Raw genomic sequence first — 141,439 nt, forward strand, 5'->3', positions numbered from 1 at the left:
TTCTAAAAATGCTTGTGTATTAAAAACAACAATACAGCATGTTTATGAAAGGCACATATTATTTCCCCAGTCCAGATCTTTTTCAGTTTTTCACATGTGCTGAGTAACTTCCAGGCCATTCTTTAGAGCCTCCTTATGCGCCCAAGCTTGACAAGGACACCAGCTTCAAAGTACCAATCATAATATTTAGACCATACTAAAATTTCGTAGTTCGACCACATTCTAACAATGAAATTAAAGTTGTGAAATGGTAAACAATGCTCTTCCCATATACAACTGGCAAAATCAAACAAATAAGGGGCCCTTATTCTCATTTTGCCAGTTGTATATGGGAAGAGCATTGTTTGAACAATGTTCATAAAGACCACTTGGCATCTGTTAAAGTCAAAATATTTCAGCATGTAGACTTGATAATTATTCTTCTCTAGATCATGACTGCAAAATTGGCTCAAATAAGTACAGGAATAAATATACCTGAAGTACCTTGGAGGAAAAGTTCACCCATTTGGCATTAGAGGGCTTGAACCAATGATAGTTGAAACACTAGCACGGTGATCTACACACTGAGCTGTATTACAAATGTATACTTTTGTTACTTTGATTGTTGTTGGTTCAGGTACTTCCCTGGGTACTCTTTAGTATACTAAAATGTACCAAGGTAAGGAAAATATGCTTAAGGCAACCGGCCATACTCGATGGTACTTTTTAGTATATTTTCCAGCCTACAATGACCAATCTTGGTTGTCTCAGTTGGTCTTTGTCGTCTCAGATACTACTTAAGAGAACTCTTAAGTATACTACAATATATCCCGGGTAGGGAATATACGCTTAAAGGCAACCAGCCATACTCTTGGGTACTTCTTAGCATATTCTCCATAACCCGGGACCAAGGTACTTTGTAGTATACTTAAGAGTTCCCAGGGTCCTTATATGTAGTATCTGAGCTGACAATCACCAAATGAGCATTAGTGATTAAAGTCTTTCTCAACATTTCAGTTTCAGGAGAGCATTTCAGAAATTAGAAATGAGTAGAAACATTACCGCCACCTGTGATTGTAACAAACCTGTGATTCCTTCATTGATAGTCATCTGATCTACAGGAACAGGAAATTCCTCTCTTCAATTATTTTATTAGGTTGTACTTGTACTAAACAGGTTCGATATTAGCCAATGGGTATTTTTTAATCAGAACTGTTCACAGACTGAGATCAAACAAATATTTCTTAACAATATATTCCTGAAATTTTATTGCTGTTTCAGTATTTTGAAATTTCAATTTTTGACTTCAAGCAAAATTGACATTATTAAAAAACAGCACATGAGAATAAGTCCCTTAAAATGGTGGCATATTTCTGAGGATATAAACAGAGGAAAACAAAACCATTCTATCTTGTTGATTTTAATACCAGTTACTTAACTCATGTGTTAAGGCGGTACCATTTAATAAGGATAAATACAATACTTGAAAATACATGAACAATTCAGAATAATAAAAAAACAACTTAAGCTGTAATATTTTGCAAATTTAAAGATGTTTGTTATGTAAGAAAAATCCTGTAAAAAATTATCTTAAAGGAAGTTTTTAAACAATACCTCAGATAAAATATTTTTTAAGGACTATAATCTTAGAATTGCTCATTTTCCTCTAACATGCCCTTGTATTTCAAGATAGAATACTTTCCATGCCAGAGGAAAGAGGTCTGGATTCAAATCCCAGCGGGGGCTCCAGAGGAGATGCATTTTGGGACCAATGATTGTATTTGCTTTACTTTATCCTTAAACTCAACCAAATCAACATGAAAATGTATTGAAAATAATCTTTCTTTCTACATACATGAAAAAACATTAATGCATGACATCATTTTACTTCTTTTTAGTCACTTTAACTATACACTTTTAAGCAACATTAAAATGCAAAAGAATAATATTAGTGGTGTCAATGGACTGCATACAGTACAAGGTATAATGCAAAAAAAATATGTTAGAATAAACTCAATAATTATATAGCAATTTCTCATTTATAACAATTTAAATAAATTATTAAGTGGGCGCACTGCTTCTTTTTTTGTGATTTCTGACTATACCTTATTTATGTGAAATTGTGAAAAATAAATCCTTAAGTTTGAAAAGATGGTAGTTCTAAAAAGGGAACTATAAGCAAGAATCAATAATAACTGGTGACATTCATGTTCCAGTATTTAAATACATGTAATTAACAAAAACTTTACAAATGTCATACTATCACTCATACAACCATTAAACTATTGATGAAATTGCCTATATTTATTATTTTTATATATGACCACATTTGTGAATTTAAGCTTTGAAATTATGGAGAGGGGGGGGGGGGGGAATTTTGTGTGTGTGCTTATGAACTGCATAAAACATAAGAGGCAAAAACAATTAACTGGGATTACAACTGACTCCTGGATATCTTCCAACTGAAGTCATGCAGTATGTTAATTTGAACTAGAATCCCATATTGTTGAAAAGCCATTGTTTAATGTCCTGAGTATTGGTAAACAGATCAGTGTAAAAATGCAACGACTTAACTTTTTCTGAAGAATGTTAATGCATTCACTTCTTCACATTTGAACTCTGCAACATTTTACAGTGTGGACTAAAATTGGCATGTCTTTTTTTGACACTTAACTAAATATAATATGACTGGTGAACAAATGTCATTTCTCTTTACTGTGAAATGTTGTTTTGCCTAAATCTCCAGGTTATTTTCTGAAATTAGACATTATAACATATTTATAAGAATTAAAAGCTTTACATTTATGATGGTGACATTACGTGTTTCATTTTCGATAAATGTTGCAGACAAATATGAAATATAACCTCTTTTCTTTAGAGTTGTTTAACCCTTTATCACTAAGACATGTATTTTCAGGCATGTCAAAACTCAGAAAGTTTAATGTAATTACATTTGTAAATACCTTTCTTACTAGATTCTAGTTAAAAGGCTTCATTCCCAACCCTTAGATACTGATGAGCAGCAAACAGCATAAAACCTGAACAGACTACGAGTTACTCGCAAACTGTTCTGGTTTTGTGCTGTTTGCACATACCATAGGCATTTTAACTTTGCATCTCAGTGGGAAAGAAATTATGGCAGATTTACAGTATATCACTTGACTATTGCCTCATTATAAACAAGGCCATACAATTTGAATCTATGTTTATCGTCTAAGGGGTGCCTAAACTTTCTTTGATCAAGTGGAATATTGTGTTTTCAAGTGTATGAAAAGAAACCTACAGTGACCTATATAACGACAACACCTGCGCTATTCCATAAAAAACTTGAATTCATGTTCGGTGAATATGTGTTATCCTGGTCTTCACCACTTTGGAAAAACTTATTTACACCATAGGCATAAATAAAGCTGACTAATTGAATCAACGTTTAATAAGAATTGTTTATACGGTATGTGATTTTGAATTGATTTTAAATAAATTAGCTTTGTACCAATCGATAAGTAGGTTTAAAAAACTAGTTTATTTTGGAGTAAGTATGTACTTAAAAAGCTGAAGAAGTATTTTGTTTTGATTAAGATATAAACGCTGCTAATATTCTTCCTTCAGAATGGTGAGTTTCCTCTGATTATAAATAAATGCATAGATTTAAACATTATGAAGTGGTTGTTTGTCTTTAATACTACCTTTTTATCTTGTTTTTATTGCCCTTTTAGAACTTTAAAAATATATACCCCAGTAATTGTAGATCTTAAATATTCAGTGATGTAAAATGTATGTTTTTAAATTAAAATCCCATATCCACATAATATTGAATTAAGACTGATGTAAAATTATTGTAGGTGATGGTTTTCTTTAAAGCAGTATGTTGCTACTCATGTATTACAGTTTTATTACTTCATGAAAGCAACAAAGCAATATAATAAGAACAATGTTTTTTGTAAGATAGATTAATCAAAAACTAAAATATTTACCACAATCATGAAATCATTTTTTACAGAAGAACATTTTTTATAGACTGGTAGTTTGTTTATTCCTGCTTTATTCTTCTTTTCGAAAAGTCATGTGGGCGCTAAACATAGAATCAAATTTGTATGGCCTGATTCATATAACATGTACAACTTTTGGTGATCAGAGACATTGATTTATAAAACGCACAAAATAAGATGCCTCTAAAATGAATAAAAAATTTAAATGCATAAAAATACCTTTAAAAAGTATTACCGGTACATGAACATATGATAATATCCTTGACCTGTTCTGCATCGAATAAAATTCTGGTGTCCAAAAGTCACTGTGTTATTAGTTGAAGAGGCAGCTGCGCATCTTTTCTCTTGTGGCAGTACACACGGACCGCTTTCAGACTTATTCAAGAACAATAAGCAATGTATTTAGTTGATAAAGTCTTCAGTTGAACAATGAAATGGTTTGTTCAATCATTAATATCTCGACTGTACTCGATACAAAATTTCTTAGCGGGATTACAAAATTTAAGGTTCCGTTAAGAAAATTCGTAGCGAGTAAACTCGAGTTATAGCGCGAATATTGATACGAGTTAAACACTTCTCACTTACTGATATGGCTGGAGTGAGCAGCATTAAACAATTAAAAACAAGAAATAAATGGTGTAAAACGGCGAAAATTTCCTGTTTTGGCATGGACGTCGCCATCTTGATCGTTGCGAGTTTCGTAATTTAATATGTTTTTATCTGAATTCAAGATATAATGTACATATAACTGACTTTTGGTTTCAGTTATAAAAGCGTCATTACGTCGTTTTAGTTTATCAAAAGGAAAATAATGTTAAGTGTTAAAAGAGATAATTTTGCCGTCCAATAACATACATAGAGGATATTTGTTGGATTCGGTGGAATATCGATTTTATTTCACGAGTGATCATAGAAAACAATATTATACGAGTGGCGCAGCCACGAGTGAAAATATATATTTTCTATGATCTCGAGTGAAATCAAATCGATATTCCATCGAATTCAACATATTTTCTTTTTATTTTATGCTTTTTCACCGTTTATTTACATTGTAAATGAGTTAATCTGAATACTTTCGCTGGAGTTATGACGTCATTTCTTTGAAAAAATGACGTCATTTCACAGTAAAACAGTGACGAATATCGATATTTTTCACTGTCATTTTTCACTGTTTAAAACAGTGGAATACCAGTTTTATTTCACTGATATTTCTCTATAAACCACCGGAAAGCATAAAATAAAACAGGATCTGACACCGTTTGCGATGTAACTGGATGAAATCCACAGATAATGTGTTGGTGAGGTAATCAGAGTAGAAAAATGTCAGGAAAAATATATCATTACAAAAATAGAATGCCAACAATTAAGACTCAATCACGGTTTAAATCCAAAAGCAGTATAAATTCATATGAATCAAAGTTCAAATGTAAGGAGCCATGTTAATGGGCAATGTTAAAATAGTGATACAAAAGAACGGGGCTAATTCCATGTGCGGAACATGTCGTTCCGGACTTTACAGGATACTCTGATACAACACATTACACACATGCATTTAGCCGCGTTTTCCAAGAGTAAGGCTCAAATTATTTTATCTGTTACTGTTTCTGAATGTGCAAATTATAGAAGTCGTCAGGTCCGTGTCCTACTAAGCCGTTTTTTTGCAGGTATGTACCTGGGCATGGTCACTGTCCTGGCTGCGGTGGGTATACTGATGACCATTATGCTTTTGATGGTCTTCAATACGGAAGGGGACGTCAATCAGTCCGTCTCCGAAAGTTGCGATCTGCGCTTTCTGAAGTTCGCCGCTTGCTTCATCTGCTCGTCCAAACGTCGCGTTATTCATACCGTTCTACGACGGAGAGGGTCGGCCTCAACGGTTCAGGTTTCACCAACACAAGGGAACCGGTCCGCCAGTCGCGGTAACCAGCCAGTCACCGATAGCTTTGATGGAGAGGCCGATATGACCTGGAAGGAGGTAGCCATTGTCCTAGACAGATTCGTGTTTGTCGTATTTCTAGCGGTGACAATCTTTATGAACGTAGGTTGCCTGGTAGGATTGATGGTGGGAGCGGACCAAAAGAAACTATGATGACGTCACCGTTATGACGTCATACGCGCTCTAGAACATACATTCCTGTGATTGTAATCAACTTGAAAATGCCAAATATGGTGTACCGGGTATTTTGTCCATGTGGTGCGAAAAGTAGTTAAATAGACGCACATTAAGTTTATTATCGTTAAATTGCTGTTCTCTGTACAACGCATACACATTGATTTGACCGTTTGTTAAAGGTTGAACACGTATAAAAGCCGTCCGATGTGGTATTTCTCACAACAATTCGGTTATCTCAACTGACCGGAATTGATCAGTATTCGTCAGATACATTCTTAAGCTTAACTCTTTCATACAGATTTTCGCAAAACAAATGCCGAAAGCATAAAAAATTCTAAACCTAATCATGTACATTATAACGGAATCCTCAAGACTATTATTAACCTGTGACACGCTTTGGGTCACGTGAGCGCCAATTTCACGTGATTTCCACCTCCGCGCATTTTAAAACAAAGAAGAACTACTAAATAACACAAGCAATTTACAAACGAACTATGTCTACGGACAGCCCTAGCAAAGTGATTATAAAACATATTTTGTCTTAATGGATAAACGAGGATCATTGTGTGTTGAATATAATGTTCGTAAAAAGACAGAATGCAAGCTGATTGCATAAAAACGATTTCTCAGATCAGAGCGAATTCAATAAGGCCGATTTGTGGATTGAAAAAAAAGGAGTTTTTATCAAGCGTGATGAAAGTTTATTGAAATTTGTCGAGTAATATGCATAGATATTTCCAAAAAAAAATCACGCTGCAAAAACATGACGCTGCTATGTACTGTCTCTTTGCTTGTCCAATTGTAAACGGGTAATGACATGATTATTCATCATTCATGCAAATGGCGTTGTAAACATATATGCGTAGTCACGTGGTTTAACATGTGACCCGCGCGTGTTTAAAATTTAGATTATTTCTGTTCATGCACAGAAATTGAAAAGCCCTATCTTTGTACTGACTTTGGGCATTTCTTGACCGCTTTTCACCATTTTTTTTGCACATCTGTCATAAATACAAACACATTTGGACTCATAATGACTTTTGTGCGACACATAACAAAAATGGGAAAATATGCCAACATCAAATCGGGCGGCTATGAAATCGGAACATTGATTCACAAAATCATACTTTGACTGTTTCCTTCTTATTTTTTGCTAAATTGTCTGCTTTCAAGTTTTGCAGTCATTTTCATCCATTGTTTGAATACCTTATACGAAATATCGTGCATGTACATTTTTACAGTTGTCTGTCTCTGTGCAATGTTGTGTGTTTTTATAATATAATCACGTTTGTTAACCGTAATTACTCTAAGTTTTCGGATACCCTTTTTTATAGCAATAATATTTTTTTTCGTGACTCTTTATTCCGGACGTACGAGTTTTCTTCCATAATTAATACCTCTAAATTATCGGGGAGTATATTTTACCGCGCTATTCTTCAGACTTCGACCCTATTTTCGCCTATCTTGTGACTTTGATGATGGATTTTTACATCCGGATTAAGGTCATAAAACCTGGCAGATGCATGCATAAGAGAACTAGACCATTACATAAGCGTTTTCGGGTAAATATAGAGAATAATAGGTTCGTGACGTGGAAGGAGAATGGTTATCTGGCAAGTCAGAGGAAGTTCGGCTCACCCGATAAGATCCTCCGACGAGCCAGATAACCATTCTCCATCCACGTCACCAACCTATTATTCTATTTATCCTGTCACATTCGTTGAAATGTTTCTAAAGTATCTAGTTTTCGAGTATTTTGTGTTTAAGTATTTAATATGGGAAAAAACACGCGCGAACAAAAACATTGTTACGTCACGTCATGCAAAACGCTTGGGCTAGCTTCCATCTTGTTAAACAACACAGAAATCGAGTCAATCGTTATTAATTCAATACACAAATACAAAATTATGCTGTTAAAATAACAATGTTTAAACAAACAGTGCTTTACATGTTTGTTTGTTTTTTAATTGAAAACAGGTATATTTTATTAATAGAAAATAGTACAGGCGTGCGCATGCGTGGAGAGCAACTGACGGATATTCGAGGTCACGTGGTCATCTAGCCTTATATCTATTGGGATATTAGGTTACCTGGTTATCGGGCTGATTTAAAGGCATGTGACAGGATAAAAGAAAATATTCCGGTAGAAAATTATGGATTCATCCGGCAGCATTTGTAACAGTGTCGTTAATTTTAAGCTTTAGGCATCGCATCCCTTTATTTGTTTAAAGATTTAACAAATGATTAATAAATGCTTAAAATTTAAATAATAATTGGAAGTCTTTGAGAATCTTTCTTAATTATGTTGCGTGCCATTTAAAGATATAAAATTTTAAAGTTTTATTTTGAAATTGAGATAATAATAAAATATAAACGCTTTAAATGAGTTCTTCTTTTCGTAATTCAAAATGCATTTCTCCAAGATTAACACAAAATCGGTTTGCTATATGTGGACTCTGGTAATTCTATTAAATCCGATGATATTAAATCCCTATTGCAGCGGGAATAAACGCAACTTTTCTCATATAAAAATTATAACAAATTAAGTTTTACCTAAAAGTGGTTTAAAGTTTGTGTTGTTATCGCTATTTTATTGGTACCAAAAAGTTCCGCCTCTCCTTGTGAAAATGGGGCTTAATGCATTTGCGTAGAGTGCCGTTCACATTAGCCGCAGACGCTAATCAAGGACAACTCTTTATGCCGCAGACGCTAATCAAGGACAACTCTTTATGCCGCAGACGCTAATCAAGGACAACTCTTTATGCCGCAGACGCTAATCAAGGACAACTCTTTATGCCGCAGACGCTAATCAAGGACAACTCTTTATGCCGCAGACGCTAATCAAGGACAACTCTTTATGCCCAAACTGGTTTTTAGCTAAGGAGATACTTCCTTTATACGAAACAATAATAAAACGAAGTGTCGTCCCTGATTAGCATATGCGGATTGGATAGGTTTATCTAAGACGACACTTTACGCACACGCATTAAAACCTGTAAACGTAAGCGAGGATCATTTTGTGCCGAACCCGTATCATAGATCAGGATCATATGGAGTCCTTAACGGCGATTTTCTGGGGTTTTGTGCCGAACACGTATGTGAGTACTTTGCGAGAGGTTCACGATGATATAGAGTCCTTTACGGCAATTTTCTGGGTGTTTGTGCCGAACCCGTATGTGAGTAGTTTGCGAGAGGTTCAGGATCATATAGAGTCCTTTAAGGCAATTTTCTGTTGTTGTTAATCGTGGTACTTTAACAAGAAATAGTCTATAGTTTGTTCTTCAGATGTGCATAATTGGCATACACATACACTTATTCTGTGTGGGCTAAAGTTGTTAGTGTTTAATGTATATGACAGTTTTTGCAATGATTGCTGAACCTCAGTGTGGGAAAATATTCTAAATGCATGTATATGTGTCTTGTTCTGAGAAAACCGGGCTTAATTCATGTGCGTAAAGTGTCGTCCCAGATTAGCCTGTGCAGTCCGCACAGGCTAATCAGGGACAACACTTTCCGCTTTAATGGTATTTTTAGTTTCAAGGAAATCTCTCCTTACCGAAAATCAAGTTTAGGCGGAAAGTGTCGTCCCTGATTAGCCTGTGCGGACTGCACAGGCTAATCTGGGACGACACTTTACGCACATAAATTAAGCCCAGTTTTCTCAGAACAAGACTATGTAGCCCTATCAAACTTAGCACGACCACATCATTACGGTGTTTGTCCTCGGAAAATTCCGATAGTTGTAAAAGAACGCGGATGTGTCTCCGCCTCAATCGTGATACATCGGCTATCTCCGACCGTTAACCATCGTGCCATGGTCATGCTTTTTGTTGTTGTTGTTTTTTTTTTAATGAACTCGGCAATATAACCGCGGCCATAATGTTTTAACTTTGTGTAAACTTCGATCCCTTCGCCTTAACGCGGCGATCAACGGCGACGCCATAGCGTCTACACTACGTGTAAGGCGTGTCTTACACAACACTCATGCGACCTTGTGAATTGCACTACAACTGTACTGAGCCGAAACGCGACAGAAACATGATTCGATCATTGGAAATACGATACTGAGAACGCAATATGAAAACCGCAGGGTTAAGAGGTTTCTATGAACCAATTCTATGCTTTCCCGTGATAACTCTAGTAGGTTTTTATTACTGAAGACTGCTTCTGCAGAACAAGAGTCTCTGAGAAAAAACAGACAGTTAATTCATAGAAACCCTGAAATACTCTTGCGCCTCTATATTGCGTTCCCAGTTTCTTATTCCAAAGGATCTGAGAGACGTAGGTCCCTCTGACATTTTTCCCATTGTTGATGTGTTTGTGGCGGCTTCAGGGCGATCCTATTGGCGCTCTAGAGAACGACAAAACCCGGCATTTACTTTGACCAAGTTCAAAATTTTTGACATTCGGTTGCAACCTTTAACGTTCTTGGCGTTCTGACGCCATCTAAATGCGTGTTCTAACGACGACCCCGTGGCTAAATATGGCACTAGGCAATATGACGTGATAACGACAGACCCGGCAGTTACTTTTACCGTGTTTAAAAATTTCGACATTCGCTTGCAACCTTTAACTTTCTTGGCGTTGTGACGCCATCTGCATGCGTGTTCTAACGACGACCCCGCGGCGAAATATGGCAATCCTGTGTTGCCGTTAGAACGTAGTAAGAACACCAGTTAAGATAAATAAATATATGTCATAAATTGAAATTTAAAGTACAATGGAAAAGGTATCCAGACAGCATATGTCCGACGAACGCCAATCCGACAAGAATCCCCAGCCAGCGCAGCCCCGACGACAGCGAATCTGAAACACAAAATCACACATTAGCCACGCACTGGGAAAACGGGGTTAAATGAATATGCAGTAAGTGCCATCCCAGATTAGTTTTTGCAGTCCGCACATGCTAAGCAGGGATGAACAATTCCGCCTGTATGGTATTGTGTGTTTAAAGAATGTCTCTTCTTAGCAAATATCCGTTTGAGGCGGAAATAGTAACAGGCTGCACTTGCTTCTCTGGGGTGACACTTAAACCCCGTTTTCCCAGAGTGAGGTTAACATGAAGATACCATTCATATTTCAACAAAGCAATCACATTTGATCATAAGTATCCGTATTTGAGCATATCAATCAAATTTGATCATAAGTATCCGTATTTGAGCATATCAATCACATTTGAATATAAGTATTCATATTGGAACAAATAAATCACATTTGAACATAAGTAGGGATGGGAACGAATACTGGAAACGATATTCGAATATCCGTTTGTCATTATTCGAATACATTCGAATATTCGACTTTTAAACCTTATATTTAAATGTCCGAATTTATGACCGTCCGGAGCAAATTACTATTCCTGATTGCCACAAATGCCACTATAAATCGTATCTTATGTGCGGTTTTGAAAAACATGATAGAATAATATATTTGTTTAAGATCATTGATATTTATGCTCTTTTTTTTTAAATAAATACTGTTTAGTTTCATAAGATGTAAGATATTTCAGGAAAACACATTACCGTAATTCTAATTTATTTCAATACTTATAATTGATCTGGATTACTTTCCATCGATAATATTTTGTTTTCGCTATTTTTTCTGGAATAAAGAACCATTTAAAAACGATTTAATTGGTTTAGATTTGAGAAACTAAATTCTGATTAGACAATCATTGATTTGATATAAATGTATGGATAACGGAATTAAAGCATCCATGCCTGATCTCGACGGGACAGTCCCGCCAGTTTGGTGAATGTTACGGCGTCCCGATATGAGACAATGTGTCCAGATATTCGTTAATACGTGCTACAAATTCACAATAAGATTCGCCATTCAAGCTCTGTCTGGCTAAAAGTTCCCATCGCTTATCCCTTTATTGCCCCCTATTGACAACCAACTTTTACTTCTCGAGTGCAACATTACCGGTATGTTAGGAGTAGACAGCTATGCCAAGCGGTTCGACGCATAATCCCAAGAAACTAGGTTTCACATGAGAACCTAGATTCTCAGAATGAGAATCTTCAAGAACCCAAGTTTTCATGAGAACCTAAGTTCTAATTTGAAAACCTAGGTTCTCATAAGAACCTAGGTTCTCAGAATGAGAATCTAGGTTCTCATGAGGAACCTAGTTTCTTGCGGTTCGACGCATAATCCAAAGAAACTAGGTTTCTCATGAGAAACTAGGTTTCTCATGAGAACCTAGGTTTTCAAATGAGAACTAGGTTCTCATGAAAACCTAGGTTCTCATTTGAAAACTTGGGTTCTTGAAGCCATGTGCAATCTTCAAGCGAGAACCTAGGTTCTAATTCTGAGAACCAAGGTTCTCATGAGAAACATAGTTTCTTGGGATTATGCATCGAGCGGCAAGAAACAAGGTTTCTAATGAGAACACAGGTTTTCAAATGAGAACCTAGGTTTCAATGAAAACCAAGGTTCTCATTTGAAAACTTGGGTTCTTGAAGCCATGTGCAATCTTCAAGCGAGAACCAGGATTTTCAAAAGAGAACCTAGGTTCTCATGAAAACCTAGGTTTTTATTTGAAAATTTGGGTTCTTGACGCCATTTGCAATCTTCAAGCGAGAACCTAGGTTCTCATTCTGAGAACCTAGGTTTTCATGAGAAACCTAGTTTCTTGGGATTATGTGTCGAACCGTAAGAAACAAGGTTTCTCATGAGAACCTAAGTTCTCATTTGAAAACTTGGGTTCTTGAAGCCATATGCAATCTTCAGGCGAGAACCTAGGTTCTCATTCTGAGAACCTCAGTTCTCATGAGAAGCCTAGTTTCTTGGGATTATGCGTCGAACCGCAATAAACTAGGTTTCTCATGAGAACCTATGTCCTCATATTGAGAACATAGGTTCTAATGAGAACATAGGTTCTAATGACAACCTATATTTTCAAATGAGAACCTAGATTCTCATGAAAACCTAGGTTCTAATTTGTAAGCATGGGTTCTTGAAGCCATATGCAATCTTCAAGCGAGAACCTAGGCTCTTATGAGAAGCTAGGTTTTCAAATGAGAACTCATGAGAAACCTAGTTTCTTGGGATTATGCGTCGCACCGCAAGAAACTAGGTTTCTCATGAGAACCTGGGTTCTCAAAATGACAACCTAGGTTCTCGCTTGAAGATTGCACATGGCTTCAAGAATCCAAGTTTTCAAATGAGAACCTAGGTTCTCATTTGAAAATCTAGGTTCACATGAGAAACCTATTTTCTTGGGATTATGCGTCGAACCGCAAGAAACTAGGTTTCTCATGAGAACATAGGTTCTTATTCTGAGAACCTAGGTTTTCAAATGAGAACCTAGGTTCTCATGAGAACCTAGGTTCTCATGAAAACCTAGGTTCTCATTTGAAAAATTGGGTTCTTGAAGCCATGTGCAATCTTCAAGCGAGAACCTAGGTTCTCATGAAAACCTAGGTTTTCAAATGAGAACCTAGGTTCTCATGAAAACCTAGGTTCTTATTTGAAAACTTGGGTTCTTGAAGCCATTTGCAATCTTCAAGCGAGAACCTAGGTTCTCATTCTGAGAACCTAGGTTCTTATGAAAAACCTAGTTTCTTGGGATTATACGTCGAACCGCAAGAAACTAGGTCTCTCATGAGAACCTAGGTTCTCAAAATGAGAACCTAGGTTCTCGCTTGAAGATTGCACATGGCTTCAAGAACCCAAGTTTTCAAATGAGATCCTAGGTTTTAATGAGAACCTAGGTTCTCATTTGAAATCCTAGGTTCTCATGAGAACCTATGTTCTCATTCTTAGAACCTATGTTCTCATGAAAAACCTAGTTTCTTGGGATTATGCGTTGAACCGCAAGAAACTAGGTTTCTCATGAGAACATAGGTTCTCATTCTGAGAACCTAGGTTTCTCATTCTGAGCACCTAGGTTCTTATGAGAACCCAGGTTCTCAAAATGAGAACCTAGGTTCTCATGAGAACCTAGGTTTTCATGAAAACCTAGGTCCTCATTTGAAATATTGTGTTCTTGAAGCCATGTGCAATCTTCAAGCGAGAACCGAGGTTTTCATTCTGAAAACCTAGGTTCTCATGAGAAACCTAGTTTCTTGGGATTATGCGTCGAACCTTAAGAAACTAGGTTTGTCATGAGAACCTATGTTCCCATTTTGAGAACCTAGGTTCTCATGAGAACCTAGGTTTTTAAATGAGAACCTAGGTTCTCATGAAAACCTAGGTTTTCATTTGAAAACCTAGGTTCTCGTGAGAACCTAGGTTCTTGCTTGAAGATTGCACATGGCTTCAAGAACCCAAGTTTTCAAATGAGAACCTAGGTTTTGATGAGAACCTAGGTTCTCATTTGAAAACCTAGGTTCTCATGAGAACCTTGGTTCTCAGAATGAAAACCTAGGTTCTCATGAGAAACCTAGTTTCTTGCTATTCGACGCATGATCCCAAGAAACTAGGTTTCTCATGAGAACTTAGGTTCTCAGAATGAGAACCTAGGTTCTCGCTTGAAGATTGCACATGGCTTCAAGAACCCAAGTTTTCAAATGAGAACCTAGGTTTTCATGCGAACCTAGGTTATCATTTGAAAACCTAGGTTCTGATGAGAACCTAGGTTCTCATTTGAAAACCTTGTTTCTCATGAGAACCTAGGTTCTCATGAGAAACCTAATTTCTTGGGATTATGCGTCGAACCGTTTGCCATAGTTCTCATTCTGAGAACCTAGGTTCTCATGAGAAACCTTGTTTCTTGGGATTATGCGTCGTACCGCTTGCCATAGACAGCTCTGTAGACTGCATTTGACTGCGTTTTCTGTACTATTCAATATGTATAAGGTACTGTAAGTTAAGTGAACAAAGCAATATGTAGACTTATCAACTATGTAAGAATTAAATTAAATAAAGCTTGATTGAAACATAATTTTAGTGATGTTATGTATATTAATTCGGTAACGTGAAACGAATGAAGTTATCATTTTAAGTCCCCAATATTTAATGCTTAATGGCATGAACATTAAACACATATTAGCTATATTAATACAAACTTCAATTAATTTGATACTCAATGCAAGTGATTTCGTTCCAATGAATTATTTTATGTCTAATTTACTCATTTCATATTTCAAATAAAGATTCTATCTTGCAAAACGCAGTGTTGCAAAACGCACACTTTTATTGCTTCAAACTTTACACAGCCGGGATTCGATGATAAATTTCGTGAAATTATGTACAAATGAAACTGTATTTACACGGGAATATCACCCGATAAATTAATGAGTTTTGCGATTCAATGCGTAGACATCATAACCAGACAGATCCCTTTAAAGCTCCATTTACACTCAACATCAATGAATATTTCGTTTATAATTTCGCAAAATAAAGTTAACCGATACAAAATCAGTGTTCCGTATATGATGCCATCATTTCAACGCTAGATGTGGTCTGCTATCTTGGTAAATTTATGTTACCAGACAACATGTAGCGTTCACATTTAGGCTATTGCTTTAAGGAACAATGATTTTGTATGGGTTAACTTTATTTAATGAAATATGTTACGAACTATTCGTTGATTTTGAGTGTTAATGGGGCTTTATATAATGTTTTGTACCTAGTTTCTGACTACAACGAGCATGGTGTCCATTACTTATTAGGTAACGAGTGGCCGCTTTGGTTTGATTTGAGTTTATGAAGATTTTCATTCATTAATCTCTTAAAAACGTCCACCTCTCTGTCACTAAAGGGTTAAGTCCGTTTTTCGCTTATTTCTTTTGTGACAGAGTCAGAGGCCATATTGGACAATGTTCGTCTGACAAATTGCGCGAAAACGACGTAATTTTCAGGGTTGTATTGTTGGTAATTTTACTGTGGTAAATTAAAAAATTTCAATGGTTAGGTTACAGCGAAGTAACCATCGTTTATACAAATACAATTATCTTGCGGTAACATAACAATGTAAATAACTGCGTTAATCAAGTTATTAAAGTTAATATTAACCACTGTTTAGACAATTGACCGCTGAGGTTAAAAAACCTGTCAAAACATTTTTTTTATGTTTATCAATATAAGTTATTGTTTTACATAAATTTACTTTCATTTTCGACTGATTTTCAGATAATAGTTTGAACATATTGCATTACTATGAATTGGTAGTAAATGGACGACTGGTCCCTCTCCTTATGCCATCCCGTGTTCCAATTATCATCTCGTTCATTGATGGAAGCTGTTATCAAAGCAATCACTTATAATGGAAACCAAAACTGCGACTTTGTACATGTACTTATAACTTTTTTGGAAGTATCATTGCATAAAAATTGAATATTCGAATATGAATTTTGGATTCGAATATTCGGCCGATTTTCGAATATTTGAATATTCGGATATTCGTTCCCATCCCTAAACATAAGTATTCAGATTTGAGCGTACCAATCACATTTGAACATAGGTATTAATATTTGAGCATACCAATCACATTTGAACATACTTAAGCAATCACATTCAACAAAGCAATCGTATTAGAAATTATCACCACATTAAATCATTGCGAGTACATTTTAACATACACATCACATCTGAACACATTAATCACATATCACAATAAATCACAATAATAGTAGCTCTATGATGATGCGAATTATCAACGCCTCGATATTGCCATACAAATTTGCTTCCATGTGTTCACGAGCGTCAAACTTTGGTTTTGAATACTGAACTTGGGTTTCCAACAAAGTGCGAATCAACGGTGCTCTCTGATTATACAATAGCGAGCAACTGCAGTGCCTTCAACGGTTTGTATTTAATTATTCGTGATGTAATTATTATCTATACAGTGTACATATTTACAGTTTACCAAATAAACTTACACTGGGGTTAGTTTTAGCCAATAACAGGAAATAAAAGCATTTTAATAGAGCTTATTACTTATGTTATGATCGTCATAACTATGACTTGAATCTGTCAGGTGTGATAGAATATCATTTTATTAGTTTCCAGAAAAGAATATCTGTATGCTCAAGCGACGTGGAATTCACCGGAAAACGCGTTGATTCATAAAAGTAAAGGTATCACGGTAATTGGACTCGAATCCGTCACTTGATTTATGATACCCTATGTAAAAACTTTCAGAAAATATCTTATATTTTTGCGACGGTGACGTGGAATCCACCGCAAAAATGCGCCGATACACAACGTTAAACAAAGATCTATAATATACTTTGACACATAATTATTGATAGATCTTAACGTTATAACTCGCAAGTGTGTAAGTTGCCCTATAGTACCTTTTATCTAATTTAATGCGAGAGCGACGTGGAATTGAACTCAATAAATCGCTCAAGAATGCATAAAATGGTATATCATTGCTTTGAATCTGCCAATTTTGTAATAATATTCAATTGTATTTGTTTCTAGAAAATCGAACATAAAGCGAGTTACGCGGAATCCATAGCAACCGTGTGTCAATTCCTACATATCACGCTACAATACAGACTTGAATTTGTCACTTACGTTAATGATGTAAATTCATCGTCAATTAAGTTTACATAGAAATGCTTTGTATAATACCCAATATTTTCTGTTAATATACTCACGCAATGTATATTTCCAGTTAGAATCTGTAGCATTTAGCAACTGCTAAGCGTAAAATACGCGCATAACTCTTGAAAATACTCAATTGAAACTTCTTATAATATATCATAATCTTTGATACTAATAATATTTACCTTTTCCTTGTTTAGCCATTTATAAATGCATTTAATCATCATATTTGTATCCGAATTATTCGGTCTGGTTGATTAAATCACTTCCAACACTAAAAAGGGGGGCCCAGTAATGGAGATATTATTAAATTTTTGCTAATGACTTCACAAATCACTTCTTGATCCCTTAAACGAAAATTCATAACGAACAAACTACTGTTTTTAGCCTGCAGCCGATACCGATAGGGAGGCGGAAAACTACAACGGGCGAGGCATGGTCAGGGGTGATAATCCCAAAAAAGGGTTAGGGTAAGGGTTAGGGTTAGGGGTCGGGTTAGGGTTAGGGTTGGGTTTAGGCTAACCCAAACCCTAACCCGACCCCTAACACTAACCCTGACCCTTACCCTAACCCTCTAATCCCCCCTTGCGCAATACCATACCATGCCTCGCCCGTTGTAGTTTTCCGCCTCCCATACCGATACGTTTAATTGATGGGTTCAACAGCAAGAAGTTACGGGATCCGGATAGTGCCATCTTTAATCTCACACGAAGCGATACTTGATCTTTTTCTTGACAGTCGCGGCGACGCACGAAATTTTTCTTGACAGTCGCGGCAATACTTGATCGTTTTCTTGACAGTCGCGGCGACGCACGATATATTTAACACGATATTTCGCCCTTGTGTAGGTAGCCAAAAGGCGTTCAAAGGGCGACACTAGACACACGAAGCGATACTTAATATTTTTATTGACAGTCGCGGCGACGCACGATATTTTGTTTTTCAAATATCGCCCATATTATCCGAATCTCGTGTATCGCGGTCTAATTTCAGACCGCGACACTAGACACACGAAGCGATACTCGATATTTTTCTTGACAGTCGCGATTGGAACTGGTCAAATATCGCTGTAACAATATCGCCTGTCCACTGTCAGGTTTTCAAAAAAATCAGGGGAGACAAAAAGGGGATATTTTCACGTCAGTAAGCATGTGCTTCATGTCGTTTATATATCTTTTTATATAATATTATTTTATAATAATGTTTATTTCTGATCAGCAATTAAAATGTATATGATTGATAAAGCAAGCTATTCGCTTCTTATACTTCAATCTGGCCATTAATAAATATTTAATATTACATAAATATTTTATATCAACATATATTTGATTATAGGAAAATCGTTTGGAATAACGATTTTTAAGATAAGACTGAGTTCCCTAGGATAAGTTTATAGTTGTTCGATTCTACGGTTCAACGTGCGTTACGTGCTTTTGTTTAAATCATATTAGACATGCACAAACGTAACAGTGCAAACTTTATCTGAATATAATTATACAAGATAAGTATTGAAGCAAAGCATCAAAGGGAGTCGGGAATTTCAGTGTTAAAGGCACTCAATGAAGTTACATGGAACGATTTTTTTCTACTCTATATATAAATATATTGGCCGATTATTTTAAACAAGATAGAAAAAGATACTGGTATAACCATTATCTATGATTTTGTGTTATAACCCCAAATAACCATTATCTATGATGTTGTGTTATAACCCCAAATAACCATTATTTACGATTTTGTGTTGCAACCCCGGAATATTTCATAGTTCATTTTATTTACATTTGGTTTCCTTTTTTTACTGGCATCCGGGTGCAGTTTTCATTAATGGAACAGAACTGTGCAGGTTTTAAAAAATCTGCTTCATCAATTTAAACAAGCGTAATTTCATATTTTTCTCAACTTAAATGGGAGATGATTCTGAACTTATTCTTACGTTGCTTTACGATAGGGGTTGAGTACTCATTGATATGAAAACACTGTAAAAGTTTTACACACACCATACACACACACACCAACCCTCTCACACATATATTTCATGGGCATAATAAAAACGAAAAATGGTTACAATAAAACAGCATTTTATTTTAACTTAAATGTCTACATCAAAACAAAAAGTTATCATAGAACACAAAAAAAATAATTTGATTCTACTGGAGTTCGAACCTTGGGCCTCTCACATGTAAAGCGAGCGGGTAACCACAACACTACGGAACCGCTTGAAAAATTCCCTTCTTACTAAGATATTAATAAGCTATTAATAGTCTGTTTAAATGTAAACCCGGAAGTTTAAACGCTGGATAGTGAGCGGGGTTAAAGGTCCATACCAAAGGGTCCATACCACTGGCAAGATACGGGTCAGGCCTGTGGCCTTCTAAATGTGGTTCTTAAAAAAACCTGTAGGAGGACTTGATAGTAATGAGACTGGGGTGCTGTGATGGTGCTCCTCATTGATAAGCGGTTGCTTCCTTTATCAATACTCATTATTACAATTAATAATACGTGTCGCGCTTCGCGCTCTATAGCGCCCTTATTAGTAACTAGTTGGTTGCTCGGATAGTGGAACAAAGAAGTTTTGTTTTTATACAAAACCAGAAAGTTTCACCGGTTCGCGTATTTGCCCAGTCCCTGTGATCTTTTATTATTGCCAAGTCCCTGTGATCAGTTATTAATTTGAAGAATTAGCTTTGCATTATTGGCAATAAATGTTGTAGTAAATGTAATAGGCACAAATGCAATTCGAGCATTTAGAGTAATTACTGTGCTTAAAATACTGAAATTTTGATAGTACTCATTGAAATATGAACGACGATACAGCATATTTAAACATTATATTTTAATGTCATTTTGTAGACACTTCGATTCCCGACAAAGGGCATGTCGGATAACGGAGACTTTCAACAAATTGGGCCCTGGCATATCCGAGTTTTATCTTCTACTTGAAATGCGTTTATTTGTAGTGTTACCATTCTTACCAGTGTATTTGATACCCCAGCATGTTGATTAATTACTGTGCTTAAAATACTGAAATTTTGCTACTGTTGAATAAAATATGCACGAAGACAGAAAATTTTAAAATGTGGTAGGCACGATGTTGAAGACACTTTGATAGCGGACACGTCGGATAATGGAGACTGTAAACAAATCTGGCACTCTTATAATTATGTTGTAATTACCAGCGAGAGTACCGTTGTAGTACCAAAGAAGCAGACAGCGACAGGATATAAGCTTCAGCGTTGCAATCGATGTAAGAAAAATAAATTGAAACTTCACGCTATAATGGTCAGATTTTAATCCCCGATATGTCGTGCCTTAATTTAATAAGCCATGAAAAACAAAATCATGTTCATATTCCAAAGGGATAAGAAAATGAAGCAAATATTCGGTGATTCGTTTTCAATTTCCGTCAGTCCAGAAATTGTGAATTACAATGTATTACATGTTTTCTATAACAGTATTCAACAGCGAATTTTTCTATTCTGGTTCCCAAAAAGTGTGTATTGTGTCTGGTAATCGGGAACAAAAGTGCCATTGTAATGATGATCGGCTACAGAAGTGTCCATGAAAATGTGGCATCCGACTCTGTAAAATTCGAAAATTCCTCAACTACGTCAGTGAACTACACATTTAAGATGATGTAACATTAATAGACATATTGATCTTGTAATGAACACGTTCTTGATCTATTTCTAAGTATTTTTATTTAGTTGAAATATGTACTTATCATCCACTTCATGCTGATTTCATCTCCACGAAGAGTTGTTCGATCCATGCCCTCACATTCACTCTCAGCCATCACAAGAAAATCCTACCAGATTTGGCAGGATTTTATTTGTTTGTGTTATACATGTATTATACTATAAGTATTAGAGTATAAAAATTACAATTGTTTGTGTTATATTATACTATAAGTATTATATTATGAAAATTACAATCATTTTCTTTTATATTCCGAAAATAGCGTATAAATTAAGGTTCATACAAAAAATACATTACTTTAATTAAAAATAGTAAAAATGACAACCGGAAAATTATTGTACCACGTGGCTCGGCTATCATCACTTAGTTGGTAATGAATAAAGGCAGGGATTTGATCCAGCTATGCTTGTTCCAGTCAAATCTCTGCGCGCAGGTTATTTAAATGCCTTTAGCTCCGAAGTTTAATGCCCCCATTGGAGCGTATTAACCGTTTTCTCTATTAGCGATGTCGTCCCATTTACACTTAAATTCGTTCAACATGGCATGTTGATAGCTATTATACTGATCGATTTTTGTTGATCTTTACTGTATATAAGACCATGGCAAGATGTAATTATCATTGTGTTCCAGTTGTTTCGAAGTGCGCCATGGTTAAGTAGTCAAAGCACTGTTCATATAGTATGTTGTCGTCCATCCTGTTAGAGCAAAACCAGTGTCCTAGCACAGATTTCCACCGTCGAAAGTGCGGCGGGGTATAAAAAAATAAAAAATAATAAGTATATATTTGAACATCGGTAGCCTTAAATAAATTGAACATGTACAGGCATATTAACATTGTTAAAAAGTATTAAATGACAGACAGGTAAAAATATTGACAGGAAAGACTGACATACGAACAGAATGTTCGACGGGCGGTTAGACAGACATATATAAGAGGATAAGTAGACGTACATATATAAGAGGATAAGTTTTCTAAATGAAATAAGCACATATATGACATTGGTATTGTTGTAATTTTATTAGCTCGGCAGTTTTCGGAGAAAACCCGAGGTATTGTCATAGCCAGCTGGTCTTCCGACGTCCACCGTGCTAAATCCTTAATATTGGATCTAAAATCAAAGTGCTTCCACCTACATCTTTGAAACTTCATATGTATAGATGCACCTTGATTAGTTCTACATGCCACACCCATCGTTGGGTCACTAGGTAAAGGGTCTAAAGAAAAATTCTGACAAGCTTTCATTTATTCAAAACTGCAACCGCAACCGAGCGTTGGCACCCGTTATGCGGTGCTCTTGTTTGTTTATTGGTGTTTTGTTTGTTTTAAAATTGCTGAAGTAAATGTGTATTAGTGTCGTTATTTTTATTTGTTTGGTTCCCGTTGAGGCTTAAATAAATTGAGTTTTATCAATAATGCTTCTCGTATCCAGATACATTTGCACACATTGGCAAGTTATCTGCTTGGATAAATTTAATTCCACTTATTCTGGTATAAAATAAACAAGTACTGTATGACACACGCATCGAAGCTTAATTAGAGATGGAGAAATCCATGAGTTTCAAGTTTGATAATTATGATATCAATATATATTCGCGAAATCATAGTTTTTCTTGTGTTTTCATCAGATCTAAATTAGTGTTTGTATGTTTCTTTTTTGTTGTGTATTTGTTAGTTTCGGTCTGCTGTGGCTGGTGTGTGTTGAATATGGCTGTCTTTCCGTTACTAGCTCTTTCAAGTATTGATGCGTATAGTGAAAAAACACACACAATACGAGACACTCAAGCTTAATCTTTGCTTAACATTAAAAACATGCGGATCTTTTCAAAACAACGTCAAACATTAAAAAGGATATCGCCTAGTCAAGCAAAATTTCACCCACACATGTAAATTGCAAAGATTTAAAAAACAGACAATAGTAACGCAATTTTCTTGTGATATTTGTCGCTTAATGTTGAGTGTATCGTTGACTGTTCTATCTTTCTCGAACCATTCTCGATACAATTCGCGTCAATTTCTGTAGTTTTCTCGGAGCTTAAAAATCAGCTGTCGTTTGTTTACGTAAGATATAAACACAGGACGTCACAGACGTTGTCTGGACGTTACGTCAAACGTCCATAACATTCGGGTACGTTTTGGCACGTAGAAAGTTCTTATGATAATACAGTAAACAAAACAGCACATGCAATTGTTTATGTTCGCATACTGGTATTAGTATTGATAGTGTATGGCGTTAATACGCATATTACTGGAGGATATTATTACGGGCAAAAGCCCGCGAAGCGGGCGTTGACCGTTCATACATATGGGAATGTAGACATAAAATTACATAAGAATACCACATATGGATACGTCTCAAAAAAATTTGCCACGCGACATATATTTTCACGATGCTATTTATGACCTTGAACAAATCAAAAACACTTTGACATATGCTAAATCACATGTAAATACATACCTCGGGAAAAGTTATATCAATGACATCATAATTGTGTAGCGAATTGCACTAAATATTCTTGCATTATTTGTTTTTCTTCGCAACCGTTCCAGAATTAAGTCATTACTCAACTATCTCCCCTGAATGCTCTTCTTCAGTGGGTATAAGCCAAAGACTGGTTCACTACATATAGTGAGTCTTTAACAAACACAATTTAGGTGAACATAACCCGTCTTTAATATATTGCCGAATCTCAGATTTCTGTCGAATTTATTTGCTTTGATCTTTTCGATATCATATTGTTATTATTATCCTGACAAATCACAAACGCTTGTTAAAAAATTATTTGTTTTAAACATTATAGTTGGCATCTCTATTCTTCCAGTATTCTCGCGGTATTTCAATAACGACACCCTACTGTTTATTTGTCAGAATTTGTGACGCATTTTCCATTCGCTCTCAGAAAGAAGTTTTACGTGTGATCATGAGCAATATTCTGGTAAGTTGTCGTTGTTATCCACCAGAAACACATTTATCCACAAAATTTAAAGATATTCCGATCTAACTTTTTAGTCTTTTAGCTTTAATTTTTACACCTCGTCTGCTCGCACTTTACCGATATCCCGAAAGGTTACATATCACTATAATTAGTTTAGGCCTAAAACCACAAAATCCGATACCGTTGGATTTCCGTACCACAATCTTACGTAAAAAAAATCAAATCTTCCAGATTCGAAATCAACAAAAAACAAGACATTTATAAATTGTCTGCATTATTGATCAAATTTTAAGATATGTGTTGGTTTTCCGTTTTTAGAAGCTGTTCTGCCAAGGCAAGAGCTGGGCATCATACAAGCCATTCTATCCAGCAAAACTGTCAGTTTTGGTTTACAGAAATCAACAAAGGAGGGATTCCTGAACTATCAAAATTTCCAAGCTATACACACAGTTATAATCTGTGGTGATCTTTATTGGTTCTGTTTGTTTACTTGGATGGAACATTTGTGAACGTTTATAGAACTTTGAAAAGTCTATATATGTCTATCTATAAACAAAAATCAGCTATGGTATAATAAGATCAGATGTGCAAACAATATCAAAGGGTTGTTAAATTAACAATTTGAAGGCAATTATGCTGAACAAATATGAAAGTTCCCGTGCAAATTTTGTCTGTATATCGACAAGTGTCTGCCGATAATTGTCAAACTAGTAATACAAAACTTACCACAAGTATGTAAAAGCACTAAGTACCTGTGATCATTTTTAGTAAGATAGTGTAATTCTAAACAGTAGCAAATAGCTTGTCTAGTAAATGCATAATGCAATTAATATGATTTCCGTTCTATTGTGTAATTAATAAATCTGTTGTTACTTGTTAATCCATGATAAATGTTTTATGGCAAGTACAAAACCAGCAATGTTAATTTTGTAAAAGGTAATAAAATGACACCACTTTGTAATTTCATATAAGTAAATATTCTTGAAATGTAGGTTGATGACAGTGTTTTAGTTTACTTATTTTGTAACTATTATTTTATGTGCAAATAAATGATGTGAAGTGTTTTGTATCTCCACACAATACCACATACCTTTTTATATATGTACTGTGTTATGTGTTATTTGAATGTTTAAGTAAAAAAATATGGATGAAATAACATGATGCATTATAATATTTGCATTCAAATTGTAACTAAAAAGCTAAGTGTATGCAGTTTAGACTGTGATTTTAGAATTGCTACAAAATGGCTAGTTTTTTACTGTACTGTGTGCTAAATGCAACTGCTTTAGCAAGCTGTCAGGTTGAATTGAGACATTTGATGAAACAAACTGTTTCCTCGGTAGGACCTGTACTTAGTGTCTATATGACGTACCATGACGTCGAAAGTCTACAAGACCTACTAGGTAGAACGAGTAATGTACTTCGACGTACAATTTTCACCGACCCTTGAGTGTTAGCCAATCAGAAGACACCTTACGTCTGTTGCTTTTAGAGATATTTGACATTGAACATTATTATTATTATTATTTATACCGAATTATGCGACTATCGACCGCTTACTCATAGATATTGTGCGTATGTATTAAACATTATTATTATTTATACCAAATACGCACAATACCAGTTAGCGGTCGATATATATAGTCGCATAATTTTGTATAAATTACCCACTAAAGAGATCAATACAGAGACCTCCGAGTGACTTTGCCAGTCAGCAGACATCCCATCCACTATACCACAGACACCGAACCAGCTATAAATTCCTGTGGATAGAAAACAAAAAAAACAATTAAGATGCTCGATCTTTAAGCTTGGACCATGTAACTCGTTTTAAGATTGATTTTTTTGGATGCATTACTTAATTATTGCAACAATTATAATATTTTGAACACAATCATGTCCATATATTTATTAAAAATACATGGTTATCAAAAAACCTTTAAAAGCTTTTGCCCGTAAATTAGGTAGCACCTATAATCATATTACCGCATGTTAGATTTCGATTAAAATTCGCAGCAGTATAATTTGGTGTACTCGAGCCGATCACAAAGTGTTATTATAACGTACGGAAATAGACGTGCTTTAGAAGTTCCACGATGCACATACCTTGATGACGTATTAGGTTACTACACAAAGCGCAAATAGGAATGAAAATACGATTGTTACCTGTGTTGATTATAATACAAAATTAACCTGGAATAAGATGTTTAATAGTGATTATTACTGTAAGAGGGTATGCATTTTTGATTTTGTTTATTTTTTGCTTACTTATATTCATGACATTCCATGCATTGTCTCAAGTTCGATGCAGATCACACTTTTGTGCAATCATGTCAATTTATTGATTATTTATTGATAACCTTATTTCATTGTTGAATAATACATGAACACGTCAGTTATGTGTATTAAAATTTTGAAAAAAAACAACAATAAATTATGTAATAAATTGCTCATTTTTTTTTAATGTTTTAAATAAATCAGAAATCAATTTAAATACAAATTTAAAACAAATTTACTGTTACATTAAGATGATTAAGGTGTACCAAACAGAGCTCCAGATAACATTTTGGTCAAATTCTTATTTTACCCCTACATTTAAAAAATTAATTCTTATATTACTCTTTATTTGTTGAATTAATTAATTCAAGCCCGGGGTATTGCTGCAGTGTTCGAATTTAGCCACTGGACCGAAGACCAGGTCCACCAAAATTACCAACGGTCCAGTTGAAAATTACAGATGACTGGTCCGATGGCAGTGCTCCAGCTAGCAATAAAAAGAGGGGCGCTGCGCCCCTCTAAAATTTGCCCACTTAAAAAGCGCCCCTCTATTTTTCTGTCAAATGCCCTTTTAATCTCTAAATTCCTGCTTTCAGGCCATATAAATCGCCAGAAACATCAACATGAATACACAGATAACACCCTTACATGACTGCCTGGGGTGAATTAAGTCAACACATTGTGAACCAAAACAAGCCCCAAGGCCATGATTTGTTATCAGATCACTAATTAGCCTTTTGTTGCAGACGATAGTAACATGCTGTGAAAGATTATCTATGAGGTCACGCTTGGTTAGGCACAATAACACTCGAATGAAATCAAACTCAGCACTATTGATTTTTTTAAACTTCTGAATTCTTTGGCTATATTTTTTTGTTTGCAAAAATAGTGATTTTTAATTCAAAATACCTATTTACATTTGAAAATTAATCATCTTTTTTTAATGCGAATATGCAGTTAATTTTTAGTCCGAAATTACGGCATGGAAAACATATTTGTGTTTGGATTTTATTTCTGAACTTTAAAACACTGTCTGTCCTCAATCATGATGAATTTTAACATGAATGGGGCAGACAGTTGTTATTTCAACAAATAAAGAACTCGTTTGGAAAGAGGATTTATCACTCTGCAAGTAAAATGTAATGTTGATATTGTCATATATTTTCGCGACCTAACAAAACTGTCAACGTTGTTGACATTAGTTGAAATAACGTGCTGTGAAATAAATATATCCTATTATTAACAATAACAATGTTTCATTTTAATCTCCAGACTGGATGCTACTTCATGGTGACATTGATCATTGTTTAGACTTCAAATTTGTCAATATAGATTTTTGTTTTAATTAATATTATTATTGTGGACAAGCATTGGCTCAAAGTTATTTAAAGCAACGAATTTAAGTAGTGAAAGTCGCAACGTTTTTTTGAACCAGTTAATGTGAAAATACTGAGCTCAGGCCGGGGATTGCACCCACCACCTCCAGAGTGGTAGTCTGACACTTTAACCACGTCGCTAAAGAGCTAGCCCAACAGCAAGGCTGTTGGAAGTGACCTTATTTCACTACACTCCTCCCCCTTTTAATGTTTCAAGGCCCAGACACGCCCGCTACAGCATGTCTTGCATCCGCATGGCCCTCCCAGAAACCATTAAACAGCTCAGACCCATTCCCGCATTCACAGTTCTTTTTTGCCTCGTCGCCATTAATGTGAAAATACTGAGCTCAGGCCTGGGATTGAACCCACCACCTCCAGAGTGGTAGTCTGACACTTTAACCACGTTGTAAAGAGCTAGCCCAACAGTAAGGCTGTTGGAAGTGACCTTATTTCATTACGCAGTGAAACCCCTGAATTTATTTCATGTTTTCTTCATTTCATTTTCTTCTAAAAGATCACTGATGCTGAAACTGGAACCTGAAAGATTAACATGTAATTCAATGATGATAGGTGATAAAAAAACATCAAAATCCCCCCCCCCCTTCACACACACACCGGAAAGAAATATGATATCTACATATCTCTAATGCGTGAAGTCCGATGCTAGCCCAAGTCGGTTAGGAAATTGGCTACTAAGTTGTTTTCCTTAGCGCCAATGTAGATAGTAATATATTTATTGCAATTTCATTACACAAAATGAGGAACAGCATACAATTGGTGAAGTCATCCAATGCACTAATGTTTACAATTAATAAGTATATAGTATAACCAAAGTATATACTTAAGTATATTTATAACCAAATGCCCTATTTTCCAAAAGTACGCGTGAAATGTGCCCTTTTTGGGGAATCTCCCCTCTATTTTGAAAAGCTGGCTGGAGCACTGCGATGGTCCAGTCAATTTTGGATGAAAATGAATGTCGAAATCTAGTAATGAAATCTTCATATTCAGTAATGAAATACAAAGAAAACAATAAAAATAAAACACGAAAATGTAACTGACCACGGCAGCTGTAAACAGTGTCTTGAAAGTAAACTTTCCGGATGATTATGAGTCTATGACTAGCGCGCATCGGATTTGCGCAATGACGTCTCATTCATATAGAACGCTCTTGTCATTTTCGAATTAAAAGGTTAAATGACCTGAATAACACGTGTTTTGTAATGCCTTTAATAAATGCCACTTTTAAACTAATAATCTTGTCTGTATTCATTAATTCATGATACATTGAACATTTTATTGTGATATGTTTGACCCATAAAAACTGTTCCAAACTTTTCTGATTTAAACACCGTGCTTTTCGGTGCCATAGTTAGCGTCCTTAATTTGTAGAAAATGAACTACTGACCAATCTACATTTGTTTAATATTTATTTCATAAGGTCATGCCAATAAACAAGTTGTTATCTGCAGTAAAACGTAATAAAATAATAGTAGATTTAGATATAAAACAGATTCGTTAATGTCAAAATCCCATAACTGTATCAGTCCAGTAAAAAGTCATTTGGTCCAGTGATTTTTTTACCCTTATTGGTCCGAATGTCCACTGGCACTGCTCCAAAAAGTTATTTGTGAAGACTGTTGCTGTTTCCATGTCTCAGCAGTTCTCCCGGACACTGGACCTGAATGTTTTTTAACCGCTTTAGATTCACAGTCATTTACTCATGAGCTTATAAGTTCATCAATTATTGACAAAACCGTGTTTGGTTATTTGTTTCTTGAGAATCTGATTGAAAGAATGCATGCAGGGTGGATTTGTCACACTGAAATGGCTTTTTCTTACCTTTCTTGCTTCGATACACCGCTTCGGGCGGCCATTTTTATTTTTGATGTAAAACGGTAACTGACACTTCTGCTTAGGTCATAATGGCCAGTTGGTTGCCGTTAAAGTCGTATGAAAAAACTATATTAAACATTTATTTTTAATGACATGTTGAATATGTATACAGTATATTATTTAATTGTGTATGAAAATTACATAAAGTGTAATTAAAAAGGTACAATGCACAGTACTGACTCGCCTGCAATAATAGGAGAGTAGAATTGTGACTGTTTGGCCTTTCGAGAGTTCTAACTCTTAGCTGTGGCTCTATTCCTCACAGCAAACGCTTGAAGTACGTTGACTTAAATTTGTAGATTGTTCAAGCACCTAGACAAATCAGAACCGGGATGAAATGTTTACCGTATATAATTTGCTACAGGAAGTTTTATGCACGTTAGAACATTTTGAATTTGTGTTTTATTTTTTCAATGCTTAACTGTACGCAAAGACTTAAAATCTAAATCGTTATTTAAGAAATTTAATTCGTTTTTATGCCTTTATGCATATTATCTGGAGCTCTGGTACCATATCGCTTGTATCAGTGCATTATGTGTGTCGCTAATCAGATATTTAAATAATTTTGAATTTCTTACATACACTGTAGAGGTTAGGCACATTTGTGACTGGATTACCACATAAATGCTAAAAATCAACGAATATGTTGTAAAATATTTTGTAAAATAAAGTTAACACATAAAAGAATCAGTGCTTCTTATAGCCATAGCCAAAAGTTCAACGCTATATGTGGTATGGTCACAGATTTAACGAGATTTGTTTGTGTAACAATATATTTCATGTAAATTTCCAACAACGATATTCAAAAACTTACAAGCGAATGTCAGATTGTCTTTTGGCAGCTTAGTAAGCAGGATGTACTTCTCATGAGCTGCCCGAAGCCTATTAATCGCTGGCTCATAAATGTATGGATATTGTTACGGGAAATTCATGTATATATAAAAAATATTGTCACACAGAAAAAAAAGAGCATAAAGGTAAAGGAACACTGATTTTTTATGGGTTAACTTTACTTTACGAAATATTTTACAAAATATTTGTTGATGTTGAGTATTTATGTGGCTTTATAAGTTGCATGAGTAAGATATTCCTAAGCTACAAGTTCCTTTTCTTAAAGAAAAAAACATATTAGATTTTACATTTGTAAAAACTTAATTGATTTTTATTCATTTATCTGTAATTTCAGGGTGCCAGAAAAGAGATCTGCCTGTAACAGTACATGGGTTCAGCATATGACATTAGGTACCAGAGTGGTGTAGGGAGAAGACACCATGAGTCCGTGTCCCACAGTGAGCCAAATTCAGCTCGGCTTTCAACCATGTCTCATAGACCTACATCTGCGATTGATGGCAGACTGGTACAGAAGTATTTCTGTTTAAAAAGTTTTTTAACCCTTTGCATGCTGGGAAATTTGTCGTCTGCTAAAATGTAGTCTGCTGAATTTCTAAAATTAGCATTTTCTTCGATTTAATTCCAAGAATACTATCAGAATAGCAAACAGTTTGGATCCCGATGAGACACCACGTTTTGTGGCGTCTCATCTGGATCCAAAATGTTTGCAAAGGCCTTCAAAATTCGGTTCCAGCACTGAAAGAGTTAAAAAGTTGTTTTTTTAATCGGTATGTGAATAATTTACTGATGTTAGTGATATGAAAGAATATTTTGTAATTTAATGCATTATGATAATAGATTTCACTAACTTAAGGCTGTACCCATAAAATAGAAAACATTTTTTTAACCCAGTCCAACTTAAATATTGAATATTACCCCTTGCTTAATATTTTAAATAATTATCTCTCGTCTTATATTGTTCCTAAACAATAAATGACAAATTATTACAAATTATTTTCGCTTTATTGTTGTGTGTTTATTTAGAATTCTAATGAGATAAAACTTATTAGCTTGGCTGTTTTCGGAGAAAACCTTAGGTATTGTCATAGCCATCTCGTCGTCCGCCGTCCGCATCGTGCTAAAACCTTGACATTTTGTCAAGATTTTGAACATTGGCTATAAAATCAAAGTGCTTCCACCTACATGTACAACTTTGAAACTTCATACTTCATATGTAGCTTCACCTTGATGAGTTCTACACGCCTCACCAATATTTGGGTCACTATGTCAAAGGTCAAGGTCACTGTGACCTCTAAAAAAAATAAAAAATTCTGACTAGCTTGCATTTATTAAAAAATGCACCCGCAGCCAAGCGTTGGCACCCGTTATGCGGGGCTCTTGTTTTTTACTTGCTCAGTCGTTCGCCAAAGTAGCCAATGGCTACACATTAGCTTATTTGGCTAAAGGAAATTATATTTTGCTACAAATTTAAATTTCTTGATTAAATACCATAAAACATTTCTGTATGCTCTAAAGTAAATTTGGATAAAACAAAATTTTAGCAAGGGGTGAGAAAGATATTTTTTATCTGCCCGCCAAATATATTTTGATTATGTCATGACATTTTTTATGCCCCTGAAGGAGGGCATATAGTGATTGCACTGTCTGTCTGTCAGTCCGTCTGTCCGTCACACTTTGCATTTAGGTTTCAAAAAATGCGCATAACTTCTATACATGTCCCTTCCGATGTAACCTTTATATTTGGTACACATGTGTATATAGACAAGGCACACCATATGCACACAAATTTTGACCCCTTTGACCTTGAACTTAGGGTCCGGGTTTAGGTTTCGAAATCTGAGTTTAGGTTTCGAAAAATGCTCGTAACTTCTATCAAAGCGTTTTTTGGGGGCATACATGTATGTCATCCTATGGAGACAGCTCTTGTTTGTTATAATTTTACTGTTCTGCATTAAGAAAGGCCTGCTTTTTTATTATTTAGTTTGTATAACAGTGGTAATTATTATTGTTTATCTAAACAAATAGTAGAGACTGTACCATTATATAACTAGATTTTACTGATTTAGTAACTCCCACTTGTAAAAATGCCAGTGGCCACACATGTGAATAAATGCTTTTGTGGTACTGTTTTCTCCATTAGTAAATTTACGTACATGTACACATAAACATGTGTCATATAAACAGGTTTTTTATCCAAAGAAAGTTTAAGTTAGCTCAACAGAACTTTTATTTCGGTTATTTATTTGAATGATCAGTCAAATTCATATAACAGTTATCCAACTCCAAGTCTTTATTTCATATATGATTCTGCTTGTCTTTGTACATACACAAGGCATTTTTATGGGTCTCCCATTTAAACGTGGACATACTATGCAATGTTTACCATCTGAATGTCAAACAAGATAGTCCTACTATCTGCTGCTATTATCTGTACTCTTTTGTTTGACTTGGGATAAGATGGCAGCCTTTGTGGAGACAGTTTTTGTTGTAAAACTGGCTTGTGAAACCGTGCCAAATTATATGCCAGTTGTATGCAAATGGTACAAAGTGTAAATATTTACTAAACAAGCTGTATGAGTTAAGTAAGTAAAATGTGGTATCACACTGTCATCTTTTTAACAATTCACCAACTGTTAAATTATATGTATACAGTATTTAACAAAATAGTACCATTTACTGAATATATATATTTAGATAACGGAATCATAAATGTATGAGATTATGTATAACTTCTTCAGCTGCATGTATTTTTGCAAAATTTTAATATACTTTTTTATGATCAACAAGTGTAGTAATTGTGAACTGGCATCAAATAAGAAATATAATATAATTATAATAATTTACTGATGATATGATTATTTTGATATTGTAATCATGATGATAATTAAAAGTAACAAAAAGCTGCTGTGTTACTGCTGCTGCTCCTGCTGCTGCTGCTGAAGATCATGATAATAATGAGGATACATTTAAACTCTGATAAGTCAAATCCCAGTGTCCATTAAAATACTGTGTTTAATGCTGTTGGTTCCTTCTTTATTCTTGTTTTTAACAAGTATTTTAATTGATATACATGTACATGTATTTTTATGGATTAGGCTTCAAAGTAAATTTTACCACTTCCCTATAACAAGCATTAAATGAAAAGCCTTAATAAAGGATTAATGCATGTCAATTGAAAATCCGATTAGGAATATATATGTACATTTATTTTAAGCAGGTGTGGTTCACAATCCATGAAATGCTGTTAATTGTACTTGATTATAGTGATTAGTTCAAACATTCATGAGGCATTTTTATTGATGCAATGCAATAAGTCATTGAAGTGATGACATTAACAATTAATTTTAAATAATGAACTTTAAGAACAATTCATCAGATCAGCGATGTTGTTTACCTTATTGGGAAAAGTACCAGTACCAGCCTTATTGGGAAAAATTTGCGCGAACAATCCTGAAATAGGGAGAATGTGCGTCTTGTAGTTTTAGCATTAGGAAATTGTTTGTTTTTTTTGCTCACAAATAAATTACAATTGATAAATAAGCGTTGTCAAGTTGACAATATTATATTTACTTAGGTTCAAGCTTATAATGAAGCTGCTTAGAGAAACTAACTAAATGTTGCATTTTCAGTTATAAAACCTTAAATTGGTAATGTTTAATAGCAATTGAGAAATTTGTATTTTTTCCATATTTGTAAAGTACTGTTTTAAAAATTAAAAGCAAAAAAAAGGGTAAGGGATAAGAAAGCCATCCAAACTATCATATCATTAAAGGAAAGCCAATCTGAAAGCTGCTTGATAATCTCTTTCATTTATTCATACCAGAGGTATTGTTTATAGAAGACCAATTTCATGTTTGCTTAGGGAATTATCCCGGCAATTAAACCGCAATAGAATTGTTGTCTTTAATAACAATTTCATGAGTGAAGCATTCTCCAATTGCTACTTATTCACCCCTACGTGACTTCAAAGGTGTGTGTAAATACTTAAATAAACAGGATATTTAAAGGTGTTAATCTTCACCCATTTAAATTTGTATTTTATAGTAATAATTACAAGAAAGTATCCAAAAACTGCTTATCATCTGTTTTCTTTAAAATGACCTTGGATCAAATGCTTAATTAAACTGTGCTTATTTTAATTGTTTGTGAGATTGTAATTATGCATTCATGTATAAGGTATTATTCATTCATTTGATAATATTTTAATGTATATGAAAACTTATTTAGTTTTCTTTAAAAGGGTCGACGTTTTATAGTAATACTTATTTTTGTCTAATTTGTGTTAAATAGCATTACAGCGTAACAGTGTAAATTTGTGTTATAATTGTAAACCTATATTTTTTCTCAGACAATTAAACTAGGTAAATAACTGATTTTGATTTTAGAAATACAGTAAATATTGTAGTGAGTAGTTATAAGAAATTGGTATTGTGTTTATGGATCGTATACTGTAGACCTATAAAAAAGTTTAATAATTTATTGGAAATAAAGTGTTGAAAAATCGACCATATCTTTAATGGTTGAAATTTTAAGGTGAAATTTGTTTGGAATAAATGGTAATGCTTATTATCAGGGCTTATGAAAACATGACATTATTATTAATGTTTATATCATTGCAAAAACAATTCATTTATTGCCAGCCTGAATGGCCAAGTGAGTAAAGAGAAAGTATTACCAATTGTTTTTAATCAACATTTCACAAGTCCAATGACCTGTTAATTGAAGTACAGGTACATGAACATGACAGAAATGATAATGTCTTAAAATAGAATTGTAGAACTTAGGGAATAATTCGGTCAATTCAAAGTGTGGGTGTTATTGTTTACAGACAAATTGATAGTGTATTGATCATGGATTAGAGTAACTGTTGCAGCTATATCTAAAAAATATAGCATTTCTGTGGCAAAAAAGGCAACCATGGGATTAAGAATTTTTAGTATCATATTTCTCGATGACAAATTAATTACAACAATATTACTAAAATATATTGAACTACTAAAAATGTGATAAAGATTTAAACATGGATTATTTCAGGCAGTAATTTGATATACAATAAATGAAAGTCATAACTTATTTGTGTCAGTGGAAATTATTCCATAATATTACAATAAATAAAGAATTGCTTGGATTTTAAAGCTTTTATCCATATTTGCACTTTATTACCCATTTTAATGTCCATAGAACTAAAGTCACAAATTTTTTTAGAAATGCAAGGATGGAATTAAAATAGGATTTTTTATTATCAATTTCTAAGGTTCTTCAATCCAATTAATTTAATCAATCAACCTTTAGATGTGACTGGGCTTTTAAGTTTGTAATCAGTGTTATCCGTAACAGTCACCAATCTAATACATTTCTGTACACATAGTTCAAGGATTTAATAGTCACCAATATAATACATTTCTGTAGACATAGTTCAAGGATTTAATACAGTCACCAATCTAATACATTTCTGTAGACATAGTTCAAGGATTTAAGACAGTCACCTGCAATCTAATACATTTCTGTAGACATTATTATGATAAGTTCAAGGATTTAATACAGTCACCAATCTAATACATTTCTGTAGACATAGTTCAAGGATTTAATACAGTCACCAATTTAATACATTTCTGTAGACATAATTCAAGGATTTAATACAGTCACCAATTTAATACATTTCTGTAGACATAATTCAAGGATTTAATACAGTCACCAATCTAATACATTTCTGTAGACATAGTTCAAGGATTTAATACAGTCACCAATCTAATACATTTCTGTAGACATAGTTCAAGGATTTAATACAGTTACCAATTTAATACATTTCTGTAGACATTATTATCATAAGTTCAAGGATTTAATACAGTCACCAATCTAATACATTTCTGTAGACATAGTTCAAGGATTTTATACAGTCACCAATCTAATACATTTCTGTAGACATAGTTCAAGGAATTAATACAGTCACAATTCTAATACATTTCTGTAGACATAGTTCAAGGATATAATCATGACATTATTTTCTGTGTTAGGTTCATGGCTCCTATGGGGACCTGTCAACATCACCGATGGACTTGAAACTTGGCCGGGACCTTTGCCATGAGTTGTACAAGAGGTATCCTCACGCTTTCGCTCGTAGACTCAAGGCTAGGGAAGGTGGCCAGAAACTGTTAAATGCTCGTAACCACGTGTGGTTCCAGGAAAACACGAGTCGTTCAAACCCATCAAGTGCTAGATCTGTTGGTGAGATTGATTCCAAATCTGGACATGCAAGCCGGGATGTGGAACTTCATTACTATGCAAGGCCAAGATCAAGATTATCAGAGGATGCTTTAAGGCTGACAAGTCAAACTCATGGAATTTATGACCCGCCGTTGACTGTGACTCAAAAGCTCAAGCAGAACAGTCAAAACTTGAACGCGTTGTTGAACGAGAATTCTCCGCTAAACCCCTTCAATAATAAATATCATACAGATTTGCAGCATGACACAAGTACAGACTTACAAGAGTACATGATTGAAAGGGGTAAAGAAAGAAGCAGACATAGACAGAAACATAAACGAATCATCATACAACGAAAGATTAACGGGAGCGATGAAGGCAATAAGGAGAACAAAAGCAAGGCAAGAAGATGGGTGAGTAAATCTGCCTCTCCTACTTCAAGAAATAGGCAGCAGTACAGTTTACCAAAGTCGCCCTTAAATGAAGGGCATCTTGTAAATATTGATACATTACTTGCCGAGTCAGATTTAAAAATAGACTCAGTTCTCGAGAGAATCACTCGGCAAATGGTCAGCCCAGATTTCCCGGCAAAAAGTTCCAATGAAAAGGGAGATGATTCCATGGAGTGGCTGGAAACCTCAAAGATAGCGGAGGTGAATTATTTGCCCTCGCTGCTCAAAGGCACAAACAGCAGATGTGAAAGTCCAGCGATAGATTCTAGTCCGGGCAGTAGTGCTAGTACATGCAATAGGAAACATTCTGACAGACAGACATCTCAGAAAGTAACTAATACGAGTGCAGTGAGTGATTCAGACACTGACGAGGCACAAACTAGGCATCCTGATCCAGATGTTACCAGGCCCTCTGCAGTAGCAGCAGCTGTTACCTCAGACTACGAAGTCGAGCTGAAAATCAATGAGATTAATGATATAAAGCACAGGTTTGTGAGTAATTCTGAACATATAAACAGTGAAGACACTACAGCAGTGCCAGGAATATTGAAAGTATGTTTTGACCCTTTGGAAGTTGACTTGCCCAAATGTGAAAGCGAGGGGATAGATTTTACTCACAGGGACTGTGAAACTGTGATACACGAGAATCAAAGTGTGGCTGAATGCAGCCAAGGTGCTTATAATTGTGATAAACGCGCGAGTCCATGTGATAGTGCGGGTTATATCAACAACGAATGTGAAAATCAATGTGATAATCAAACAGGTCAATGTGGTGAAACAAATGTTATTAAAGTTGTGAACAAAATTTGTGAAAATGATGACTGTGAACAGGGTGAGAATGTTGAGTGTTGTCATGGTGACAATGACCTGCCGATGGATGGTTATGTTGCCATGGATACCAGATCTGTAAAGCAGACGACAGTCATGGTTTCCAGGAGCAGTCAGCAAGGTAATACATGTGTATCATTTTAAATTTATCTTTTTTAAATGCCTAATTGTTGTAGTGTACCACCAAAATGATGATGATGATGATGATGATGATGATGTGAGATGATGATGATGATGATGATGATGATAATAGTTGCACATTTTGTTAGATGTTATTGAAATGAAATTGAGATTTAATAATCATTTAGTATTTATTTAAACAAAGCACATTCAAAATTTTATTATTTAAATCTGGAATTTATTTTACCGTTTTGCTTTGGGAATGCTGGGTCTGTTTAAATTTCTCTAGATACAGGTGAAAAATGCCTGTATATGTTCTGATTTTTTTTACATTCATTATATGCGACATTTTGTTTGTGTATTCTTAAAATAATATCATTTCAAATATTTTCCCATTACCTTTACGCTGTTTTGTATGGCCTTTTTTTCAGAAGTTTATTTATTGTTGTTTTAAATTATACAAATGTACTTATTATTACATAAAGAAGTTGATTTCTTTATATTTGTCATTAGAAATAGAAAATTTAAGCCATGAATGTCTTTTTTTATAAAGAGAAGATTGAAAAATGGTTCACTTCATTTTTCTTTTAATGGTCAACTTTACCTTTGAAAAGATCTGTAAACAAATTGTTAAAAAGGTTACATTCAAATGAACATTACATTCAAATTATGGCATTCAAATTATGGTAATAGCTAAATTATAATTTTTATAACTTTGCAGCATTTTATGAATTAACGCTTTTGTGAGGTCAGGTTTAGGTGTAGTTTACATCAGTCAATCTTATCATTTTATCAATGCCCTATTGATATTCTTGTGAAGCAAAAATTCCACTACAATTGTAGTCAATTGGTGCTTAACCGCATAGTTTGAATTTGAAGAATTTCAAATGATTTGCTAACATTTCAATAGGCGATATTTAAAAGCCTTAGTATTGAAAAGTAATTGAGAAACTTCATGAATAATTGACTGTGATTAAATTGGTTTTCATTCTGGAGTTTTTATTCATGATACCTGCCATCTTGAGTTCCTATGTAAATAGAATTACAGATTATATGGAAGTGTAAAAATCTGTTTGATAGTTGATAATTCACTACGCGATTGTGTCCTATAAAGGGTATGAAAAGGTTATTGTATTGCATGTGTTTTTTTTTATACATAAAACATTCAAAATGAAGGTATTTGCATGCAGATCATACAGCCTTTATTGGGTCACATAATAAAAGGCCAAAAAGTTGTTTTTTTCCTCAAATCCAGTTTAAACATTCTGCATTGATGGTTAAGCTTTTGAATTTTAACAGAAGTACTCGAATGAGTGTTGAATGTGTTATTGCAATTTTACTTATTATTTTTTGTTAAGGATTTTCTAATTTTTTATCAGCACCCTGTACCTTTTGGATCCTGTATTGTTTCTTAAATTGCAGCTTTAAGGAAGTACCCCATAAACAGTTCTCACAATAATTGCTCCAGTTTCCTGATTATAATCCAATTTTAGTAGCAGGTGACATGTTCACAAGTCTTTCTTTATAAGCATATATATTATATTACTATTTTTATATTACTCAATTTCTACTAGCCCGAAAACAATTCACATTTTCTTGGCTGTCGGACTTGTGGTTTCAAAGCGTGAAGACTGCATGAATTATGTAAAAGTTAACTGTTAAGAACAAACAGCCATCTAAAATTGAGCTCAAATCTATTATATCTGAAAAGTAAAACAGATACAAAAGATGCACACTAAACTCTCTCAAGGAAAGGCTTAATAATGAGTGTTTGCCTTTTGTTAAATTTGCATAATTGAAGTTGCATGTTGCTGTTTGCCAATTTTAAAACAATTTATTGTGGCACACAAGGCAATTTAATTTCTTTTTGACCAATTATCAATAAGCAAGTGCAGTGTTTTTTATGGCAATTTTGGGGCCGATATTCGGCCCCATTCCCCTTAAAAAAGAGTATATGTTTTTCCCCTATTTTGTAAAAAAAATCCCCTCCAGAAATTAAAAAAAATATATATATATTATTTTTTTTTGAGAAAGAACAGTCTCATAATCATGATAAATATATCTCAAATTTATTTCATAAACAACTAACAAAGTATATAACTATAATTTATATAATTTTGAATTATTAGAATTATTAAAAAAAGAGTTATATTAAATAGTTTTTCCCAAATCAGTGGACTTTTCACATTAATTGCATTTTTCTCCCAAAATGGCCAGGAAAAGGCCTTATGTATCTATACTGTGTCAATATTTGTTGATAAAATCATTCCAATTTTGCTAAAATTTGCCATTTTATCGATTTAAAAGATCCCAATTAGACTCAGAATGGCTAAGAAAACTGAGACTGTGCATGAAGGCTGAACTGTCTGAAACTAATGTTGAAAAAATCATTGATATATATTTTAATTTTAAGAAAAAAGACAAAGACATTCAGTTGTGAATATTATATTCATACAAACATGTGTATTAATATAAAAAATATCATTACATATAAACAAGTAAATTTTTAATTTTCCCCTTTTCCAAAAAAACGACGCATTTTTCCCTTTTGGACGGGCCCCGCCACCATTCCCCTATAAGTGAAAAAAACACTGAAGTGTCAAATTAATAAAACTCATTGATGAGACAAGCAGACACTGACAAAAAAGACAATTTTTATGTCCCCCCACTATAGTAGTGGGGGACATATTGTTTTTGCCCTGTCTGTTGGTTGGTTGGTTGGTCTGTTGGTTGGTCTGTTTGCGCCAACTTTAACATTTTGCAATAACTTTTGCTATATGGAATATAGCAACTTGATATTTGGCATGCATGTGTATCTCATGGAGCTGCACATTTTGAGTGGTGAAAGGTCAAGGTCATTCTTCAAGGTCAGAGGTCAAATATATGTGGCGAAAATCGCTCATTTTATGAATACTTTTGCAATATTGAAGATAGCAACTTGATATTTGGCATGCATGTGTATCTCATGGAGCTGCACATTTTGAGTGGTGAAAGGTCAAGGTCATCCTTAAAGGACAGAGGTCAAATACATGTGGCCCAAATAGCTTATTTTATGAATACTTTTGCAATATTGAAGATAGCAACTTGATATTTGGCATGCATGTGTATCTCATGGAGCTGCACATTTTGAGTGGTGAAAGGTCAAGGTCAAGGTCATCCTTCAAGGTCAGAGGTCAAATATATGTGGCCCAAATCGCTTATTTTATGAATACTTTTGCAATATTGAAGATAGCAACTTGATATTTGGAATGCATGTGTATCTCATGGAGCTGCACATTTTGAATGGTGAAAGGTCAAGGTCATCCTTCAAGGTCAAATATGGGTAAAATTGCTAATGTTATGTCACTTCTGCAAGATAGAAGCTAGCAATTTTATATTTGAAATGCATGTGTATCTCATGGAGCTGCACATTTTGAGTGGTGAAGGGTCAATGTAAAGGTCATCCTTCAAGGTCAAACGTCATATATGGGGACATTGTGTTTCACAAACACATCTTGTTTAATTTAAATCTTGAGTTAAGCGACATTGAATTGGGTCAGTAGGAAATAGCTAACAAAAGTATTATTACTGATGGGGCCTCATATATTGCATTAGTTTTTAAATGACAGCATAATCATTGTAAGAATGTTGAAAAGGGATGTCAGACTGACCTTGATCAACTGTTCTTAAGGAATTATGAACTTTATACAGGTGCATTCAAGGTGGTGGCGATAGGAGCTTGATATCCAGAAATTGTCTTATGTGGCATAGGTGTAACTGTTTTCTGTACTTGAAGAAACAAGTGTTATCTATTTTTTGTCTTATCCAAGTTGGTGTTTAGGAATTTTTAAAATACTTTTTATGCATAATCATTATTAATATCGTTATTGGCTGGAAGCTAGTGATATTTCATGTATACACAATTTGCAAATTTTCATTTAAGATTCTTCTTTCGAATTCAAAAATGGATAAATGTGTGATTCTTTCAACCACCTGAGATGTAAGTTGTAACCATGGTGATGTCTGTTTCAGATTCTGATTTGGACTCAGGCATAGGATGTGGAAGGTAGGAAGTTTCTTGTTAATTGAGCAACACTCTGGAAAAAGGGGGCTTAATGCATGTGATTAAAGTGTTGTCCGAGATAAGCCAGTGCAGTCTGCACAGGTCATTTTGTGAGGACACTAACTTGCATAAGGACTGGATTTTTGTTAAGATGAACTTTCTTCAAATGAAAAATTCCATACAAGCCAGGGCCCTTGCTATACTTTAGGGAATTGGAGTCGGGGCCCTTACAGGGGGGAATTTCGCGTCGTTTTGGACGAAAAGGGAAATTTTAGACGATCTTTTCACCAACCATTCAACACTTAAAATTGCTATATTTTAATGTAATTTACATAAATATACATTAAATCAAAGGTTAATAGCACGATACCAGCTGGAACATAGGTATAAAAGTATAATAAAAAAACAAACATTTGGAGGGGGGAATTTTTAGCTGAAATAGCGGAAAAAAGTATACTATTTTAAGGAGGGAATGGGGCCAAATTTCGGCCCAAAAACGGCCAAACGAGGGCCCTGCAAGCGGAAAGTGTTATCCCTGATTAGCCTGTGCTGACTGCACAGGCTAATGTGGTACGATACTTTAAAAAACTTATATTACATCTTGTTTTCTCACAGCAAGACTCAATTTTATTGATAATTGTTTGCTTGCTCTGGTAAGGGTTTATCTTTTGCCATCCTAAAAGGCTGCTTCCCTCAGACAAAATGTGCCATTTTTCCACCCAAAAAGTTAACAATATGTTCCCAGGTCCTAACATTTTGAATGAATTGACTTAAATTATGCTTAAGTAATGTAAGGCTCTACTCTTGCAATGTCTTACCAATACAACAACGACTTAAATATTAAAAGGAAGAATGTGCAGTCTAGACTGATTAATTTAAATGTCAAACGCCTCAGGGAAATGCATACACTCTCATATCTTTTTCAGGGTAGGAACCAGTACCAGTACTTGGTATTGTTTGAAAGGTTGAAAGATGTTGGGAAAATTTAATCTGGGTCCAGTATTTTATACAAGTTGTATTTGTAGGGATTAAGTTAGGCTATAAAAAAGGGTCTGGCGGGGTTGGGGGAGGGGTAAAAATTGGCAGAGCCACCTATTTCCTGAAAAAATAGCTTTATTGTAAATAAATTGGGATTTACTTTAAAAGTGTGGGGCATTAAAATGGCAGGGAGGCCCTACCTGCCATTCTGCTCAAAATATATCCCTAATTTCATTTAAAACTTCCTATGAAACAAAAATGCGAAAATTTCTTTATTGAATCATGCTGAATTTGGCTTCCCCTTAAACATACAGTCAGGGCCCTAGTTTTGTTTAATGAAAATCATAAAATATGTATAATTAAATAGTAAAAACACATGTAGTAAAGATAACAATTCAACATATGAATTGATAATGGAGATGATAAATGATGATGATGATGATGATGATGATGATGATGATCATGATCATGATGATCATGATCATGATGTTGATGATAATGATGTTGATGTTGATGATGGTGGTTCTGGTGGTGATGACAATCATGATGAAGAGTTTGATGGTTATACGAACTAAAAAACTATTCAAAGCATCACAATAAAATTAACAAAAAACACTTTAAGTCTGTTGTGAAATGTACATAGTTATTTTACTTATATGAGTGTGTGTTTTTTTCAGCTCATGTGCAGAGGTTCAGCCTGGCCAATCCAAGGGCAGACAATCCACGTCTGGCATGAGGCTGCAACCTGTCAAGGCAGACCACAGTATTCTCCCTTTAAGGTATGCTATTATTCTTGGCAGCTTGTTAGATGTCTGAAAAAGAATGTATACCAGATATGTGTATTAGCTAGTATTACCATTGAAAGAAAATATGTTGGTGCTGCATATGCTACTAAAATCACTCATTTACAATGCATGAGCATAGCTTATTAAAATATGTGTTACTACATGTAAATCCATTGATTAACAATACCAGAGCGTTGCATGATAAATGGCAGTTTTTATTAAAAAATATATCAGATCAGCTTAGAATGAAATTAGTTTTTACACTGTCTTGGTTTAACAAAGCTTTGTTATTCTAATGCAAATGCTCTGGTGGTTTTATTTCTACATGTTATAATTCTGAAATGTTGTTTTATGGATCAACTTTATTTAAAAAAAGGAGATGTAATATATATTATTATCATATATATTATTATCAGTTATATCATAATATATGAATATATTCATATATTTATATATTCAAGAATACAGGAGCTTTTCTCACCATTTTGGAAACATGACCAATACCCGTGTAATTGTAAATTTTAGCATCAATTTCTTTTAATTATAAGGAACAAGACAATTACCGGTAGTACTTGTTGATTGATAACTGTTTTTAGCAAAGTGAAAAACATAATTTCTTTCATACATATACATTACTTTTTTTTAATGAATGCATACTAACTAATACATGAATGCATATGCATGCTTACAATAAAGTAAGCACAGTTAAATTTAGCATTTGTTTAAGAAAGCAGATGATAACAAGTATTTTTGATAAATTCTTGTATTTATCTGTTGTAGATACATTTGAATGGGTAAAGATTAACACCTATCAATACCCTGTTTATTTAAATATTTACACACTCCTTTGAAGTTAAGCAGTGGAGAAGTAGCAATTTGAGAATGCTTTACTCAGGAAATAGTTATTTAAGACAACAATTCTGTTGTGGGTTAATGGCGAGGATAATTCCCTAAGCAAACATGAAATTGGTCTTATATAAACTATACCTATGGTGGGAATAAATGAAGGATATAATAGCTTTCAGATTGGCTTTCCTTTAATGACATGATATATAAGTTTGCATGACCTTTTTATCATGTGCACTTTTTTTTCAACCGGTAAGTTGACAAACCGTAAGTAATTATCAACTGCCACTCAAACTGATTATTTGGCAATCATGTATTATTCAGGCAAATCACAACATTTCAATATTTATTTTAAGTTATTTCAGTTTAAAGTCATTTGTTGTATGAGCTTGTCAATTTTCATTGATTTAAATTCGCACAACACATCTAGGGTGGATTGTGGAACTCTTGCGGGACATTTTTCATAAATTTTTTGGGAATTTTAAAGTAAATTTTCACCAAATTAACTTTTTGCATGATTACATGTATTGATAAAACTGAATGAAACAAAAATAACTTCAAGATATCCATTACATTTTAAAACTTAACATTTCTATGCTTAAGAGCTCTATTTGCAAACACTTGGAAGTGAAACAATCAATTGGGAATTTTTGAGAAAGGATTTAGGACAAAGACTATTTTTCTCACTCTCACCTACTTGATAATACGGAAGACAGTGAAAAAGAGGAGATTACTGTGCAATTCTTGCCATCTTAGAAGAAAAACCTGTCTTCGATTTGAGGTACAGACTTAAACAACTTTTCTTGTTGCTCATTTCGTTCAACAACTGTAATCAATGCATCATTTTTGCACTTTCAAAGGCCTGATTTTGAGATTCCAAGTGTTGGAATGGGAGGCAACTCTTTGGATGTCTCTGACGACACGAACATAAGGCTGGGAATCTGCCGCGAGTCCATCCGGGAGAAAAAGGTCGTGGAAAAGTACAGAAGGGCTAGAACGCCATGTCGCCACATTATCATTAAGACCTCAGAAATTAACAGACCAAAGAGTGCCCCTACGTTGGAGTCAAAATCAAACTTAAAACCAGTGGATATACCCATTTCTGCTGAAAACTCTGACTTTTCTCCTGATGAGGAGTTTATTGCTCAGAGCCAGACGCTAGGTAGACAAGCGTCTAGAAGTCCCAGATCAGTCCAAGAGAAGTATGCATCCACACCTAATCTTGTGAATGCTAACAAGTCTTCCACGTTAACTGGTCCGATGCATGACAAGTGGTCCTCTAGCACACAGCATCTGAAACCTCGTAAAATCTCACAGGATTCAACAGAATCTTCAAGAGAAGATGGTTCCCTTTCTGAGTCTGAGAGCGATGAAAGTATTGGGGAACCGGTTGAACATAATTTTCATGTAAACAGTAGTACACCTGTTCACAGGCATCCCCCTTTGAATTATGAGCGTGGTTACAATAGTGATCAGAACACTTTGTTTTATGGTCAATTGAATCCGGATTTTCGTGAAGGAAAAGGTTCAGAGACTAATATCTTAGGAAAAAAAGGCATGTTTAAACCAGCAGTGTCATCCCCCCGTGTGAAAGAAAAAAGACTTAAACTGAGAAGCATTTTAAAGAACAAGAAAGGCAGTTTTAATCCGATAGTTAGTGAGAGTAATCATTCCGTTGCAGAGAGAGCAACTGTGAATAGGATATATGCTAAAGACAGGGGACAAGGAAAGGAAGCTACTCATTCCATTCCACAGTCTAGTGCAAGAGAAATTTATAGTGATTTAGACACTGACTGCAGAAGAAGTGATAGTGAGAGAAGTGGTTCTATGAGTGAGCGAAACTTTGGAAGACGTTTGGCGTCTTCAGGTTCAGCAGATCCCTTAGAGATTGTGGCTGATGTTCACAGGACCAATTCTGGTTCTGAAAGACTGGAATTTAACAGTGCGAGCTCAAAGAATTATTTGAAAGAAGACTCCAGATTGGGAAACGCCCAATCCCGACTTCAACATGAAAATTTGCCTCAAAGTGACCAAAATACTCGGGAATCAGGAAAGAGTCGATCATTGCAAACAGACACAGAACGTTCGCCCAAAGCACAGCCACCAAAGAAACCAGCTCGGACGAAGCATAAGCGGGCTGCACCTGATCTCAGCTTCTCCAAGTATAAAATAAAAACTCCAGAAGCGAAAGCTGTAAGCACTCGTGCAAATGGTAGTCAAAATTACAGTAGTGAAGTACAGCCAGTTCTACAGTTGTACCGGGAAGGTTTGTTAAACTTTGTGGTAAAGAATATATACATGTATTTTTGAGCCTTGTTATGGGAAAATGGGGTTTTATGCACGTAAAAAAAAATTCATCACAGATAAGACTGTGCAGTCTGCACAGGCTAATCAGATTTGATACTTTCTGCATGCATGAACATGATATGTGGCTAAAAAGAGACTTCCTTTAAACTTAACATAAAATACAAGCTGAAAGTGTCGTCCCTGAATAGCCTGTGCAAATTGTAGATGCTAATCTGGGACGACACTTTACACAGATGCATGAAACCCTGTTTTACCAGAGCGACTGATATTTTTTTTAATGTCTTAAGTTAATAACAATTTTTATGCTCCCCCAAAAAATTTGGGGGGGGGAGCATATTGTCGCCGCTTCGTATGTCCGTCCGTCCATGCGTGCGTCCGTCCATGCACAATTTTTGTCCAGGCTATTTATTAGCAACTAATGACCGGAATTCAATGCAACTTTATGGGAAGAGTTATGGCCATTTGAAATTTTCCATTAACTGTACATATAATGCAATTCTTGTCTGGGCTATTTCTCAGCAACTAATGACAGGAATTCAATGAAACTTTATGGGAAGCTTCACTATCAAGAGGAGATGTGCATATTATCAGTGGGTTCCAGTCTGATGATTTTTTACAGAGTTATGACCCTTTGAAATTTTCCATTAACTGTACATATAGTGCAATTCTTGTCTGGGCTATTTCTAAGCAACTAATGACCGGAATTCAATGAAACTTTATGGGAAGCTTCACTACCAAGAGGAGATGTGCATATTATCAGCGGGTTCTGGTCGGATGATTTTTCACAGAGTTATGGCCCTTTGAAATTTTATATAAAAAGATTCTTGTCCCCCAAACTACTGTGCCCTCAAGATGTTTCCTTTTATCTGAATATATAGTGCAATATTGTGACAAAAAAAAACTTTGGGGAGCATCACCCGTCTCCGACGGTTTCTTGTTTTCTCAGTTTTAACACTCTTTAACTTGACTTTTATTTGAAATCTGCAAGCTGTACCACTCACCCATTGTCAGTAAGATGCTATTGTTATAAGGCTTGTGTTCAACAACTCTATATCAGCGATTTCAATTGAAGCAGAATCCTGCATTTTGATGCAAGCAATTTGCAATTTTCTCATTTTTGACTCCAGCAAAAAGTTAGCCCTGCATCATATCGACAATTTTGTTTTAGAAAAACCAACTTTCAAAAGGACAAGAAATAATCTTTTATGATACAAATAATGTTTTTGAAAAGGTTTTCCCCGTGATTATGATAAATAAGCTATTACAAAATATTAAACATTCATTAATGAACAAATTTGAAGTTACTTGAGTATTTTGACCCAAAGCATTTTCAATTGACCCCTAATATTTTGGACCTTTGGGTCATTTTGACTCCTGGTTTTCAAAATCTACTGAAATCCCTGCTATATCTCTGTTCAAGTATTCAATTAATATGGATCATGACCCCATGGAAAACTTTACATGTATTGGCAATAATTAATATCTGACAGAGTTCTTGGTCAGTTATTTTCCATATTTAAATTCCATGTGATTAAAGACATGCAACAATTATGCTGTTTATGGAAATGGTTTGTATTCTGTAATTTATTAGAAACTCCCTGTTCGGCAATGACAGAGGTGCCTTTATCAGACACGGAAGACGAAATGGAACATGTCCCCGTACAGTCCAGGTAAGAGTGGTAGATTTATTCCTGTTTAAAGAGCAGACTGCAAAAGTGATGATAAAAATTAAATCACCTTTAATACCAGTCCAACAAAAAAATCTGAATTTGTGCTTTGTTTCAAAAAAGTCTTTGTAGAGTAGATCTGCCTGCACATAATTGTAAAAAGAAGTTTCAAACAAAAAACATACATTATGCTTTTGGTATATAAGACAATATAAGAAAAACGATTATAAACATTTGCAAGAGTGCTATTTTCCAAATAACAATTTCAATTCCACAGTACAGTGTTCTGAATATGTTTATGTGGAAATTATGGCTTTAAAACAAGCACGTTTAAAGCAAATAACTCATTCAAATGTATGAATATTGGTATAACTTATAGGGGACCTTAGCTGCTTTGTTTATTTATGCAAATATGTTTCACAAATTTAAATATCAACGTTTTTGACAACTGTTTGTGAATAAAGTAACAATTTAAAAGTATCATATCATATTTAAATGTACGGTTGAAGCTGCTATATCACAGATAGGGACATAAATGAAACATATTGTTTCAAATTCATTGAAACAAGATCCTATGTAATATAATTGCTATGTAAGTTACATTGTTTACACATTATCAAAGTTCCAAGCTGCCTGATTTAGTTATTTCAATGCATTCTTTTGACTGACTCATTTGCAAAAGTGTCTCAAGACCTTTTTTCAGCTATATATAACTTTGGTTGTTGTTGTGAAATAACCACAAGGTCAAAACTAACCAATCAGCTTAACTTGTGGTTTGCCCTTGATAACTACAATTATTTCATAATTAAGCTGGAATTATTATGAATGGCATTAGGATAGTGGTTTGAACATCTGCAGTGAACTGGTAAGATTATTATCCAATATATTTCAAGTTAAGTAGAAATCTATCAATTATCATCTATTGATGAAATAGTTACAAATAACCTTTATATTACAGAAAGCTTTTGTAATTAAATTAGGCCTAAACAGACCAAAATACCAGTAGTTAAAGTCCTTGTCTATTTTTAGAAGGAGGTTGCTAATAAAAACGTTAAGTTAATTATTTATTTTTATGCCCCCGGTAGGGTGGCATACAGCAGTTGAACTGTCATTCCGTTTGTCTGTCTGTGTGTCCGTCCGAAAACTTTAACATTGGCCATAACTATTGCAATATTGAAGATAGCAACTTGATATTTAGCACGCATGTGTATCTCATGAAGCTGCACATTTTGAGTGGTGAATGGTCAAGGTCAAGAGTATCTTTCAAGGTCAAAAGTAAAAAAATACAATCCAAAGGAAGTAATAAGCTTTAAAAGGGAGATAATTTGTAAACCTGCCAAATGATATATTGAAATTTTATCTCAAAGTGGCGCAAAAGGGGGCATTGTGTTCCTGGCAAACACATCTCTTCTTTTGTTTTAACCCAAGTTTATTGAATAATGCTTAATTGACTGCATTTATAGAGTATTGTATTCCTAAAATTGCAAACACTTTTTTTGCTTTACTTTATTCACCAAACCTACTGTGGTGTAGCAGCTTTAAGAGTAATGTCAAGTTGATGGACAATACAGTGCAAACATGTTTTTTTTGCTATACTTTATTCGCCACACCTACTATGGTGTAGCAGCTTTAAGAGTTAAATACCAAGTAGATGGACCAGGGCCCTCAATCCATTAAATATGTCGCCGAAATTTTGCGGCAGTCCCCCACCTGAAAAGTATACTTTTTCCCCTTTTGGGGGGAAAATTCCCCCTAAAAATTTTTTTTATTTTTTTAATTTTTTTTTAATAGAAAGATGTGTCTCATGATTATTATATCTCAATTCTATTTTAATTTAATCTTTGCAAACATACTAAATTATGAAAATGCAATGAATATAGTGCAAACATGTACAAATGTAATAATGAGAGAGTAAGTAAAAAAATCCCCCAAAAAGGGAAACGCCGCAAAAATTCCCCCTCCAAAGGGCTGCGGACCCCTTCCCCCAAAGACTTTAAGTAGTGTGAGGGTGCTGGGGGGTATGCGTAGTACACTACACAAGCCCATCAAAGATTAAAGGTTATTAGCAATGGAGGTTCTTTGCTATAATACTATTGTTAATAAAGCTACATCAACATGTTTTGACGTAGGAATCTAAACAACAAGGAAGAAACAGGTCTGATATATGTTAAGAATCTTGACGGTTTTCTTACTCTTTGGCACTTATGGAAATGTGATCAGGCCTGTACATTATGATTTGCTTAATTTTACCCCTCCAGAACGTAGTGGAGGGGGTTGTACGTGATTCACATTTTACATCATTCTGTCTGTTCAGAGATAAGACTTGTCTGACGAAATACTCATACTCCATAAAAATAAACTTGGCTAAAGAACAACTTAGTCTTTTTATGCCCCCGAATCAAATGATCGGAGTATATTGTTTTTGGCCTGTCTGTCATTCTGTCTACAAACTTGAACCTTGGATAAACTTTTGCAATAACGAATATCACTTATGCAATATTGAAGATAACAACTTGATATTTGGCATGCATGTGTATCTCATGGAACTGCACATTTTGAGTGGTGAAAAGTCAAGGTCAAGGTCATCCTTTAAGGTCAAAGGTCAAATATATGGCTTCAAAGCGGCGTCCAAACTTTAACCTTGGTCATACCTTTTGCAATATTGAAGATTGCAACTTGATATTTGGCATGCATGTGTATCTCATGGAGCTACACATTTTTAGTGGTGAAAGGTCAAGGTCATCCTTCACAAGGTCAAGGTCATCCTTCAAGGTCAAACATCATATAGGGGGACATTGTGTTTCACAAACGCATCTTGTTCCTTATATGGACTTATGAATCTTCATGAAACTTTGTCAGTATATTATATATATAAGGTCATCCATCAAGGTCGATGGTCAAATATGTGACTTCAAAGCGGCCCAATATGGGGCATTGTTTTTCTGACAAACACATCTCTTGTTTCAATGTACACCACTTATTTTACATTAATTGATCCTTATAGCATAAAGTTGTCCATTAGAAATGTTTATAATCCTATGTTACACATTCCCAAAGTAATGTCAAGTTTTACTAAGATGTTTGTAATAACATGATTGTCACAGCTTGCTAGGTATAACAGATGTGACTAACCTCGATTTGTATTTGTTCTCTGATTTTAAACAGATGGAATTATGTTTATAGCATAGACATTTTATATCAACATTGCAGCAACCTGACAAAAGCAAAGGAAATGAGTGCTTCAAAAAGTTCCTTATTTGATAAAACTAGTGGAAAACTGAAACTCTTTGGTAAATCAACAAGTTTAGAAAAGGGACTTGATGAAGAGACTAAGAAATCACATAGTAAGGGAGGTAACCTGTTCAGCAAGATGAAGAAAGCCTCATCCATAAAGTCGATTACCTCCCTTTTCAAGCGAAAAAAGAAGGATAAAGTTGAGGACAAGGGGTATGAATTTTCTTAAAGTTGTTTGTTTAAAATGTTGCTTGATATTCTTTCAACGGAAGTGATTATTAATTATACTTTCAACGGAAGTGATAACTAATTATGCAGCAATTTTTTTTTTCTTATAACCTGGTTTTAGATTATAGAATTGCAGGCATGTCATAATGAACGATACTTTTATACATATTGTCAGTATTATTATATTGGTCATTAAAAGTACTTTGTCAAGTTAAGGGACTGCTTGTCCAATCACCAGATGACATCAAAATAGAATAATTATAATTTAAATATCACAATGTTTTATCATTCTTGGTGCGTTATTACTTTATTACTTATCTTGAGCCTTACAATTGATGAAACAAAATTCAATTGTGTCATATACTGGTAAAATGTGTTTATTTTAGTTATGCCCACTTACTTAAAAGTTATAACATTCAAGTAGCATCTTTGTTTTAAGGTCATATTATCTGAACAATTTAAAAGTAAAAAAGGTAAAATAGAATGATGTACACTGAAATCTGTTACACATGAAATGTTTTATTATTTTTATTTTTTTGTTCATCAAAATTATAAAAATTATTCTCACCAGAGTTTTGCTTGCCATGCTGCCATATTTTTGAGTAAAATGTTTCTACAGTTATCATAAAACATTCAAATTAGTGAATTTTTCTGTTTAAAAGTCTTGCACATCTATTTTAGCTCAACCAATGCCATAAACAACAATGGTCATCTTTCTGAGTCATAAGTCCTGCTTATATTTTCTAGCTCCACCAATGCCATTAACAGCAATTGTCATCTTTCTGAGTCACACCGCAAGCAGTGGTCATCTTGTCACGTCCTGTCTTCCACCGACCCACCCACTGACCACTCCACACCGGTCACTTCCACAACACTGGGCGGTCATCCGATCGGGCAGCTGCAGAAGATAAATCATGATGGGACACAGGTGGTTCGCCTTACCAAGCCAGAAAGCGGACCTTTGGGGTTCTATATAACAAAGGGGAATGCTAAATATGGAAATGGTAAATTGCAGGAATGAAGTTCAAACTTTTAAAATATATTTTTGGACCTAAGGCGCTTTGGTTTTGAAACTTTTTTAACAGGAAATGTTTGTACTCATTTAGGCTTTTGTGTCTAAAAGGAAATTGACATAATTTTAATTTTGCATTTGTAGGTTTGCTGGTGCAAATGAGAATTTACATTTCCCTTTTGATAGTTAGCTTTTGCTTGTATGTCTTGTTCCTTAAACTTTTTTTTCCATAAAAGACAATTATGCATAGACTTCATGAATCACTGCCCATTTGGAACTTATTAGAACGTTCTGATTTTATAAAGATTTCATGCATAGCAATTGTTTTATCTCTTAAACTTGTAATATTACTCAAACAGTTTGATGTGGAAGACAAGCATCTAGCTGTGCTTTTGGTGAAACGTTTTTGTTTTCCTGAATCATTCTTTCAAACAGATTAACTTTTTAATAACTACTCATTAATCAGCGATTTTTTTGTCCAATTGGGAAAAGTACCCGTACCGGTCCAATTGGGAAAAAATGAGTCGTGAAAACCTGAAAATTGGGAAAAATCGAGTCGTGAAACCCTCAAATTGGGAAATTGGTGTATTTGATTTTATGTTCCCATACTTTAAAATTGATTCTAAGTGTTTTCAAGCTGTCAATATTATATTTACCTAGGTTCAAACCAAATCCCTTCTCGAAAAAGTGCACTAAATGCGCATTTTATGCGCATTAAATGCACATTAAATGCGCATTTAATGTGCATGTTATTGGCACCGTATTTTTTGCTTAACAAGTGCATTTTAATCTGTTAAAAAAAAACACTTTTTACTAGTGTGTTTATACATTTAAGTGTATTTTTTTTTCCACGAAAAATACACTTAAGTGCGTTTATTATGATAATAAGTGCGCTTAAGTTTATTTTTAAGTGCATTTATACACTTGAGTGTATTTTAAGACATACAAATAATACACTTCATGGTCAAAGTAAATTTTTTAAAGCGCATTAATACACTTGAGTGCATTTCCAGTCATTCAAATAATACACATTACAGAATTAAAAGCAAATTATTTAAGCGCATTAATACACTTGAGTGCATTTCCAGTCATACAAAGTAACTAAAGTAATCTTTCAAGTGCATCAATACACTTGAGTGTATTTTAACTCATACAAATAATACACTTCATGGAGTATTCAAAGTACATTTTTTAAGCGCATTAATACACTTGAGTGCATTTCCAGACTTACAAATAAAACACTTCATTGAGTATTCAAAGTGAATTTTTGTAAGCGCATTAATACACTTGAGTGCATTTCCACTGATACAAATAATACACCTTACAAAATTGAAAGTGAATTTTTTTAAGCCCATTAATACACTTGAGTGCATTCCCGGTCATACAAATAATACACCTTACAATATTAAAAGTGAATTTTTAAGCGCATTAATACACTTGAGTGCATTTTCAGTCATACAAATGATACACTTTTTGAAGTGTTGGAAGTGAATTTTTTAAGCGCATTATACGCTCAAGTGTACTTTTCATCACTTCAAATTAATATGCTTAAAAATTAATCAAATTTAAAAAAAATCCCAGCATTTTGAAGTCAGCATTCATTTTTTAAATGAAAGGTTAGTGTAAACACATACATAAAAAAAAAGTACAATTCAATAGATAAATACACACTTTTATTAGAATGTTAAACCTTAAAAAACAAAAACAAATGTTACATATCTACATAAAAGAGAGGATTCAAACGGGCTATTGCCTATCTGGAATTAACAATTGAAAATATCAAGCTCATACCAGTGATTTTTCTCCCCTCTGATTACCGGTAACTGATTAACAGCCAAATACAGATGGTTTCCACTTCAAAAATATTAACGTTTTCCCCTCCTTAAGCTGAAATGTTTTTCCTATCATTTACTATATTTTTATATATTACATTAATTCCAAATCCCTTTTTGATATTGACAAAAGCAGCACATTTAATTCAATCATATTCTGGATCCTAATATATGATAAATGAACAGTATTCATGAAATTTATATAAATCTATACCTTATTTTTAAGATCTTCCTTTTTTTGTTCATTATTGCGCTAAAACATGCCCTTCTGAGAGCCAGTACGTACAGGTTGTTTTGAATTTCCAAAGAAAATCACTGCATACATGCTGACAATATTTAGCAGCTTAGCCCCTGTCACTATATTTGTTGTTATACACTGTTCCTTACAAAGAATGCATTCATAAACAACCCTTAATAGAGCACTTCACCAGCTGATCAGGTCTGAATACTACTGTCATGGTCTGTGAGGCGCTTCTCGTGCATGATCTCATTTGAGATCAGGTCCTGAAAGATATTTTATAATGTAAGTGTTAAATATTGCTGTTATGGTAATCTTGTTCAACAGTTGCTATAAATATCACAAATTTAAATCAAAACAAGTTTGTTGGCTTGTTGTTTTTGTTTGTTTATTTTTGCAATTTTAATCTCGTGATCACATGTGACTTTACGCTTTTCATAAATAATTTAAAGAAATTACGTTTGATAGAAAATACTGTTAATAAATGTACTAATATATGTGGTCTCCTTTGGCTGTGTGGACTGGTCGGAAGTGTGACGTCTTTGAATTGCAATAACCTTTATTATATAGTTTTACCTCTCAACAAATCCATCTTTTCTTGGTCAAGGACAAGCTACAGGGCACGGTTTCCCACTCCTGTTCCCCTCAAGTTGGCCTGCTCGTGCAGGGTAAAACCTGGTATACATGTCCATACATCAGGTAGTCCCCTTTTTGCTCCCTTTTTTGGCAGGCGATGATGCACATTCTGTCCAATGGATCTTCCGATCAATGTAAATTTCACCTTGGGGTTTAACCTTCAAATATAAAATATTAAAGTTCTGATTAAATATGGGGGAAAGAAATCTGTTTATTAATGACAAGAAATAGGTATAAATAAATTTTAAGATGACAATAACCATAAAATACAGCCATAATAATTCAAATGGTGTTTTTTTCCTTAAAATTGCATTACATTTACTCATCCAGTTACATTTCCCAGTGACAATACATAAATATGATAATGATCATAATTAATTTAATTAAAAAGAGATGCAGAAATGAAAATACAAACCTGTTACAGCTGTTCCTCAGCATTCCAAAAAAAACAAAAACGGCAGTTGTTGATCACTTTAACCACCCACTATGAATCTTCTTTGCAACAAACTTATTGTTGATTTACACATTGTAGTAAATACACATTGTTTTCATCACACAATAGTTCATGTGCTGAAAGAATTTCAAGACATTTGACACTAGAATTAATGTTGCTGAATTATACCTAAAAATTTAGCTCAATTTAAGTTGCTGAAACCAAATAGTTTACAAAAATAACTTCCTGTCCTCAAAATAACTTGCTGTGCTCCAGCCAATCAAAAGTGGTTTGTTTTCAAATAGATGGTCCCAGAACCAATCAAAATTCTATAAACACCCCTTTGTTTTGGCTAGATGGAGCACTGATAGGGATTAGTGTTTATGATGCTAATTGATCTCTTATCTGATCCTGATCTTATCTGATATTTATTGAATAATACACAGCACACTTAGCATATTATATTTAATTGTGAATATTTCAATATAACATACTGAATGGTGTTAGGAAATAAATATAATATTATAAATATTATTTAAATTGTCTTTTAAAATGTATGTTAATAGTCAATGTGGTAGACATTAATTGAATTGGGGTTAAATATCAGTGTAAGAAAGTTCAAATACTTGTTTTTTATGTTGTGGAGATATAATTGATTCTGGCAAGCCCACATAATTTTTTTGACACTTTCAATTTTTTTTATTATTTACCCACAGCCTGATTTAGTTGTACTTTTCCCTTTAAAAGCTGCTCTACTGATTCACATATTTTATGAGCAGACAAATTGCAATAATAAGACCATAAACATTATGTGAAGATAAAAAAGAATTCAGTACAATCCTCCTATTAAACACTATATCTCTGTCCTTTAACTTCAGTTATTTGCTATAGTGTTGCTCTTTTTTATGAAGATGCTCTAAAACTACACTTGTACAGAAAGAATATTTTTTTTGCAAATCAGAAGATACACTAATATGCACAAAAAATGCACTTCATTAAAAAAAATGCACTTATTGCATAAAAAGATGCACTTTGTCTACAGAAGATACACTTAAAGAACAGTAAAATACACTTAAAGATAATGAAAATACAGAAAAAATGCACTTTAGTGCACTTAATTATGAAAAAAATGCTGAAAAAATACACTTTTCAGTAAAAATGCAGAAAAAATACACTTTATAAAGCGTATTTTGTTAAAAAGTGTATTTTATTTTGAGAAGGGATAGAGCTGCACAGGGAAACTAACAAAATGTTGCATTTAAAAAAAATGGCCAGCAATTGGGAAATTTGTAGTTTTTTCGTAATTGGGAAAGTACCGTTTACCGGTACTTTATAAAGAAGGAAAAAAATCGCTGTTAATGGATTACTACTGATCAACATTTGTTTATTGACAACAAAGACTGTTAATTTCAACATACTTATTTCAGGAATCTTTGTGTCTCGATTCTCCAGCACAGACCGGGACCGAAGTTTCGCAGGCCTACTTGGCGTTGGAGACGAGATATTGGAGGTCAACGGTCACCCAGTGAGCACTCTGTCAAAGGACGAAGTGTACAGCCTCATATGTGCCAGTCCCATCATTGTACTGAAAGTTTTCCCATTTATAGCTCGGAAGGATGTGTGAAAGATGACTCTTCCCTGTTATTGTATGGAAATAGTTCAGGTCCTATGATTTATAGCAAGAAAAGATATTTGATAAATTGTTCCTGCACTTTCCTTACATACTGGGGTAGATGTTTATAAATTACTTATTTGTTCCAGTCTCTTCTTTGAGAAGCAAGTTTTTTTTCGAAAACTTGTATGATCATTAAGTTTTAAAAATTGCTTGATAAACAACGGCTCCTTGTATTACAAGAAATGACCATCAAGCACTACCTTTTGATTTTAAGTTTGAAAGATCACAAGGATGTATTACAGATCACATTTCTTTTTATATTCAGAGATTGTGGAGAAAGAAAATGTTTGGTAATTCATGCTTCCCCTATTTACACAAACAGCTGTTGGATAGATCTACATTTCCTTTATTGTAAGGAATCATGGTTGATAGATTTTTTTTTTCTTCAAAAAATGTTTAAATGATCACTAGTTCCTCAATAGCAACAATTATGTTTTATTGATTACAAATTCGTCTATAGCAATCAGTATGAATGATTGATCACAACTTCCTCAATAGCAAAAGGAGTATTTCATAGATAACTCTTTCTTTTAAAATATATATAATGTTATATATATCACTCTAGCGATAATTCTTGCGGCTTAGATACTGTTTCTTTATTCGAAGGTCAGATGCAAATGTCTTAAAAAATGTCATGCTTTATAACTAGCAATAATTATTATTCAACTCAAATGTTGATTGAAAGACATATTTAAAAAGACAACAAATTAATAAATATAAATTTATATTTGTACTTATCTAACTGAATTTGGATATTAAATGTGCTTTCAATTCAATAAAAGTATAAATTCCTTGTGCATTTGTAAAAAGGTAACTAGTTTATTTATGTTTGTTTCTATGCACTTTTATATTCTGTTGCTTTAATTAATAAAATCATACTTTTGTAGGCGATTTATTCACTTTCGATATTGCATTATTAATTGAAAACTTTTGAAGATGTGAGATTATTTGTATTGACAACATTCATTAAGGCCAGTAAGTTTACATCTATGTTTCTTGTTATGTTGTAAAATATTGTAGAAACATGGTTTCTAGTTTTGTTTTAAGTAATAAATTATACACCATTTAGTATTAACATGTCTCTTTTTGATAACAACTTATATAACCATAGATTTGAAATTAATAAAATGTACTAGAATGACATAAGCAGTATTTTTAATTAAAAAGCGTAATGATTGATTCTTGATTAATAATCTTTCATAAATGAAAAGATACTTCCCTGAATTTATCATTAAAGTTGTATTCTCATACTTTTATTAATTTAAATAATTATTCACATTTAATATACTTGTATATATAGCTGACTAGGAATTACTGTTTTCCATTAGCAAATGTCATGCAACAACTCTAGATGTCTTTATTTATGTGCAATCAATTTATGATATTTCTATATTAACATGCAGTATGTGTCACACTCAAAATATTAATTAATATAAACAGTAGAATTTTTTTTAATGTAATCAAGGTCTTCCATGAAATACAGTTTTGGTATAATTATATTACTTCAGTTATAGTTTGAACATTCTTTCTCGTGATATCCTTAGTGTCATTTATGAGTATATTTGAAGGCTTCACTTAAGCATGTAGAAACATTTGTGTACGTGTTTTTGGTTAAAGTGTTTGTTCATTTTTATGCCCCTGAAGGAGGGCATATAGGGATCGCACTGTCCGTCCGTCTGTCTGTCTCTCACACTTTGCGTTTAGGTTTTGGAAAATGCTCATAACTTCTATGTCGCTTCAGATGTAACCTTCATATTTGGTATGCATGGGAACATGGACAAGGCCTTTCTATACGCACACAAATTTTGACCCCTTTGACCTTGACCTTGAACTTAGGGTCCGCGTTTAGGTTTCGAAATCTGTGTTTAGGTTTCGAAAAATGCTCATAACTTCTATCAAAGCGTTTATTGGGGGCATATGTCATCCTATGGAGACAGCTCTTTTTCATCTGTTATATTATCAAATTATTTTGTATTTGTTGTACAAATATTTACGTTTAATATGCATTCCTGTAATATTGTGTATTTTAGTGAGTGCTTACAACGTTGTATATTGGTAAAAATCAGTGAAATGGAAAGAAAACATGAACATCATGTTTGTTGTGTTGTTAATTTTGAAGTCTGTTCATAGGTTGCTTTACTTCAAATAGTTCTTTTCTCTTCTATTGTGATTTTACCATAAAAGTAATCGATGATATTTGTTTTATTTTCATGTAAGAATTACATAAACATTAATAATTTCATGAGTTGCAATATACAACATTTATTTTCACAAGTGACGGATATCCTCGATTAATAGTATGGTGATAACACATGGTTACAATAGCACTCACTGCTTGTGTTGGAAAAAAAACGTTGTTTTTTAATCTTGGTCGCTCAAATGAATTTTTTTTAGCTCACCTTAGCACAACGTTCTCATGGTGAGCTTTTGTGATCGCCTTTTGTCCGTTGTGCGGCGTCAACATTTGCCTTGTTAGCACTCTATAGGCCACATTTATTGTCCAATCTTCATGAAATTTGGTCAGAAGATTGGTCTCATTAATATCTTGAATGAGTTTGAAAATGGTTACGTTTGCTTGAAAAACATGGCTGCCAAGGGGCGGGGCATTTTTCCTAATATGGCTATATATGGCTAAAGTAAAATCTTGTTAACACTCTAGAGGCCACATTTATTGATCTCAATAATATCTTGGACGAGTTCGAAAATGATGCTGTTTGGTTGAAAAACATGGCCGCAAGGGGGGGGGGGGGCATTTTTCCTTAAATGGCTATAATAAAACCTTGGTAACACTCTAGAGGCCACATTTATTTTCCGATCTTCATGAAACTTGGTCAGAAGATTTGTCCCCCTTGGATGAGTTAAAAAATGGTAACCTTTGTTTGAAAAACATGGCTGCCAAGGGGCGGGGAGCCCCACACCCACCAGGCTGGTGGTTCCGCTACGTTGATGACACCCACACAAAACAGAAGGTTGAACATGTCGAGGAGTTCATAGAGCACATCAACTCCATTGACCCCGACATTAAGTTCACGATGGAAAAAGAAGACAACGGGTCACTAGCTTTCCTTGACACCAATACTATCAGAAAACCGGACGGCAGCTTAAAAATCAATATCTACAGAAAACCGACACATACAGACCAATATCTAGATTTAAACTCCCACCATCCGAATGAACACAAACTGTCAGTAGTAAGAACTCTTTTTGGCAGAGCTAAATCAATAATAATAGAAGAACAGGATTTGAATAATGAAATGCAGTATGTCAGCCAGGCTTTGAAGAAGTGCCACTATCCGGAATGGGCACTGAAGAAAGGAAGGGAACAGACCAGCAAACCCAAGTCCGGTACGGAGAGCAAAAGAGTACCAGGGAAAGCCAAGTCTAAGGGCAACATTGTCCTTCCATATGTTCAATGTACCTCTGAACAGTTGAAGCGGGCCTTCCTGAAACATAACATCAGCGTATCCTTTAAGCCACATAAAACTCTTAGACAATTACTAGTTCACTCTAAGGACAAACCAGACAAGGAAGACATATGCAGACTTATCTACCATATCAAATGTGATGGCCATCCAAAGGACCAGTGTTCAATGGACTATATTGGTGCAACCGAAAGAAATTTAATAGCACGATTCATGGAACACAGGAGATCGAGTTCAACATCATCTGAGGTCTCAAGACATATACATGATTGTAAACCGGGCCACGCGATCACAATGGAGAATGTTATGATTCTGGACCATGAGCCATCTTGGTTTGAGAGAGGGGTCAAGGATGCTATTTATATCCGTGCACTAAGACCGGATCTAAACAAGGACGGGGGTCGCTACCAACTCTCGCACACCTGGGACCATACGTTAACATCGCTCACCCCGACGATTAGCGGTGTTAACGTTTCCCAACAGTAGACATTCATTCTGCTGATGAAGTCAGTAGTGCACGGACGAAAGCTTCAGGTATAGCTTTCAATAACTAGTGTGTGTAATTTGACAGTTTAAAACTTTATAAGATTATCATGGAAACCACACAGTCAAACTTTCATCGAAAAGTTTAATGAATATTTGACTATTAATGTGGCCTCTAGAGTTTTAACATTAGGTTTATCTCTTGCCATATACTAGTAGAGCCATATAAGGAAAAATGCCCCGCCCCCTTGCGGCCATGTTTTTCAACCAACCGGAGCAACTTTTGAACTCATCTAAGATGTCATCGGGACAAATCTTCTGACCAAGTTTCATGAAGATCGGACAATAAATGTGGACTCTTAAGAGTGTAAACAAGGTTCTACAAGAGCCATGTAAGGAAAAATACCCTGCCCCCTGGGGACAATATTTTTCAACAGACCAGAACCATTTTCGAACTCATCCAAGATATCATTAGAAAAAATGTTCTTAACAAGTTTCATGAAGATTGGACTATAAATGTGACTTATAGAATGTAAACAAGTTTTTACTAAAGCCATATAAGGAAAAATATTTTTCAACCAACCGGAACCATTTTTGAACTCGACCACGATATCATTGGAACACATCTTCTGGCCAAGTTTCATGAGGACCAGAAATAAATGTGGCCTCTAGAGTTTTAACAAGTTTTTTTTTTACTATAGTCGTATGAGGAAAAATGCCAAGCACCCATGACGGCCATGATTTACAACCAACCGGAACCATTTTCGAACTCGCCCAAAATATAATTGGGCCATATCTTCTGACCAAGTTTCATGCTGATCGGAAATAAATGTGGCCTCCAGAGTATTAACAAAGTTTTATTACAGCCATTATAGGAAAAATGCTCCGGCCCTTGGCGCCTGAGTCCTGATGGGAAGAGGATCTATGTGATGGACAGTGCCAATGGAAATCTCTGCACACTGACCACGGATATAGAAGTCATAGCCACACTTCAGAATCCTAATTCAGAATGTCAAATTTAACATGTAACATACACGCAGCAACAACAGGTGCTTGTCTTAGGTGAGAAATCTGTCAGTCAAGTTGACATGGACGGCCAGAAAGTTCTCAAAACCATAACACTTGATATGTCCCACCCTGGATCTGTTTACGTCAATGAAGACACAGGCATGATGATTGTTTGATTTGCGAACAATGACAATATTATTGAGTTCAAATCATTTTTTTCCTGACTGATCATATTGTACATTTATAACTTAAGAATCTACCAAAAAGTTAATTATATTCTGGAAATAGATTATTGTTTGTTACTTTATTATACTTCATAATAACTGATAGCATCATACAGTATTTACTAATGTTTTTGAAAATGGTGTTGCTCCCAGACTTCTTTGTAATAACCTTACCTATTACCAATAAAGAAACAAACTCTGTGTTAAATAACACACATCTATTTTAAACACAAGTTTGTAGACTTACAATAGTATAAATAACGATTAATAATTGTTATGTTATGTTAAGTAATGAAAAATGTTATATGTATAGCTTTCTTCCTAATCGCATCATATCGAATGAAAAGTAAAGTGAAACACAAACAGATGAAACGCTTACATTAAAAAAAACTGTGATATTGCTTACTTTTACCTTGAATTGTATATATGAACTGTTGAGAAATTATTAAACAGAAATTCTAAATAATCAAACGTTTAGTATAAAATGGGTATACCGGTATTACAGGGTTTAGCCAGACTAAATATGGCAGGGGTGCATGAAAGAAGTACAGAGTTACCTATTTCGTGACATTTCTGCATAATATCTTGAAGGTCTAAATATGTTTTTTTAGATTGTTTTGTTACACGTATTGAAACTTATTGTAACTTTATAATTTAATTATTTATTTAATGTCTGTTGAACACTTCTGTTTGGACATTTGTGTATTGTATTGAATGCACTTGTGAATATGTTTATAGATAAAATGTTCATCAAAAGTGCCATTTAGGAAATTGTATTAACATAACCAGGGATGCTGATAAAAAATTTCTCTGTGGTCAATCTGGTGTTTATTTATTCTTATATTTTTATAATAATGTGATACTGTTCGACCAGAAGTAATTCACGATGTAAAATCAAATATGGCTGATGCTAGCTTCTTTTTCTCCTCAGAGGGTCTTGCAGCAAAACCTTAAAAGTCAAAGAAATGTGATGCGGTGCATAATTTGACAAAATCAATCTTTCAATATAGTTTGCTATATACACACATTTGAGTTTTATTCTTATTAAGGATGTTTCTATCTCTCCATTGTATAACACGCTGTGTGGACCCTTTGTCTTTTGATGATAGTACCGGAAAGCAAGGTTTACATAAGTGGCTACATGTGTACTGGTAAAGCTCAATAATTGATTGTTCTTAAAGCAGAATCCCATGATTATATGTGTGGTCTCCCCTTACACCTCTCGCCCAAGTTGACATTTGACCCTCCGTTGAACAAATTTGCAATAGGAGAAATTACTACGCTGACTAAACGCCATGTGAAATGTGAAAGATTTACAATAAAATGTCCTCAAGATATTCAATCAAACCAATAAATACATTATTGACTTATGTGTCCTTAATATTTTACCTACTGAACCCAAAATCCACATGAAAGATATACGGACGGACGGTGCCCATAATTTACATTTTCAATATTTTAAATTTCATTTGAACGTTGTTGCAATTTAATTTAAGTAATCGATATATAACGACCATGAGGGCATTTAAACGTATGCTTTATAACAAAATTATCAAAAGTTAGGATATAATGTGTATGTGTGTATATAATATCTTGAACATAAATTGCTGGACCAAAATTTAAATCAAGTTTATATATTTTAATATGTCATGGAACTTATTGCTTCTGTATATTTGCAATGTTTATTTACTGTGCATGGTGCTTTTTTTATTAGACGGATGGTTTAATGTGCGTGTTGTAATTCGTTAATTCGTATGAAATGGCCATAACTTATGCCATTTTGTTAATTATTTTATAGTTTATGTATATTTAGATATATTTTATTTGGGGAAAATAATAACGTGGACATTCTTTACTAGAAAAAATCCGTTCATCTAAGTCAATACGTAAAAGCGACAGCATTAAGTAGATTCTATATATAATAAATATAAATATCTGCTTAAAGGTAAATCAACAAAAGCGATAAAATAGAAACGTTAGTGCAACATTGTCATCGCACAAATACAAATGTTTTTAATGGGTAGTGACTCAATTATTGAGTGCACACACTAGACTTGGAGACTTTTCTAACGCAATACTTTCCAAACTTAAATATCTCATAGGGACCTTTAAGAAGGGATTTTTAAGAAAAATACTCTACATTCTATAAGCGTATACAAGGCATACAACTGTCAAATTTTCTACGCAACATAGTGGTCTGAACAAAATAAAAATATTCGCTTCCAAAAGCAATAATTGCACTGAATAAACTGTATAACAACAGCGTTAGAAAAGTCTCAAGGGTCCCTGTGAAATACCTCAGTTATGAGTAAAGCGTCTGATTTGAAAGTTTACAAGTGATCATTTGACTACATTCACAAAATTATTCATCCTTGACGATTGGACGCTTTAGCACGTGGGCTATGTATGGTTTCATCTTTTTGCATGTGAAAATTGTGAAACGCGATACTATTGTAATGTTATTTCTCCGGGTACGGAAATGACCAGTGTCCCCACTCACTCTTCGTGAATTAGAACATGTCCTTGTGGAAGTGTGGCAAAACATCCCTCAATGTTTTATTATCAATTACGTGGCTTCAATGGAGAGGTGGTGTACACACGTTGCAACAGCCACGGGAGGACAGAAGGTATTGGGCACCATAATGTGTGATATTCGTGACTTTCACATTATTATTATTTAACGTTGTACGATTTTGAGACGTTGAATTTTGAAATGCTTTTTTTATTTATAAAGTTTGATATTTTGTTGCTGATCAATTTCAACTAAATTTACAGGAATTATAAGATATTTGTTGAATTATTCTTGGTCCAAATTTCAACAAATCCGTTTAAAACTAAGGGAGCTATATTGAGTTGAATACGTTAGAAAAGTCTCCAAGTGTATATATTTTTTTATCAAGCGCTTTTAAGCATAAACGTTTGCAATGTATGAGCCATTCTATTAAAAGACGATTGTATTCAAATGAGCTGAATGCACATTAATTGTAAATTGATTTGTAATAAACATTGAGCTGTGTTTGTACACTGTGTGTAAATTAAACATTTATCGAATTATATTTTTAAAGTAACTACACATTTCTTGTGTTGTACTTAAAATCAAAACGTTCATAAGTTTGAAAAGCGATACATTTTGAGACATCAATTACAAATAATATTCATCTATAAACAAAGTACAACTCCAATATCTTAAGCAACAAATTGTTCTATTATCAAGACAAGGTCATTCACTGGAGGCAAGCAACCAAACGCCATGAGACACAGTTTGAAACTGTATGTATTGATAACGAATATCAAAAACGATAGTTATCTTTCCTTTGTGAAGAGAGGACGCAAATGTTTAAAAATCATTATAAGTTGATGACGACATTGGATCGGCGATCCTCTTTTTTATGACGGCGCAAATAAATGTGCGATTGGAATATAGTGTTACCCAAGAGTTTGAGATAATATGTGTTGGATATTTCGGCTCCTATTTGTCAGATATAATGGCATTTCGAAATATATTGGCACAGATGATCGTTTTACCAGACGACGTGCCGCGCGCAAAAGAACGATGTAGCTCAATTTCAATTACACGTTCGTGTCCGGCTCATAAGTTTGTCCTTCATTATAGGACATTAAAATAAAGGTATGTTAATATTAGTGTGGGATGACCGAATGCCTTGTGTATTCAGGAATACATCTGAAATATATTGGTCTTGTTGGTATGTATGTGGCTGTGATCTTTCAGAATGTGTAGGGTATGGCTTTGCCTTTGTTCTTTCTTCCGTCTTTTCATCTTTTCGTCCTTCCGTACATTCGTCGTTTTTTGTGTTACGCGTAAATGAAAAGGTATTTCTGTAAAAGAGATAAAACTGTACACACATGCAAGCCAGGGCATACTTACTCAATATATTGTACATTAACTTTAACGTCGATTTACGATGCTGCAAAGTTCCCGCTACACCTCAAAATGGAAAGGTATTTATATATAACTTTACATAAGCCCAACTTAATGGATGATGTGTTTTCGTGTTACGTTTTCGAAAAAAAACTACGGAAAATGGCTGCAATTAAAAACTATTGTGAACAGATCGATACTTTTTACCAGCAATTACAATTATTATTTAACTTGAAAAAAAAACAACTCCCGCGTTATATTTCGATTTCGGCTGATATCGTAAAATTGTCGTTTTTCATTTGAAATAATCAGTTGATTTAAGATTAAAGTTATACTTTGTGTTGTATTATCGCGGGCAGTTTTAAAAGTGGGATAATTGTACCGGTACATTAACTTTGAGAAATAAAGATAATAATTCTTCGGAAAGTAAAAGAAAACATAATCTTATTACGGATCTTTAGCAATTAGTTCAGTCTATAGTTGCAAGTGTTGATATTATTACGTCTGTATGATCAGTTACAAATCAAACCATGCCGAAGAAACAATTACGAGTAGGCCTTATTTTCTTTTCTTGTGGAGAGTCCAGTATTCATTAATCGGAATATGTATGATTTTTCTACTCCTAAATTAGTATTATTAAATTATGAAGAAAATTAAGACGGCCACATGTGAGTACTTGATATTACGTCTTATCATATAATACATTACAGGTTTCCTAAACAGAGATATGTACGCTAAAATGTCTACATGTATTACAGGCATTTTTTCCTTGAAATGAACTTTTCGTATCGTTCTAAATTGTATTGTTATCATTTTTAAAAATAATTACGTTTAACTACACTGACATAAATGTACACATGAATGATATCGACGTACAATTTTGATTTTCTAAACCAAAACCTAATATTATTGTTTTATTGTGATATAAAATCAACAAGGTTTGGAACACCTTGGCAAAAATTAAAAGATTAATGAATTGCAAATATGTCATACCTCCACGAAATGTATGCTCTTATTTGCAAACTGCGTGGGCAAAACTATTTGTATTCCCTTCTATATTTATATCATTTGTAACTCATAATAAAATAAGTCACTTTTTAAACTTAACGCGTTTTATGTGTTCCTCAGACTTGATGTTTGCACATCCTGTATAAAGGATATTGGTTTAGAGAGCGGCGTTTTAGTAGCTTTGAGAAGATTATATGCGCATATTGCCCTAAGTGACAGAAAATTATGCTTGACTTGTTCTTGTTTTTTTTTTGTATTCCAGAGTCTCAAATATCGAGTTGCAAAACACACAGGTAGAAATATATATTCGCAAAATTGAGGGATATGCATTACTTAACAAACAAAATATCCAACTGCTATCATTCTTACTTCAAATTAAATAACTAATTTATTTTTATGTCAGTCTCAGAAACGTTGAAGTTTACTGAAATAGTAAAATTAATAAGGTTTGTCGTGATTCTTTTGACGTATACGTTACATTTAACGAGCTTGTTTTCGGTATAATAGGAATTTTATAGACTATATATTTCTATTTTAAAATTTAAAACAAAATAGTTTGTTCTTTGTTGCAGACAAACTCTGTTTAAACGGACTGGTTTAATGCACGTAAAGAGATACTCTGTTCGATATTTAATGGTCGGAGGTACTTTAAGTTACTTATGGAATATTCTGGTACCCTGCTTCTTTTACGTAGTGAAAGGGGAAGGAACTCCAGACAACTTATGGAATAGCTCTGTACCAGTGCGTAGGCCTATTGTAGGCATATTGTACAACAAACGTATGGTAATGAGTGGTGCTGTTTTGCGATGTGCCCGTGGTGCACTGCCCATTCATCATTATCTAAAAGTAACACATCAACTTATTCCCAACCATTCAAGGAATATGTATCCGCTACGATCATTTGGTGGAGGGAGGGGGGATAAAAGCGATGTTATTTATAAAATGCAAAATATTTTAACTTGTAAAACCTCGTAAGCACTAATTCATGGTCCCTACCGATGTCTGCGCCAGTGAATATGTTTGTGTTGGTATTATTGGACTTTCATCGTTGCGGCGCCAGTACGAAAATGATCTGGTTTTTTACTTTTCCGTTTGAAACATGCAAGGTCGCTATTCTAGAAGGGTTTTTGGTCTCTGTCGTTAGTCTCTCCTATGCCAAATCTACGTGCTGTCCCTGAAAAGTCATGATAGGCGTCTGGTTTAACATTGGCGGTCCAGTATCCTTCGACAGTGAGGAGGTCAGTCTACGTGACCTTAATTATGATTGATGCGCTCTAATTCTTTATAGAACTTTTCAATCTCGTCTCCTCATGTTTGTGCGTAGATGGTGTGCGGCCTCTGTAAGGTACGGTTGGAAATGAGCCTCCTGGAGTCTGGGGTGCAACTGATGAAGCTTCGGACTGACTACCTCCTTTCTAACGATGAAAGCAACACCGTGGCGATATTTGGGAAACTTCCCGCTGAACCATATTGTGTGTCCTTCGTCTGTTGATGTATCTCGCCGCACGTATGGGGTGTTGATACGTACCATGTTCAATGACTGTTCCTTTTGTCGCCAACTTGATCAATTGATAAGCTCCTGAAGCTAACTTGTCGCATCAACCTCGGAGACTGGAAGTGCACTGCGCGTTATTGCTATTTGTTACGTGTAGTTTTGAGTAGTCAAAACCGTTTAAAAAATAAGTCGCGGGTATGTAGTGGCGTTTTTGCAGTGAAATCTAACTGTTTGGAGTACGGATATTCAGACACTAACTAGTACCGCTCATAATATCTTGAAACATATCCCGCGTTTAACTTCGTTCCTTGTTTATAGGAAGCACATATTAACAAATTGAAACTCCATTTGAATTAACGGCAGAACATTATTATTACAATATACAGTACCGTACTTGTGGTAAATGGTCACTGGTCGAAAATTGAGACTCAACATAAGTTTCACAAGTCTCGTGTCGAGGTATATTTGTAGTTAAGTAAAACTATTTTTAGGAAAAATAAATTGCGAAAAGGTTTTTTCTTAAACTTGTCATCTTCTGTTTAACACCCAGTTAATTCAATCAAATAATTAATTGATTATATTTCAATTTTAGAATATTGTCAATTATTTATTCAAACTAATAAATCGAATTCCATATGCAAAACTCAATAGTGTAGGAGGATATGTTTATTTTTTAGAACGTTTTGCTTGCTTGCGGGGAATTCATGTTAGTATGTTTACTCAGTATATATTTTCGATATTACATATGGAAGCAGAGCTCTAGATAAGAGGCGTATCTGCGTATTTACGTATTGAAAAAATAAAAAAAAAACGCATTAAAAATCGGCCCAGTACGTAACAAAACGCTTTACAAATCTTGGTACGTATTTTAAATCGATTAAAGTGCGTAACCGGTTTAACAATAATCCAGTTAAGTTTTTAGTGTAAGGTAACCTTTGAATCAAAAGTAAGTCAATCAAAATAAGTTTGTAATAAAAATGGCGGCCCATCATGTTTGTGGATCGAAAAGGGACGTTTTAAGCAACTTGCGGGAAGATTTTTTAAAGAAAGACTGTTCATATCGTTTTTTTTAAATATATTCTGTTTGCATTTGAAAATATAAATAACAAATAATAATACTATTTCTAGATTAAACACGCCTTTTACATTTTCCGTTTTCTATGGAAATGGAAAATACCATTAAATATTCCTAACCCTTTATGGCTGAAACAAAGGAGTAAAATACGCATTGACAATAATATCAGGGGGTGAAATACCCTTTAGACTAAATCCTTATCTGGAGCTCTGTATGGAAGTCAAATAAGTAAAGTAGACAAAACTTCGTCATATAGTGATTTTACGAGTCTTTTTGCTTTTCCATTAAGATATATTCTTTATCAAAACCAAATCGGGTCATTGGTATAGTTCTGTTTTGAAATATTTTGTACTTAAAAGGCATTCGTATTGCATTTTTAAAAACAATATTAATGTATGATTTTTACAATAATCGTGAGTTTTCATCAAAAATGCATCAAAATAACGAGTGGTTAGAAATACTATGAAATAAAAAGTTTTAAAATATAATCGTATTCGTATGTATAATGTATATTTTATTCTATATAAATACGGTAAGCTTAAATACGTCACACATACGCTTCAGATCCGGCTAAATATACAGGGTATAACTAAAATATTAGGATATTACATGGAATAAGGTTCACAGTATCATGTATTAAAATAAACAAATACAAACACAAAATTCTAAATGTTTATGTTGCAAATGTAAGTTCTGAGGCTTGTTCGTGAACAAATACAGTAATTGCTTTCACAGTAAATGTATTTGTATTTTATGAAAACTACTAACGTGATGATTACTTCAAAAGGCTCTTCCCATGCGCATCTAATTACATTTTATATTTCGGAAACTTCGAAAGGACAGCGCCAAAACCCCAGGCGATCCCATCTACATTTCCTTATAAAGTTGCAATGGCATATTATAAAGAAAGAGTACAAAACCATAGTTAGAGAAAATAAGGGATATAAATATCTATTAATAACACATTAATAAAGCTTTAACATACAAAACATTTTAAATCTTATTTTAAACTTAAAAAGAGCAGACCTGATTAATAACTACACGATACAATTTTCCCATATGTATATAATATAATCAAGCACACATACTAACAAGCAAATCAGTCTTTTACATTATAATTTCGTCAACTTGCCTTCACACACATTATAAAATATGTCGACCATATACTAAACAAGGCACAAAATTGTCACAAAACCAGGTTTTCAATAAAAAATATTTATAACTAGAGCTTTGTCACAGACTTGACGCATACCCCCACATACTGCATTGACACAGAATATTTTGCATGCTGTCTTCACAAAAACAAGAGAAGCTAATTTTAGCGATTTTTAATAATTATTATGTAATTATCATTTATGGACATTTTGGTTTTTGAACTCAAAGTATGACCTTGACCTTGGAGATATTGACGTAATTCTTTCGCGCAACAGACACTGTCCAATGATGGTGAACAAATGTGCCAAATGATTTTTAAATCGCACAATGAATGACATTGTAATGGTAATATGGCCATTTTTGACCTTTGAACTCAAAGTGTGACCTTGACCTTGGAGATATCGACGTCATTCATTCGCGCGACACACCGTCCAATGATGATGAACAAATGTGCCAAAAGATTTTAAAATCGCATAATGAATGACATAGTAATGGTCCGGATAAGCTTATTTATGGCCACTATTTACCTTTGAACTCAAAGTGTGACCTTGACCTTCGAGATATTGACGTAATTCATTCGCGCGACACACCGTCGAATGATGGTAAACAAATGTGCCAAATGATTTTAAAATCTCACAATGAACGACTTAGTTATGACCCGGACAAGCTCATTTATGGCCATTTTTGACCTTTGAACTCAAAGTGTGACCTTGACCTTGGAGATATCGACATATTTTTTTTGCGCGACACACTATCCAATGATGGTGAACAAATGTGCCAAATGATTTTAAAATCTCACAATGAACAACATAGTTATGGCCCGGACAAGCTCATGTATGGCCATTTTTGACCTTTGAACTCAAAGTGTGACCTTGACATTGGGGATATCGACGTAATTTTTTCGCGCGACACACCGTTTAATGTTGTTGAACAAATTTACCAAATAATTTTAAAATCTCACAATGAACGACAAAGTTATGGTCCGGACAAGCTTGTAAAGCCCGCCAGCCCACCAGCCCGCCAGCCCGCCCGCCCGCCGACATTCGCCAATCTAATAGCCCGTTTTTTTCCTTCGGAAAACCTGGTTTAAAATACTACATTATACATTTTTACACACACAGCTATTAATTGTACATCAACCATAATGTATTTATCTGAATAGCAAATTTGTGAGTAAAGTAAAGCGGTGAATTTAAAACGAAGAACTGTGCAAATATATTTTTATACATTTGTTTAATCTTTGATCTTCGAATATAGGTTTTCGTTCTGTTATACACAATAATCTTTATTGTTTCAACTGTGAACCATCAATAACAAACAACTCATTAAGGATCGTAAAACAACAAATCTGTTTAGTTGATTTTGACGTTTTACACTCTATGTTTTCACATGTTCAATCATCGACGACATCAATAAGATTAAAGACATATAGGATCTGGCACGAGTTGTCATATCAAACCATATTTTATTAAACGAGTTCAGGGGACCGTTTCAATAAGATATCGTATCGTAAATATAACGATATCGTAACTCGGGTAGTTGCGATTGGATTTACGATTCTCGTAAACCGTTTCAATAACGCCCTCGTAAATGTCCTCGTAAATCGCTCTCGCAATCTACGATTTCTTTATTGTACATTCGGTTTTCTTTGGGGTTATATTCAAACTGTCAACATCCGGTAGGGTGTTTACACAGTGTTGTTTTCGTAATGTGTTGCGAATATTTGAGAAAAAGCACATATAACAAACATTGAACAGAGAGTGAGATGGCTCACACGGAATCAATAGACGATTTATTGCATAAATCAATCTTTCGTACCGTGTTACAGTGGAATAGTGTTGTTTTTCACTGTGTGCAAAGTCCATGAACTCACTGGAATTGTTACTAACGTCGTAAGTGGAAATGGAATTTAGAAATGTCTAATCATCATGCTGAATTATCAACAGCATCATTTCTGTGGAACACTGCGATATGCCTTATATAAGTGTTTCATAGTTATGGTGCTTTTAAAATAGTTCACTATCTGCCAAGATTGGAATGGTACTTGTATACAGGTAAAATAAATAATTGTGCAGTGTTTATTTTACTAACATATTGTAGTGAAATAAGGTCACTTCCAACAGCCTTGCTGTTGGGCTAGCTCTTTAGCAACGCGGTTAAAGTGTCTGACTACCACTCTGGAGGTCGTGGGTTTTATGCCCGGCTTGAGCTCAGTATTTTCACATTAATGGCGACGAGGCAAAAAACGAACTGTGAATGCGGGACTGGGTCTGAGCTGTTTAATGGTTTCTGGGAGGGCCATGCAGATGCAAGACATGCTGTAGCGAGCGTGTCTGGGCCTTGAAACATTAAAAGGGGGAGGAGTGTAGTGAAATAAGGTCACTAAGGCTGTTGGGCTAGCTCTTTAGCGACGCGGTTAAAGTGTCTGACTACCACTCTGGAGGTCGTGGGTTCAATCCCCGGCTTTTGCTCAGTATTTTCACATTAATATCATACACTTTCACATATAAATATTTATTTAACTCTTTGTATTAAAGCTTGATTCCTGAAAAAGTATGATGCTTATCAAGACACTGGAGTCTATTTCCCGAGTAGAACCAATACTTTGTGTCTTCAGAGATGATCTTGAGGACCCTCCCTCATTGCCAGTGGGTATCAAAGTGGGACCTTCTGATAAAAGTAGCTAGACAGACACTATAATTATGTAATATTCCAGGGCAACCTTTTTACCCAAGGTATTGTCATAGCCAGCTCGTCGCCCGCCGTCTGCCTTCCGCATCGTGCTAAAACGTTGACATTTTGCTCTAAAATCAAAGTGCTTCCACCTGCAACTTTTTAACTTCATATGTAGATGCACCTTGATGAGTTCTATATGCCACACCCATTTTGGGTAACAAGGTCTAAGGTCACTGTGACCTAAAAAAACCCGACAAGCTTTAATTTATTCAAAAGTGCATATAATCATTGATGATTCTGTAATACATGTAGTTACATATTAGAACAGTTACAATATGTTTTACTCATTTTTTTGCTTCATAAAACATGGTTTATCACAATGCACATCCAACTCTCTCAGTAACGCTTGATTGGTCATTGTCGGCTCGGGTACTTCTTACATGTACCTTGGGTACTCTTAAGTATACTTAAATGTACCTCGGGTCACCGATAACCCTAAAACGATATTGCTTATCTTCAACAAACTAATCTTTAAACACAAACTGTATCAACATGCTTTTTGAGTAAGAGTTTTGATAATATAGAGGCCTTTGTACAGAAAAATTGACATGAATGTGAACATAATTAATTAAAAAAAAACAACAGACAACAACCGATTTAGCGTGAAAATTCCCAGGTATGTTTTAGTATATTTACCGTACCCGGGGTACATGTAAGTATACTTAAGAATACCAGCGGTACATGTAAGTAGTACCCGAGCCGTAAATGACCAATCAAGCCTCAGTAACTGTTCCTAAATTACAGTCACTATGTTGCCTTTTAAACTTCAACACAAAAAGGTCTTGACAAATGAAATGGAGGGTATTTGCACCATATTTGTCTGTGTTTAATGATCATGTAAATAAACTTGACATGCAGAAAAATAATATACTTTTAACATCATTTTTATGTCCCCCACCACTATAGTGGGGGGCATATTGTTTTTGCCCTGTCTGTCTGTTGGTATGTTTGCTCCAACTTTAACATTTTGCCATAACTTTTGCAATATTGAAGATAGCAACTTCATATTCGGCATGCATGTGTATCTCATGGAGCTGCACATTATGAGTGGTGAAAGGTCAAGGTCATCCTTCAAGGTCAAAGGTAAAAACAAGAAACCGTCGGAGACGGGTGATGCTCCTCAAAGTTTTTTTTTTGTCACAATATTGCACTATATATTCAGATAAAAGGAAACGTCTTGAGGGCACAGTAGTTGGGGGGACAAGAATATTTATATATAAAATTTCAAAGGGCCATAACTCTGTGAAAAATCATCCGACCAGAACCCGCTGATAATATGCACATCTCCTTTTGGTAGTGAAGCTTCCTATAAAGTTTCATTGAATCGTTATTAGTTGCTGAGAAATAGCCCGGACAAGAATTGCACTATATGTACAGTTAATGGAAAATTTCAAAGGGCAATAACTCTGTAAAAAATCATCCGACCAGAACCCGCTAATAATATGCACATCTCTTGGTAGTGAAGCTTCCCATAAAGTTTCATCGAATTCCGGTCTTTAGTTGCTGAGAAATAGCCCGGACAAGAATTGCACTATATGTACAGTTAATGTAAAATTTCAAAGGGCCATAACTCTGTGAAAAATCATCCGACCAGAACCCGCTGATAATATGCACATCTCCTCTTGGTAGTGAAGCTTCCCATAAAGTTTCATTGAATTCCGGTCATTAGTTGCTGAGAAATAGCCCGGACAAAAATTGTACACGGACGGACGGAGAGACGAAGCAGCGACTATATAAAAATCAAAGTGGCGCAGAAGGGGACATAGTGTTTCCGACAAACACATTTCTTGTTTTTCCTGCATGTTTCCTGCATACATTCATTTTTGTGTATTAAAAAATTTATTTCTCCTTGTGAAAAATGCACTTCATCAGAAAATAAATAGGTAACCATAAGTGCATTTTAATTGTGTTTTAAGTATATTTTCAAATAATTTAATTAACTTTTTGGAATAAACAAAACTGAAAAAGTACACACAAGTGTATTAAATTTGCATTAATTACATTTTCATATACATACATGTACCAACGCCTATTTATGAGCAGTAGTCCTAAAATGGTTTACTTATGGTTGACAAAATGCATTTTGTATTGCTATTACTAGTATTTCAAAATATAGCTACCCATCAAGTTCAATATAAAACTGTAATGTTAAATTATACACAGTGACACTATGTGAAGTTGGAATATAACATATGTTCAACAATTATAATGTGCTTTTTTTCCTATTGTGTTTATTTATTTGACAAAATTATTAGTAAAATAGATACTTGCATATACAAATTCATTTCATGCTCTGAATGTATTTTTGTTAAATACTGTGTATACTTTTGTATTATTTGTACTTTTCTAATGTTTAACGGTGATGGTATTTTTATTATTTTCATTGTATTTTTAAACTGTGTGCAGGCACACATCCACAGGGTTTCATTTTTTTTTGGATTTAAGAAAAAAATAAATTAAACACCCAGTGAAATCAATTAAAATGATACAATTATATATGCAATAGTGTCTATTTTACTTATATTTTGTACAAATTAATAACAGGTTCAACTGCATGTACTTCAGTGTTGAAAAAACACTATTTATTCCCAAATTGAAGTCTTATTCCAACTTCACATAACAGTGTGTTCCTAGAATAATGAAGAAATACTGGAATCTCAAATGGTGTCCTATCATTGTTTCTAATATCTGCATCAGCAGTAACCCTTCTGAAAATGAAATGTGCTTTTTACCAAAATGCTCTTAAAAAATGGCATTTTATCTGCACTTGTTTAAGCTAATCTCTGCATTTTCCAAAGAGTACACTTTATTGCATTAATTAATTAGAAACAGATGAAGCCTTTTTTCATGTTCTTTAAATTCGGAAGTGTATTTTTCTTTTTTTAAAATAAATAATCCACTTTTTCTTAGACAGTGGAGTTTTAAGTACATCTTTTCAATTTATAAAATGTTTAAAGTGTATCTTTTCTAGGTTAGGACATATTTTTACTTTAGAAACAAAATAACTCATTCTTAAAAGCATTATTAGGTGTTTAATTGCTAAAATTTAAATTAGTAACAAAGTATTTTTTCCATTGGGGCCATACAATCAAAATGTTCACCATGAAAATGCTGACAACTTCAAACATCATTCTTTTTAAGTACAAATGTAAGCGCTTCTTCTGCGTTCTCTGTATTGCAATCCACTTTATAATTTAAAGTGTATTTAATTACATGTTGAATAAAAAGATTGTGAAGTAAGAAGCTAAAGTGACATTATTCAAGAAGCTTCTTCTCTTAAAGATTCACTAACGCAACATCGAGTTTAAACAGTTTTAACAACTTTATTCACAACAACAGTAAATATTTGTAGTGGTTATAACAATGACCCAAAGAAATATTATTTATATGATTTTTAAAAAATCTGACGACATATGTGAAGGATTATCTGTGGAAAATATAGGGATATGGAGTAGCTGTACACACAATTTAAGTGGAACATTTTAAGTACAAAAGGGGCATTATTAAGCTAAATGCAGGTCAGAGATAAACAACTTGGTCAGTGACCTCACAATGACATAATGACCCTGAATACATAAGTGCTTTTAATGAAAATATGTAATAGAAACAGTGATATAAGGATGTTGCATGTTTACCATAATTTTATACACAGCTTATCATTCAAGGTATAGTCGAGCTGAAATTAAATATATATTTTACATTTAAGTTCGAATAAAAAAAATACACATTTTTTTCTTCAAGAGTTCCTGCTGTGTTCAACTGCATGTGTGTAATATAACGTATTCAGTATTATGGGTATGAGAGTCCCATCCACTGCACCCGGGCCTTGTGGCAGAATCCAACCTTCATGCAAGTTTGTTGTTGTACACGGACTGGAAACCTATGGAATGTATCATGTGTTTAAAATTAACAGTACATGATAAAGCATTTATATGCATGATTTGATTAACTGTGTTTAAATTTTCATTGATAAACTGTGCTCAAGTTTTCATCATCTATTGATTTTTTATTCACATATAGTTTATGTATCAAATAAAAAAAACAAATGAGGAATAAAAAAAGATGAAAAGTAAATAAATTATGATTGAACCATCCCTGTAAAATGAAAAATAATTTTAACTTTAATTATTTGACCCAAAATCTATATGAGATTTTATCACATGCTATACCCTGTTACACATGTGTAATATACTTTTTAAGCGTTTTCATTGGCTTAGTTTTCGTTTATTGACCAATCGCATTTTGTTATTTCACCGAAATGACGTAGCAACGTCAAATGATGCCACGAAATGTAAACAACATTTGGGATTTATCATTATGTTTGCGTTAATATTTATTTAATTTGCTCATTTAAAAGCATGTGATAAAAAAGATCTCACACTTGTTGTCATATCATACATGTACCATATTTTATTAAACTCGTCCAGGAAATTCATTGGTAAGCTCGCCAAAGGCTCGTTTACTTACACAATTCCTTAACTCGTTTAATGAAATATGGTATGATATGACAACTCGTGCCAGATCCTATATTTAAGACATGATGTATTTAAATAAATAACATTTTTTCTACAACAGTTTAAAATCATGATTGAGTAATTGATTATAGAAATAAAGACATTTACTGATCATATGTTTGCTGATTGAACTCGTGAAGGCGTGTCAAATAATGAAAGATGATCTGCTGATTCCATGAAGATCTGCCAGCTTGGAATAGATGTTTCCTTTGGCCAAAAATCTTTAAATGATGTCAGTGATGAGTACCTGTTGGTGTAGTACAATATGAAAAAGTGAATAATACTAGTCTTCTAATGTAATGAAAATACTATAATATGTTACTGTTGTGTATGTGTGTTCAAGAACAACAAGATATTTTGATAACTCAGTAACTGATTTGTTATTTCATGATGATCATCACTTTGGTGTTTTGTGGTTGAAGGTTTGATACACATGTAGGCTAACAGTTGCCTAACTGGGCACATTTTACAATCCAACATAATTTAGCAATGCATGTATCGTTCTGACAGAATATTAAATAAACATACTACAAAGAAAAGGAATAGATTGTAACGAGTTGTAACGCCTTGATAACAAACATTTACCAATAAAAAACAAGGCTCCATTGAGTACTTATCCGAACAAAAAAACTTCCGAAATCACATGCAATGGAGATAAAAGCTTACAGCAAAATTAATCATTGCACAATAATTTGAGCGGCGGAAAGCGCATATACTTCAACTGCTGTTGAACAATATAATTGAACCACACACATAATAAACACGTAGGGTTTTCACGTATGATAAATTGCAATTTATTTTGATTTATTCATCCTTATCGAATATAAACAAAGGGCAGTATTAACTGACATATTGATTCCAACGTTAAATATTTTGCAAAAAGTAATCAAGGGATAAAAAACAACATGTTTACTTCCTCTGTATTGTCGTCGATAAAAAGACGGAGCCAAAAGCTTCTTATTCGGCGTCTATATGCACAACATACGCGGCGTCCATTTTGTTTTCGACGTAACTACGACTGCTTCTTACGTCTCGTAGACTTACGAGAGAATTCCACGATATCGTAAGTTGCGAAAGTTTATTGAAACGCAAAATGGCAAGTTGCGATAATCGCAACTGGTTTACGAGTCGTAACATACTTACGAGAGCTTATTGAAACGGTCCCCAGGAATTTTGTTAGTAATTATGCGAGTCTTTGGCGAGCTTAATAACGAATTTCCTAGACGAGTTTAATAAAATATGGTATGAAATGACAACGAGTGTCAGATCTTTTTATCACATGCTTTTAAATGAGCAAATTAAATAAATATTTACACAAACATCATGATAAATCCCAAATGTTGTTTACATTTCGTTACGTCATTAGACGTTGCAACGTCATTTCAGCAAAATAACAAAATGCGGCTGGTCAATCGAACGAAAACTAAGCCAATGAAAACGCTTTAACAGTATATTACACATGTGTAAGTTAAAAATATTCGTAATGGTTATATTACATGGGAACCCAGCAAACAATCTATATGGGACCCATATGGGTCCCATGTGGGCACCTATATGGGCCCCATGTGGGCTGCCAACATGGGACCCAGATGGGAAGTGCAACCGGGCTCCAAATGGGTCCCATCTGGGCTGCCCCATGAAAGTATATGGGGCAGCCCAGATAGGACCCATGTGGAGCCCGGTTGCAATACCCATCTGGGTCCCATGTTGGCAGCCCACATGGGGCCCATATAGGTGCCCACATGGGACCCATATAGGTCCAACATGGGCATCCCTTTTACTCAATATGGGCTACATACAGGCAGCCCTTTTACTCAATATGGGCTACATACGGGTAGCCCTTTTACTCAATATGGGCTACATACAGGCAGCATTGTACTTAATATGGGCTACAAACTGGTGGCATTGTATTCAATATGGGTACACAGAGCCTGTAAAATTTTGGACAACGCATTAATGGAAATTCAGGTTATGTTAGAAATAATATGTAGGCTGCAAACATGAAATACTGTGTTAAATTGAACATCAGACAAAAGATTCTTGTACATGTACTTCCAATTTCATTTTTTAAATGTTTTATCTATTTCTTCTTGCTGGAACAGAGCGATATCAAAGGGTTCAAGAGCTAAATAGCATTATCCTGCAAGAAATACAAGGTTTTTGTTAAAAGACTTAAAAATTTATTAAAGTACTCTCAACTTTTATTCACATAAAGTATTACACACATATACATGGATACATACATAAATAGCAGGAGGATCCCACGTTAACTATTCTACCAGAGAATTCTAAAATAATATGGTGATTCCTAACTTTTTGAATGTAACATCAGCAAAAATATTTTACATGAAGTTGCTAACGAAAACATGTTTCTATCTAATGTTCTATCCGCATGGAGTAATGTTACTCATAATCTATAAACCCAAACCAACAGTTGAACTATTTTATGGAACAATAAAGACATAACTTCAAACAATACGACGTTTTTCTATAACATTATATATGTTGACCAGTTATACAACTATAGAATTAAGGACTCCTATTATTTTGATATAAAATATATATTACATATACAGAATACCTTCAAGTATTTTCCTGATGTACTACACATTACTCAAAAGCATACCCATGCATATTAAATCTTTAACCAATACAAATAACACACCATGTACTCAAAGAACATTTGTAGAAAACATACTTGCAAGACTAAACAAAATATTTTATAAACTAGAAATTAAAAACCCTGCAGAAAAATCCAAAAACTCAAATAAATGGCAAATCCTATTTCGAGAACAAGTCCATATTATTATCTTTGATATCTTCATACATTCTAGTGTTTTTCGTAATTGCACATGATATATATATATATATATAAATATGTCTTTTAAAACCTTCAAAAACTGAAATGCTGTTTCTTCTTTTGCAAAGGAATATATACCATTTCATTTCCAGATAAAAAAGAATGTATGCTTTCTTAGAAAATGATCCTTAAAGGAATGGTTTAGGATCAATGGAGAAAGAACTGTCAATTACATTTACAACATTGCTTAATATATTTGATAAAAAAGCTTGAACTATGCAGCAGTCCTAGAAAAGATGGATCGTAGCTTCATCACCAAGATGCTCTTCAAACTCATCTATTTGCTCAAATGTTCCAATTGGAAGACTGATGACAGTTGCATTGGCTCGTCATCAGTAGCTGACCTAGCCAAGAGCCGATGCAGCATCCGCTTCATTTCCCTGTTCTCGTCTCTCATTGTTTCCAACACCGTTAAAATCTGTGTAACTGCATCTGAAGACAGAGTAAAAAAAACTGTACCTAAAATTATGTTGACAATAATATATATCACAGCTGGGTCTTATATAATTATATCGGATGTGTGCCGATATAACAGCAGCGGGCCCGATTTGTCCCAACAGCTGTTGTACAGCTAGGGCTGATTATAGCAACTTGCACCTATATGCCCGTCAACGTCAATTTGTTTCTTTTATTAGTAGAAGTATGTATTATTATAGATCACTAAATGACTGTGTATTTTATATTTTTTCAGTTGGATTATCTGTTTACATCAATTATTTATGTAATTAACTATCATTTTATAAGCAGTAGTTCCAAAACTGAAATTATTTTAAGTTAAAGTTTCAAGCACAAAAATTAGTTACTTTGTCCTATGAACTGGGAAGGCTCTTCAGCTGGACTTAATGGGAGTGACCGGCCTCTGTCATGCACTGCTGGACATTCCTTGTAAAGACGATGTTGGCAAACCAGGTGGTGGTGAATATTTTATTTTCTGAAATAAATTTGTACAATAAACATTACGAATTTAATTATTTCTTAATACACAGACTTTTTTAATATTCTGCAAATATGTGTTTCAATAATCATTAAAATTTGTCAACAGGCAGACAACCTTGGCTTGCGTGCAAGTAATCAAAGACCTATAAAAAAAAACATTATATTATACGTTTAAATTGGATTATCAATGTATAGTATAAGATAAGTAAGATTTATTAGCATTAGCATGATTACTAATTTAGTGTTCCATTTTTTCAGGCATGCGCCTGTCTGTTATAAATAGTTTGTAGTGAATTTTAGGCAGAATCAAGTTGAATTAAGCAGTTTAACTAAAAGATTGATCTATGGCGACAAACGAACGTTACGACTTACGTCGCGAAAATACATGACAAAGGCAAAGCGATGAAGGATTCTAATAATTTGCACTTTAAATTATTAAACGCACAGGCATTCATTGAAGTAACAGATAAATAAATAATGCGTGATCAGCAATATATATCTGATTTCAAAAGAAATATATAATTACGTGTATAATATCACAATTTAACAAATTACCGTTTTGAGTGTTTTGTTTTGGATGTTTTCGCGAGGCGGAATTAACATCTGCGCATGCGCATATTATTTAAATACTTTATTTTTCTGCGCGATTATTTAAATTAAAATGATCTCTTGAAAATGACTTCATATTAATCATAGTATATACATTATTTGAAACAAAGCCATATCAAAAACAGAATTTTCAAAAAAATGTGCGCCCGATAGCTGATTTTGTCCTTTGTTGGGCGGCCCAAATGGGACCCGTATGGGACCCATATGGGCTGCATATTATTTGCTTATGCATTGATTTTCTATTTTTGGGTAAAATATTAGCAGTTGAGATCAAGTTTGTCATAAATACGTTTTAAAAAATTAGTTTTTAATCAAATAAATAAAAGTTTATATCTTTTTCCTGATAGCGCAATAATATGGGACCTATATGGGACCCTTAAGAGCATTCCCATATGGGCTAACCCATATAGGTCCCAAATGACTCCCATTTGGGCTTACCCATATGGGTTTGCCCAGAAACAGCCCGGTAACTGATTTTGTCCTTTGTTGGGCGGCCCAAATGGGACCCATATGGGACCTATATGGACTGCATATTATTTGCTTATCCATTGATTTTCTATTTTTGGGTAAAATATTAGCAGTTTAGATCAAGTTAGTCCAGCATACGTTTTAAGAAATGAGTTTTTAATCAAATAAAAACAAGTTTACATCTTTTTCGTGATAGCGCAATAATATGGGACCTATATGGGACCCTTATCGCCATTGCCACATGGGCAAGCCCATATAGCTCCCAAATGACTCCCATATGGGACCCGTATGGGACCCATATGGGCCGCATATTATTTGCTTATGCATTGATTTTCTATTTCTGGGTAGAATATTAGCAGTTTAGATCAAGTTAGTCCTACATACGTTTTAAGAAATGAGTTTTTAATCAAATAAATACAAGTTTACATATTTTTCCCGATAGCGCAATAATATGGGACCTATATGGGACCCTTGTGGGCATTCCCATATGGTCTAGCCCATATTGGTCCCAAATGACTCCCATATGGGCTTACCCATATGGGTTTGCCCAGAAACAGCCCATATGGGACCCATATGTGCATGTTTGCTGGGAAGTGATAAAAAACGACACGATTTAAAGACTTGCAAAACCAAAAACAATTGCCACGTAATGTATAACAGCTTACAAACACAAGACAATGGTCATTTACAATAATGGCGAGAGTCATGACTTAAAAGTGTGTTAGTCAAAACTATGCGCATTTATTAACAGCTTTTATTCTATTCAGTTGATCAACAAACGTGATTCGTGTATGGACTATATTAATAATACTCTGTCTCAAAGAAAACGCGGAACACTGTTCATTTTGCGTTGATAATACAATATTAAAAATTGTGTCTTCTTGTTACGTAATTAATCCTACGACATGTGTGAAAGACAAATTAAAAACCCTTTGAAGAAAAAGATAACTTTGCATTAGCGTTATTCTCAACTTGGATTATATTCTAAGTAAGTTTGATATGTATGAACTATTTAAATTCAAACGTTATAAATCTCGGTTGCAAAAAAAAACACACGGTTCTTGGATTAAATGATATCGTATTTATACGAAACAAACAATACTTTAGAATACAAAACTTTGTCCAAACTGTATATACAGTGTACATTATACGGTGGTTGCATTATTGTAATAAAGCTCTAGAAAAAAATATCAGGAGATAAATTCTTGTTAACATCTCATCGATTGTAAATAATTAGTGTGTTTTTTTCCAAAAATATACAATACAAAACGTAAACATAATTTGCACAAGATTATTTTTCCAGTATTAATGTTAGAATTTAACGAGTGTGGGTTCGCAAAATGACAGTAGATGGATATCTAGATATGCAAATTGTTTGAACAATGTGAAACTTATAAATGAGCAATTATACTGAAGCAGTTTCTTTAAATATAAATAAACACATACGTGCGCATTATGTTTATTTCTGCGTACTCCGCTAAAAAGACGTGGTCCATATCTGACAAATCCTCACAACCTCATAATCAGCCTTATGCTGCTGACCCAGCCACAAAACAAGATCAATATAAACTCAACTCATTAATTATATCTTTTTCTTCAGTTTATCACAAACTGCCGGACTGCATACGTTGTTATGTACACTCAATCATTAAGGTGAATAAACAAATTTAGGTATACTTAATAAGTGGAGTTTTCGAGATACTAAAATTTATATATCTTTTTAAGGTTGTGAACGATTATATCTTAAGGCCCCGTGCTGTTCACCACGCCATGCCGCTAATCAGTAATATCTTTTTCATGGGACGTTGCAATTGAAGTCAGGTATATATTCATAGCAAGAATATTTCCGGCTTCGCTGCACTTAAACTCATCGTGGCATTGCGGGCATGTTGCACGTGATAATGTTCCTTTAAACGTATTGATTGGTGACGTCAAGCTGCAAACAGGGCACTTGTATGTCTGCATCTGCAATCCGCGAAGCTTTGAAACCAGTGTTTTTGCAACCTCGGAGCCATGTAATTTGAAGTAGTTCCTTTCTGAAGGAAGAAGATCCGACTCAGTCCAGTAAACATCCATACACTCAAGACCAAGGACATCAGCACTTTCAACTCTGAAAAATCCGTTATCGGCCCAATTTACGCCCCACGAGTTCATAAGAACAAGGAAGTCATTTGTGTAGCTCGTCACGACGACTGCATGACCTTTCGGTTGTTCTCCATGTGACCGCTGGCGAATGTCCAGATCCTTTTTTGAAAGGATTCTTTTGGGTTCTTTTAGGTAGAAAGCTCTGAAAACATCCCATTCTCTGTCTGTCAAGCGAAATTTCGCGACAATAATTCGTTTTGCAACAATAGCTCTGAAAACGTGATGGCCATTTATTTCAGTACATTGAAGACGATACCGTGGACAAACGTTCTTTAGAACGCCGAATGTGTTGGCGCCGTCATATCCATTTTCACGAATTATTTCGTCACGAATACTTTCAAATGATGGGTGCCCGCCATCTCTTCCGATAATCCGCTTCAAAGTTAAATGGATCGCTGTTGCTGAAGCATGGGCATAACATGTTCCGCCTACTTGATACGGAGCAGTTACACCTGTGTTGCTTTGGTTGATATACATATCCAAAGACACAGTTACAAGTAACTCTGACAGACATTCTTGATTGCAAGCAATTTTCTTTCCCAGTCGACATATTTCGCGCATATGTTCAGGATTGTTTACGTGAGCAAACAGTTTTGTTTTGTTTTTCTCAATATCAAATGACCAGCCGTTCTGTAGTATCATAGTTCTCGGTAGCAGCTGTGAAGAAATGTCTGAACTCAATTCAAACATTTTTTTTGCCCCTGATTCCCAGTTAATCTCGGCAGTATCAAACAGGTGTCTTGGTCGTATATTTGAAGATCGACTGACGAAACAGCAAACGATTGTTACATCTAATTCTTCAAACGTCTTGGGAAAGTGTGATGTATCACTCCACTCTCCATCTGATATGACAATCATCACCTTTTTCACATCTGGTCGTGTTTCATCCTGAAATATTTTCATTGCAGATGTCAAAGCAGACTCGATCGGTGTTCCACCATAAATAAAAGGTTTTACAAGATTGAGTAGTTCCTTTCTTCGTCTGTCAGTCAGTTCAGCTCCTTGCACTGTACCGCGAATAATTTTTGCGGCGGTTTGAACACTCTCTATTGCCTTTTTAGTATTGACGGTTGTTAGTTTAAAGTTATCCTTAATAAGAGCAATTCCTGATTCAATGGCGTTTCGTATCTCTGATGGTGTTGCCTCTGTAAATGTTGTTACCACCTTTCGAACGACGTTTCCTCTCCCCTGTTCAAGTGTTTCTTTTTGCTGCTGTGCTTTGTCAACAGATTTTAAAATATCGAATGTTCCATCATTTGATTGACCTCCGAAACCAATAGTAAACACCCGATTGTTTTCATTCACATCATGTTTTATTACGTCGTCAATAACCTACAACGAAAAACCAAAGTTGTAACTCAACTCACGACAATTAAACATGTACTAATGGCATAATTGGAAACAAATCCAGGTACACATATGCAACGTTTCAAATGGTAACATGCATTAACTGTTGAGTTATGACAACAATATTCGGAAATTAGCTCGTAAACTAACTTACAATGCAAATTAGCATGGTTTACAATTATGAAACTCAGAAGGCAGTTTTTTTGTTTGGTGTGTGTCCCCTCTAGTACATTTGCTTTGTGTCGCGAAGTTTTGGCAATAGTTTGTTGTTTCCAAAAATTGATCACCGCATGGTATCATTTAAATCCCTTTAAATCTTTTAGATATATATACTACAAACAACATTGGGACGGATGGAGGGACATAACGAAACACAAATTGATGGATGATGCAATCACTTAATGGGGATATACAAATTAAAAAAAGTGGTTTTCAGTTTATATTTTAAGATCTCAAAAGGTTCGTGTATATCACAATGACAATAATAAGGGGTCTCGCACAGATTTATTTTCCCCTAATCGGCAGATATAAGAATTACAAGGTGTATTAATAAAACACGTTCGAATAAGTCATGTAAAGGACTTTTCTTTTCATTATTTAACTTACTAACAGGATAATCCCACTGTATGCATAGCTTTGTTACGTAAAATTTACGCATTCAAAGTAAAAATATAAACATACAAATTTCACATAGGATTCACACATACAGAGAGCAGGATCATGTGACTTTGTGGGGTTCCCCCTTTTTACTTTAATGGATACGACGATAAGTGGTGCTTTATTTCAAATAACGTTTAAAAACATTTTTCTTAGAAGTTATACTTGTGCATACAAGACAGATTTGTATGCTGATTATGGCAAGGTGAAATTCATCAGAATTACTTTACTTAATAAGCATGTGGTCTTGTTCAAAAATTCGATTTGTACTACACGGTTATGCTTCACACATCTTGAAATTGTGTCACTGATTTCAATGCTTTGTTCTCATACCTTAAGATAAAAGGTACAAGCTGCAAGAAAAACTGTTTTTATGTTTGCAAATGAATTTCAATAACTTTAGAAATTGGCAAAATACAGTTATTAACGGTAAATTTACATTCTGTCGAGCCCGTGTGTTAACCCATGAAAACCTCATTGCTTCTGCACACTTGAACAGGGTCTTTATAATTTGTGCCTTAAGCTTTATTTAAATATATTCATCCACAAATGTCAATGACGATTTGTGCTTACTTGAAACAACGATCGGACCCATTCGCCTTCCTCCTCCACACTTCCGACTGCATTTTCTTTCATGGAACCGGATACATCAAGTAACAGCCCAATAAGGCTTCCACGCTCCATGTTGAGGCTAAATGTAAAAGTAAGTAATACAGTAATGCAGTATTATAATGCTCATGTTACAATCACACGTGTCAAACGTGTCAATGCACGGTACCCAAGTGCTTACACTAAACAACAATTATATACTTATAAATGACTCAATTTGTCACATCTCGATCAATCTTGGCCTGCGTATGCTTCATAATACACATTATAGTGCTTATTCATGTTAAGCTATGCATGAATTCTTAAGACATATTATGTTATTCAAGAGATAAACAATAACAATTTTCTGATGGTATGTAAGAATCTATATTACAGTCACCAATGTTTAATACTATGCCGCAAATACAAGTAAATTGGTTCGATACAGACATAATTACAGTAAATTAAAATTAATTTCAACAGATACAATTCAATATTTAATAAAATTATGTTCAAATTTCACGTTTAATTGTATAACGCAAAACTGACAGAACATGCTTGATACATTATTATATTAGTTGTCGTACTATTTGCTTTTGGATTTGTGACCTTCAAAACCCATTATTTAATTTTGCGTGCCAAATTTATGACTTAATATACAGTATATATATGAAGTTAAATATCGATTGTTAAACGATTATCTTGCATGGCCTAGTTATCAAGAAGTGCGAAAGACTCTAAAAACTCAAGCATGAATTGATGTAGACTTAGAACTCTCATATACGAATTTATATTGCACACAAGTTTAAATTACCTTTTTGTTATTTATTGATGCATTCTGTTATTTTTACCGTGAACAAGCAAATATATAGCGTCACATGTGCGTATTGTTTTTATATAAAATGTATGATCTATAAATGAATTAATTCGAACATTGACATTAAACATGTGCAAATAAAATATAAATGACTTACCTTATCTTGAAATAGAATAGTTATCATTCATACACTGATGCAATTCTGTTATGTAAGTATACAACGGCTCGTTTATATACTCTTTTCTTTTAAGTGGAACGGACGACCTTGGTTTTCCGAAAACTTACTTTTTACAGGATCAGTACGTGCCTCTTTGAGGGCAACTGACAAGTACAGTTTTAATTAAAAAAGCATTTTTAGAATGATTTTTGGAGTGAATGATTGCATAATAAAATCCATGGTGTGTATTTTGTAAATTAAACAAGTATGCTGTTCTAAGTCTCCACGAACGATAATGTAATTGCGGTTTTTATAACAATTTATAGCATTACGGAACAATACTATCCCTTTACGCACCAATCATCCCCGTACGAGCTGACAATCGCGTGATTATTCCTTTCTGTCTCACCGATTTAAGAGGAAGCACTTTATGACATGGGCCTTGAAAACCAGATAAGGCTGAAATTATTGCGATCAGAAGATCACTATAAAGCCCTTTGATTGAACATGGTCTGACATGTTATTACGTATGTATAATATGGCATACAAAAAGTTGCAAATTATCAGGTTTACCATTTGATACATATATAGAATAGTTTGGCCTAGACTGGAAGTAGTTTTTAAAAGGTCATATTGTGTTTTAATGATTATCAGCGTTTGTTTGTTTAATAATGATTATCTGTACCTTCCAATGTAATGTTTGTGATGTTGGCAGTAAAACGATAATGTCTCATAAAGTCAACAGTTCATCCGCACGGAGTTCTGGTATATTGAATCATGAAATCTTAAGTGGTAAAGCAAGGTATCGTTAATCAGAAATCCTGGGTCCTGGCCTGCCGTCATCGTTAAGTCATAAGTTCAGCTGCCTGGAGATTGTCAGGACTCCAACCGGCAGGCAATTGTCAGCTTGATGTCAGCAGTCAAGCAACGTGCCTTCGTTATGTCGTGTAATCCGCATTAAACCATACTGTCCAACAGCCTATATGTCTGGCTGAATAAAATCAGATGCCCAGCAGCCTGTCAGTATTGCATCATGGAGTCAGCAGCATATCATCCCAGCATTCTAGCGGAATGATTCCAGTGTGGGATCATATTATATACTGCCGGCATTAAGGTTCTAGCTGCATGGCGACAGGAAGTTAGCTCAGTCAGCATTTAAACAATCTGTCAGCTCAGTCTTCAGTTTCTGTGATTTTTTTTTAAAGAAAGCTTGTATAGTTGAACGCAATCAACATGTATAAAATAATAATATATGATAATAAACAAAGCTCAAAACTTGAATACCAGTTATATGAATCAGATCAACTGTTGAACTATTTGAATTATTTGTACAGCGCGTGGAATTGCTAACGGTGCAAAGCAATGAGTAAGTGACCGATATCAATGCATACAAAATCATTTTATGGCGCAATGCAAATTGAACGCACAGCTAGATGTATGTTATATATATATATATATTTACTGAAAGCGTCCTACAAACGAAGGATTTTACAATTCAACAAAAAAAAACTCCCGATATCTGATAATTCCGTTCCCCATTAATGACATGCGAAGCCTAAATATGTTTGATATTCATAGTGATAAGATTTATTACATATATTGTAAGTAACAAATTGAAATCATCAGCGATCAGTAACAACGTCGCACTTTTAGTATAGTAGTTTTTTTTATCTAGAATACATTAATTCGTACTAGAAAGAGTTTTATATTTAAAGTTTATAACAAAATATTGTGTTGCTATCGTTGGTGCACAAGCGCTTTCTTGTCAAATCAATAATTTCAGGGCCCTGTATTTGTTACATGACATGCTAGATTTATTTTAAGTCCACATAATACGTCGTTGCATGGTTGGTTTTAACCGTCCTTACACTAATATTTAAGCACAGCGGTTTATTGAGTACAGGCCTGAACGCGAAACAAATGATTTTTTGAAATGCGATTCAGCGTCAATTTTTTTTCCGGTTACCGTTACAAGTTGATTCATATACACGATAAGAAGCCAGCTGAAACAAAAGCATTAAAGGGAAATTTTCACAGATTTTGGCATGTATTAAAGTTTGTCATTACATGCTTAATATTGATAAATGTAAACATTGGATCTAAAAAGCTCTAGTAAAAAATGAAATCAAATTAAATAAAGAAAGTAACCCTCAACTGGGCTCGAACCACTGACCCCTGGAGTATAAGTCTATCGCTTAGACCATTCGGCCATCCGTTCTCACACAATGAGTGATGTATTTTATTCTTAATATATGTAATCCTCGTAGTATCACAAAATATAACGGAACTTTCCAATTTATTCAATCGTTTCGTGTTGTTTTTAGGTTTTTAAATCGTCTAAGATGCATATATCATTCACATTTTAGAGCATGGTAAATGTTCCGTATTACTGTTTCCACATAAATATCATAACTACAACAAAAATTTGCGAATCTGAAACATTTATTTTTATTTTTTCCAATTTACCAAAACGTGAAAAAGTCCCATTAAACTTAAATCGATTGCGAATTGCGCAATACATTTCAAAATTCTCCAGCTCACATAACCTTAACCTTGCACTTGCATGTTATCTCGTATCAATAAAAATAATTCTGCAGTTAAAGTGCAGAGTAAACATCAGGACTTAAGTCGCACTGACCTTGAAGTAAATTACACACTCAATGACCAAGCCTAAGCTAAAGATGATAGTTGTTAATCGACAAGAAACGAAATAAATGTCAGAGCAATCATTATTTGTGTACAAAGGAAACATTCCAGTTTTTTACTACCAATGCAATAAAGAAAAAACAAACTTTCATATTTGTTTTCATTATATTTGGAAACTTTTTGGACTTTGCTTGATTTTGCATACTTATTGCTAAGACAGTCAAATTTTGACAAAGGAATATAAACATACACAGTCTTTTACAAATATCGAGGCTTGGTACAATTCTATGTTAACTGCTAACAGTTTACTGAGTAATACATATAGAGCAGCATCTGTATGTCTAATTTATACGGGATAATATATTATTTTATGTTATATACTGTTCGCATAACAATTCCATTGGCAATCTGTTGTATTTTGTGAACGTTTCTTTTTTTCGAATTATAATTGACAATCCATATAAAATAAATTTAACAGGGTATGTGTGTTGTCTAATGCTATCAATTGTGATATATTGCTGCACATTTGTTAAGCTTTATAACAACTAACTGGCCACAACTCATAAACAGAGGGTTTAATATACAAAAATGTTCGTCAGGGTCTGTAGAATTCAGAACAAGATGTCGTTTTTCTGGAAAGTGCTGGAGGGCTTAGAAATCCAAGATGGCGTCCAAGATGCCCGCCGTTTTATGATTCAATTACTTATAAAGATGAATTGAATACGTCTATTGAACACCTATATGTACTGACTTTAATATCTGATAGAAGTAATCCATTGATATAGGGCTTCTACCAAACAGATCACCAAGGTCACCAAAGGTCAAGGTCAAGGTTATTTCATGGTCAAAATGGAAAAATAAACACAAAATTGAGTATAGACATATCATTTTCTTTTTTAATTCAAATGCTTTACATTTGCTGTGATAACTAACCTTTTAATTATATAGCCACATTTACAAGCTTCATTTTAAACAAAAGTAAATGCCTAAAATTGTGTTGGTAACCATGGTAACCAAGACTACATACGCTATGTGTCCATTTTCCTGGTTCGTGGAAAGTCATTTGGCATTATAACCAACAAGTTCAATAAGTTTGCTTTTAATCTTTAATAAATACTTTAAGACTTATCAAGGCAAATGTAAAGAACAGCTATGCAGTGTTCCATGTATCATATTTATTCAACAATCAAATCTAACCAGGTATAAGTGCTTGATAAAGACTAATAAACGTTATTTACAAATGTTGTAAATTATGAGGTTTTACATTGTATTTACTAATACAAATGATGCAAATAACAAATTATGTTTTCAAGTTACAAACACTGAAAAACAACTCCTGTAAACCAGGAACTGTCAACGTCCTACTTGTTGGTTTCGGAAGTCGTGGAATCCATGTTGACTCGGCTGGCGCACTGCTGACCAACATGCTTGTCATCGCATGAGTCGTCCTTTAACCATCAACTGTTCGCTCATTCAGATTCCAGTTATCAGCAACTGCCACTACAAGCTTCCCCCTTTGGTCTCTAGGTAGTATATTGTCTGGTACAATACCACCAGAGTCTGTTATTTTGTGTGATGCAATGTTCTGTTGGGCTGCTGATGTCAAGAATAACCGAAGATCTGGATATGAGATGGAATAAACAAAAGAGTACATATCTTCAATCAGATGGCGGCTGCCAAACTCGTTGTGGAGGTGTATCCCTAAGCCCAGGTGTTTAGGGGATGGGTTTTACGTGACAAGTGTAGTTAGGTCACAAGCAACAGCTAGACATCTTGTAATGGTCCTCTCAGAAGCTTCCTTGTAGCATTTTTGTCATGTAACCAACACACTGCCTTGTAAAGAAGAGGCTCCACAAACTGCTTCTGATCTGACAATTTGATTTCTTCTGGAGCGTAAAAGAAGTCCTCAAATTTCGGATTATTCTCTATAATTCGTCTTCTCAAAATACCCATCGCCTTATGAACTACAGCTTCATCTGTGTCGTCCTCTGACTCTGGTAGTTCATCGTTAGAACACTCATTGTCATCTTGAATGACCTGTTCCATCTCCTTTGACTTTCTGACAGCATCATTAATAGTCAAACTAGACGAACAAACTAGGTCAGGCTTTTTATGCTGATGAATAAAGGATACCTCTGGCCATAATTTTTCAAACAACCTTTTCAAATTGGAACTTTTATTAGAGTTTGCATCATTTGAACATCCTTCTGATTCAGCAATTTCAACAAAACGTTTTTTTAATGTATGAAAGAAGAACACCTTTTTATCAACAACAATATAATGCTCAAATTCATTTTTTTTAATTATCTCATCAATTATTGTGTATGAAATTGTTTAGTTTTCAGAAGTGGCCTTATTGGGTGTCAGCCCGGAAAATGCATAAGTATTACACTGGTAGTATTTAGTCAAACAACCTTTTTTCTATGATATCGAGCCTCAATGGCTACAAGATCACCATTTGGAACACTTGCCAATCTGTCAATAATGGCTACATCATTTATTGCAGTAGCAATATCTTACACTTTGCGATATATAGAGTTAGAGTCTGACCACATATAGAAGTTTCAACTAGGCCAAACAAAAAAAGTGTGTTTCGGGTAACCCGACCCTACCTACGATTTTGGTCCCGACCCTACTTTTTTTCGTCTCGTAAAAAAAAAAGATCTCTGAAAAAAATAGTGCCCGAAAATAACCGCACATTTGCCACTTTCGCTATCGTTATCAATCATCCGATTTTACGCCCGGCAATTATCGATTGCACAATAATCCAGCGTAGAATTTCATAAATTTCCAAGGATACGCATAGTATTGACGATTTTGACAGACACGCTGCATTATCCGCAGAGTCGCTTTCGCACAAGTTAATCCCTTTTGTTGAAACATCGCTGTCTACACAATAGGTCAGTAGAACCGCTAAGCGTGTTTTTAATGGACCGGAACTTATTTCATACTCGACCTCGAAATCATTAGAACTAATGTTCTGAGCAAGTTAAATGATCATTGGACAAAATGATATGTGTTTTTAAGTGTTTACATGGTTTCCCAGACGCAAAACAAGAAAAACCAGATCGGAATCATTTACAAACTCAGCCGAGATATCATTAAAAAATGTTCTCGAACAACTGCCTCACCTCCTTGTTTCACTATAGCCGCATAAGAAAACTGCCCTACCCAACGGCGGACATGTTTTTAAAAGGACAAGGGCCGTCTTCAAACTATGCTGATATATCATTTGAAACAAAGGTTCTATGCAAGTCTCATAATGATTGTGCAAAACATCAGACTTCTAGAGTGTCACAAGGTTTGACTATACCCATGTTATAACAGCTGCTACCCCCCTCCCGCAGATAGCCATGTTTTTAACGAACAAAAATCGTTTCCAAACACTCTGCTGATATATCATAAAAACACAGGTTCTGGGTACGCTCCATGAAGATTGTGTAACACATGTTTCTTCTAGAGTTTTCAGAAGCCCTTGTTTTAATCTGACCTAGTGACGTTGTCCAAAATATCATTGCAACAAATGTGCTGAAAAAGTTTCGTGAAAATTGAGCAATCCATGTGTGCTCTGAAGTGTTAATATGGTACATGATAACGAACAGACGACGCACACAATATTGTCACAAAAGGTCTTCGTGAGCAATGTGTACTCAGATAAGATAAAATCATTGTGCACACATCAGCAGTGAAAACAAACAGCTTGGCGAAGAAATCAGAACATGCTATCAGTAGAAATCACTTGATGGGGATAATTGTCTTTACATTTGTGCAGAGTTAAGATTTCCCACACTTAATGATAACATACTTGTTTTTGGGAACTTTTCAAACAAACTGCTCACAGGCGGCCAAATTGTTTTACCGCCGAGGATAAGTTTTATGACTTTTATCACATTTTTTGTCTGACTCAGGAATTAATTTCAAGCAAGTATGTATTTGGACACAACTTAAAATATTAGTCGGGTGAAATTACAGCAACATTTGCCGAACAGCGCCAACGAGCAGAAGCACACTTTTGGATCTACCTTTAATCCAATTCCAAACATACATGAAAAAAAATGATTTAGATGAACACGTTACTGAAAACGTTGTAATCGGTAGAATAACGAACAATTAGCTATAATTAATTGCAAAGATAGAATTATACAAGCGATTGCGCTAGAAGCCTTAAGAGTTAATCGATTAAGTACACACGCAAAAATAAGTAAACATATATATCGCACCAAGCGCTTTTAAGCAGACACATTTGTTTTTCAAACAAAATTCGTTTCAATGAAATAAAAGACACTTTGTTTTATAAGTACTAATTATAGTTTAGCAAGACTCTTTTTTCAAACGTACTACGTTTATTTAAGCATGCAAACCGTGACCTATTTCGGCTTGAATCAGCAAGCTACGACTTATTTTAGCTTGGGTTATCAAGCAGTAGAGGGCTATAAGTAAGCTATCTTAACCCTCGAATATAAACGATTTCACTCGCATTAAGCTTTACTATTCGAATACAGTATTACTATGGGGAAAGAAACACACACGACAGAATTGCAGATTATTATGTTCATGTATATATGGCTTTTTCAGATTGAAGTCGAAGATCTGGGCAAAATTTTGCAACAATTTAATTTGTCAACCAAGTTTTACAAGCAATGCAGTTAACCGCCCTATAATAATTTTTAAACTGAGCACTTTTAGATTACAAGATAAACGCGTTGGTTTCTGTCCACTCGAACAAATGTAGCTGATAATTTGCTCCGATTAGTGTAGATTACCTGAGGACTCTCCATATCACGTATGATAAATAGCTTCTCATCTTTGTTTATTTGTCAGGATTACGGTATCCACCGACGGTTTTGATCTTAAAGTGAGTAAGAATTATCTGTAAGTATCGACTGTTTGGGAACAATATCTTGTTGAGAACATGGATGTGTAGAATCATGCAGAAATGAACAACTTTGTAGCATCTATTGACATCAATGTCAAGCATGTTTATACTTGGAGATTAATCTCCCAATATTAGAATTGTGTTTTATTCATGATTAAATTACATGTGCTGATATATATTTATGGAGTGCCTCATTTAGAACAAATATACACAGTTTTTGCAAGCATAATATAGTAAGTACACAGGTTATTAGATAATTTGCAAGTGGAATTTTACAAGGTTTATTTAAAAACACGTTCAGGTTTAAAGTGCCAATATGCATTATTTCATTTATGTTAAATTAAAGTCAATATATCTGCCCATTAAACTCTTAACAATTGTTCCATGATTTGGAATTGGGTTAAAACTAATTAAGTTTAAACTTCATGATCGTTTTACGTGATGCATTTTACGTACATAAACTACAGCTTTGTCACAAACATGACTTGTATTGTGCTGTATTGTGCTGTTTTGTACTGTTTGGGCAATCGGTCACTTGCCTTAAATAAAGGACCAACTAATTGTTTTAAATGAAAATTCAATACTGCTCCAGCAGCTGGAGTTTTACTTCTTTATATTACCACTTTGAAACAGCAAACAAAATTGTGTCTTGAACATCATACACTTCATGTTATTGCCATATTTCAAGTTTCAATTCTATCGCTTGAGAAATATGGAAAAAGATCACTTCAAAAACGGAGAAATTTGTATACGTTTGCCATAAAAGGTTTACTATCAAGGCTAAATAACTCAAGAACGTGTGGATCACTGCTCATGAAAAAGTGTCTTGCACATCTTCACTTTGAAGGGGGTTACATATTCCAAGTTTCGATTCAATAGCTTGACAAATGAAGTCGCTCAACAAACTTTAAACATTTGATTCGGACAAACAAACAAACCAATTAACCGACCAACCAATCGACCGACCGCCCAACAGCGTGACTCCTACATAACTCCCTGTCAAACTTCGGTGTATAATTATGTCAATCTCATGTTGTTGTTTTTTTATATATAATTAGCAATTAAAAGCCCACATATAGATCTATGAAATTGACACAAGATATGATCAACGTACCGCTTATAAGACTTTTTAATAGTGTTATTTGTGTTTTTGTTGTTATACATCAACCACTATTTTTTTCATAATTTTGTTTTTCTAAATGCTTTTCAGTAGATAAAAGAGGCCTGGTATACGTTTACAACTAAAACATGAAACCCGGTTGACGACGACCCCTATTGGTACATACGAGCCTGACACAAGATTGTCACTGCACAGTTTATATTTTGTCTCTAACATATTATATATATATATATATATATATATATAATGTAGTGATACTAATGTGAGCATGTAATATACAAAATGTTTATTATTGCTTCAAACAGGAAAATTGTTAATCGAATTACGTGTCAATGTTTTTCGAACAGTTTGAATAACAGTTATGAAATGGGTTTATTCCGCCTGTCTGAAAACTGGAAGGGGGTTTGTTCCGCTATGAAAGGGTGTTTCTTCCGTTTATGCAAAATGTGAAAGGGGGTTCCTTCCGCCATGCTGTTTTTAGGGAAGGGTGTTTCTTCCGAAGGGGATTTATTCCGGGATTCGTTTTGACAACACCCAACACTTAATCCAGTTTCGTCTGGATTTTCTGTTGCACCAGTATACAGTACAATAACTGTTTCAATAGTGACTTATCTAAACGTCCGTAACGATAAATATACAGTGTGTTTGATTTGCAATTAATTTTAAGGAAATGCAAATTCCAAATCATTCACTATATCATTCTGTTAAAATTTACCATGGAACATTAAACGGAAATTTAATGCACGCACGCTTTCCATGCGTTTGACGTGACGTTGTTCATGTAGGGAATAATTTGCGCGCGCTTTTCTCTAGAGAAAAGATTAAAACACACTGTACATTTACAGTTTGTTTGAAGAATGTGATAACGTCGAGTAAAAATTAAATAGGGAAGAGTGTTTCGGATTACAAATATAATTATGCGCATTTGAGAATTCAACAAGAAACGGAATATGATCCAATTTCTAGGACGCGCATACTTCGGTACGATGTTTTTTTCCCGGATATTTCCATTGCAAAAGCATGTGAGCCATCGCAAAGACCAGAAAACCTACCCTACCTAATTTTTTTTTCAGCCGTTTCCCGAAACACACAATTTTTTTGTTTGGCCCTAGGGACCAACTTCTGCTAAAACCTCTTGATGTATTATCTTTATGACGGCTGCACTTTTCGCCACAAATGAAGCACTATAATTTCCAGTCAAAGTTCTCAAAAGTGGACCTCGTCTCAAAAAGGTGTTCTTGTGTTTTCCTTGTCATCCATTGTTGAGTCATCATAGGACCATCTGGGCCTGAAAAACAGAAATACATATGAAATCCTTTGAAGAAAAATAGAGAATTTGAAATGGCATTAATGTTCTACTCTCAATGATCATGTTTGAGAGAAATCGAACTATGATATTTATGAATATCATTGTCATTGTCATACCAGACCAGGATCACCACATGGTTGTCATATATGTCTTCAGTACACTCATCTGCTCCATTTTTTTGAAGCAAACAAAAATCATCCTTGATTTAATAATAATTATAACTTGCCTGTGTTCTCATTGTAAGTACATTTATATCTAACTATTAAGTATCCGCAAGCCTCTTTAATAAATGACTGTAATGATGGATCAACAGAATTACAATTAACAATACATACTTTCTTACTTTGCAGTCATAGTAGATCTTTAAGCTCTCTCCAGATGTAGCCATGTTTTCTTCCCCGAAGACTGTGGCATTCCCTTGGCTGATGAAGTTCTTTTGTCGAACCTATTAATATATTCAAAACAATAGTTTAGAATAGGCAGAAATTAACATATATTAGGCATACGCACTATTTCATCAACAGAAAAAAAAAAAAATTCAAATAAGTTAATTTACAAGATAATAAAATGAGTGAAAACAATGTCCGCTTACTAGTACCTATCCGAGTACTACTCAAGTTTTGGAAAAACAAATATAAGCACTTCTTATTAAATACAAAAGACAGTGTAGGTTTCATGTTAGGCTCTCAAATTTTCACGCACACTACTTTTGCATGTATTCAAACTGATTTTAGAAATGAATAACATCAATGACATTGCAGACAAATTCCCTTGTGATGATGTTTGAGAAAATGTTTTATCAATTAAAATCTATAAACATAGCATGTAGTTATGAAACGAAAAAAGGAATAAACATGTTAAATACTTACCATATTAGATGTACATGGAAATGAAAACTGTGAAAATGACAAAACAAGTTTGACATTGGTGTCTGCTAAATTGTATGTATATGGTAAATTTTATATCAAAGGGGAGTAACTCAACAAATGTGTAGTATCTAAAATCAAATAATTCTTTATATTATTATAGTTGTCATAGATTTCAGAGTTTAAAGTTGACTCAGTTCATAAAAATGGTATATGATTTCATTTAAATGGATAACATATTACTGGTATAAAATCATAATTTAAGTTTTAAGCTATGAATTAACACAATGTATCAAATGAAACTACAGTTACAAATCACTTCATCAATTAAAATATTATTTAATCATATCTGGATCGTATTCTTGACCATAAAGTTATCTTTTTCATTTGTTTTAATGGATATTAATACACTTATTAATTTTACCTGGTTTTAAGTACATTTTAATCAAATACTTGATAGTAATACATAAATATATTAGACTTTGCCCCCAAAATTGGAGCATTTTTTGCTGATTTTCAGTAAAATATGCACAAAAATGCATTCCATTACATGGTAATAGGTAAATAAAGCATTTGAGATACACACCCCTTTCATTTAATGTTGATTTAGAAGGAGGATAGCAAATAAAATAAAATAAAAGTTGTAATGTATACAGTGAGTAGGACACTTTTGGCGGCCATCTTGGACGCAATCTTGGATTTTAAAGCCCTCCAGCACTTTTCGAACAAATGAAATCTCATACCATAATCTACAGACTCAGACGAACATTTCTGTATATAAAACTCTTTGTTTATGATCAGTGGCCAGTTACTCCCCTAAATAAGCGACTTATGTGTGCCTGTTTGCAGCACTAATAAGAATAAAATTGTATTACAGTGCTGTTCGAACGTCATGGTTTACTCCTGAGTAAACCAAACGACAACATATGTGCTTTATTTGCGTTTTATTGTATTTAACTTGTTAATGTTATAGTTTTAAAAAATAGCGGCATAATAACAAATAATACGGGTGCCTTTTAATAACATGTGGTATCCGACTCGACAGATATGGCATGTTAAAACCTTCGGCAAACCTCGCCCTTTTCCACGGAATATCAGACTCGTCTGATATCACATTAGATCTAAAGTCACCAACCCAATTTTCTAACTTAACGCGATTTGTACAGACATCATACGATGGCAGCAAAGTAATACCAATAAATGCCGCTAAAAAGACGATTGGCGTCAACATTAATATTTGCATGTGTCAAGATTCTAGATTCATGCTTTGTACATTTGCGATGTTCAATTCCCCTACAACAAACCCAATCTGTGCTTATTCTCGATGTGTCCAGGGTTATCAAAATTATAGGGCTCTGGAATGCAAACTTATCATGAACTCTGGCATTTTATAACGAAGGGCATGCCCAGTTTGATAAACGACAGATCCGTGAATTGCTATCTTTACATCCGATGTTTCCAGAAATATTAAGCAAATCAACTCAGTGCCGTTGTAAAAAAAATGGCAGACACTTGGATATCTTATTTATAAGGAACTCGGGTAAATATTACTTTAATAAGTTTTAATATATTTTTAGTAAATGTTTGCACTGAAACCCTGCTAGCTTCTGAGATATACAACACAGTAACATTTATTAAATATCGGGTGAATTAATGTTAATGTGAAGTTTAAATAGTATTTGTATTTTTGTGTTAATATTGCAGTTATGCATGTGTACTTTTCATTTGTTTATATGTTGATAGATCATTATTAATTTAGTAATTAAATGCTGGCTGTCTAGATATAGTATGTACAAAACCACGCAATATCACGGTAGGGTATTATTTTGAATAAATATATCCCAGTCTCCGGTTGAGTGCCTCAGACGGGCATCACCCAACGGGAAGTTTCCGGGTGGGTGCGGCAGCGGCCATCACCCAACGACGGTTATGCAGAAAGCTGCCATTTCTGAGAGAGAGAGGCGGTTTCGGCGACTAGGGCCGACCGGGTCAGGCGTGTGTCATCTGGGCCAGGGTGGAACGGACATATTGGACGCCGCCAGTGGACCCATCGTCAGGCGAGTATCATCTGTGCCGGGGTGGGCATGACATATTGGACGCCACCAAAGGGCCGAGGACTAGGCGTGAGAGTTTGATGATTTGTTGTCGGATGTGACATTTTAGTCGGCCAATGTCTTAAATGATTGTTTTTTTTATTGGTACAATTTTATCTGGTAGTCATTTTAATAAACTACTATGCATGCGGTTTCTACTAACATTAGTGGTGTAGTAAATGTAGCACATATTAAGACATCCAATTAATAAAAATATTAATAGATTCCATCTGTTTCCATCATCATTTCCATGATCAAGGCTCGAACCGCTTGTCACTCATAAATTACTTCGTGACAAAAACTGGCGATCCTGCAGGACCATTTAATTACAATTGGTTTCCTTTATCATGGATTGGTGTGGAGCAGATCATCAATGAGGTATCAGATTTCTATTCTTTACCTGGAACACTGTTAGGCGTTAAGCTTTTTTTTTAGATTTGTTGCGACGCTTGATTTGATTTGATGTGAGTCAAGGGAGACTAGCAGTGGAAAATTAGGGATGTTCATGGGATCTAGGGTATACGAGTTTTTTCTCCTTGGATATTTGTAGTGTTATTGATATTAAGTGCATTTGAGGTAAGTTACAAAATAGGTTCGTTTTAAAAAAATGTCTTTGAATATTATCTGTGTCATATCATTTGAATAAGTGTTAAGATTTGTTTTTAAATTGCCTTTAAGGGAATTAATTTTTGTGGAACAACGGATGTATGGTCATTGAAGATGGAAAATTAATGGGTTCAGAAGGGGCCGAATTGAGGTCTGATGTCGAAAACAAGGTAAGAGCAGAAAGGGAAGGGAAAATTGGCTAGTCGTTCCAGAAATGTATAGGCAGCACGTGCTACGTATTGGTCATGATAATCTGATGTCAGGTCACCTGGGTATAAAGAAAAGAAGATTACCGACCGGATTCTTGCCGAATTCAGGGGTATGCGCAGATATAAAAAGATACTGCAAATCATGCGGGGTATGCCAAAAAACGTATCACAAGGGGAAAGCGCAACAGCTACCAATAGGAGAAATGCCAATGACTGACATTCCATGTGCCAGGGTTGCAATCGATTGAGTAGGACCCTTCAACCCACAAACCAAAAGGGGACATCGTTTCATTCTAACAGTCGTAGACTATGGTACACGTTACCCAGAGACTGTGCCATTAAAGTGAATAGACACCGAAACAGTAGCAGAAGCACTTCAGACATATTTAGCAGGGTAGGCCTACCCAATGAAACGCTGACCGACGTAGGGAAACAGTTTGTTTCCGATCTTATGAAAGAAATATGCAGGCTTCTTGACATGAAGAAACTGACCCCCATACCACCCGCAATCCAATGGTCTAGTTGAAAGGTTCCATGGAGTCCTGAAATCAATGCTGAAGAAGATGTGTGAGAACCAACCACGTGAATGGGATAGATACATTTCAGCACTTCTGTTTGCTTACCGCGACAGCGAACAAGAGAGTTTAGGTTTCTCGCCGTTTGAGCTTATATATGGAAGGACAGTGCGGGCTACAGTCTTGAAATAATTTGGACCTCTGGAACGGGTGACGAAGAGACAAAGACAACATTCCAGTATGTGATGGATTTAAGGGAACGACTCGATGTAACAATGAGACTAACGCAGTAAAACTTGAAAGCAAGTGCAAGGTACCGAACGTACGCAAATAAATGCAAGAAAATGAGGAGTTTTGCTGTCGCTGATATGGTCTTGCTTCTACTTCCAACAGACAACAATAAGCTGTTGATGCAATGGAAGGGGTCATTTGAGATCAAAGAAAAGGTAAACGACAGGAACTACATACTAGAAATAATGGCAATCTGAGAAAGTACCACGCAAACATGCTTAGGATGTTTGTAGAGCGTGAGGAATTTGGGCAGAAGGACAGCGAAGAGACTATGGAGACGCAAGTCAACCTACTGCAGTCAATCGTCGTAGTTCACAGCTTCCTGTGATGTACGCCAGCAGGAAGTTGAACGTTAATGAGGTGAACTACTCAACCATTGAGAAGGAATGTCTGGCACTCGTTTGGGATGTACAGAAGTTCGAGATTTACATATATGGAAGAGAGTTTGTATTGGAAGTAGATCACCAGCCCTTGACCTACATAAATAAAGCTTAGGTCACCAATTTCAGAATCATGCGCTGGACGTTGGCTTTGCAGCCATAACTTGTATGTAAATGGTCAAAGGCATTTTACCGATGTTCTAAAAAACTTGAAACTAATAATAATAATCATAATACGAACAATTAATATAATATGAAGCAGAAAAAACAACAGACAACAACAACAAAAACAACAACAACAATTATCGATGTATTAAATAATTATATAAAGAAATAAATGAATACAAAGTATAGAAATATAAATGCAAAAAACATTAATAAAAAAACACACAAACAAACACGAAAGACTGAAACACATGCACATTCACCTGCACGCACATAAGCACACACACAGATCCTTACATACATATACACATACGTACATACATACATACATACATACATACATACATACATACATACATACATACATACATACATACATACATACATGCATGCATGCATGCATGCATGCATGCATGCATACATACATACATACATACATACATACATACATACATACATACAGACAGACAGACAGACTTACAGATATACAGACAGACAGACAGACAGACAGACAGACAGACAGACAGACAGACAGACATACATACAGACAGACAGACAGACAGACAGACAGACAGACAGACATACAGACAGACAGACAGACACACACATACAGACATACAGACATACAGACAGACATACATACATACATACAGACATACATACATACAGACATACATACATACATACATACATACATACATACATACATACATACATACATACATACATACATACATACATACATACATACATACATACATACATACATACATACATACATACATACATACATACATACATACATACATACATACATACATACATACATACATACATACATACATACATACATACATACATACATACATACATACATACATACATACATACATACATACATACATACATCAACGATGCGTAGAATTTGTTTCTAAGCTGAGGGCTAACGACACAAAATGCACACATAGTACGTCGATTGAGCGATCTTTCATTATGTATAGAAAAAGTCTGGATATTTCTGCTTCAACAGATTTATTTCCTCGCAACGTAATAAGTAATGTTGAGAATTTCTTTCAGCGCAACAAGGACTTGGAGCAGTTACTCGCTTCTTGTACTGAGTTCGAACAAATCGCCAGTCGCGAGGCATGTTTATCAAAGCGACGTTGTAAGCATTACGGACAAATCACAATACATGGTGCGAACACCAAATGATACGAGCGACTGTTTAATAAGTGATATATGCGAGTCGTTCGATGGGGAATCATTAATTGTTGATAAAAAACAATCAGTGCGTGAAACTCTTGGATCAGGCGTACACTTTGATAGAGAAAATGCTTCTGCTTTCTTTGTTGTGGTCCTTGTGAAATATATCCACCAACGAGATAGCGATCACTGTTTGTTATTATTGCTCTGATAACGAGATTGATTTATTTCGGACGACAAAGGGCGAATTGTAAAGTGTAAGACTCTCCCACAGGAGCATGAATGTTACGGTATTGCGATTCATCAGGACGACATGTATATAACTTCGGGTTCTGAAGTATTCCATACCCGTTGGATGGTCGGTTGGTGAAAGTGCTGTTCAAAGATTCATCTGGATTGTTGATGGGTAAACACTACTTTTATATTCCAAATCCGATCTACAAGGACCTGAATATATATTATTTTCTTTGATTCCTAAAAGTAACATATAAACTATTTGTTTATGTTGGTTTATGTTAAAGACGTTTTAACTCTGTCATTGTTTCACAATAATCTTACTATATAATGTTACCATATCTTATTATTCTTCACGTGATATTCACATTCTAGAGTAAAGTTAGATATAAATATATATCAATAAAGCTTCATAAAAGTATATCAGTAACAAAAGCTCATTATGGCCATTTAATTATTAGATGCTCCAGGAACATCACTATAGGCAACGGCTAAGAGTCAAACCAATGTCACCGTAGTGACTATTGTATAAACAATTCATTATGTGTATATTTAAACAATACAATTATGCGTTACAATAACTTAAGTTAAGAGTGTTAAATATATTAACGATATCTAACATTCAAATATTTAAAACGGGTGGAAAACGGATAACGTAATATCAATTAAACATATCTTAACTAAACTTTTCGTGGAAAAGTATTGTTAATTAGTAAGCTTACATGTCCATGTATTGTGTATATTATATTTTATAGGTGTTGGAGTGAGTCCTGATGGAAAGAGGATCTATGTGACGGACAGTACAAATGGCAAGCTCCTCACACTGAATAGGGATGGAGAAGTCGCAGTAACGCTGGCGGATCTTGCATTCAAATGTACATATTCATCATGTAACCTACATGTGGCTGCCACAGGACAGGTGTTTGTCTTTGGTGACAATACTTTAAGGCAGGTAGACACAGACGGCAAGAAAATCCTCAAAACCACGAAAATTGATATTGATATGTCAAATATTGGATCTGTCTATTTCAGCAAAGACGCAAGCAAGATGATGATTGGATTAATACACAACAACCACGTTCTTGATTTCAATACAGACATACTCATGGCATTTCGAGATTTTCATTTTTGACAGAGGATCGAATCACTATAATACTAGCGAGCCTTTACCATCTTAATTACCATCATGCATCTTATGTCAATTTGAAATGCAATTGTCACATGAACTGATTGTTGTTTTTAATTCATGTTTCTGCAAATCATTTATTCTTTATTTCCTCCGATATCGAAGATTGAAATAACATAGTTATACAATACTCACAAAGCATGTTTAACATAGAAAGAGTGGCATGATTTACAAAATATCTTATCAGAAATTATTATATAAATTAACAATATCATATATTGACAATATTATCCTGTAAGTTTCATACCATTACAAAGAAACATTATAGTCGATTTTAAGCGAATGTATCATAATCAAGTTAAAACAAATAACACATTAGTTTGAGTAAAACGAAATTGCTAAAAAGTTTATCTTCAGTTACTGTAAATGCAAGACACACTATATGCCTACTCATTTTCATTACTGGAAGAATCATAAATTGCATACATTTGCAGTGCCCAGTCACTTTGTACAGTTCAATAATAAGCTCATTCCTTTTGGGTTCTTTTGTTTCACAAACAGAGAGTATGGCTCACAATACTGTCGGTGAACTTGTTGCAGATTGCACATTTACTTGCAAATTACCTCGACATCGCCTTAATACGGATCTTCGTTGCCTTTTGGTTTATCACAGATAATGACGGTATATTCTTTGAAATGACGATGGTGGAAAGCGGTCTTTAAGCTTCAGATAGCTTTGAGTCCTCGAGACATGTAATTTCATTTGCATTTTCTGAGCGTCTTTGTCTGTTTTATCATTCTAACATTGTTTTTAATTGTCCGTGTCCATGCCATTTTTCCGGGGAATACACCACTACCCAGATAAGTTTCTAGGGTAGGCATCATATTGTACTTTTGTAAAAGTCTGTAGATGTCAGGAATCAGCCCTTTCATATTCGCGCATCCTAAGCAATATCGTACAATCTATGGATGAACACTTTCTTGGTCGAAAATCTAACTGGAAGCCGGCACAGTTGCCCCAATAAACTGAAGTTTCTCAAAGTATATCAGTTCTTCCGCGGTTTTAATGTTTAAACATGACCATGCAACATCGGTGTTTGTGTTCCTACCGACGTTAAGAATTTGTTTAACATATCTTCTATGGGATACTTCAAGTTGATTTGTGTCACCATTTGAATAGTTGCACCATAGCGGCGAGCCGTATAAAGCTTTGGGCAAGACCACATTAACATATTTTTTTTCTAGGATTTAGTTAAGCAGTATTAAATCCGCAATGAAGCATAGAATTGAGAGTACCTCTCATCTTCGACGAAGATTCACGCATCAGTGCACCGCTCGACATGTTACGGTCACATTTCAGTCCAAGATGTGTGTACGATTCTATTTCCTGTATTGTTTCATGTCCGAGTGTCCAACTACGTTCAGGTCGACTGCATCGCTGTTCGTTAAATACTATAAATGCACATTTTGATGGATTATATTCAAAGCGCCATTTAAACGAATAGTCATAGCATATTTTCATCATGCCATCAAGTGCTAGCTTTGAAAATGCAATTAGAATCATGTCGTCTGCTACTGTAGACTGTTCATATGCATTCCGTAGAAACCTAGACCAGAATGTTCAAGAGCATTTATTAACCCATTTATATATAGTAGATAGCAGTTCGGTGAACTTTTCCCGCCTTTGCGGGTTCCTTGACAAAAAGGGAACCATTCCGATGTATGGCCACGATTTTTCACACAACTAGTCATGGTCGAGTATAATTCCATGAATGCGAGCAGTGAAGTGTCGTCTTTTTGTGTTTGGAGCTTGTAAAAGAGGCCGTCATGCCACACTTTATCGAACGCTTGTCTCCCATCTAAGTAGCACACGTATAGCTTTGATCCATGTTCACGTGCAAAATAAACACTTTTACGTAACGTAAATGACGTTATCAGACAGCCAAGGCCCTCCTGGAATCCGCACTGTTATAGCCCTGTAGCTATCCGGATTGTCCTTTAATTAATTAGGAGCCTTTCCCTTTGGACAAGAACGTATACACCTCTCAATGTCTTAGGACATTACTGTGGCGTTGCTGTCAGGTATCAATGTCTAACGCAATTTCCCGACGTTTTGTGACACATGATCACGCCATATGAAATCAAAATGTTCAGAGTTAGATGGCGAATATAGTCTTTCAAAATAAAACCCTAATGTAATGTAATGTAATTGCTTTCTTGTCACGATATACAATTTCAACGAACTTGATACTGGATGTGAACTTATTACAGTTATACGCCATACGACGTGTGTTGACCTGTTTCCAGAAATCATTTGTATTCATTTCTGCAGATTCGTCAAGTTCCTGGTTCAGCAGCATCATATGCCAACTTGCTGCCTTTCTATGGGCTCGCCGGAAGTCCTTCTTTTCCGTCTTATATGACTCTGTGTTAGTTTTGTTCCTCTGACGTCAGCTCGACACCACTGGGACCTATTATAACGCATCTGTTTATGGTATTCACGTAAACCGCTATCCCAGTATGGCTTTAAATGAGACTGAAATGGTCTATGACCGATACAAGTTCCTTCCGCCCCTGTCAGTACGTCACATAACATAGTATATGTTGAGTCAATACTTTCTTTACTATCACACACACATGTACATTGGTTCAAAGAGTTTGCAACATTTCCAGTATAGTCACTTATTTGTGCATCCGTGGCTCTTTTCCAGTGAATGCGTTTAACAGATTATTCGCTGACGTTGAATTTACCGTCTGACAAAGGACAGTTTATGCTAACTGCGACCGGCCTTTGTCTAGAAACATTTAGACAATCATCATCTAAAATTTCACAATGCAAAACGAGATCAATACAGTAGATAAACAAATATAGTCAATCACTGATTCATATACATCATCATGTGATACAAATGTAGATTTCACACCATTACAAGCTGGCAAACAATTTACAGGTATATTCTGCGAATCTGAAAAGAACTGCCTAAGAAGCAAACGTCTTGGTTTGTCATCAAGTTCAGATCAATTAAAATCACCTCTAAAAATAACCATACCTAACTCACAAAAGGCACACCAAAGTTCATACAATTTCTGCACGTAATCCCACAGGTATCTTTAATAAAAAATACCCTACATACTTGATTACAGTATACAAGGGATACAACTGTAAAAAATTCTGCACAATACCATGGTCTGAACAAAAGCAAAAACTCGCTTCCAAAAGCATTAATTACATAAAATAAACGTTATGCCAAGAGCCAAGATATTTATCGTTCAGAAAATAATAAACTTGGCAATAAACTACGAACATGCATTTAATCAAAACGATACCTTTCGTGCAAAAAAGCTCAAAAATCCTAACTTGGACACAAGTGTGCACAAATGAAAACTGATAATTCTAGTTGTAATATCCATTTACCTTTAAGCTAACCTCTTTTGAAGGTACATATACATATGCTAGTTTCTGTTCATAGTTTAATATAACATGATTACAATTAATTGTGATCTTTTGCTCGAAATGCGTATAAAACTACTTTAGTGTCACAATAGTCTACTGTAATTTTAGATAATTGTAATCCCTTTAAAAACAAAACACTGACTTTATGGATTAATGTATTTACATTAATTGTTAATTTTAATTTTTATTTAATATAATTTTCATTTTATTTTATATAATATATACATATCATATATAATTATCATATTAGAATAGCAAATTGTGACCAAGAACAAAAGAAATAAGTGCATGTTTTACACCTGTCTTTACCTACAGTAAGAAAATACTCCGCAAGCAAATTCTTATTAACAAAAACGAAACAAAGCATATATTTCGGTTGAGGTTAAAGACCTATAAATATAAGAGAATTCGGTTCAACAAAACACATATCCCCAGTTCCAAGCATTCTATACATAGATGATGACGTCACTACGTTATTGTCACCTCTATGCTAGGACGCATCACATTCCCCTGATTTGGGGATTTGTGCTTCCGCCAAAATAGTTCCGCGTAGGAATGAATATTTTATTATAATGAGAAAAACGGTGTTAAATATGTGTTTAAAATGTTTAATGTTGTTTAAAGAAATGTTATTAAATATGTTTAAATGCGATTTTGAATCTCTATTAAGACTGACAGCGATTTTCAGAAGCACGATTACTTGACTTACTTTCGCTTTTACTTTCACTTGTAAAAGAAGTGCTACCCACATTTCCTTGCGCGTTAGTACACAGGTCAGTAAGACCGATGTGTACACAATGCAGTTCCAAGAATATAAATCAGAAAAACAGTACGCAAACTGATCGCAGATCACTTATTCAGCACCAAGGAATTATAAAAATCTATTAATACCAGTTAATTGGTCACTGATTCACCAGAAAAAAATATACCTAGGAACTTACCAAAAAAGGAGAAACCGTTTAATACCAGTTAGCACTTTTGTGGAAAACTATCTAACGGAAAGTCCGGAGATAGCCGACCTATCACGATCGAAATCACCCCCCCTATTATCAGTATTTAAGCTTCGCGCAAACCGTATTTTCTGTCTCGCTTTACAGGTATGATTCTTATAATTATTTACATTTTGGATATTCATTTGTTGTTTGTATTATTTTACTAAGTGCGGTAATTTATAGTTAATTACTGATTTTAGTTGTATTTGGATGTTATTGTTATAATTAATAACATTATATTATTATCTCTACAGGATTATTCGGTATGTAAAGAATTGTGTAGAAGTTATAATAACTGGACCGCAAACTGATATAACAAATATTTAAATATAGGCTTATTATTGTTAGTTACTGAAATCCTATGTTTCTGAAAATTACTGTAGAAGTATTTTATTAAAAATGTTCTATGACATGCTATTATTAACTGTGCATGTAGATTCACATGTATTTTATTTGAAAATATTATAATATTTCTCTGCCTCGCTTTACAGAAATAAAATTGAACTGCCATGGCAAGATGGTTAGTTTTAAATTATTATCATCAAACCATCAGGCAAGGAATATATATATATCTATTTAATAATTAGTGCTTAACGCAGAAATGGAAATAACATTTCATGAATAACATTAAACACACGAAGTAAACCTCAAGATATCCTAAAATATCCAAGAGAATACGAGTAAGAAATAAAATATAATCGGTAGTAAATAGGACCGGTTATATAATACACTACATGTATTTCAAACATGCGATTTGATTGGTTAATTTACGACTGCAGTAAACAGCCCACCAATCACGTTGCGTGTTACATTACTTAACAACTTGCATATAGACATGCTTGAATATTGTAGATAACGTAAACACTTTAAAAATTACGGTGTTTTTACACATATGCAGTTACATGCCATCATAAAAGTTGTCTGCTTTGATTCATAAATTATATTTGGATTATAAAACAAGGAAAAATTTGCTGAACTTCTCAGTATTATATATGAGGGAACAAAATATGTCAAAGTGGTTGTGCACACCTGTGTCGGAGTTCGAACATTTTACAGTTTTTCATGAAACGTCCGTTTCAAACAAAACTATTTACACACTGACTGCTATAAAGATAGTTATAATATGAAAGATAAATGTTTTGGCTATTTTTATGTTGTTTATTTAGTGCAATTATTGCTGTTGGAAGCAATTATTTTGCTTTTGTTCAGACCATGTTGTTGTGCAGGAAATTTTACAGTTGTATCCTTTGAATATATATTTGTAGTATGTAGAGAATTATTCGTAAATGCCCCTGTGCGTAATCCCTGTATATCACATAAGAATGATTGGTACATGGCAGATACACTTTAACAATAAATACATAATTAATTGGTGATATGTGTAACTGTAAACCAATTATCCTATCATCATCAATTTCAAGTGGCGAAACTCTGTCATTAAGTTTATGTCGCCAAAGTAGGGCTACCAATTTTCCGTTTGCTAGGCAATAATATATCATTATCACACTTGAGAATATATATATATAATGTTTTTAAAAGCAGAGTCGAGAAAATTTACACTGTTATGAAGCAACCAATGTTCAGAAATACCACAAATATTTATATGAAGGTTAGTCAATCTTTTACACAAGTATGATGCGCTGTACATTTCAGTTTTAACTTAAAGTCTTCCATTTCCACACATTAAATGGAGCATTTATCACACCAAACACTCGGGTTAGTCCACCTCCATATCCAGACTTCTGAATCGATTTTCCCAGGGGTCGTTATCATAGGAGTCGAAGCGAGGAGCGTCCACCCAATTGTCCGAACGTTTACGTCCCTCTCGAAGTCTCGGCGACTGCACTTTCGCCGCCTGTGTACGCAATGGCCTGCACGAAATATATGTTGGCAAAAAGGCATATTCCAGCAAGCGTTCGGCCATCTCATTATTGTAAACGTTTAGACGAATCACAACTTTTCCCGGACTTGACTTACAGGGGAAAACACGCAGCATTGACACAGTTGGGCCTTTTAGTTCAAAACTTTTGTAAGAATGTCTGTGTTAACCTTTTCACTTAGGCCAAGTAGACAGAAATGGCGCGTCGGCTTGCGTCGTTTCACGTCAAAGTCACCCGCACCTGCCAGTCACGTGTAGGTATTTACGATTTCCAATTAAAGAAACACACTTTGTTTTACACTTTACTCAAGTTTCAGGCTAAGTTTGTTGACATTAAGTTAAAATGTTCTGGAAATAACAAGTATTGCAATTTGTACAGTAATAAAAATGTAAACATATTTTGAATTGAAAGAAATATCAAAACACAAAATTAAGCATGCGTAATAAGTACGATATTTTAAAACTTTAGCCTAATTTAAATGTGTAAATCGTTATTCACTTCGAAATATGTGTAGCAAATTCAGAATAAAAACTAGCTATGAAAGTTGAAGTGTTATTGAAATGGATATACCTGCTATATTTTATTTTTTTATGTTCAAAATGTATTTTGGCGCATGTAATTTTTTTTTGGACTTTGCAAACTTACCTAAGCTCTCAGCTAGTTTTATGTTATAAAATTTGAATAGTCAACATATTCGCAAACACGTTGGCAAGCAAATACAAATTTAACAAATTTTCTTTGAGGTTACAACTAGTTGTATCATACTTGTTTTGATTTGTTAGTCTTGGTTTAACCCAATTAGGCCTCTTTCAACCTTCATTTCTGTTCTTCAAATGATTATTTGAATAAACCTATGACCCCGGGTCGCACAGTTTTTAACCGTTAGTTATCTGAACTGCCTGAAATAACTTCACCAGAAGTTCTATCTGAAATCAAACGTTAGTGGAGTATTAAGTGTTAAGTATTTACGTTATTTATAGTAAAAACAGCTCTCAAATATAATATTTGTAGTAATGCAATATATATTTGTTATTTTTTCATCACTGATCAACCTGTGTCATATACACATTTCATTTAAATATGTATTTTAAACAGGTTAATTATCTATCTGTTTACTGGTTAAATTATTGCTTTTGTTAACATCTCCATTTTGAATTATTACACACTTCATTTAGGTAAATAGGAAGCCTATTATATAAGAGTTTAAATTGAATACGTTGCTTGTTTGTGTTCTTATTCTTTCTAAAGCTCTCTTTCATTTGAATTTCAAATTATCGGAAACTTGTATCTGTAGTAATATAATATGACAGTGAAAGTGGAAAATTAATGTATAAAAATATATATTGATAGAGCTAATGTACGTCGAAAACTTAAAATAATAAGTCTAAAACCTTTTTGAAATACTCTACGATTCCAAGATTGACATGTTCAGTAAATGACTATTATTATGTTGGTCTTTAAAGAAAATAGTTTTATGATAATTTCTATTGTATTATATTTCCTGTACATATAGACGAACTTCAAACGTTCCAGTCAGTATCTGCATAATTGAACATCAAGGTGCTTGTATTGAACATGTAATTTCATGTATACATTTAAGCTCGAGCCTTCCGTTATAGTCTTATGGGCTGAATATGTTCAGCTGATGGTTACTACAACACAAACCCAGCTAAACAATGAACCGTTTATATTATAAACAAAGTGTATATGCTATGAAGGAAGACATTAAACGCTGTACGTGCGTGTACATTTGGAAGGAGAGCTATTTATATTTTAGGAATAATATTTTTCTGATATCCATTCACGTATTTCATTTGTTACATAACATATGCATCCTTTTGAAATATAATTTGCTCTCTTAAATGTTAAGTTAATGTTTTGAACTACAACGTATACGAGTTGGCGTATATCCTTCGGCCAAAATGTCACTTTATTTTCAGACAGAGACACTATTCACTAAGCATCCGTGGATCTTATCCCGTTTGCGAATGCAAACAAAGCGACTGCCAAATGTGCAATTTTCTAAATGAGGAAATAAATAACAATTCAACGAAATTATAAGCCAACGAGTTTAAAGAATAGTAATATATCAAACGATTACACACTCAATAAAATATTTATGTAAAGCGTTGGTTAAGAAGGGCAATCGACCGTTTACAGACTTCACTATAGACGTTATCTAATAATAAGCAGAAACCCAAACAACACAAGTTCTTGAAAATCGTGGCGGTGTATACAAGATTTTCGTCAGGTCGGTCTGCTTTAATGAACAGCAACCTTAAAATATATAAATAACGCTATCCGAGGCTTGAATTGAGTTTGGCTTGCGCATACGCACGCATACAAATAATTCCCCCGATGAAAACAACATGAATTAAAAACTAGGAGACAACAACATGCTTTTACAATTACCAACGTAAATATATTTTTTCACATAATTTAATTCAATGTTTGATATACAACTGAATTTCCTGCGAACGACATAATTCGAAAGCAGATTTTGAAATACGAATATAATAAAATGTCCTAAAAATACTACAGTCAAGTAACGACTTCCGAATCATAACCCACAACGAATGCATTTTAATGTTTAAGAAAGGGTATAGTTTTTAATCGTAAAACAATGTGGAAATTTTAAATATGGTTGAGTACAATTATGCATAATGTAGAAGATGTATATTACTTGATTTACACATGACATACTGAAGGTTGTTTTCTTGAACCAGATTACGCAATTGGACCCGTTGGTGACCCATGTGGTTTAATAATATACATGAATTACGAGCAGTTCATATTTGAACCAAATTATGCACATACCTAGTTCAATATATTTAATTTTTAATGAATGGTTAATGGGTGTTCCTGTCTGACGGCATTTATCGGGGACGGCCTTGTTTTATGGTGCATCCCTAAGAAGGTTTCAAGTTTTCTAAAGTCCTAGTCGTTTAAACGAGATAGTAATAATATATATATATATATATATATATATATATATATATATATATATATATATATATATATATATATATATATATATATATATATATTGTATTTTTATTTTTTATTTATTCATTTAAGCATCCTGATTGTAATGATACTGAACTACTAGAGAATATTTAACAGTTAAAATGTATATATAATGTTATTAATATATGCACTATTACCTGCAATAAATGCATCGATATATTGTTGAAATTTATCAGCAATTCTGTACATGCAAATAAGGCAAATCTAAGAGTACTCAGCTCATTTAGTGATTATTTATAATGGAATATGTCAGGCGAACCTTAATATAAATAGTTTCATTTAAGTTGCATGAATAAGCTTATGCAGTGTGTACAATGTGTATTTGTTGTAGTATACGTAAGTTTGCTTTGTCTCTATAGTAACCAACATTGTCATATTTAGTTTCGGTATCATTTACGTATTATCTAATGAAATACTTGAATGTTAAAAGCAGCATTCGCTTTCTTACTAAGACACTGCATATAAGATGTTTGTCCCGTAGTTAATGTTGGAACGTTAAAACTTTTAAGAATGTGCATTCAATACACTTCATCTGCAACTATCCTTGTGCAAATCTTTAGGGTATCACATGTAGTTTGTATACAAACAAAATAAAACACTTATATTTTTTATTTTATTGTCAAACACAACTGAAAACATCAAACTTAAACACATAAACAAAATCAAACCACACTTAAACTTGTAGAATTTATATGATTGATGATTGTCTGTGTTAAATATAAACTAAACGCTTACAAACGATGACCCGGGTATACCTGCTAAATATAAAAATTCACAAAAGGAAAACGGTATGTAGATAAGGCTAAGCATACGTTCTTTCATTATTATAAATAACCAAAACGCTACTTGTAATGAGTCAAGCAACGACGCTAACATAAAGTATGTCTTATCGGTAAGCAATACGATATATGTTATTAACATGGTCTCGATACACGTAAGAATGAACTGAATAACACCTAGAGCAACAAATGTGATCATGCGCCACAAAAAGAAATGCTTACTGCAACTTTATCTTAAAGATTATGCTAAGACAACCCATTAATATGTGCTCAAAACTTAAATATATTACACCGAGGGAAAGATATTTTTATAATTAATGTTCATGCATAACCAAACAAGGACAAAATCAATGTTACACAGAGCAACATATGTTCAATAAAATTCAAAATACATATAAAGAATCAAACCGCAAACTCATCTATAAAATTGGCTTATACAAATATACATTTTTGAATAACTTACATACATATATATCCATTTATAACACGAAAAAACAACTAATAAGTTCTAATCAACAATCAAACAATCGATTATCATGGCCACAAATATACATCACTGAAAATCACATTATTAAGTGGTACAATAACACGAGAGTCTTACAAAAAAGAATTTAACTGATATAGTTCTATACATTATCTTGATGTAAATAAGTAAATTGTTAAATGGCAACTTTCTTTTATCAAAAAATCTGTGCTATGTAGGCTATAGGTAAAAACTCTACATCAATAGAGATTTGCTGTATGATATTTAAGCGTGTGGTCGGATAGGTCAAAGACCAATCATTAATTGTTCAAGATATTCAGAAAGTGCCGTCGACATCGGGCATGATGCCTTACTGTAACACTCTCGAAGACAACACTACGTCAAACACATACGTAACGAGTTTGCGCAGGGTGTGTGGTTGTTGATACTACGGTCTAAATTGAGAAAACAATTTGTAAAGAAACGGATACACAGAGCATGTTCTTACTTTAGAATAAGAATTAAGATATATTGAAGCTTACATTAACAGAATCATTTGCGCAACAGTCTTCTTTATTAATCAAATATTGCTAGCCTTCATTACAGATTTATGAATGTGTACTTGTTACATGTATTCTTACAAAGTCCTTCCATAACCATATTAATTTCTAAGTAATCCTTTTGAGGCAAATAGAGTATCATCCAGTGCTCAACAATGCTTGCCAAGTGATATTTGACCATATGTCATATACGTATTTAGCTTTGTGTGATACATTAAAATTAATAACTATTATTTACAGGAGACAAGGGCAATGCCTCCTACCAAACTGTAATAAGATTAGTTATAATTAATGTTATGCACACATAACCCACATAATAAGTAAAACAATTAAAAGTTATTGTTCAATAAAAATCAGTCATTCTCTTCAAAATGTTTCTATTGAACAAGTAATATGTCTTTTAATGATTGTTTTTACATCGCTCGCTCCATGTATTTCTAAACAAAATCGATGCCAAAGACTGCATTCGTGATGTTCAAATTAAGTAATATTATAATTTAATCATATGATTTTTAATCTGAATATATGAATGTTTTATTGTTGCCATAAACCATTATATATCCTTTCTAAAATCGTTGCCGATTGTTAATGTCTATTCACGTGAAAACGCCAATCGCGTATATTTAAACTATACACATAGGAAGTATAAGTGTGGTGATATGTTTAAAGGCCATTACGTGTTTTACGAAACGTGTTGAACACTCACTTTAATACTTACTTACTTACTTACTTACTCACTCGCTATATGGACCATAGTTCAAAACTGATTAAATCAATGTGTAGTACTGTGTGCTCAATGTACTAGAAACAACAGTTTTTCTACGCAATCAAAAGTCTTATATATACAAGTATCATTCAGTGTACATCGTATATAGCACTGCAAAATTATATGAAATTACCGAGGTAATAGTGTGTTAAGAGGGGAAAAAACACTTTGTGTGTAGACCTCTGTCGTGCAATATGTTTACTTTTTTTTTGATGTTTAAGGTTATCAAACACCGAGTGTCGTCTCAACAGTACATTAAAGTACCATAACTACGCTAAACGGATTAAATAAATACAATAAAGTATGAAAGTTTAACGCGTCATATATAACGTGTTAAACTTTCATACTGAATGGTATTTTTTTAATCGGTTTACTGAAACATTTAGTTTTAATCCTTCGGTGCATTTTAATTAGAAGGCGAGGGAGAATTGCAACCGATCGAATTTTCTCTGATGTAGCGGACATTCGCCTGTTCTGCTCCTCTTAGGTGCATTTGGAACTGCGCCATTGATCCCACAACCTCTGGCCGTACCATGTTAAGGCTAGCCAAGCTCTTGCTACGTGCAATACGGGCTTGCTTTCTGAAAATCAAATGGTATTTCAAAATGAGTTCAACACGTGTTTTTAAAACTTTAATAAATGTGTGTTTACATTTTGAGCTTCTGCTTTGCCTATTCACAAGTGAACATGTTAATTTAATACGAATTTACAAACGGGGAAAAGTTCAAAAGTTCCGGTTTATTTTTAAAACGAGAATTAGTTTGTAAAAATTACATAGGTTTGCTCATACCTGAAACGTTTGTAACAGAAGGCTCCAATGATGATAACACCTGCAACTACGACCACTGAGGAAATCGATGAGGCAATAGCTACGGCTGAAAAAACACATTTGTTACAATATCGTTATTTGGACCAAAAGGTAACAGTTATGTTGACGTATGTATATACAGTAACTCAGCTGTTTAATTTGTCCGTACGATCATTCAAACTGACGTTAGTGCGCTTTTATAAGTTTATATCATGTTAACAATGCGTATATCAGAAATTTTGATAGCTTGAGGATGAGCAACCGATCGTTTAAAATTAAATGCTGATGCGATTTGTCGTAATATCTTATAGTGACAATACTTTCGGTAAACATGAAGCTCCAAAATCTTACAATACAAATAAATATTTGATACAAATACAACAAACACAATAATTAAATATACGCAGAATTGTTGCAGAAGAATGTCAGTGCAACTAATGAATGCTTACATATTATGCTCTTTGTAATTAGATGGAATAGTTAAAAGCGTGTGAACATAACTAGAATCAATAAATCTATGAACCATTAATAACCTAGCAAACAAAAATTGCCATTACATTGGAACTGAATCACGTACACGAGGCGCATGTCGATCATATAGCGATCCTGCATATACAATTTTATCTTTTAGTGTAAGAGATTTTAAACAAAAATATTCAGAGAGGAATATGCGCATATACACCCTTTAAGAATATCGCTTTTGAAGATTCATGAAATTCATAAAATAAGATCCTGAGATCACGCGCATAATACAAAATATAAGTTAAATCTGTTAAATATCTGTTAAATTACTGATGAAAATGATTCCGTAAAATGTATCGTAGATGTTATTTTCTTGAAGCTCAAGTCATTTCAGGCGAGCGATTGGCAATTATTTCTGCACTTACAGACACCATCTTAATGAAGGAAACGTTATGCTGCCCATTACCGTGAAAGTGTCCGTTATGTAATTTAAAGCCGAACACTTATATGCTGTCATTATAACACCGGAGAAGATATACAATTAATAATCATTTTGTAGATGGTTTTATTAATATATTATTGAGGATCCACACTTTTTTAAAGATGGGTCGCCATTAGACACTGACTTAGAATAATAGTTGGTTTTATTATTGTTATTTTACACTGTTATTTAGTTTAAACCTATTTATTTGAGCTCGATTGCATCGAAAGCCTTAGGCTTATTGAAACGCTCTCGAGTACGTTTCCTGGGCGTAGAACCAGTACTTGGTGTCTTTGGGGAAAATCTAAAGAACACTCCCACAGTGGGGATCGAACCCATGACCTCCCGATCGCTAGGCGAACACCATATCCATTACACTACGGCGACCACTGTTATTTAAACAACTTAATCTTTGCTGAGGTTTAAAAGAAGTGGTTTAAGATCGATCGAAACATGTGGTTATATTAGTACGACGAATTCATTTGATTTAATGATTAGAAAAGCAAAACAGAACAAATGTCCATTAACATAGATACATTACTTTTTGAATTGGATTTTTCCTGTTTCATGTCATCACCATGTGCTGTTGTTGCTATTCTCACTGGGAATTTAAAAAAGGTACGTATTCACGTTGGCATAACTTAAAACTAATAGAGATACAATATTCGTAAAATGATCCGTCAAATTTATTTTATTTCATTTTTCCCCAAATCAAATTATGGTACACCTTGTAAGTGTTTGTTAATTGAAAGCATACGTGCATATTGAAATATCTGAAACTAATACAGTTTAGTACTTACACCTATATTCAAACGACCAGTATCCATAACATTAATTGCTTTTAATTACCTTTACATCAATACAGAATGCGTTGATAACTATTAGATAGATTAACAGCTTTTCAATGTATAAATAATGTCACTTTACCGTTACATTCTTCAATGCTTGTAGCCATGTAGGTTGCAGTAGTATACCCGGTCGGACAGGGCTCACACGTTGTCTGACCAGTAATAGACTGATAGGTTCCAACGTCACAAGTCTGGCACACCGCGTCGACCTCGTGTGTACCACTTGGACACTCCACTGAGGAAGTTTGATGCGAATTAGAGTATATTCATTTTATTCTAACAATGTAAATTATACATCTAATTACAAGTATCATTATTAAACTATTCCTGTTTTTATAACAATTGATTGCGGTAGCGTGCATATTGTATTTTGTTGTTATATGCGCATAATTTCGCTTATGTATGCATTCAACGAATGTTAATTAAAATGGACGTGCACCATAATGAGTGATAGTAGTATTATGCTATATATAATTTTCTTATTCAACAAACGTTTTTATCTGGCGAATAAAAATGTTGCGTATAAGAACATAAAGTATCTAGTAAAACAATGAAGAAAGTACAATCATTATACCGCAAAAACCGTTGCTGCCTGAAAACCCTGGATTACAGTAGGCGCCAATGAATGCTTCAATGGTGTCCGGATCAACGGTGTACTGTACTCCGTCCACCGTACCATTCAATATTGTCTTGGCATTGTCCAAAAAAAACGTGTATTGCTCTTCTACTGCACTGAATGCATCTTTCAGAGTTTGCAAGTCGGGAGACACTAAAAAACATAAGTGGGTTACATATTCACTCGATTATAAGACAAACAACTAATGTTACAAAGTCGTGTCAAGAAAGCACATACGTCCAATACAAACGCAGGCAAATTAGTTGAACTAAATTTTAAATTGTTTTTTACATTTTTTTAAAATTGAAACTCAAGCATTTCTCTCATTTCGGCTTGTATTGGTCAGCATGGTCAGGTAATGACTACGATTATACATATACCTGTTGCATTTTGTTCATAGCCGGCCATGTCTAAGTTAGGCAGTGAGGGAAGTTCCATAGTATACGATAACTTGATGGATGTTCGGGTACTCCGTTTTCGGCGATTTTGAGAGCCGCTTATGGAAACGGTTACTTGGCATTTCATGCCATCGGTGCAAGGCATTGTATTCGTTTTGTTTGAAACGTCGTTTTTAATATCTTCATCGTTCTTTTTAGTTGTGTTCTGTGTGATCTCAGCATTCATCTGCACTTCAACCTTGAAGGGGGAAGTATAGTCTGAAGTTTGAAAATTAAATAAGATATGTACTGTCTTATTCTTAAATAAATATACAAAATTAGCTCTTTTGCAACACAGTTTATTTAGGTTATGTGTATACTGTGGATTGTGTGTTCTTCTACTTACCCACACATTCCGGTACTTTTCCGAATGGCTGCCATGTATATCCAGTTGTGCGACCGCACTTGTATTTTGAATACGGCTCCTGGCCATCGGGGAACGTTTTCCCGGGATCACAACTGACCGTACAGAGTTTATCCGCGGTATTCGGATCATTCTCACATTTAGGTTTTGTCCCAATGCTTCTCTTAAGTGGTTCACATTCTAAATAGTGTTTGTTGAAGTTTGATTAGCCGAATGCTTTCTAACATAATATATCGCGAATGGTTGTTAGAAATATAAATACATATGCATAATGCTTGTTTGTTTTGTTTACATATATAGTCGTTATAAAAGTTGCGTTATATCATTTTTTTATCCGAGTTTTAAACGTACGTTTTATTATAATATTACGATTAACAAATCTTGAGAAGGAATTATTCTACATAGCGAGTCGGTGAACCACTCCTGTATCAGCATAAACAATTCTCTATAATTTAATTATGTTAAAGTTTAATGCGTGTACCCGGACATTTATTTGTATTGCATTCCTCGATTTCTTTATCATCGCCATCGCAACTCAGTCCACCCGGCCCTGGAGGCGGGTTTACACAAAGTCTCTGACGAGAATGTGTACCGCCTCCACATGTGACGTCACATGCTGTCCAATCGATCCAAGACGACCAACCGCCGTTCACTGTTTAAGAGGAGTGCAGATAACATGACAGAACACTATTATTTTGCGTCCAAACATTCATTAAACAACAAAACCACTAGAAACGAAGTCAATAATAGCATGATACATGTGTTAGGATATACATTACTTACATTCGGTACACGTGATACTAATTAAAAAGGTATACTTTTTTCATTTATTCCTGCAACATTCCAATACAGACAATGTTATGAGAAGTAATGAAAGTAATGAGATTTTCATCAGCTAACTGAATCACTACTACATAGACAACAATAGAATATAGACGTACGCGGAGGAATAGAACAGTCACTGCCAGTGTAGAAGTCAGTACAGTTGCACGTGTAATTTCCGTTTCCTGGAACGCATAAGCCGTGTTTGCATCCATGATTCAGACAGTAGTTAGGTGAAACCTCGCAACGTGTTCCACTCCATTCCCCACTGCATACGCAGGTAAATGTTCCTATACCGTTAACACATGTGTGATTACCGCACGGTGCTGTCGCACACTCATCGAAGGCTATATACAAGAAATAAACATTAATGCAAGCCTTAATGTATTAAAATACGAAGACAATCAATTTTTCCCCAAATACAATCTTCAATAGTAGGGAAGATAGACATTATCAATTATACAATGTACAAACCGCCACGTTTAAATTCAACCTAGAACGTAATAACTGCAATGGTTGCAATAAATGCAAAGTGCAATTTTATCAAATACGTACCTAGCCAATGTACATGTATATTGATTTTGTACTTTTTGCAATAATAAGTAAACTTATTGTATATTGCATATTATTATGTTCTTAAAGGAATGAACCGGTCACCAGTCCTCTTGAATTTAATTTAAAGCACACCATCTAAATATTATTTTTAACGCCGAAGGTCTTCTAGGCATTTCTTATAACTGTTTACTTAGCTGTATATATCACACATATTAAAATAAAATTGCATTAAGTAAGGTTATTGTTGTTTCAAAATACATTCTATCAAAGATGCAAAAATAGTGATAAATATGGGTTAATTATTTCATCGCTGACACTATAAAACAAATAAACTTACGGTCGCACGAAGTTTCTGTAATGATGACCAATCCGTCAATAATATTTTGAACTGTGTCAGTCATTGAAAACAAAGTGCCTGTAGAATTTAAGGGGCACCAGGAGCCAAAGTTAGCGATTTCTTCGACCGAGAGTTTTCTTGGCAAGATTGTTAAACCAGATATTGTTACCCCTAGGAGAAAAAGAGTTTGTTGTTTGGTTATGTATCGTAGTTGCTGCAGTGTATTTCATTCAAATGTAATACACAACGCAAAATAAAAAATCATAGTAAGGAAAACCTCAAAATGGCGAACCTGAAACGTTACTAGATGACAAAGAGACATTTCCAGACTCTATTGAAGTAGAAACAAGTCCAGCTATTACGGCATCTTCCACACCGTTTACGAAAACGGTCAGTACATTGGAGGAGAAATCTAGCTCAACCAGCAAGTGGTGCCATCGTTTACTTGACTGGCTTAGCGCCGTTGTTGATGATAATGTACTAGTGATAAACATTGTATACATGAACGGTACACCATATTGTCCATATTGGCATGCATTTTTGCAGAACGAATACCAACGATATGTAATGTTCTACCCCACTGTACACCTGTTTAGCATTTACACGATTACATAATAGTGACATGCTACCAGATACACAATTATCTTACTGTTAACGATAATTGAAAATAATCTTTATGCATTTATAAAACTAAATGTATTTTGACTATATCTTGATAATCCTGCAATTTAATTATTTACCCGCTTTCCACCGTTATTGTCTCTGTTAGTCTAATTGCAATGATATTATCTGAAGCGTCTCCAACTTTTATAATAAGCTCGCCTGTCTCATCGCCATCCCTTTTTGTCCAAAGGGAAACGGACATTATCGAGAGAGTGACATCGCTGTTGAACTTTCCAATCAAATGATTTCCGTTCAGATTGTTGACCTGTCATTATAAGTAGAACCGTTAACAACGTGTTTTGTGCGATGAAATCGTAACTTGACAATTTTAAGATAAAGTATAAAACGTATGACACTACCATAAGACAGGTTGGTAATATATTGAATATCATCTTTGAAAGGAACCATACTTGTGTATTTTAAAGATTCCGGTCTTACCTCAAGATCAAAAACTTTGCATTGAGTTCCGGATGTGCTATTCGTCGATGGCGTTGTGTGTCCAACGGGGCATTTTATGCAAACAGAAGCTCCGGGCTTTGACTGATAACTACCCAGTGGGCACGGGTAACAAGGAACCATGGTTGTATCAGACACGAAACCTTTGTCGCACAATGCTATCAAAGAATTTGTGATTGAGATATCAAATGCGTTCTTAAATGCAAATATTCGCTTTTTTGTGATGTGTGTTGAGTGATCCGTATTTTTTTGCAATTATTCCATGACGAAACTCATTTTGTACTTAAGAAAAAAAAACAAAATATACATACGTATGCAGTCTGCCTGGTGTTTAGAACCATAATTCAGTGTGCTATGATTTGCAGGACAAAGGTCACATTCGGCTCTCCCGTCCTCTTCATTATATTCACCGATGTTGCACAGTTCACAGTTACCTGTAGTCGAGTTCATGTAGGTTCCTTTGGGGCATGGCTCTACCGAAATTGCGTAACGTTTTCATACCCATTCGTATGCGAAAGTTTTAAAGAATTAAAACATTATTCAACAAATCGATCCCATAAGAGGTCTATCTGATTTTAAATATATCTACTTGATAGTATTGAGTTTTTACACAAAACTAGTAACAATTCTTACTGCATTTAAAGCCATCCTTTTTCAACGCTGATGGGCATTTCAGGTTCGGAACGCTACTTGTTTGAAAGCCATCTTTTGCTATTGTAAAACCGGCGACATCGAGTTTACCTTCACCAACGTCTGCTTTTATCCTGTTACCAACGGCTGTCAGCAAAGGAAACAATTCATTATATGCTAGGCTTTCTGTCGAATTCGTAAGGTCAAATTGGGTCGCTATTTCAAATGTGACTTGGACATAAGAGGTCTGTCGTTTTGTGAGTTCATGTCCTATGTCTTCCTCGCGCCGTTTTCTAGACTCACACTCGACCTTGACATTTTCTGCTCTGCAGTTTTTACCAGGGCATATGGAGTCGTCTATTGCCTTCTTAGTATCGTTGAGATATTTCAAGACTGCATTCTTGATAGTTTCTTTGGTGTTGTCCGTTTCACATTCTCCATCGTAAATAAGCTCACATGGTAAAACCATATCGCCCCACCTTGGCACTTGAAATATGGAAATGAAGGACACAATACAATTTCCAAATACCAAAAATACGAGTAATGACTACGGTACAAATATGCGCTTTGAACATACAGCTTATAATTCAATATCTTTTTTTCGTACTGCATGTGTTTTGAGGCGGTCGAATTGTTAACTCGTATTGTCGTGGAACAGTCCACATGAGTTTTTAAGCCAATACAAAACACACGTTTTCATTATGGCAAATACCAATTAAGACACCATATCATTTATAATTACAGACTAAAAAAACCTAAGTTTTCTTAGAGAAAATTTTATATTAAGGTGCACTGATATCATTAAACGTTTATTGCACGATATTAAACTGTAAAGCTGTAACAGTAACATATATATATATACCAACCTATGCAATCTGGGAACTTGTCTAATGGATACCACTTTCCACTGTCACGACAGTCCAATCTTCCGGTAAAAGCTGAACCCACGACAGGACTGTCATATCCTTTTTGACACAACATGATGTAAATAGGTCGGGCGTTAACAGTGTCGTATGTTAACGCTCCATGTGCAGGAGGTTTTAGCGGGGGACACTGAACCACTAATAAAAAACAATAAAATTGATAAGGAAACGATAAAAAATTGCAGTATATCTGGCTTCAAAACAGATCGAACAAGTAAGAGTTTGTTCTAATGTTTTAATGATGATGCCGTTTAGCTAATAAGTTTTCTATTCTTATACAATAAAATGAATGACTGTTTCCTTACACTGCGACAAAATTACCAATGTAAATTTGCTAATAGACGGATACACAAAGCTGATTACAACTTTGTAAATAATAAGTCTAGTAGAATGTCACAAAAAAGTAATAACGTTTTTAAAAATCGCGTTCTTGTGTGTGATGGTTTGGCGGTTAGGGGTTCAATTAACGATTCTTTTCATTTTGGTGCGAGGTTCAATTTAAAGCCATTAGAACTCTTATTGTCATTTCTTGACGATAAATTAATTAAACTCCCATATTGAGGTTATTTTGGTTTATAAAGGCTTTACCTATCAGCGCAGTTATTTGATGAGCGTTTAAGAAAACTCATGTATATTTATGATTTTAATATTACTACATTATTCCCTCACTTTTTATTTAATCATATTCAACACTCAAAGCAATGGAGCGGACCTATTTACTAATATATTATGTTTCAACGAAACTATCCGTACCATTACAGTGTGGTTCTATTGATCCACTCCATTTCCAGACACCCATTCCAGTTCTTTCATCTCTCATGCAAGTCAGCGTGTCCGATCCGTTCAAGTCAAGATTAAGGTCGCAAAATACCTTACACTGTACCCCGTTCGAGTACATTGTGTTGGAGCAGTTGTATCGCATGTAACGTGTGTCGTTCAAGCCATGCGTAGGAACAGATGCGCATTTTATAACTGAATAAATAATAAAAGTCTTTTTGGAGAAATCTTTATGTGAGGGTGTATGATATATATTTATACGTTTATTTCCAAGGAAATGATCGTTAAGAAAAAATAACAGTTTTTAAAAAGTCAGCATTACGTGTTTGATAAATAGTTTCAACCTGATATGTCATCTTTTTATTACAAAGTTGCAACATAAGTATGTATACTTAGTTCAATTGAACAAAGATACAATGGCCGAAAGTTGAAGTATGTAGAGACACATATATATCCTGAGTGTCCGGAATCAAAATTATATAAAATTATATGTTAGCTCCGTACAAGCTCCGTAAAATTGGAAGGACATGGAGCATAAAGTGATTTTTTTTTTAGCAAACCCAACTCAGACATAAAAGATGTTAAGAATAACAAAGATATTGACAATGTTTTATAAAACTGGACATGCTTAAATATTGTACAGTTTACTCGCTAGCTTAGTTTCATTTTCAAAACCTTTAGGCAAAATTTCGAAAAAGTATATAATTACGTGATTGGCGTATATTAGCGAATACCTAAGATGAACTAAACGGGAATTACTAATAATTCAAGCACGGAAGCAAATATCAAGTCATCAAGACAAAATATTATATTGAGGTTTCGTGGTTTTCAAATATAAAATGTGGCTCTTTAAATGTGCATCTTCTTAATGATATCGCTGAAGCTGGCACTAATGGCGCAGTTGACAAAGTAAGCTACCACATGAAAAGGCCAAGATGATCTTATGTCACTTGTCATAATAATGCGTGAACATGTGTTACCCAAGAATAATAGTTTTAAACAAATACTGGAAAACACAACATTAAAGTTACAATCTATCAAAATCAGATCATGCTTGTTAAATCATACGATTTTGAAAAGTAATTCTACTTTTGCCAGCTATTAAGTTTGATGTACCTTCCACCGAAGCTGGTCTGTAGCTTAACTTATATAGTATTAATTTTACAAATACCCTTGATGACGATTATATATTTGTTTAACAAAACCTTAAACATTTTCGATGATTTTTGTGTAAATGAACCATTCAAGCTTTTGGAATTTTGTAATTTACAAATTCCGGGACGTGGTAACCTTTTAACATATGGGTCTGCTTTAAACAAACTATGCTGTGGACCAATATACTGCAATACATACGACACATCATTACACGTCTGTGGTTTCAGATATGTATTGCCAAAACAAACACTTTTTTAGGGGGGGGGGACGTTATAACCTTCATCGTAAATGTGCGTCGGGCCAGAACATTTTTTAAGTTATTTCCCTGTATAAGTTTATGTTAAATCGAACCTTGATTTTGTCTAGTTCTGAAACCATATCACGATTGGAAAGTTTTCGAGAGGACAATTATTTAATATTACTAAAATATATCTTGGAACTGTTACTACATGTGTGAAAATTGTTTACGTTACATTACTTAGCAAGTCCATAATACACAGATTTAATACCCAATACTTTCATTTACCGTTCAAAGGGGGTGAGCCGAATATCTTGTTAATGGTAAATGTTAATTGTGTATATTGTGTATTGGCCCCCTAGAAGTTTGTATTTCCGTACATATCATCAATTATGTTATCATGTCCAGTATTTCGAGGATGTCAGCAGTAGAGTTACTTCTTTACTTTGAAATAGTATTGCATGTAATGGTTGTAAAACGTAAAATTAATAAACACAGTGCTTTTATTGAACCAACCACATTAACGCGATTTTTCGTGACACTGTTTTCATGCAAATGAGCATGATACTGACCTGCACGTATCAGAGAATATTGTCTGTTCAATGTTGACCTTAATACAGATATTAAAACGAAAAACACGAGCCATTTTGACAGATCTTGTTTGCACCAACGGCTACATTTAAAAAAAATCTTAAATGAAGTTCGGGAGACAATTATTTAAGCCGAATAACTAAGATATAGCCTTAAATGTTTCGTTTATAAATTTCCTTTAATAATTCATCGATCTTGATATAAAGTTGAATTTAAAAGATCAAACCACTGCGGTTTCCGATGAAATGAGTTTTAATGTGAACATTAACCATAAAGTGCTGTCATTTAAAAGTCGAGTTATAAAATAGTTTGCGAACATTTAGACCCGGTTCGTAAATGCAAATGACGACTATGTCGTGCATACTATTAAAACTATTCTCTTATATTTTGCACAACTGGTTTTAAAACGGGCTTACTTAACTGACGGGATCTCAGAATTACCTGATTATGTTTTCCCACATATTACACCAAAGATACAATTTTCACTATTCAAAGAATCGTTCGAAACAAATTAATAATAATTATGTTTTCACTTGAGAGGTTTTTATGTTTTCCACGTGTATTTGCAAGCCAATTATATCAATACAAAATTGAATATATCAGTATAATATTCTTTTGTAGACACATGATACATGTCGGTGTTATAGTTACAAAAAGCGTTTACAGCTTTAAATTTGAAGAGCAAGCAGTGGTTTTCATATATTTAACTTTTACTCTTTAGTTTTGGCTTTGGTTCTATATATACCTGGTATACATTGTATTGTCTATTACATATGGAAACTAATCATCTGTGATGTATATGATTAACAAAAAATGAATTGTTAGCAATAACCAATCAATAATACGTACCTTGAACTTGAATGAACACACTGCATTGCGACAGATTGAGGTGAGAATTGCCCGCAGAGTCAGTCGCTTGGTAAGCAATATGATACGTTCCTTCCGGTAATGAATCTCCCTGGTTGATAGTAGAGCGCTTTTCTGCCTTCAATGAACGTTCGAGGTTATCGATCACCACTGGCTCAGTCCAATACACCCGGGCAGTGGACTTACCACTCTCAGCGTAAATCACGTGACTTGAACACTTTATCTCAGGTGGTTCAGCGTCTATCGTTTAGCAAACATATATTGTCATGGCATAAATTATATACATATGTAAGAACTAATACATGACCAGCATAAACCAGACATGTACACCGTCGTGTAATAGATGCGTAAGGGCATTACAACTGTTGAAAAGCATAAGTACATGTATTTTATAGACATCCAAAAAAACACACAATTGTAAACATAAAAGTAATGCTATTTAACCTGGGAGAAATAATATTTCTAACCTTTGCATGTCACATTATCTGAAGTCCCACTCCAGAGCCCGTCAGACTTACAGTACGAAAAAGGAGGGACTGAGAGGCGGTACCCGTTATTGCATGAAGAGAAGCACATGGTTCCAAACTCGTGTATCGAATTTGAACAAGTAATTTGTCCGTTATCAGGAGTTGAAGGCGTCTGGCATTTAATCTCTAAATTGTAAACAGCATGTAATGTAAACAACATTTAATACGTGTATGTATCAAAACGCATTTGACGGCCATTAAACATGAAGCCTGCGGAAATCATGTCGATAAATGTCAAAAGATAAAAAAACAAAGAAAAGCACATTGGAAAAACATGATTTATACTTTGACATTCCGGTAGTGTTGTCCATTGTGTGGAATTCCCGTTGGTTATCTCGCATGTGGCAGTATGGGACATACCACTTGGAATCATGTAGCCTTCTTTGCATTGAAACGTGCACTCGCTTCCATACAGAAGACCGTTAGTACATGTATGCTTGATTCGAGTAAACGATGGCGTAGGCTCCATGCATGCATGGTCTATTTTGACAATATTTTACAATTTAAACATGTGTAAAACTTGAGCATATTAAAAGATACATGTCTTAAAAAGAATGAGACTCATTTGTATCTGAAGGAGATCATCACTTTACACTTTATGTACATACTTTTGCATATATATAACATTTATCATGTATAACTTACAGAACACCGTAAACGAAAAACCGCATGTGTCCTTTCTTCCGTAATTATCTTTCACTGTGTACGTCATATAATATGTGGTTCCGTCGACAGATCCAGTGAAAGATTGACCGCTAGAAAATCCACCGCAACACGTCAATGAACTAAAACGATTCATTACAAATATAACATATATATATATATATATATGACATATGTAATATAATAAATCTGAGTAATTATATACATTAATACAGCATCTTATGTAATCACATACATCCTTCTAATTACTAAGATACCAGCTATTTGTTTTGTATATGGCAAAATTGATAATACAGCTATTTTCACCAAACGTAAACGATACTCGTGATCTTAAAAAAACGCTTATTGTCTTTCTGAATTGCCTTGTTATACTTGTCCCACTTCTTGGTGGCTCTGTCCAGGTAACCGCTGATGTTTTTGCACCTCTAGGGGCATAGTATGTAGTCTTGAGCTTTATCTCAGTAGGTGGGCAGTATGTATATGAAGGAGGAGCACCCATTTGTGGCGGCTGGGCTGTTCAGTAAGATAATAATATTTGCTATAAAGACAAACCGCTATATACGTTTTTGTTGTGTGATGATACTTAGATCACAGTCAGGCAAGCAGTAAACACTCGAATACACATATAAATTTTGTTCAATCAACGCACAAAATCTGAATGACTCAAACGGGCATATCGATCGCAAATATAGTTACAATATTTAAAACGTAAACGATACTGCATCACAATCAGTGTTTGCTCTTGTGTTTCCATAATTTATATAATAAAGTCTCGGGTTGTCACAGTTCAAATAATTATTATGGAAATGATTTGTGTTTCGATTAGAAATCCGAACAAATACAAGCGTGATAATTCTGAGCATATAATTGTTAATTAACAACATGTTTCGAATATATTTTCTCTTAATCAGTAGTGCGATATAAAAATTAAATATGTCTTATGCGAATATTCATAAAATATGGGTACGTGAAATATTATTGCAATTAATCTTAAACATTTACATTGCATAGAGAATAATTTATTCAAGTGTAAAGACACTTTGTAGATATACGTGTGATATAAAAAACTTAACCAATACATTTTTTACTTACGACGTGGTATGCACCAGTACCAGCTCCAGTGCCAATGCCATGGCCAGAAGAATAAACAGGTGACGATATGGAACCGCCACAAACTCCAAAAAAAAAACCTTTTTTGGCGTGCAGGTCCTGCATAACAAAGGAAATTGTGAATGAAATCAAATCTTCAAAACAATATTACCTTGAATTCTTAATGTTGAAAAACACAATGAGTTTAACTCTCTGTATCAGCATACACGTGATCAGCTAGCGTATAATGTTCGTACATTTAAAATGGTACTAAAGGGCATACACTGCATTTCCAAGATCTCTTTAAGTTATGCATTGTAGTGCATGTAGATAATTAAACAGATTAAAATTGCAGTATCAAAAGCAGCAGATGGTTTGCGTCAAACCGGTGGTGTAACATGTTACGATAGGAAATGCTGATCGTTTTATTATAAAAAGATCCGTTGTTTTTTTTTTTCAAACAAGAAAAATAGCAAGCGATAAATATGGAAGCCACAACCAACAAATGAAATATGATTTCAAACACATTACTAGCGAAATCGATTCGTCTGTATCGCCTTCATTGTCTCCTGAGATGGCTATCACGGTCATTTAACAAAAAAGCGGGCTGTATGGTTTGCCCGTTGTTTTATAGTGTTCATGACTGTTCCGTTGTAATTAATATATTTTACTATGTTTCTAACACTATTATAACTACAACTTTAGACTTATACCAGTACGTCAAATTCTCCAAGTAAAATAGAACTATTTTGAATTGATTTTATATATGTTAATGCATTTCAATACAATGTGCAATGCCATAAATTCAAATGTGCGTTCCTCACCCATCTACCGTAATACCGAGGAATTTGAAGTTGTTTCCCGGTAAATACTTGTAATGGCCAAGGTAACACTGGCCTTTATAGTGCATCACAGACATTCCTGTTGGTATAAACGATACAATCACCATATAACATTTCATTGTACATACTGAGATTATCAGGATAGACCTTTGTTTGGTTATATATTGCGTTAGTTTGGCTTACCCTTTAAATCCAAGTGTCCAAACCTTAATGAGCACCTATGACTAGGTATTGCAAATCTTTTTGAAGTAATATACACATAAGGTTAGAAATATATATAAAAAGCAATAATAAAATATTATGAAATACAAAAATAGTGCACTATGTATTTTAATCGTTCATTTCACTAATTGTCAAGACATGCAAGAAAAGGAACACACATCAAAATGAAAAAGGAAATACTTGAATAGTGCATATATCAGTATGGGAAAGACCGCCAATATTATTCATCACCAGAAATGTTGCACGTGTTGAACATTCAGATCATTTGTTTTACAGCGAAGTTTTTTAAATGCAAAATTTTCATATCTGTTTTGTACAATTGTAAAGTGTAAAATGTTGTATGGTCCGATTTTACAAAATGTGTAAATGTTTATAAACAAAATGTAACTTTTTGAACTACAGAACTGAAAATGAAGCATCACTTGTACAGAATACAAGTTGACGAATCACAATTCAACATTTTACAACGCATTTTCAAGTCAACCGGTCGGGTGTTATGGTACAAATTGTAATTAGTAGTAGCCACGGGTGTTGGGCGCATGCCATGTCACTTAAACACCATCAATATGCCATAAAACAAAATTTTTCATCATTTTGACAAAACAAATTCTCTTAAAATATATATATCATGTACAAGGTAGGTATCTCTTGACACAGAAATATCACCTACACAATGACTACGAACGGCTACTTGCCAACATAAACTACAAGAAAACACTTCTCGAACTCGTAGAAATGCTACGTCGGCTCTCGTCTGGCCGAACGTTCAGTGCCGCTTTTTACAAGAGTAAAACTATCGAAATATCTTAGCTAAAGAACATAATCCACATTAGTACAATAAACAAATACGAGTTTATTAACTTACAACACAGACTTGTCCTTTTGTTTGCGTTATAACGTCGAAATCGGTTTAAATCGGGAATTGTTTAGCGGCAATTTCGAGTCCAGCCCCATGTCGATCAGACGCTCAAGGTAAATACGGTTTTCGGTTTCAGGAATTCGGTAACTCTGATGCGCGGGACCAGTAGTTAAATAAATAGCGTATGGTGAAGGACGGAACGATTATATATTACACGCTCACAGTGGAAATCGGCAGTTCGTTAAAGTTACTGTTGCAAATTTGTATACTTTAGCATTCACATTTGTAAAGAAGCGTTAGAGTTGTGACAAAGTTATGTGCGTTGTATATGCGATTTGAACATTTAATTTTTTATTCATTGAACAGTTTTAATTGGACAATACACAAGAAGAACATTTGATATGTCTCAATCTAAAAAATTAACATTGTTGAAAAATGAAACATTAAGTATCAACCATTGTTTATTTGAAAGGATATTATTTTACATGTATGTATAATCTATAATGCAACATGGAACATATTAGCTGAATACTCAACACGTGCAATATTTCTGGTGATAAATAATATTGGCCTTCTTTCCCTTCCATATATCAGACCTATTATTTTGTTAATTACCTGTTATATAACCCTTTTAAACAAGGATGCAACGGGTTATTAAAACATTATTCGGATTTTCAATCATTTTGACCGGTAAATTAAACAATTAACTGAATAACTTCAAAACTGTTAAGTTACGCGTACGTAGGCTACATTAGCGATTATTTAATGTTCGTAATAATATTTTATTTGAATAATTCATTTAAATAGATTTTTTTTTAAACTACACCAAATAAATAATAGCCAGTATTGAGTATATTTATTAGACCGTTTTCATTCGCGTCGTATCGAATGGTGCTGGGTAATTTTCTATTTCAAATCGACGAAAAGTTATCTTTTAAAATCGATTTAGTTGATTTATTCGCTTCCTTAATTACTTAAAATTGTTGTAAGTTGATTGTGTCGTTATTGCTGACCAAAATTAATAATACAAATAATAAACTATGATAGAGCAAATGCGACGTAAACTGGATAGCATTTCAAATAATAATGATAATTTAGATAACATTTATATCTAAACACTTTATTTTGGCGAGCAATCAATCTTGTAAAATGATTAACAAAATATCAAATACGCAGACTATAGTATCAATCTGTCACTTCGCTTGTTTTCACGAGTAAAATAGACGTGTGAATCCCCGTTATATAAATAATTTCCCCACAGATCCAGACTTAAATTAAACGATTTAAACAATGCTGCCAATTATATAAAAAACATTACCTGTATTTGTAACAAAAAATGTACTTTTTCTGTTTATTGACACATTATTGAATCACGTAATTCGCGTGGCAGATTATTATAGAACAGAACTGGGCAAAACTATGTTCCTCCAAGGTATGCATCGATACAACATGGGGAAGAAGATTAAAGAAGGAGATAGCGCTAAGTGACAGTATGTCGAATGATTGACATTGTATTTGAATTACTTATTCAATAAAAGCAGTTATTAAACAAAGTTTTATTTTAACCTTTTCTGCAAAAGGCTTAACCTGTTGAATCCGTACTTCAAACTAAAAACCGCAAATGTGTTGTTCTCTTATGAAATATACAAATGTGTAACAGGGTATTTAATTATACACACATAGTCCTATTAGCCTAATACAACAACTGGTGAAAGTGGTATGCGTGAGTGAATCAGTGTCGAGGTGTTTAACTTCTTACATGACTTCATGTGAATTTATATAATTTCACACTTCACTTTGACTGTGACCACGAACAAAGACACGTCTATATGTTTCAGTTGTAGATCTAGTATTATGTTTTAGTGATGATATTATATGTTTCCTAGTGAGCGATTGTATTATTGTAATTGTATTTACTTGTATTATTGTTATAAATGCAATAAGTAAAGTAATTCAACTATATTGTATTGTTTAAATTATCTGATTTATAATTTATCATAATTGTCAAATATTGTTATTATTATATTTCAGACAATCATCATTACATCATCTTAAAAATATATAAATCGAGGAAAGCCATATTGGTGCGTGTATGGTAATGAATATTATAAGAACCCACCTACAAAAATAAGACCTACGTATATAACAGGTAAATAAGACTCATACAAATATAATTTGTGATATAGACCGGCGTATAGTTGATATTAAAATCACTCAAAAACAAGATGATAAAACGTGTCATACAAAATAATCCGTAAGTAAACAAGACCACCGCCTAGCGGATGCAGACCGCTCATCTATTTTTCATTTAAAAGGTGAAGGGATCTATCTCAATACTTCGCTCAAAAAGGGGGAGGGTGGGGGTGGAGAGGGGTGTATAGTGTGGTTGTGTGAAAAAAAAGAGTTTTTTTGTTGGGGGGGGGGGGAATTTCTGGTTGGGATGGTTGGACAGTCTGTCAAAAATAAAATAATAAAAATAAATATTTGTGTTTTTTATCCATGTTTAATATTTTCTTTTATGCGGAGGGGGGGGGGGGGTCGAAGGGGGTGAGAGGGGGGTATAGTGTGGGTTGTGGTCATTTATTAGATGATCTTTCAAAAATAAGCAAAATATGCAAAAAAAATACTTTTTTGGGGGGAGGGGATTCTGGGGTGGAGCGTGGGGTTGGTTTGGGTGGAGTCTATTGTGGTATGTCAGGTAAATGTTGCTTTGTCAAAGTATGAATCAAATCTGATCATAAATAAATAAGTTTTGGCAATTTTAGCAAAATTTAATAATTTGATATTGAAAGTCAATGTCATTCAAAGGTCAAGGTAAAATTCAACCTGCCACCTGTACGAAATAATGGGGCGGATTCCGGGCGTAATCGGGGCTAAATTGGCACGTTATGTTGGAATTACGCCTGTACAACTGGCGGGAGTTTTACGCCCGGAATTAAAATTATTTCTGGGCGTAATTCAACTGTTTTTTCCGGGCGTAAAACAAATCCGGGCGTAATTTTATACTTAGAATTTGTATGATGAAGATTTGTGGACGGAATTTTGCACTTTGTTTCTTTCGCGGGGCAGAATTTCATACTAATAAAATATTTGTGAAGCCACATGACGGAATTTTGAACTTAGTAGTTTTTACAGAGACTAATATTGGACTTAGCAAATTTCCATGAAGCTGAACAATAACTAAATAAATTTAATTTAAACCAAAGTACTGAACAAAATATTACCACGGTAACTGATAACCTAATAAACGTGTTTACATACATTTGTACAATCAATGAACATGTATTATAGACACAACTATTTCAGTCACAGTATAATTTATTCAGCATAAAGCTTTGATCTAATTTATGATTTTCATGTTCAGATTCTGGAGACAGATTGTGAACTTGTGACTTGTGATCATGAATTATACTCTGAGAATTTGCATTATTTTGCATTGCTGGTAAAAAAATTAATTTAGGAGAGAACAATAACACATTTTAACTGTAAATATATTTTATCTATTGCTGACTTTTACAGTTTCCACTTATAATTTTAAGTCTGAGGGATGACCATGCATTAAAAATCTTTTTGCACTTTATATTGTTTTTAATTCACTCCTTTAATTCTTCTTCTTTTTTTAAAATTTTGCTCCTCTTTAATAATTATTTCATAATTACAATAATGACTGTAAAGTTAAATAAAGAACATTTAGACTTTGTAATGTTTTCATATTTTAAGGTTTCTTTTAACAAAACACACAACAGTCTATTTTAATATTATTTGTTTATATCATCAATATGATTATGAATGCAGTTTCTTTGCATGTTACTTTATAATATATATTTTTTATAGTAGTTAAGATTTCCCCAGTCTGAAACGACCATAAACCTGTACATAAATATACCAATGTTAATTTAATCTCAGATAAACACTGACAACCAGCTGAGTAGATCTAGTATTTTGCTGCCCATTCAATACTCACTTGATACCTTAGGAATAAAGTGGACCTAAACACACAACTTAACACAAATTTCAATTTTCTAATTATTAAAAGGGCACATAATTCTGTCAAAATGCCAGCCAGAGTTATATTACTTTTCCTGCCCAGTCCACTCATTATTGTTAGTAAGTGTGCCATTTTTGAATGCAATAGCTTTGATACTTTATGAAAAAAGTGGACATAAACACAAATCATTACCGGACGCCGACGCCGATGCCGACGCTCAGGTGATGACAATAGCTCATAATTTGTTTTTAAAAAATAGATGAGCTAAAAATCAACGGGTCGAAGTCATCAGTAGGTCGAGTGCTGGACTACACATCGGGGATCGCGAATTCGATCCCCGGCCCGGCCACATAACCTGTGTGCGCAGTGATCATGAAACAATATCTACCTCTGATTATAGTGGGGCATGAGTCAGTTACTGGCATACATTATGTGCACTTACTACTATTAAACCAGCAAATCCACATCAAGTATTTGTATGACCGCCAAAATATCACTGACGAGAACACCAAAATATCTAACTAAAACACAAACATAACTTAAATTGTACGCATATAAAAAATAGGAAAACTGAACGGATTACATTTAATAGTTCTTAATCTTACTCAGACATACTCATCTAGAGAGGTTTGATGATCAACTATATGAAGATAAACTTACTGGTAGCTAGGTCCGTCCCAGTCCCGAATTCTCTCCTCCACACGCCGTCTTCACACCGGAACGTCTGGAGGTCATTATTTCCGCTCTCCGTTTCGTTCGACACGTCACAAAAGTGGCGATTTGGCACATTTGAGCTATCACTGTAATCGCAGTGTGCGATTTTACCCCCAGTGTTTTTGACAAGGTCCGACATACGGCATACCTGTTTAAAGAAAACTGTTGATATCATCTGGAATCTCTGTCATAATCAGGTAAATATAAAAAATAAATAATTTTAAAACATAACAAATACAAAATACAACCAGTCAAATTTACTTTTTTAAAGTTTTTTAAAGAATAAATCATACAAATCATTATTTGTATTGAAATACTTTAATTTATAATAATAATAATAATAATAATAATAATAATAATAAAAATAATATAAAAAATAAAATAATAATAATAAACATTATTATTATTATTATTATTATTATTATTATTTTTATAACTATAATAATAATAATAATTATTATTATTAGTATTATTATTATATTATAAGAAATATGAATTTTACTATTTCTACATCTACCTACTACTATTACTACCACTATTAAAATACCTCCTAAAACCACTACTACAAATACTACTTCTTCTACTACTACTACTACTACTACTACTACTACTACTTCTACTACTACTACTACTACTCTACTACTACTACTACTACTACTACTACTACTACTACTACTACTACTACTACTACTACTACTACTACTACTACTACTACTACTACTACTACTACTACTACTACTACTACCACTACTACTACTACTACTACTACTACTACGACTACTACTACTACTACTACTACTAATACTAGTAGTAGTACTACTACTACTACTACTACTACTACTACTACTACTACACTACTACTACTACTACTACTACTACTACTACTACTAGACTACTACTACTAACTACTACTACTACTACTACTACTAACTACTACTACTACTACGACTACTACTACTACTACTACTACGACTTACTACTACTACTACTACTACTACTACTACTACTACTACTACGACTACTACGACTATTACTACTACTACTACTACTCTACTACTACTTCTGCTACTTCTACTACTGCTACTACTACTACTACTACTACTACTACTACTACTACTGCTACTACTGCTACTACTAACTACTACTACTACTACTACAACTACTACTAACTACGACTACTACTACTACTACTACGACTACTACTACTACTACTACGACGACTACGACGACGAC

The 141,439-nt window shown here is 34.2% G+C and overlaps 5 protein-coding genes and 1 long non-coding RNA gene across 7 annotated transcripts; 2 read left to right on the top strand and 4 right to left on the bottom strand.

The window, feature by feature from the left end:
* Positions 1-26,327: 26,327 nt before the first annotated feature.
* On the top strand, positions 26,328-60,221 carry LOC127838814 (uncharacterized). Its single transcript, XM_052366813.1, has 10 exons — positions 26,328-26,443; positions 30,946-31,116; positions 36,626-38,216; positions 42,227-42,260; positions 43,913-44,014; positions 45,727-47,132; positions 48,765-48,843; positions 52,051-52,287; positions 53,050-53,306; positions 57,881-60,221. The coding sequence occupies exons 2-10, from the start codon at positions 30,979-30,981 to the stop codon at positions 58,075-58,077; spliced, it is 4,041 nt and encodes a 1,346-aa protein (XP_052222773.1). The 5' UTR covers positions 26,328-26,443; positions 30,946-30,978; the 3' UTR covers positions 58,078-60,221.
* A 795-nt stretch (positions 60,222-61,016) lies between these two features.
* LOC127838114 (uncharacterized) lies at positions 61,017-74,565 on the top strand. Its single transcript, XM_052365687.1, has 2 exons — positions 61,017-61,984; positions 74,496-74,565. The coding sequence occupies exons 1-2, from the start codon at positions 61,017-61,019 to the stop codon at positions 74,563-74,565; spliced, it is 1,038 nt and encodes a 345-aa protein (XP_052221647.1).
* Positions 74,566-77,917: 3,352 nt separating this feature from the next.
* Positions 77,918-90,280, bottom strand: LOC127838817 (uncharacterized). Of its 2 annotated transcripts, XR_008029974.1 has the most exons (4): positions 89,713-90,280; positions 88,724-88,841; positions 85,448-87,478; positions 77,918-78,494 (listed from the first exon to the last, which is right to left on the bottom strand). XR_008029974.1 is itself a non-coding variant. In XM_052366817.1 (3 exons), the coding sequence occupies exons 2-3, from the start codon at positions 88,832-88,834 to the stop codon at positions 85,778-85,780; spliced, it is 1,812 nt and encodes a 603-aa protein (XP_052222777.1). In that variant the 5' UTR covers positions 88,835-88,841; positions 89,713-90,280; the 3' UTR covers positions 85,279-85,777. The 2 variants fall into 2 exon arrangements, 1 of the variants encoding a protein (XP_052222777.1); XM_052366817.1 differs by lacking the exon at positions 77,918-78,494 and having other exon boundaries at positions 85,279-87,478.
* Positions 90,281-99,428: 9,148 nt separating this feature from the next.
* Positions 99,429-100,599, bottom strand: LOC127838820 (uncharacterized). The gene is made up of 3 exons (XR_008029977.1): positions 100,533-100,599; positions 99,999-100,108; positions 99,429-99,642 (listed from the first exon to the last, which is right to left on the bottom strand). It is a non-coding gene; the product is annotated as an uncharacterized LOC127838820 (long non-coding RNA).
* An 18,799-nt stretch (positions 100,600-119,398) lies between these two features.
* On the bottom strand, positions 119,399-125,441 carry LOC127838818 (neurogenic locus notch homolog protein 1-like). Its single transcript, XM_052366818.1, has 11 exons — positions 125,295-125,441; positions 125,003-125,173; positions 124,230-124,457; positions 123,770-123,940; positions 123,271-123,468; positions 122,868-123,143; positions 122,446-122,640; positions 121,951-122,106; positions 121,565-121,624; positions 120,063-120,147; positions 119,399-119,853 (listed from the first exon to the last, which is right to left on the bottom strand). The coding sequence occupies exons 2-11, from the start codon at positions 125,064-125,066 to the stop codon at positions 119,679-119,681; spliced, it is 1,608 nt and encodes a 535-aa protein (XP_052222778.1). The 5' UTR covers positions 125,067-125,173; positions 125,295-125,441; the 3' UTR covers positions 119,399-119,678.
* Positions 125,442-125,738: 297 nt separating this feature from the next.
* LOC127838115 (sushi, von Willebrand factor type A, EGF and pentraxin domain-containing protein 1-like) lies at positions 125,739-133,638 on the bottom strand. The gene is made up of 11 exons (XM_052365688.1): positions 133,585-133,638; positions 132,855-133,005; positions 132,475-132,614; positions 132,115-132,309; positions 131,770-131,955; positions 131,285-131,542; positions 128,428-128,646; positions 126,755-127,237; positions 126,433-126,594; positions 126,104-126,279; positions 125,739-125,930 (listed from the first exon to the last, which is right to left on the bottom strand). The coding sequence occupies exons 2-11, from the start codon at positions 132,989-132,991 to the stop codon at positions 125,739-125,741; spliced, it is 2,148 nt and encodes a 715-aa protein (XP_052221648.1). The 5' UTR covers positions 132,992-133,005; positions 133,585-133,638.
* Between the last annotated feature and the right edge of the window lie 7,801 nt (positions 133,639-141,439).

The sequence above is a fragment of the Dreissena polymorpha genome, chromosome 7, assembly GCF_020536995.1.
Source record: "Dreissena polymorpha isolate Duluth1 chromosome 7, UMN_Dpol_1.0, whole genome shotgun sequence".
In the NCBI taxonomy this organism is placed as follows: Eukaryota; Metazoa; Mollusca; class Bivalvia; order Myida; family Dreissenidae; genus Dreissena; species Dreissena polymorpha.

Coding starts and splice junctions, on each gene's coding strand:
- LOC127838814 (XM_052366813.1), top strand. CDS start 30,979: ATGGGTTCAGCATATGACATTAGGTACCAGAGTGGTGTAGGGAGAAGA. Junction 42,261..43,912: donor TCAGGCATAGGATGTGGAAG/GTAGGAAGTTTC, acceptor TGTTTTTTTCAG/CTCATGTGCAGAGGTTCAGC. Junction 53,307..57,880: donor GAATGCTAAATATGGAAATG/GTAAATTGCAGG, acceptor TACTTATTTCAG/GAATCTTTGTGTCTCGATTC.
- LOC127838114 (XM_052365687.1), top strand. CDS start 61,017: ATGGCTGCCAAGGGGCGGGGAGCCCCACACCCACCAGGCTGGTGGTTC. Junction 61,985..74,495: donor TCGCACACCTGGGACCATAC/GTTAACATCGCT, acceptor TTGTGTCTTCAG/AGATGATCTTGAGGACCCTC.
- LOC127838817 (XM_052366817.1), bottom strand. CDS start 88,834: ATGGAGCGTGGAAGCCTTATTGGGCTGTTACTTGATGTATCCGGTTCC. Junction 87,479..88,723: donor GGGTCCGATCGTTGTTTCAA/GTAAGCACAAAT, acceptor TTTTCGTTGTAG/GTTATTGACGACGTAATAAA.
- LOC127838818 (XM_052366818.1), bottom strand. CDS start 125,066: ATGACTGACACAGTTCAAAATATTATTGACGGATTGGTCATCATTACA. Junction 121,625..121,950: donor AAGCATTGAAGAATGTAACG/GTAAAGTGACAT, acceptor TTAAATTCCCAG/TGAGAATAGCAACAACAGCA. Junction 119,854..120,062: donor TTCTGTTACAAACGTTTCAG/GTATGAGCAAAC, acceptor TTTGATTTTCAG/AAAGCAAGCCCGTATTGCAC.
- LOC127838115 (XM_052365688.1), bottom strand. CDS start 132,991: ATGGGTGCTCCTCCTTCATATACATACTGCCCACCTACTGAGATAAAG. Junction 132,615..132,854: donor AGTGGGACAAGTATAACAAG/GCAATTCAGAAA, acceptor GAATCGTTTTAG/TTCATTGACGTGTTGCGGTG. Junction 125,931..126,103: donor GCAAAGTTTTTGATCTTGAG/GTAAGACCGGAA, acceptor TTATAATGACAG/GTCAACAATCTGAACGGAAA.